The sequence below is a fragment of the Myotis yumanensis genome, unplaced genomic scaffold, assembly GCF_028538775.1.
Source record: "Myotis yumanensis isolate MYYU_CA2020_CCGP unplaced genomic scaffold, mMyoYum1.0.hap1 SCAF_13, whole genome shotgun sequence".
Lineage (NCBI taxonomy): Eukaryota > Metazoa > Chordata > Mammalia > Chiroptera > Vespertilionidae > Myotis > Myotis yumanensis.
Window position 1 is genome coordinate 41,712,872 of NW_027223764.1, and position 126,602 is coordinate 41,839,473.

At 53.1% G+C, this 126,602-nt stretch overlaps 2 protein-coding genes across 4 annotated transcripts; one reads left to right on the top strand and one right to left on the bottom strand.

The window, feature by feature from the left end:
* The first annotated feature begins 375 nt into the window (after positions 1 to 375).
* PALD1 (phosphatase domain containing paladin 1) lies at positions 376 to 84,105 on the top strand. 3 transcript variants are annotated; one of them, XM_070432913.1, is made up of 20 exons: positions 376 to 450; positions 54,071 to 54,283; positions 56,813 to 56,915; positions 58,131 to 58,310; positions 59,739 to 59,903; positions 60,672 to 60,832; positions 61,005 to 61,080; positions 62,150 to 62,301; positions 62,608 to 62,707; positions 62,910 to 63,014; positions 64,990 to 65,085; positions 65,486 to 65,614; positions 66,009 to 66,125; positions 66,251 to 66,406; positions 66,743 to 66,925; positions 68,054 to 68,194; positions 68,427 to 68,498; positions 72,349 to 72,489; positions 80,001 to 80,156; positions 82,313 to 84,105. In XM_070432913.1, the coding sequence occupies exons 2-20, from the start codon at positions 54,099 to 54,101 to the stop codon at positions 82,463 to 82,465; spliced, it is 2,571 nt and encodes an 856-aa protein (XP_070289014.1). In that variant the 5' UTR covers positions 376 to 450; positions 54,071 to 54,098; the 3' UTR covers positions 82,466 to 84,105. The 3 variants fall into 3 exon arrangements, with proteins under 3 accessions (XP_070289014.1, XP_070289013.1, XP_070289015.1); XM_070432912.1 differs by lacking the exon at positions 376 to 450 and adding an exon at positions 18,004 to 18,100; XM_070432914.1 differs by lacking the exon at positions 376 to 450 and adding an exon at positions 18,399 to 18,495.
* A 12,460-nt stretch (positions 84,106 to 96,565) lies between these two features.
* Positions 96,566 to 101,111, bottom strand: PRF1 (perforin 1). The gene is made up of 3 exons (XM_070431929.1): positions 101,051 to 101,111; positions 99,092 to 99,634; positions 96,566 to 98,199 (listed from the first exon to the last, which is right to left on the bottom strand). The coding sequence occupies exons 2-3, from the start codon at positions 99,628 to 99,630 to the stop codon at positions 97,071 to 97,073; spliced, it is 1,668 nt and encodes a 555-aa protein (XP_070288030.1). The 5' UTR covers positions 99,631 to 99,634; positions 101,051 to 101,111; the 3' UTR covers positions 96,566 to 97,070.
* Positions 101,112 to 126,602: the final 25,491 nt, after the last annotated feature.

A 126,602-nucleotide genomic window follows, 5' to 3' on the forward strand; every position in this document is an offset into this window, starting at 1 on the left:
AGAGCTGGCTTGCCTCGGGAAGGCTGGCGGTCACCTTGCAGGTGGCCGAGGCAAAGGAAGGGAGCACTGGACCTGGAGTCAACGTCTTGCCCTTGAGCCTGCCCCTGGCTTTGCTTTCTCCTCTGCGGAGAAGGATCTTAACTGGATGTGGGGGGAGAGGAGGACCGGGGCCCAGTTCCGCCGGCCACCGGGCGCTTCGCGGCACAGCATGGGGAGGCTTGCAGAATGGCAGGAGGACGCCGGCTGGGAGGTGAGCTCGCCTGGCAGTTGCGCAGGGCCCTGGCCAGGCCCAGGCTCCCGCCCCCGTGGGAAAGCGCGGCCCGCGACCAGGCCACTCCGCCAGCCGCCAGCGGCAGAGCAGACGCGGCGGGAGGACCGGGACGGAGAGGACCGGGACAGAGAGTACGGGGCGGCGAGGGCCGGAGCGGAGAGGACGGGCGGCGAGAGGCGGTGAGTGTCTCCGGCCGGCGCGCGGGGCGTGGTCACAGACCCCAGCGCGGCGGGTCGCCCCCTCCCAGGCCCGCTGAGCGCCCCGTGGGGGTGGGTGTCCACGTGTCTGCCGTGCACACCCCTGGGCGCAGCCTCGCGGGCAGCTCCCTGGCGCAGCGGTCCCGTCACTGGTCCCGGACGTGAACCGCGGCGCAACAAGGGGTGAGCCCCCCCTGGGTCGGGTGGTCAGGGCTCTGGGCTCAGCTGGATGCGGCCCCTCCTTCCTATCCCGGCTCCTCTGGGCCTCTCTCTGTCCAAGAGCCTAATTCTCCTGCTGTCGGTGGGGAGGGGTGGACTGTGTGGACTGTGGGGGATGGAGGATGAAGTTCAGGGCCATCTACCCGCCCCCCCCCCACCCGCCCCCGCTTGGTGCCCGGCTGGCTCTGGGGAGGGCCACACACCCCACTGCGGCCTTTTTGTCCTCAAAGGTGCTTTGATACCCAGGGCCCTGGGCTCAGGGAGAGCAGAGTTCCTTTCCCTCCACCCCAGGGGAGCCCGGTCACAGTAGCCCGGCCAGTGTGTCAGAGCTCACCCGAGAGAGAGGGCCACACACACTTTGCACAGTTATCTCACATACTACACGCAGCTCTACAGGTGGGTACCTGGGGTGATGCCATGACAACCACAGCCAGAGTTACCTGAGGCTAATGAAGCATCGGTTCCGTTCAGACACTTCCAAGGCCCCAGCCAAATTCCTATTTGTATTTTTGTATTCTTTCCTTTAAAAGCCCTGTCCCGCCCTGGCCGGTTTGGCTCGGTAGATAGAGTGCTGGCCTGCCGACCGACAGGTCCCAGGTTGGATTCCGGTCAAGGGCACACGCCCAGGCTTCAGGCTCGATCCCCAGTGGGGAGCGTGCAGGAAGCAGCAGCCGATCAATGATTCTCTCTCATCATTTATGTTTTTCTTTCTCTTTCCCTCTTCCTTCCTCTCTGAAATCAATGAGATCAATAAAAATACATTTTAAAAAATAAAAGCCCTGCCCCCCAATGAGGCTCCGGTCCCATAATAAGCTATCTCCTGAGGACCTGGCCTGCCGGCTGGGCCCCACCACAGCCTGGGTGGGTGCAGGTGGGGGAACGCAGGGGGCCTGGCTGGGTAGGCCTGGCAGGGAGAGAGGGCATCCAGACCAGGTCAAGGGGCCCAGTGACCTCAGCAGGATTCTTGGCTTCCGGAGGCTCCACGCAGCCTGGCACACACCCCCGCCCTTTGCCTGCCATGGAAGCAGACCGCTTGGGCAGAGCTCTCGTGTGACCTCCGCTCCGCTCTGGGCTCAGTTTCCCTCATGAGAGTGTTATTACAGGGTTGACTGCAGAAACCAGGGCGAAAGTGGAAGGAACAGAAGAAAGAGGCTCTGGAAAGCTGACAGGTCCTGGAGCCTTGCCTGTGTTTCCCAGCCCTCCCCATGTCCCCTGTCCCCATCGAGGCTCACCACTGTGCCCTGATACCTGTCAATACAGCCATCCTCCCCCCTTCTAGTGCAGCATCTTCTCACAGCCAGATCGCCCACGGCGATGCCCCCCACACTCCCTGACTCCCAGTCACTCTTCGCCCCAACCCGCCGTGGACCTGCCCCAGCTTGGGCTGTGGGACACTCCCAGTTGCCAAATTGGTTCTAGCCCTAATTGACCTCACAGAGCCTTTGACACAGTTTAAATGTTCCCCTACCTCTTGGCTTCTGAGCCACCAAGCTTTCCTCCTACCTCCCTGGCAGCTCTTGCTCCGAGCTCCGTTCTCTCAGCCTCCTCCCCCTCCCCTGTGCGCCACTCCTGCTCTGTCTTCTCTCCTTCCCTTCCCCCTCCCTCTGAGCTCTTCTCCTGGAAGGTCTCACCCCACTGAGGCTTCAAAATGGTGCCTGCCTTTCTCTATCCAAGACCATTCCTCTGAGCCGGAGGCCCTAATCAACTGCCCCCTGTGCATCTCCCTTGTGCTCCCACTGGGGCATCTTGAGCTCCCGCCTCCAGACTGAGCTCTTTATGTGTTCCTTGCCCAGCGCTCCCACTTCACGCAGGCTGCTCCCTCTGCCCAGTTACGCCAACCTGACATCCTGATTTCTTCTCCCCCACAACACCCCAACATCCAATCCAGTACTCGCCCTGTGGATTCTGCTTCCAAAGTCGTTCTCTGGAACGCATCTGCCCCTCTCCATCTCCTGGGCTCCCAGCCACCATTGTTTCACCTGGACAACTACGTGGTCTCCCTGCTGGTCTTCCTGCCTCCACCCTGCTCCCCTCCCCATGTCCGTTCCCACCCACAGGAGCTGCTGCCCTAGATGGGCCTGCCGCACGTCCCCCAGTAAAGCCCTCAGAGCCGCCATTGCCTTTAGGGTTGAGTACAGGCTCCGGAAGCCCTGGCCTGGCCTCGGTGCCGCCCAGGTACAGCAGCCTTCTTTCCGTTCCTGAGACGTGGTGAGCCTGTTTCCACTCACGGCCTTTGTCCCCACCATCCCCTCTGTCTGGAATGCCCTTTCTCCCGCTCTGCCTGGCGCACCCCTGTTCAGCCTTTAATCTTCACTTAAGTCTGACCTCCTTGGAGAGGAGTCTCCCGCACTGGCACTGCCCCGTCTAAAGATGACCTGTTTTCACACACCCTCAGGGCACCCTGTATTCTTCCTTCAGAGCACTTATCCTCAGCCATAGTTACATCTTTACCTGTGAGCTCTTGGTTCCTGCCTGCCTCCTCCACCAGACTGTCAGTGCAACGTGCCGGGTTTAGCATTTACCTCCTGTGTTGCTCTGCATCCCTGCCCTTAGCACAGAGCGGGCACCCGAGAAATACCTGCTGTGGGAAGAGGCTGTCCTCCTACATCTGTCCAGCAGGTGGACCCCCAGGGCAGAACTTCATCAATCCTCAGATACCAGGACAGCTCCCACCTCCATCCCGGAGCCCCAGTTGGAGGTTCAAAGGGCAGGGCGGAGCCAGGCTGGCCTCTTTGCCTCCCTGTCCCACAGGGCCCACGTACTTCTCTCCGTTGAAACGTGTGGTTCCACATCATGGTCATTTTTACCAGCATTGCCTGCAGGGGCTAGTGGCCACTTGAAACCAGAGACGAGATCTAATCCATTTCTTTGGTGCCTGTTCAGAGTTCAGAACCAAATCACAAGTGGGAAAATGAAGTGACTCCCTTCTGGTGGTTGGCGTTGAGGCTCTGGAGCCCGATCGCTCAGGTTCTCATCCTGGCTCTGTTGCTTACTAGCTGTGAGGCTTTGGGCAAGTGACTTAACCAACTGTGCCTCCTTTTTCTCCTCTGTAAAGGCGAGAGCAGGGCCTGCCGACTAGGGTTGTTATGAGACTGGAATGAGGAAATACATGAAAAGTATTTAGAATGGTACCTGGCGTGTAGTAAATGGTCAGTGAATGACAGCTTTTATTATTGAACAATTCTTAACCCTCTGGAACCCTGAACCCCAGATGTGGGGTTGCCCTGGCTTGGGCATGGTGTGCACATGCACACCCACAGGAAAACGGCAGGAACAACACACAACTCACTCAGCTGCAGCTCAGGCAGGCAAGGTGCCTCCCTCACCAGGACAGGAGAGTCTGGCACAGGCCCTGCCATCTTCCTGGCGCTGCGTTTCCTGCACTCGGTGCCACTGGCTTGGCAGGACAGGTTTCCATGGCAGCAGGTGACCAGGCCTGCAGGCAGGAACAGTGGTTGCTCTTGGCTGAGCTCTCTGGCTTTTTAGAAGGGGTGGCTTCCTGCCCAGGCCCAGGGCCTTCTGCTGCCCAGACATTCAGCTGGCTTGGAGTTGTGGCCACACCCAGAGCCAAATGCAGTCTCCCTGCCCTAGGAACTGGGAGGCTGAGCCAGCCGCTCACTTCTGGGTGTTCCCCTAGCTCTGGGCACATGCCCTTTTTGCCTATTCCTCACATTCTGCTAGAAAAATCTCTCCTCTGCCCACAGTGAACCTCTCAAGATTGTGCTCAGCACATAGCAGGCCTTGCATGTTTATGGGGTGAATGAATAAATAAAAGGGAGTTCCTTCTCACCACCTTCAAGAGAGTAAAGTTTTGAGACATAATCTCATCTGCTCTAGAGATGGCTTATTCATCCACAAACATTTTATTTGCTACCTACTGTATGTCAGCCATAGCTCTAGGTGCAGCCAAGATTTCAACCCAGATAGACATGTTCCTGCTTTCACGAGCTGACATCCAAGTAGGGGAGAAAGACAATAAACAGACAAGCAAACAGAGCAAGGACAACATCAGATAATGATGAGTGCTGTGCTGAGAATTATAAAAGGGTGATGCAATAGCGAGAGAACGGGTGGCTGTGTCATATGGGGGTGGCCAGGAAGGCCTCTCCAAAGAGGTGACATTTGAGCAAAAACCTCAAAGGAAGGAAGATGTGGAGGAAGAGCATTCTAGAAAGAGGGACCAGCAAGAGCAAGGACACTGAGGAGGGACCCCAGTTGGCCAGTTTGAAGAACTGAAAGGAGTTAGGCTGGAACATAGTGGGTGAAGGGGATGCTGATACATACAGTAAAGTGCACTAATCTTAAGGTCACAACTTGATGAATTCTCACAGGTATCTATGTCCGAGTAACTCTACCCAGATCAAGAGATAGACCATCCCCAGCACCCCAGAAGGTTCCCTCACCCAGGGGTGACCACTCCTGTGACCTTGATCATCACAGGTTTGTTTGGCCTGTCCTAGGACTTCATCCAAATGATGGAATCTTATCCTATGTTCTGACTTGCATCTGGCTTTTCCCACTGATCAGTCTGTGATATTTACCCATGGCCTTGCCTATGTGGGTAGTTCACTCATTTTAGTTGCTGGGATGTGTTCCGTTGTGGCACCATTCCACAGTTTCTTTGTCCACTCTTCTCTTGGTGGACATTTGCGTTATCTCCAAGTTTTTGGCTGTTCTGAATCATGCAGCTAAGAACATCCTTGCCCATGGCCTCTATCCTGCCTCACGAAGTACATATGCACTTTGATGTTGTATGTGCTGGTGGAGGGTCAGCTAGCTCTACCCTTTCATTTATCCGGTGGGGAAACAGGCCCAGAGAAGGGAATGGACTTACCCCCCGGTTACCCAGGCCATCAGGGACTGAGGGGGGACACTGTGCGAGGTGGAAGGAAAAGAAGAGAGAATACTTTTTGAGCACCTACTGCATTTCAGGCCCTCCATGGGTACTATGTCATTTGCTATAATCCTCAAAAGAATCCCACAAATTAGCTAGTATTATGGCCCTTTTACAGATGAGGGGCCTCGTCTAAGAAACATATTTACGGAGGCGGAGTCAGGACTCAGACAGGCCTGTCTGATTCTAAAGCCTGACCCCACCATGCCATGCTGCCCCGGGGACGGGTGAAGGCTCCACGTGCCAGGGCAGAACCTGTGGGGAATGAGACACTTGAGGGGTCCCTGGCAGGATGGGAAGCAGCAGGGAGGAGCAGTGGTTTTGAAACCCTGCCAGCCCCCCAACTGGCCTTTTTCTTCTCTGGGGCAGTTCAGGGTTGGGTCAGTTCCCTGCGCCTGAAGCCCCAGCTTCGTGGTTAACTGGCTCTGTGATCTTGGGCCAGACGCTGCCTCTCTGTGCCTCTGGTACCTTCTAGCTCTGAAGGGGTTGGAACTGGGGGTCTCCTGGCCTCTTTTGGGGTCTCTGCCTCCCACAAACTGGTCTTGTACTCAGAACTGGACCTTGGCCCACCTGGGGCTTCTTGGGGCGGCTTGTCATGTGTGTGTGTGCATGTGTGTATGTGCATGTGTGTGCGCGCGCGCGCATGTGTGTGCGCGCGCGACCGTGTGTGTATGCGTGTGCATGTATGTGTGTGGGGGAGGGGCAATTATTTTCTCCATTCTGTGGGTTGTCTTATTTTTTTAATGGTGATAAAATACACATAACATAAAACTGACCATTTTAACCGCTTTTCAGTTTACAGTCAGCGGCATTGAGCACATTCACATTGTTGTGCAGCGCTTACCACCATCCATCTCCAATTCTTCATCTTTCCCAGATGAAACGCAGAAAACACACTGTGGAGGCTTTTTGAATAGTGGTGTGGGGAGGGGCATGTGGGGCAGCCTCCCTGAGGGACCTGGGGGAGCTGTGGGGAAGGTGAGAGCATGTGGAGCAGCGTGAGAAAAGGAGAAGCTGCTCCTGGTGAGGGGGACCTGGCCCTGGGCCGGCCGGCTGTGTGTGGGTTCTTGACTTGGTGCAGGAGAACTTCCACAACACGAGTCCAGGTGACTATGAGGGAACGTTGATTAAAGCTGGGGACAGTGGGACAAGAGGGCTTAGCGCAGAAGAAGCCACAGGAGAGCCTAGGCTGGGCTGCCCTGGCTCTCTGGGAAGACAGACAAAAGGGGGCCTTGGGGACGCTGCCCATTGCTCCCCTGGTTGCAAGTCTCGTGAGGTCCTTTAGGGTTTAGGAGACGCAGGCCTGTGGGGGAAGAAGAGAGGAAAGGGAATGGCAGGGGCTGCTCCCCAGAGAGAAGGCACTCGCTGGCCCTTTGTCTTGAAGCTTTATCTCTTTCTCTTGGGCGGGAATCTTAGGGGAGGCCTCAGCGGAGGGTTTCAGCAGAACATTCATCTGTTTCCAGGTGTGCTCCTCCAGGGCTGTGGTCTCGCCGATTGGCTGGTGCCAGGGCCGGGCTTCCTTATTCACTGCAGCTGGTCCTGGCGTCGCCCACCTGGTTTTGCAGCTGTTCTGGGCCTGGAGCTGAAATACCACTGAGGCCTAGATGTTATCTAGGAAGGCGACCGACCGTCTGCGTCTGCTGTAAATTGCTCTGTCAGTTTGGTCAGCTGCTGCCTCCGTTTCCCTGTTCCACTTGTCCTGGCCTGTCTCAAAACCAGGGCCCCTGAGCAGGAGAATTAGCATGCTCACCTCCAAGACCCTTTGGGCCTTTCTGATCCCCTGCACAGGGGTATGCTTCCTTCCTGACAGCCCCCCCCCCCCCCCCCCCCCGGCCTCTCCCTGTCTCCCTACAAAACAGTGGGCATCTTCAATGCTTCATTGTCTCCTGTTAGCACCAGCTTGCTGCACCCCCTTCAGAGACTTGAAGTAGAGGAGGTGACAGGTTTGGAGGTGAGTGGAGTCGGGGGGGTGGGAGGCCAGGTCCTAGGAGACTTGTCTACAACTTTCTAATTGTCAAATGTCAGCTAGGTGTGAAGTCAGAGCCAAGGGACCAGCTTCCTGGGGGGTAGGCAGGGTGCTGAGTGAGGAGAGAAAAAAGGCCTTCATTCTCTTCTTGACCCCCTTGGGAAAAGGACCCCCAGGGTGTCTGCTGACAGAATAATAGTGAAGGCCTCTGTTGGTCCTGGAGGTTCCCACAGTCCTTTGAAAGCCCTGGGGATATTGAGTTGGAGAGGCCTGGGGGTGGGGTATGAGATGGCACTTCCCAAATATTTGAAAGGGAGCGTACATGCATACATGTGCCCTGGTGGTCCCATGGCTGGGGGAGCAGGGCCAGCTGGGGACTGAGGAGAGTGACTGGGAAGTGGATGTCAGGGCCACGTCAGGAGGAGTAAGGACATCCTAACACCCAGCAGTTCTGCAGGGAAGTCTCCCTTGGGAGTGAGCTCCTGTCCCTGGGCGGATTGGAATATGCCATCGATGCCCAGGGTAACAAATCCCACTGTGCAGAAGGATAGTGAGTGGGAAGCAAGCCGGCTTCCCTCCCCCATCCCCTTCCCAGTGTCTTCCGTGGCCTTCTAGAGACTGGCCATGTGTACACAAGTTAATTACTAAAAAATAGATAACACATCCACCGGGAACAAATTCACATGCACAAGAAGGGACACAGTGAAAAGTTTCCCTCTGCCTGAGCCCCAGCCACCCGCTCCCTGGAGACAACTAATGTTCCTGGTTTCTTACTTGTTCTTTTTTTTTTAAATATATTTTATTGATTTTTTACAGAGAGGAAGGGAGAGAGATAGAGAGTTAGAAACATCGATGAGAGAGAAACATCGACCAGCCGCCTCCTGCACATCTCCCACTGGGGATGTGCCCGCAACCCAGGTACATGCCCTTGACCGGAATCGAACCCGGGACCCTTCAGTCCGCAGGCCGACGCTCTATCCACTGAGCCAAACCGGTCTCGGCATCTTACTTGTTCTTTAGAGACAGTCACTGTGGTATTTGTGTAAGTTACATAGATCCTCCCTTTTCACAGCTCCTAAAGCGCTAGAAGTTTAGAGACTCTGTCCTGCCATCTCCTCTCCTGGCTCCTCTCTGCTTTCCTCAGCTGCAGAGCTGAGTAAATAATGTTCCTTAATCCATAGCACATCCTCCTCATCATTGTCATCAATACATGAGAGGCCTTTCTCTAGGGTTTTTCTCTTTGTTTTATTTTGCTTCATCTCATTTCTTTTTCTTATAGACACCATGCGTGTGTTTGATAAATGCTTGTACATATTGTACATATCCTCATTTTAAAAAGCGATGCCACTTTTTTGTGTGTAGTGTTGCTGCTGGACCTCGGTGCTGTTATATGGCTAATCTAGCTCTATTGATGACTTTTATCCCAGGACACTGTGTTTCCATGCTCCTTCCGTTTCTCTGTGCACCTCTCGATTGTTGGGTGTCACTGGACAAGAGTCCATCACTAATCCATTTCCCTAGAGACCAGTGGATGGCGCTGCCCTGACAGTCCTTGTCCCTGTCCAGCTCTCCAGTTCATTTTCCATCAGCCCACTCACCTCTGCCTGGTGTTGTAAGATAGCCGCATGGTATTTCCAGTTTCTGGGTGTTTCATAGCTTATCTGGCCAACCATCTCTCCACTGACAGATCTTCCAGTTCTTTCCAATTGAAAACGGTTCCTGCCCTCATGCACTGTTGGTGGGAACGCAGGTTGGTGCAGCTACTAAGGAAAACAGTATGGGGGTTCCTCAAAAAACTAAAAATGGAACTGCCTTATGACCCAGCGATGCCGCTTCTGGATATTTACCCAAAGAAACCCAACACACTAATTCAAAAGAATATATGCACCCCTATGTCCATTGCAGCATTATTTACAACAGCCAAGATATGGAAGCAACCCAACTGCCCATCAGTGGACAAATGGATAAAAAGAGCTGTCATATATATCAAATGGAACATTATTTGGCCATAAAAAGAATGAAACCTTACCATTTGTGACAGCATGGATGGACCTAGAGGGTATTAAGCTCATTGAAATAAGTCAGTCAGAGAAAGACAAATACCTTATGATTTCATTTATATGTGGAATCTAAAGAACAAAATAAGCGAATGAACAAAATTGAAACAGACTCATAGACACAGAGATCTGACTGGTGATTGCCAGAGGGAAGGGAGACTGGGGATTGGGTAAAAGAGGGGAAGGGATTAAGAAGTACAAATTGGCAGTTACACAACAGTCATGGGGATGTAAAGTACAGCGTAGGGAATAGAGTCAGTAATATTGTAGTAACTATGTGTGGCAGCAGGTGGTACTGGGAATATCCAGGAACACTTTTTAAAGTATATGATTGTCTAACCACTATTCTGTACACCGGAAACCAGTACAAAATAATATTGAATGTAAACTGTAATGGAAAAAAAAAAAAAAGGAAAAAGAGAACGAGTTCCCAGCCCCCGTTCCAGCCTGTGTGTGGAGCCTTCCTCACACCAATGAACAAGTCTCAATACCAGGAGGGTGTCCGAAAACTCAACTCCATGTAGAGACGCACCACTACCACCTCCCAGAGACAGTCAGATTCCACAGGCACAGGGCTCAGTCCCTCAAGACCACCCCCCCACTTTACAAGCCAGTCGCAAGCCCGGCTTCTTGCCTGTGCTTCTGACTGGCCAGCCAGCTACAAATCAGAGGTTCGATGAATTTGCTAGAACAGAAGTCAGGAAAACCCATTTGCTCTAGATTACCGAGATTTATACAGGAACCCACAGCCAGATGGAGAGACCCACAGGGCGAGGTCCAGCCTGCAGGAGCTCATCTTCCTGGAACTTGGGGCCGGCTTGGTGGAAGCTTTCTGCTTCCCCAACATAGAAGTTCTGAAATCTGCTGTTGTTTTTGGGTTCATGGAAGCTTCATTACCTACTCATGATTAAGTCAATCATTGGCTATTGATTCAACCTCCAGCCCCGCTCCCCTCCCTGGAAATCAGGGGGTGGGACTGAACATTCCCATCCTCTAACCACTGGGCTGGCTCCTCTCAGCAAGGATCCCCACTCAAAAGTCACTTCATTAACATAGCAAAAGGCACCACTTGAAATTCTTGTTGCTCTCAGCACCTTGAAATTCCTAGGGGTTTGGGAGCCCTGAGCCTGGAACTGTGGATCTGATAAATCGCACTATCGAGCCAATCTCTCACCATTGGAAACCAGGACTAATCTGGTGCATTTGTCCATTTGTGCCTGTGCAAGTATGTGTCTAGGCTTCTTTCCTAGAAACGGAATTGCTGAGGCCAACAGTCTGTGCGTGTGTCACTTGGATGGAAACTGTCAGAGTGCCCGGGTGTCCCTCTCCTCACTGAGGCTATCTGCTAGCACCAACGTTCTTTGAAGTTCCGAGAGGGTGGATGACTTGGCTGGGACAGAACAACCCGTGGGCCAGCAATCTTTCCAAGTCACTTGGCTGGCTCCTGTGTGTTCCAAGCTTCGTGAAGTCTGGGACTTCTCTGTAAGCCTAGCTCCCCCCCACCCCACCCCCCGCCATCCCCCCCACCTCTCTTGGAATGTTTCTGGTAATAAAGCACCACCCCCCTGCCCACCGTTCGGTGCAGGGTCAGCCTCGAGCGCTGTTCCCGGGGACCAGGAGCTTGCCACAGGAAGGCCTCTGCAGCTCCCTCGACCCCTGCCCCGCCCCCACCTCCCCTGCAGCATCTGCATAAAAGGCTCTGTCACAGTGAGACATCCTTGGGAGCCTGAGTGGTGTTGCTTGGAGACAACTGGGCAACAGATCTAGGTTATTTAAAGGAGACAGGGTGGGAGGGAGAGGGGTGACAGCCTGTTTATTCAGCGATGGATGGTCTCCCTGCTGCAGGGTTTGGCAGACCCCCTCTCAACTCCCTCCTCCCTCCGCCTCATTATTCCCAATGTCCAGGGCCTGGGATTCTGCAGTGAGACCCAGCGGAAGGCCACTTGGGGCTCCTTTCTGATAGCAGTGGGGGCAGGGGATTCTCTGCTGTTCTAAGGAGGCGCCGTGCAAGTGCTGGCTAGGGGTGGGAGGGGCGAGAGGAGGGGAAGGCGAGGAACAAAGCCTCAGAGGGCTCTTCCCATGACGACAGTAGCCACAACCACTTTTATGTATTGAGCTAACTGTCCAACAGCTATTGGTCAAGGGTTCATTTAATCTCAAAAGTCTGTCAAGGTAGGTATGACTATCCCCACTTTATAGACGTGGAAACAGGCTCAGAGACTTGCCTTGGGTCACACAGATAGAAGTGGCAGAACTGAATTAAAACTCACGTCTATCTGGTGCCAAAGCTGGAACGTGTCACTGTGATTGCTAGAGTCGGCGGGTCCCCCACAGGACATCCACTTGCCCCCTGAACCCACCTGGAAGGTCAGGCTGAGTGCCCCTCCCTCCAACTCCCCTAGTACCCTGTCCTCACTTCCTGCCTCCCCCTCCCCCAGGGAAACACATCACTCTAAAACAGTTTGCTTATCTGCCTCTCCCACAGGACTGTGAGCACCTAGGGCAGGTGGGTTCTTGCTCATCTTGGCCCTGAGCCCAGGGTCAGGCACATAGTAGGTGCTTAAAGAATGTCCCTTGGAACTCGGACACTTAAACAGCTCTCCCTGAAGCAGGGGTACTCACTCTCTCTCTGACAGCCCTGTGGGACCGGAAGACAGTGTCCTGCCCTGGAGACTTTTGGGCTCCAGATGGACAGACCCAGACGTCTCAGCCTTTCCCTAGGGCTGGGCTTCAGAGCTCTAGCCTCTTGCTGTCTGGCCGGAATTCAGTACCCATGTTCCTGGGCAGGCATGGTCTCATCAATTGGGGGGTGGGGTTCACCATGGCCTGGCTGGGGTGCTGAAGGCTGCTGGGTGTGGAGGCATCTGTCCCTAGGTGGTCTAGGACACCCCACTAGAAGGAGGACAACCCTTCAGTGCCCTGGCTTTTAAAGAAAGGACAGCTCAAACTGGGCTGGGCGAATTGTGGGGTGGAGTGGGAGTAGGGAGCTGGGGCCAGACTGGGAGGGACAAGCCAGGAGAATGGGCACGGGGACAAGTCATACATGCGTGGGTTCTGGGTTCGTGCTGTCGGCAGCGTTGTCCCCTCACCCTCTTCCGAGCCCCAATGCAATCTTATGCGTTGTGGGACTTATCTCGGCCTATCTTCAATCGTACTTATTTATCTAATAACGATGACGATAAAGGGCGGTGCTGCATTTTGAACTCATTGCCCCATGTAAGCCCCATAGCCACATGCTCCGGTAAATGTCACTGTTGCTACCTTTTATAGATGGGGTAGCTGCGGCTCAGCGACCTCCATCATTTCTAAAGTAGCCCCACCAGTACACTATTCCAGATCATCCTGTTGTATTATCTTCTTCATAGCATGAATCACGCAGAAATTATCTGTTTTTGTTTACCTGTTTATTATATCCCTCACCCACACCCAATTAAATGTCAGCTCTATGAAAGTCGGACCTCATCTGCCTGCTCACCACTCAGGGCCTAGAACAGGGCTTGAAATATGGAAGGGGCTCTGTTAATGTTTGTTGACTGACGGATGAATGAATGAACTATTTGTTGAATGAAGAATGAGTCAGGATTCCTTCTCCCTTTAAAAAAAAATATTTTTTATTTTTATTGATTCCAGAGAGGAAGGGAGAGGGAGAGAGAGGTAGACACATCAATGATGAGAGAGAATCATTGATTTGCTGCCTCCTGCACGCCTCACACTGTTGTGCCAGTGAGCTCACACTGGGGATCGAGTCTGAAACCCAGGTATGTGTCCCGACCGGCAATTGAACTGTGACCCCCTGGTTCATAGGTCGATGTTCAACCACGGAGCCATGCCAGCCAGGCCCTTCTCCCTTTTTTCTCTTCTTCTGATGGAGCACTCCCTTTAGAACTTGAAGGATGTTCTGGACACAGAATCACCCTCCTCCCTCATCTCCTGGGCAGGGACTGCGTGGTGCTGGGGATGGGAGGGCGGTCCCCCTGCTCTCGGGCACCTCATCATTCGTGGAGCATTTTCAGACTGCAGGTCACAGGTGAAATCGGTTTTGTGCAACACAATCAGCAAGAACAAAAAGAAATAGGATAGGACAGAATCAGGACGCATCGCACACAGTAAGGCTAAGCATGTGTGTGTGCGTGTGCGTGTGCATGTGCGTGCGTGTGCGTGCGTGTGTGTGTGCGTATGCGCGAATGTGTGTGTGTGTGCGTGTGAAACACACACACATTTTTTTCTCTGTGGACCTGGTGGTCCAATGTAAAATGTATTGTTTACTTTGACTCTTGGTCAAAAATGTTTGAAAGCAACGTGTGACTTTGGGAGGTGGCAGATGTCACCCTTGGGCCTGAGGGCACAACCGATGATAAAAGGAATAATCTTGCTTTTAATTATAATGCCAATTACTGAACAGACACTCTGCGCCCGGCAGGGGTGCTCAGGTCCAAGAGCCCTGCTCAGAGGTAATGGGGGAAGGAGTCCAAGCGCAGACAGACCCTGTGAGCCAGGAAAACTACCCGGAGGAGGCGGAACCGGAACTCAGCCTCAGAGAACCCCTCTGCCCTGGCAGGTTCAGGGCTGGGTCGGAGTGTGAGTTCAGGTGGCAACAACAGTAACAATAACAAGAGCTGTTGTGCCAGTGAGCTCTGGCTGAGTGCCAGGGCCCCTTAATCCCCCAGACATTCCCAGGAGGCAGGATCTGCTCGTCACATAGTTTTACAAATGAAAATAATGAGACTTGGAGAAATGTAATGTTTTGCGGGGAGGGGGTCACATAGTGGTTAAGTTGCTGAGGCGAGATCATGGGCAGCCCTGCCCTCCTCCAAGCCTGTGTCTTCAAGCAGCTGGACTGCACACAGAAGGGGCCTGAATAAATGAGGGGTGCTGGGTCCTGGGGACTGGGCAGCGGGCCTGGAAGGACAGCTACAGCAGGACCCGAGGCAGCCAGGGCAGATGAAGGTGGGTCTCTGTGGGGACTTGGGCAGCAGGCTTGCAAACCTGAGGCTCAGAGATCATCTGCCTCAGGGGAAGCCTGCAGGCTCCAAGACACCCACCTGGAGGGCCTATGTGGGCCCCAGTTCTTGGCAATACCGTGGCTGTGGGCAGCAAGGCCAGGTTGGCTCCCTGCCCCGACACTGTCCATTCCTCGGACCCAGTGTCCTCAGCTGGGGCGGGCTTGGTGGGGAACAAGGAGCGGAAGAGAGCAGTAGGGTCTATTTCTCGTCTTTTGTCAAGTCTCATCTTTGCTGGTTTGAACCCAGCTCCTCTGCCTTCCAGCGAGTCATTTGTGCCTGTCAGGAAATACTTCTTGGCTTGAGCATTGCCACGAGGGAACTGGGGGTTCCCTACAGGTTATTTTTCTGTGCAGGGACCCAACTTGGGAGCTCTCCCCCAGGAGCACCAGCACCTTGCTTGCTGGGGCAGAGGGGGCTGTGGACGGCCACAGCAGTTCTCCTGGAAGCATGAGTGATGGGGTTATTCACTATTCCTTGCAGCAGCAGCCTGGCTTTGGACTGTAGTAGGTTGGTTTGTGTGTGTGAGGCACATCATCACATATACACACATGCTCATTTGTACGTCCACTTTCACACCTATTGGACACTTGCACAAACATGCGCTCCCTTATTTACATCTTTGCAAACGTGAGTCCACACATGAGCACCGCAAGCACATATGTGTGCACACATAAGCACGCTTTTGTACACAGGACCCTGGCATTCTTTAGACAATAAGGTGGTCTCTTGGGTGCTTGTGCATGTGGGGTGTGGGGTGGTGGTTAAGCTGGTAGGGTGCTGGCTGAGTGGATGGAGGTCCTGTTCTGGGACCATGGCTCCTCTCTCAGGGACTTTGGGCTTCTGCTCTGAGCGTCCGGGCCTCAAGGAGCTTCTGTGACAGTTTGGGCAGAGAATTGGCCCAGCTGTTCTTCCCTCCACCCTGGGCCGGGGAGAGGGCCTTCTCTTGGGTATACCTAGGGCTGCTCTGTGTCCCTCTTTCTCCTCTCCCTCAATATGCAACTCCCTCCCCCTCCCAGGCCATGGTGGGGCAAATCTGGTCCTGAAGGCTTTCTTGTTGTTGGGGGCACCCCCAGCTCCATGGGCAGCAGGCAGCCAGAGACACAGGAATTGGCAGAGCCTCAGGACTGGGGGTGAGCTGATGAGGCTGGACACTGTGGTCTGGATGCAGTCTGTGGTTTGTCTCCGAGACACCTCAAAGACCCCAGGCCTCTACTTTTCCCTTCCCTTCCCTTTCCTTCCTTCCTTCCTTCCTTCCTTCCTTCCTTCCTTCCTTCCTTCCCTCCTCCCTTCCTCCCTTCCTCCCTTCCTCCCTTCCTCCCTTCCTCCCTTCCTCCCTTCCTTCCTTCCTTCCTTCCTCCCTTCCTTCCTTCCTTCCTTCCTTCCTTCCTTCCTTCCTTCCTTCCTCCTTTACCCTCCTCCGCCTCCACCTCCCTCCTCCTCCTCCTCCTCCTCCTCCTCCTCCTCCTCCTCCTGATTCAGAAGAAGAGTTTTACTAAAAACAAGGTGGAGGGAAAGGAGAGAGGGAGGGAGCTTGATACATCACGGAGCACACACTAATGGAGAGTATGGCTCATGAACTGCTGCTGGGGTCCGGCTTATTACACAGAGTTCTTCACACAGGCACAGAGCTGATTGCTTTCCAGGTTCCACCGTGGCCCAGCCCTCTACTTCTGGGGCCTACCAGCTCAGCCCGAAGGTTGTCTGTTAAAGCCAGAAGGGCTGTGATTGTTGGCTCTCCTGGGGACATCTCTGCCCTGGGCTTTTCTGCCTGATTCAACAAGAACAGCTGCTATTGCATGGTGGATACAAACGAGTGAATGATGATGTGCTAGGCACTGTTTTGGGGACCAGAGATGGAGTTTTGTCCTCCAGGAGCTCAGTCTAGAGAGATAGCCAGCCATGTACTCCAGCATCTGCTAGACAGTGGGCTGGGGGGAGCTGTGAGTGTGTGTATGTATATGTGTGTATGTATATGTGTGCATGTGCACGCATGTATGTGTGCATGCACATGCTAGTGCGTATGTGCAGCCCTATCTCAGTCCTGGCTGAGGACAGCCTCCTCATGATGGCGGGTCATCAGCTGGGGAGTCGGATGGCAGGAGGGGTGGGTTATGGGGTTATGGCCTGAGGAAGAAGGGAGGGAACCGTCTCCAAGGATGGAGCCGTCTCCAAGGATGGAGCCGTCTCCAAGGATGGAGCCGTCTCCAAGGATGGAGCCTACGATGTGACACACAGTAGGCCAGGGCATCACCCCCAGCTTCCTGGCTCCTCAACCTCTCTTTGAGGGAGGACAGGACATCTTTTGATTAGGAACTTGGAGATCAAAGAGCTATGCCACTTTTTCCAGACCACACGGCCGGTAAACCATGAGCCAGTTTGAGCCTAGATCTGATGGTCAGATCTGCTTCCCAAGAGCACTCCTGGGCGTTCTCTGCTCTTCTCCTCCTGGCACACCTTAGGTAGGGAAGGAGGCCTGGAGCCAAGGGCAAGCCACCGTGTCCTCATCCACTATAACAGGGGTAGTAAAAGTACTTAACCCATAAAATCATCCGGGTGGAGCACGTGAGACCGAGGTGCTGGGGACCGGGTACGAACCTCAAATGATAGCCACTTCTCAGGGCTCAGGGGGACTGAGGGCCCCTCTCCCAGCCGGAGCTTTCTGGCCCGACTTTGGACAGATGTGAGGCCCGAGCTGCCCTCATTATGGGGAACCTGGGTTCCATCCGCTCCTGCTCTAATCCAGACTGGGAGCGAGACAGGTAGTGACAGGTGAGGAATAAGGATTTCCCGAGCACGGAGCGGAAAGAGGAAGTGACTCACCAACCACAACAAAGCCCGACTCCGGAGAGGAAGGAGAGGAAGCCGCGGTGGAGAGTGAACGCACGTGGATGCCCACGGGAGCGCGTGCGAGGGGAGGGCGAGCGAGGCTGCTGGGCCCGGGTGGGCCTGGCGCGCACTGACAACCCCGCTCCCCTGGGGGCGGGGATTGCGCGTGCCACCCACGGGAGCCCAGGGGTGGGGACAGGGGGACCCCCTTCCCTTCCAAGTTTCTCCGGGGGCTGAGGGGCGCGTTTCACTGGGTTTCCTGGGCTAGGAGGGCTCGCCCCTAGATGCACGGAGTGGCTGAGGCCCAGAGAAGGCAACCGCCTAGATCGGGCTGCACAGCGCAGGAAGCCCTCCTGGCTTTACAGGGCTGAGAGGGGCGAGGGAAGCCAGGCCGGGGGGCTGTGCCCGGGAGGAGGTGTGGCGCCCACCGCACTGGCCTCTTTCTCCAGCCCGGAGGCGGGAGGTCGGGTTTGGGTATCTTCCAGAACGAACCGAATTCACGACCAGGGAAGAGGAACTGGCTTCCCAGGCAGTCTCCCCCGCCCCAAACTTTTCCTCCCGAGCTGGGTGGGAGGGCGGAAGGAGGAAGCGGGGCCGGGAAGGTGGGGCCAGCCATCCCCTCCGGGCCTGGAGCCGCGCTCTGGGCGCCGATCCGGACGCGGCTCGGGTGAGTGTGTCTTTAAATCCGAGCCCCCCGCCCCCTGTCGGCCGGGGCCGGGGCTCTGGCTGGTCGGGGCGGGGGGCGGGGGGCGGGGGGTGGCGGGAGCGGTGATTGGCGGCCTAGTCAGGCCGCCCCTCTGCGTTGTGGCGCTGGGCGCGGGGACCCCAGCGAAGCGCAGGCTTGGGTCGCGCTGCTGCCACCGCGGCGAGCGCGGGCTCCAGCTCTGGTGACCGCCCCGCGTCGCGCCCGGCCCGCCCGCCTCCGGAGCCGCCGCTGCCCGCGGATGGGCTGGGGAGGTGGGGAGGAGCGAGCCGGAGCCGGAGCCCGCGCCGGGCTCGCCCCGCCGCTGCCCGACTCCGCGCCCGCAGTCCCGGCGCAGCGCGCCCACCGCAGGCTGGCAGGTACCCACGCGGGCGAGGGTAGGGCAGACCCGGGACCCCCTTCCCCCTCCGCACCCCAGGCTGCTCCGACCACCCACTCGGCATCCCCGGGAGCTCGGCCTCTCTGGGCTCCCGGGAAGGAGGGGAGAGGAGATGGGCCCCCACCCAGACGCGCACGGGATTGGTGCCCGGGAGGGAGCGGACGGCACGCACTAAACTGTGAGCGGATCCCGGGTCGTTTTGTTTGTCGCGCTCTGGGCTAACCTCTCTCCCGGGGTTTTCCTTGCTCCCGGTTAGACGTGGGCTGGCAACACCTCCACCCTTCACCGCTAGAGCTGGGGGTGGCCCCTGCGCTGGGCTTCCCGCGTAGTGGCGGGCAGGGAGGGAAGCTGTCTCCTGATCCACACTTGGGGTCCCCCGGGCTCATACGTTGGGGGCTTGAGGCCTGTGGAAGGGGGAGAGCCCAGAGGTACCAGTGGGTACAAGCGTTGATTCGGGGCCACTCTGGCCCTCGCCCTCTGCCAGCCTGGGGCTCCCAGGAGAGCCACCCCCACCTGCCAGGAAGCAGAGGATGGTGTGGGGCAGACCTGCTGCCTCATTGAAAGTGGCCGGGATGGCTGGAACGTGGTCTCTCTCCCCGGGAGTCAGAGGTGGAAGAAGGAAGACATCTTCCTGCTTTCATCAAGCTTCTGGGGTTCTTTACCTTCCCAACCAGCGGCCCAGCGACGAACCCCCTGGCTTTTCTGCAGAGCAACCTGACCCAGCGACCAAGTGCCTCTTACATGCCAGGCACGGGGCTCTGCCTGGGAGGATGGCAGTGTGGGAGGAGTTGGAGGGTTGTGTCCTCTGGTGGCTCAGCCCCTTTGGGGAAGATAAGGCAGAAACCAGTTTGCTGATATGGGGCTTCCATACCAGCCCCGGACTAGTAATGATAGTGTAAATGCCAGAGGCCACACACGATTCATTGCTAAATGAGTGACAGGCTGCTTTCAGGGGGAGACGGGGGTTGGGGTCCAGTTCTCTTGCAATCATGCAAGTTACACTTAAAACATTCTGGCCCCATACCCACCCTTCCTACTTACCTGCTAGTAATGAGGCCATCTTCCTCCCCTCCCCCCCCACCCCCACCCCTAGGGACAGGGGCAGCAGGAGGGCTCAGGCATCCCCTTCATATGCATATGTTCCTCCATCCTCCTCCCATGTGTTTTTTTCCTGCTGGTAGATTTCTGAAGACACTCTTTGGACTTCTGGGGTCAGGCTGAGCACCGGACTCTCCCAGCTGCCCTGGGACCTTTGAGGTTTGGGGTCTAGATCCAGCCTTATTGGAGGTTCAGAGGCCAGCCGGGAGGAAGTCCTCACTTCCTTTCTTAAGAGCCTCTATTGCTGGGGGCTGGGGATGAGGCTGGAGGAGGCCCTGAACCAGACACTGTTTCCTGTGAGTGCAGACAGGCACTCTGCATTCACTGGCCATGGGTGTTGGGGTTGGGGTGTTGGAGGTGGGTGGGTTGGGCAAGGCTGGCCTGAGGTGGGAGGTACCCGGGGCAGCGCTGACCTCACGTCTGAGGTTCTTCTGAGGTTCTGTTGTGTCTGGGGCTCTGCCCTCCCCCAACATCCCTGGCACGTTTCTGCTTTTCTGGAAGACTTTGCGGAGGTGGCAGTGTGCTTGTGCCCGCAGCCTTGGGCGCTGTTGTTGGAGTGGGAGTTGCTGAGCTCACCCTGCAGCCTTGGCCAGCACTGTGAGCACTGGGGTGAACATGCCCACCCACTCTGAACAGGTGGCACACGTGGGTCACCCGGGCACAGGTGGGGAATGCTGTGTGAGCAGAGATGTATGTGTACTCAGGTTTGTAGTGCGTGGGCAGACAGACGCTGGATAGAGACATGACGACAGACAGGAAGACGATGGAGGTGGGCAAGATGTGTATAGGGGCAGGCAGTGTGAACACAGAAACATGGGCCACAGATACTACATAGACAGATCTGCTCCTTCACTGGGATTTGCACCACCCCCATACATACACACACATGGGAGGCAGATGTGTAAGTGTGCAGACATTTGGGCTGCCAACATGGATGTGAGCTGACATTCATGGGCACAAGACATGGGTGAAGCCACATAGAAGTGGCTTGAGTACCTGGGCAGACATGGAAGTGGCTATGGGCTCCCTGGGGAGACAGACACCTGTACCTGCTGAGTCACCTTACAGCAGAGGCCAGGACCCCACAGAGGTGGGTACTGAGATGCAGTCTGAGGTGGGTACCGCTCAGTTGTCCCATGACCCCATGTGGCAGCAATGCTCGGAACTGGTCCTGCTTGGGGTGATGGTGCAGGTGCTTTGTGGGGTGGCTTCATCTCTAGACCCCCACTCGGGTTTGAAGATCCCAGAGGGCTCAGTATTCCTGTCTGGCTCTGAGAATCATTTGACCTCCTCACTCCCTACTAACAGGGCTGGATGCATACCTTAGCATGAGCAGGGCTCCCTGAACCTTTGAGTCTCATCTTTCCTGAGTCTCCAGAAGAGAGGCTGTGTCCTGTGTCGGGGGCAGGGACAGGGGGATCTGGCTGGGGACTCTCCTTCTGAGCCCAAGCCTGAGGGTGTCTGGCATGGAAGGGACCATCCTGGTAGGGAGAGAGTGTAGCCATGCTGTGGTGTCCTTGATGAAACCATTGTTCTCCCATGTGGACTGCACCTCCCTGGGCTTGGGCAGGGAAGGGGGCCTCCTACCTCTGGCTACAAGCTGCCCACCCTGGAGACTGGGAGCCAGCCCAGAGTCTAGATACAGCTTGACATGAACTCGCTGTATGACCCTGGGCAAATTACTTAATGTCTTAAATAACTCACTTAAATGAAACTCGTTATTAAAAAGTGGGGCCAGTAACCCCAGCCCTTGGGGGTGCTGTGAGGGTTAAATGGCAGACAACCTGGGGAACGCATGTGGTCCAGGGTCTGGCACCGAGTCTCGGTCAGTGGAGCTTTGATGGTGAGCCTGGGCCAGGACTGCAGAGCTGCCCCAGCAGCCAGGTGCCCGGCCCTGGGAAGGCTGGGCATGCAGGCACTGTTTGTTGGAAAGCTGGAGGGCTTTGTCCTCACCCCTGCCCACCAGCCACTCCTGAGCTCTGCGGGACTTCCACGCAGGGTCGGGAAACGGCAGACAGGGCCTGCTGCCTTCTGGGCCTCTGGGAGGGGAGCCAGTGGTTTGCTAAGAATATCCCCAAATCATGGCTCTGCCTCCCAGTGGGCAGCCGCGCACCTCCCTGGTCCGGGGCCAAGGAACTTGCAGATGGGCCTTTTATGTTTCCTGTAACTGGCACTCAGAATGGGGATGGGCCTGGAAGCGGCAGGCTCTGTTCAGAGGGAGGGGGGTGGCACTGCTGCTCTCCCCAGGTCTTTGGCTGGAACTGAGGAGAGAAGGTTCCTCTTCCACTCAGAACTTGTCCTGACAGCGACCCTCCCTCCCCCTGAGTATCTTGCTGTCTCCCCAGTGGGTCTGGAACCACACCAAATGCCTGCTCTTTCCCTCACTAGTTGTGTGCCCCTGGGCAGCTCATGTAACCTCTCTGTGCCTGATTCTCGTGTAACAGGATTAATGATAATAACTGTTTTAAAGGTCTCAGGATGAAAGGAGGTGGTGTATGGAGAGCACAGGTGCTAGCATGTGGCTCGGAGTAAACGCTCAGTAAACTTCAGGTGCTCCTGTTGTCACTCAGCGGAGGGAGAGAACTGTGAGGCCAGAGAGGCCAGGGTGCTTGCGTGGTGCCTCCTGGTGGGAAGGCGCCAGGATGCCTCTTGATTGGGGTTTCTGGCTCGGGGTTCAGTATGAGGTGAGGGGAGCAGAGGTGAGCGAGAGTCGGCCCCTGCCCGGTAAGAGAGGCAGGTGTGTACATTATGCTGTACCCGCTGGGTACCGTCACAGGGTCTGTGCTGGCTATGCGTGGAGCTGGAGGCAGGGAATGGCTTGCGTGGGGGCAGGGTGACGCTTCAGGTGGGCTTTGAAGGATGGCCAAAAGCTTGCAAGTGTGAGGGAAGGCTTCCCAAGCAGAGAGAGCAGCCCCTGCAAAGATGTGACAAGCTTGGTGTGTATGGGGGACCTGGACAGATCCAGGGAGGGTTCCACCCCAGCACCCCTGGCCTGTGAGGAAAGACCCTGCATGTTGGGCCTTCTGTCCCTCCCACTCTGGGCTCTGAGGCAGCCCTGGTTTCCCTGTTAGGACAAGGACTGGAGGTCCATCAGAATTCTTCTCCCTTTTAGGAATCGCATTCTCGGTCTCCCCTTCTCCAGAGACTCCCCTAACTTCTTATAAATGCTGCCAGCCCTCCCGGGGGCCCCTCGTTTTTGAGCTGGGGCTTCAGACTGCTCCTGCCCCAAGATCAACATGCCTATTTTTGCTCTTAGTCCAGTCACCCGTGGGTTAATAAGTCCTCCTCCCCTACCTTTCAATAAACTGAAGCCTTTGAAAACTCCTTAGCCTTTCCTAAGAAGCGAATGTTCAATAGTGGAATTTCTGGACTTCAGAAATTGCTTTTGTGTATTTCCCGTAGCCAATATAGCCACGAGAGGCTACCCCTGTTTGGTCTGGGGTACTCGATGAGAGAGACATGGGTCATCTGGGGTTACCTACACGCGCATGGCAGGCAGTGGGGAGCATCTGGGAAGTGGGTGTGTCGCTGATGACCCTGCGGGTTCCCAGGGAGCTAGGGCTTTCGGAAATTCCGGGAGGAGGGAGGGTGTGGTGCTGGGAGGGCTGTGGGCCCACTGCTGGGCTTCCTGCCCTCGCCCATGAGAAGCCCATGAGGCTGGGCCAATGTGAGGGGAGAGAGGTGGGTGCCCTCAGATGACCTTGGACCGTGCCAGCCTCTGCGGCTGGCCCGCTGAGCCCAGGGCCTGCCTATCTGCAGGTGGTTTGGAGATTCCGTTTAGAAAGCACAGAGGGAATTTCTCCTCCCCCTTTCCTCTTCCTGGAATTGTAGACCCCATGAAAGAGTTAACCCTCTCCTGCTGGTCACAAAAGGGCCGGTGGATGTGTCCCCTTCCACTGCTGCCCGGTGGTTACTGAGGCCTTCCTCCTGGGCCCCGAGGTTGTACTGACCTCTTCACTCTCCGGGAGCAGCTCCGTTAGCACCCCAGGGCCCTGTTGGCAGGGCCTCGAAGACCTCGCTCCGCCTGCATCTGATGGGGCCCCCTCCACACACGCGTCCTTGCCCTGTGGTGCTTTAGCCTTAGTTTGACCACCTTCTTAGGGGTGTTCTCTCCCTGCCCTCCATGCAGCCTCCTCTGTTGATGGAGCTCATGAACGTGGGAGCCTCCTGCAGGTGCTGCTCTGCTGGTGCCCTCCAGGACCTGTGGGGAATGCCCCAGAGAGAGGGGCCCTCCCTGGAGATGGGCCCCGGGGTTGAGAGCCCTTGGGGAGGTGCCCGGCAGGTCTCTACTGAGCTCTAAAGCCCTGGGCTGGCAGTGGACTGCTTCCTCTGAGCCCAATGTTCTCATTTGCAAAATGGGTGTAATAAGTTTTTACTTGTTTACATTTAAAAATGTCTCAAATTGAAGTGACATTCACGTGCTGTAAAAGTAACCACTTTCCAGTGTGCAATTCAGTGGCATCGAGTACCTTTTACAATGCCATGTGACTGCTGCTCTATCAATTTCTAAAACAGCTTCCTTACTTGAAGGAAAACCCATACCTGTTAAGCAGTTACTCCCCATTCCCTCCTCTCCCTTACTTAACATTTTTTATTGAGGTAAATATACCATAACGTTTACCCATTCTAAGCACCCAGCTGGGTGAGTGTTGGTGAATGTAATGGGCGTGTAGCCACCACCTCAGTCAGGTCGGAGGACACTTCCATCACCCAGAAGGTTCCTGTGGTCCGTTGCAGTCAGTCACCACCCCCACCCCTGATCTCAGGCCCAATTATCTCCTTTCTGTCACTATGGCTTTGTTTTTCCCTGGATTTTCACATCAGTGGACTCATATAATAGGTAGTCTTTTATGTCTGGCTTCTTTCTTTTAAAAATTTTTTTATTGGTTTCAGAGAGGAAGGGAGAGGGAGAGAGAGATAGAAACATCAACGATGAGAGAGAATCATTGATCAGCTGCCTCCTGCAAGTGTGAGGGGACCGAGCCCACAACCCTGGCATGTGCCCTTGACCGGAATCGAACCTGGGATCTTTCAGTCCACAGGCTGACGCTCTATCCACTGAGCCAAACCAGCTAGGGCATGTCTGGCCTCCTTACTCAACGTGATTTCTTGAGATGTGTTCACTGTGCTGCATGTTTTGGCAGTGAGTTCCTTTTTCACTGCTGAGCAGTGTTCCTGAGGATGTAGGGAGCTTGCTGATCAAGTTTCCAATTGATGGACGCCCACCTGCTCTTGAATATGTTTTCAATTAAAAAATAATATAAAGCAATGATCTTTATGAAAGATTCAAGGAGTAGCTTCATGGAGAGTACAATGTAAAAAGCCCCCTTCCCCTTCCCTTCTCTCTTCACCAGAGGTCAACGCTGTCAGCACTAGCTGACTATCCCTCGGTCTTTTTCCTGTGCCGCTATGTGACTGTGTATAGTTTTTGATGGGGGCATATGAACGGGATCACACTTGGTCCATGGCCCTGGGACCCACTTATTCGCGTAGCCGTCAGTCCCCGGAACCTGAGCACATTTCCTGGGAACCTTCCCCCTGAGCTGAGGGCTGGGAGATGGGGGTGTCCACCTCCCCCTGGGCTCTGAGCTGGGGCTCAGTGAGACAGAATGAAAGCTTCCTGGGTTGGTCATTCAGAGCAGGTTTCTGGAGGAGGGAGGCGTTGGAATAAAAGGGGCCATTCTTTTGCCCCCTGTCGTGGGTGCAGACAAGTTGGTGTGTGGGGGGACGTGCCTTCCACCCCTGCCTCCCACCCAGCGGCCATAGCAGGGGCTTCCTCTTCCTGTCTCTTCCAAGTGTCTCTGGTAGGAATAGGCTCAAGGAGAGAGCAATCTGTTGAGTCGCCAGAGGACAGACCCCTGAGGCCTCCCTGCTTGCTGCAGTGGGGCTGCCCCTTGGGGAGGCAGACTCTTCTAGGAAACTGCTTGGGGTCCCACTGATGCGATGCTCTCTTGACTGGCAGGCTTTGCCGTGTGTGTGTGTGTGTGTGTGTGTGTGTGTGTGTGTGTGTGTGTAGGGTGGGGATGTCTCCAGCCTCCTGAGGAAGGGGGTGCCTGTGCTCCGATTTGCAGGCTCCTGGCTCAGCCCTGGCCCCAGCCGGCTGGGTCACGGAGGCTCTGCGTCTGTATTGTCGTGCTCCTTTCCTTGACACTGCCATTGTGTGACTACGACCCACATTCCTGCATACTTCCTAACACTGGTGGTTTTCGTCATTTTAAGTTTTTCCTACTTTAATAATTCAGAGTTGTGTCTTCTACTGTTGTGTGAAGTGAGTTCCAGGAGGCAGGCATCCCGTGTGGTGTGCAGGGCAGCCCGCTGCTCACCCAGGATGGCCTTGGCTGGTGACTCAGGGTTTCACCTTCACCCCCTTCTCCGGGCCCTGGAGGATGGTCTATGGGGAGGGAGAGACGGGTGGGCCTGGGAGAGAAGCTATCAGTAGGTGGGCTTGTTTTCGGTGATTTCTCCAGCTTAGTGCTGCTCATTCCTGGGTAGTAGGTCGACCTTCTCCCTTTCAAAAATAGCTTTATTGAGATCTAATTCGCATGCCATACAATCCACCCATTTAAAGCATACAATTCAGTGGCTTTTAGTATATTCGGAGTTGTGCACCTGACACTGCGGTCTAATTTTATAGCGTTGTCACCAACCCAGAAGACACCCTGTACCTTTAGCTGTCACTCCCCACCCCCAGCCCAGAATCCACTTTCTGTCTCCATAGATTTGCTTCTTCTGGACATTTCACATAAATGGAATCATACAGTATGGTGTGTGTGTGTGTGGACTCCCTTTTAAAGGAAAGAAAAAAGCCTTACTTACTTAACTTTTCTTATTGGAATACTAGAGACCCGGTGCATGCAATTCGTGCACTGGGGGGGGGGGGGTGTCTCTCAGCCCAGCCTGCACCCTCTTGTAGTCCAGAAGCCCTTGGGGGATGTCCGACTGCCGGCAGTCGGACAGACATCCTTAGTGCTGCCACAGAGGTGGGAGAGGCTCCCGCCATCACTGCTGTGCTTGCCAGCCATGAGCCCGGCTTCTGGCTGAGCGGTGCTCCCCCTGTGGGAGCACACTGACCACCAGGAGGCAGCTCCTGCATTGAGCGTCTTCCCCCTGGTGGTCAGTGTGCATCATAGCGACCGGTTGTTCCACCTTTTGGTTGATTTGCGTATTAGCCTTTTATTATATAGGATAAGTTAAATGTGTACAAATATAAAACCAGATAAAGTGCCTTATATTTACATAGTTTTTATATAACTATAAGATAAACATGAAATACTAATAAAACCAGAAAGCCAATGCATTTCAAATGGAAAGATGTAAATAGCAACTCCAGTTGCTAGTGTTGGGTTGACAGTAGGGAGCTGTGCTCCAGGCTTCTTCTGTCTCTCTGTCCCTGTCACTTGAGCCTGCTAGACAGAGTGACATTAATAGTGTTGGGCTGGTTGGATAGTTTGGGGTAATTCTGATTATCTGCATTTGAGCCCAAGTGTCTGTTTCCATAGTGCACCGCTTGGTACTGGGAAAGCTGGCTTCTTTGATTGAAGATGCGGGTGGAATAGAGGCGTTATTGAATCTGTACATAGTCGACCTTAAAGCCACTTCTTGTGGGAATCAGGAATTTGGCACAGGCAGAGATGGGCTTTCCCAGTTCACACAGATGGTCTCAACGTGAACATGGTCCCGACTGCTAAGAGGCTGGGCCTTTGAATTGGGGACATCCAGGCTGCAGGGGCTATGGGTGGCTCAGTTCCCCACCCCACCCCCTCTTCTGTTGAACCACAACCTTTGTTTGTGCTGTGCGCGATGATGTCATTTGGCCTTCACGGAGAGGAACTGGATTGTAAACGGGACTGGGGCCCAAGTTGCATGGCAGGGCGGTATGGAGATGGCCCAGGGTTGGCTCTCGTTACCTTTTTCTGAAAATTGAGGTGAGATCCCATAGTGTAAAAGTTAACTATTTTAAAATGTGCAATTCATTGGTAATTAGGACATTCACAATACTGGGCAAACCAACCATCACCTCTATCTAATTTCCAAACATTTAACATTTTTTGTTTTATTGCAGTCTACCTCCCTAACACATTTTTGAAGTGTGCAACCTGGACTGTTGCCTGCACGGACAGTGTTGCTCAGCGGCTCTCTAGAACTTACTCTTCTTGTTTAACTGGAACTTTATGTCTGGTGATTAGCAACTCCCCATCGCCCAGCCCCTGGCAACCACCACTCCATTCTTGGAGTCTATATGAATTTGACTACTTTAGATTCCTCATCTATGTGGAATCTTGCAGTCTTTGTCGTTTTGTGACTGGTGGCTTATTTCACTTAGTATAATGTGCTTAAGGTTCATCCCTGTTGTATCATATTGCAGAATCTCCTTTCTTAAGACTGAATAATATTCCAGTGTGGGTGCGTGCGTGAGTGTGTGTATAAAGAAAATGTGGTGTGTATATGTACATGGGATGGTCAAAAGTAGGTTTACAGTTGTAATACAAATAAATAATACAACTGTGAACCTATATTTGCATATATATATACACACATATGTGTGTATATATAAACACACACACCTATATATAAACACATGTGTATATACACACAGACACACATACACTAGGGTTGCCTCCGTCTCTTGGCCATTGTGAGCGGTGCTGCATGGGTGACCAGTATCTCTTTGAGATCCTGATTTCAAAGTGGGGTGAATACCCAGAAATGGAATGATTGCTGGATCATAGGGTAGCTCTACTATACATTTTTGAGGCCCCTTCATACTACTTTCCATAGTGGCTGCACCATTTTACATTCTTGCCAACAGTGTATAACTGTTCCAGTTGCTCTACATCCTTGCCAACACTTATCTTTTTTAAAATAATAGCCATGACAGGCATGAGGTAATATCACTTTGTAGTTTTGATGTGCATTTCCTTGTTAGTGATGTTGAACATCCAAAACATTCTCATCACCTCAAAAGGAAACTATGTCGATTAAGCGGTCACTCCAGATCCCCTACCCCCGCCCCCACCTCCACCCCCACCCCCACCCCGCCTCCCAGCTCTGGTAACCACTAATCTCTATTCTGGTCTCCATGGATTTAGCTGTTCTGGATATTTCATATGAATGAAGTTACACAATATGTGACCTTTTGTATCTGGCCTTTCACTTAGAATAATGTTATCAAGGTTCATCTACACTGTAGCATGTAGCTGTGCTTCGTTCCTTTTTATAGCTGAAGAGTGAATGTGTGTGTGTGTGTGTGTGTGTGTGTATAGATATATATATGTTCCATTGTATTCACACACCAAATTTTGTTTATCCATTTATCAGTTGATGGGCATTTGGATTGTTTCTGTGTGTGGCGATCGGGATGGGTACTGCTGTGAACTTGGGTGTGCAAGTGTTTGTTTGGATACCTGCTTTCATTCTCTTGGGTAAATACCTAGAAGCGGAATTGCTGGGCCGTATATGGTAATTCTGTGCTTAACTTTTTGGGTTTGATATTCTGGAATTAGAGGTGATGGTCTCACAGCATTGTGGATATACAAAATACCACTGAGTTGTGTACTTTAAAAGTGTAATTTTATGATATGTGAATTAAATCCCAAATTAAAAAAAGATCTCACAGATACCAAAGCAGACATCCATGGACTCTGGACTGAGTCATGTTCTTGGCTCCAGAAAACCCAGGGCCCTGCATCGCCTCCTGGGGTCCTGAGACGTCCTGGGTGTTGGGGACACTGGGCCCCAGCTTCATGGTCCTTGTTTGGGGTGGTAGGAGGAAGCTGTAGGAACTAAATGGGCTGGCTGGGTGCCTTCCTACCCACCCCCTTAGCTCATCCTGGCCCTTTCTGGCTTCTAAATAGTACTCACTGTGGGACTCAGTTTCCCCACCTGTGATGCAGGCCCGTGAGCAGCAGCCTTGACCGGGACCAGGGCTCTGTGGACAGCAAAGCTTGTAGCAAGACAAGTGTACCATGCTGACTTCCCCTCTGATCCACTCTTCCCTTCCTGTGTTTCGTATTGTCTTCCCCAGTGGCCCCCATGGGCCTCAGGAGCAGTTCCTCGTTTGTTGTAGGTCTCTAGGGCCTGCTGCTTCCTTCCGAGACTGCAGCCGGGGTGAGGCCGTGGCTGTCTGTCTGTCTGTCTGTTCAATCCTCTCTTCACACTTCCCCCGCAGTCTGTCCTATCTCCGTTAGTGGCAACCTCATTCCTCCAGTTAGTTGCTCAGGCCCAACACCTAAGACGTCCCCTGTTCCTCTGTGTCTCTCAATCTTCCGAAATGACAGGACAGCACATCCTGTTGGCTTCAGTTTACAGCAGATGGGTCCAGATGAGCCCTTCTTCCTTGTCTTCCCGGCTCCGCTGGCCCAGGCCCCGCAGCACTTGCAGGTCTGTCAGCGTCCCCCCCTGTTCCCGCACGGCCTCTTTGCAGCAGCCTAGGGCGACCTTGTTAGAATGTAAAAGTCAGATCCAGGTACTTCTCTGCCTCCCCATTAACTCACGGTGACACCCCTGTGGCCTCCAGGACATCCCCATCTAATACCGATCCCCGCGAGTTCCTTGCTCCACCCAAACTGGCTACCTCATGGTTCCAGTTGGCTGGGTGCCTTCTCTGCCCCACCCCCTTAGGACATACTGGGAGCATCCCACCCCAGGGCCTTTGCACAGGCTGTTCCCTCAACCTGGGTGCTTTTCCTCCAGAGAGCCACGTAGCTCACATCCTTGTCACATCCTTCAGGTCTTTACTCAAATGTGAAGCCTCCCTGGGAATCCTAGCATTTCATGCCTCATCTCCATAACTCTCTTCTTTCTTATCATGTATCATCTCCTGACATCCTTGACTAATTTATATAGTTTATTTCTGTTTCTCCAGCTAGCATGTACGAGGCAGGAATTTTTGTTCCGTTTGTTAGCTCCTAAAATGAGACCTCGCACATAGTAGGTGCCCCAGAAGTGTTTGTAGAATGGCTGCTTGAAGAGGGAATGAATTAGCCCATGTTATAGACGAGGAAACCGAATCGCAGAAAGTTTGACTTGAATCTGATCTCTCTTTTTTCTCCCACTTTTATTATTTTTTGTGTTTTTTTTTTTACTTTATTTATTTATTTTTTTATTGCTTAAAGTATTACAAAGGGTATTACATATGTGTCCTTTTTTGAATCTGATCTCTTGATTCCCAGCAACGTGCTCTCATGCTGAGCCAGTGTTTCCCACCCCTCCTCCCTGTTATCCGGTCCAAGGACAGCCGCGCTGCTCCTGTGAGGGTGAGCCTTTAACGCTCCCCTTGGGGAGTTCCCCTGGTTAGCCTAGTAATGATGGAACTAGTTACCTAGTAATGATGGAACTAGTTAACCTCCTGGCACCTGTTCAAAAATGACGGTAACAGCCTGCTCCCGTTTGTGGAGCCTTCCCTGTGTGCTTGGTGCAGGGCTCAGCAGCTTAGATGGATTTAGTCCTTACGTGAACCTCACAGTGTCCCGAGGAGGAGGACCTGCCGTTTATTCCACTCTACAGACAGGCAGTGGGGAGATTGCACATGGGCAAGATGAAAAAGATTGATAACTTCTCGGTCCCACGAGGCTGTTGGGAAACTGGCCCTCTGAAGCAATTCTGTTTTCTGTGTGAAATGCTAAAACCTTTCGGAAGAGTACTGTGGCAATATCTACCAGAGCGTTTAAAAGGCACATGCCTTCTTATCCACGCAGTCTACACGTTGGTGGCCCATCCTACAAACTTAGGCTGCCGGGCTGTGCGCGCGAGGACTGTAGGGTTGTGCAACGGAGACCGCACTGTCTCCTCTCGGTTCCGCGTTCCTCCCACCTCGGCGTGTGCACACATCGCTCCCTCTGCCTGGCCTGCCGTTTCACGTGGCCGAAACCTTCCTGTCCTTTGATGTCAGCACAGGGCTTCTGTGACTGTCATACCTAAAATATGTCCTTTCAACTACCTTGCTCACTTTTTATCTCAGCATCGCAGCCTCTCGTAGCCCACATCACTATGTAGAAAATGTGTCTCTGTTGTATTTCTTATTGACTTCTCCCCCGCCCCCGTCCCCCCCCCCCCCCCCCCCACCTTGTTGGAATGTCTTTTCCTTCCATGGAAGGCTAGGACTGTGCCTGTCTGGTGTACACAATGGGTACTTGGTATTTATTTGTTGAACGAGTAGCGATACAATGAAATGACATGCCTCCATTAAACAGACAGGGTTGGAGTTATATGTATCAATTGGGAGGGGGCTTGGAGGGTAGAGTATAAACTTTTTCTTTATTCATCTTTGACTTGTGAAGGTCAGTACAGATTACTTTTGTAATAAAAAATCTTAATCAGCAACCACAAAAAGTCAAAACTGAAAAAAATGCGTCCAGTCAGAGGGAGCATCATGATTTGAACCCTGGCCCTTCTGACTCCCAGCCCACGTACCAGACCCTTTCTGTGGCTTTTCTGCCCACCCCTGTCGGTATCACCTCGCCGCATTCCTCAGAGGAAGGCAGAGTTATTAGCTGTTAGTATTTTGTTTTGCAAATTGAGAAATAATTTACACAGTAAATCAGAACAGAGTTTGATGAATTGTTACAGATGAATTACCTGTGTGACCCCGACCCAGATAGAGATATAAGACATCCCAGTGGCCTGGCGTGTTCCCTGGGGCCCCTTCCCTGCCAGTTACCTGATCCTCTCACATGCTCAAGTGGCTACGGAGTGACTTCCCGAGGATGAGTCTTGCTTATTCCTGAACTTTATGTGAATGGAACCATACAGTATAAGCTGTCTTTAATCTGGCTTCTTCTGGCTTCTATCTCTCAACATAAACTCTGTAAGATTCATCAGCAGGTTCCCCCTTTTCATTGCTGTGTACTATTCCATCGTGTGGGAGTACCACAATGTGTCCCCCCTCCCCGCACCCCCTAGGTGGGCTTTTGCCTTGTTACCGGTTTTGATGATTATGAAAGAGCTGCTGAACACTTTGAACACTTGCTTGCCCTTTGGTGAGCGCACTTACTTCTCCAGGCTGTATACCCAGGAGTGCTTAGTGGGTGAGGGGACAGAACCCTCGTTTTACCAAGAAGGAAACTAAGGAGGCTTCAGAAGATCCAGAAAGGGAGGGGACTTGCCCAAGGTCAGACCGTGGCGCATGGTGGAATCTACGCCACCCCCAGGCATTCTCACCTCTGATTTCACCCACCTCCCACCCCCAAGCTTCGGCCCACTGCCCCCGACCCCAGCCTGCGGGGAGGTGGTCGGGCTGGGCTCAGGGGGCCTCTGGATGCTTTTTTTTCTGTCTCCTTGCACTGGGAGTATCCTCTTGGCCGCCCCCTTCTTCCCCATCCCTGGCCCTAGAGAAGTGGGCCAGTCACAGTTTCCTTCCTTGGCTGTGGGTATGAGGAGAGATGAGGAAGCGTTGTTATTTATTGGATGTTGGCTTCTGGGCTGGCCAGGCAGGGGCCAGGGTTGGCTCGTGGGGGCTGTACTGGCATCTTTGGCCTGGGACAGCATGTAGGATGTGCGAGGTGTGAGTGGGGCCCTGCACACCGCACACTCTGTGCTTGTGGGGCTGTCTGGCTCAGCCCCGCCTGGTACTGGCAGGAGCCTGCAGAACGGCTCCGGCTGGGGCTGGTGCAGCCTGGCTCGGGGCCACCTCCTCTCGCAGCCCTGCCAGGCCCCGGAGGCAGCAGGTGTCTTTCCTCAGCTCCCACCGCTGGGTTCTCTGATGGGACCGGCTCCCTGGGAGGTGCCGCCTTGAGCTCTTCCCGTGCCAGCCTCACCTCTCGACTCGGACCTCTTCACGCGTAGGAAAAGAAACGAAGGCGGGCATCTAAAGAATCTTTTGTGAATCGGCCCTTAATTTTTTTTTTATTGAGGTAAATATACATACCATAGAATTTACCGTTTTAACCATTTTTAATTGCACAGTTCAGTGGCATTAAGTACATTCCCATGGCTGTGCGACTGTCACCCACTCCCGAACTTTTTAATCTCCTGAAACTGAAGCTCAGTGCCCATTAAACACGAACTCCCCATCTCCCTCCCTCTCCCACCCCCACCCCTGCCCCTGACAGCCCCCCGGCTACGCTGTGTCTCTGAAGTTGGTAACGCACCTCCTAGGAGTGGAATCATACAGTGTTTGACCTTTTGCATCTGGCTTATTTAAACACTTAGCATAACGTCTTCAGCTTAGCACAACTCATCCATGTTGTGGCATGTGTCAGATCTCATTCCTCTTTAAGGCTGTGATTGTTCTTTGGAGCACATTTTAAAGGCACCTCAGACCTTCAGGACTGAGTAAGGGGGTCGGTCAGCTTGATGGTGGGAGTGGGAATAAATGATGTTTATTTACACGTACTAGGTGCAAGCCCGTCCCCCATGTGGTCTGTTGTGAGCCTCACCCCATCCTTATGGGTGAGTTCCACTGTTATCCTCCTTTTACAGATAAGGGAACTAGGCTCAGAGAATTTCAGTCACTTGGCCAAGGCCACACAGCAAGTCATCCGTCAGCCAGGATTGGATGCCACGTCTGCCTCACGGCACAGCCCATGCGCTGCGTTCCCACGCCCGGCACAGTGCCCTGGCCAGGCTCAGAGTCACTTCCTCAAGTCCTTCTGGTCACCTCTGCAGCTGATCGGCCCTGAGAGCGGAGCTGACCGGTGCCACCTGGCACTGAGGCGACGCTGGCAGCAGCGCCACCTCCCTGGCTCGGGTCCTCCTTCCTGGGCCCCGGCTTCTGCTGAAAGCTCCTTTATGAAGCAGCTTTCCCGGGCCGGGCAGGGGTCTGTGGGGGCGGTGGGCCCCCGTGCCCCTGGCACAAGGCTGGTAGGGGCTTCCTGGCCCATGGCAGGATGTCACTCTTGGCAGAACTCTCCCTGAACAAACAGGAGCTTGGGATCGAGAGCATAGATAAACAGGAAGAGGGAAAAACATGAAAATATTTTCCTTCCCCTCCTGGGCCCTGGTGTTTTCTTGCTGCCCGTCCCTCTGCCCCTGGAGGTTTGAGGTGGCGGAGCCCTGCCCCTGCCAGAAACCACCGGAGGCCTGAGAGCTCCCCGGCCGGGTTTTGGGCGTTAGGTTTTAGGTTTTGTTTTGCCTGATGGGCTGGGATAAGCCTGGAGGTTGGGGCCAGGTAGGCCCGAGTTTGAATCTTGGTTCTACGCTTTCTTTGCCAGGATGCCTTTCTTGTCTGTCCAAGGTTGCTCATCCTCAGGCACAGAGAATTGGCCTCCTCTTCCAGGAAGCCTTTCCTGAGTTCCCCTGAGTTCCTGAGTCTTCCTCTGTGCACCTTCGTGTAGTGGGGAAAGTCCTGGGTCCCTTCCCCGTGGTCAGCCTCTCCGAGCCTCCGTTTCCTTATCTGTGGATCAGGAAGGAGTGGGGAGAGGAGCGAGCGTGATTCTCGTGCCCTGGCCTGATGGCCTTCTCAGGGTTAACTCCCTCCCACGCCAGGGACGGAAGCCAGGAGGACAGAGTGTGAAATGAAGTCACTTCCCCGCCCGGGGGTCTGCCATGTGCCTGGCCTTCCTCAGTAAATCCGGTTTCCTGCTTGGCCTCTGCATGCCTACCTACTCCTGGCTCCCATGACCCCGAAGGTCACCAGCAGGTGGGGCTCCTGATGGAATGCTGGCCTGTCACTCATCCTGTGAGGTCACTTCCTGTCAGGATCAGCCATCCACCTTTCCTGCCACAGCCTTCCACAGGGCGGTTTCATGGGAATGATGGGTGTGGGGCTTGAGGGAGGCTACCAGAGGTCAAGTTCAATGCCTCGCCTGCTCTTTACCCTGGGGCACTGAGGCCCAGGGAGGGCAGGGCGCTTCCTGAGGTCAGGACCAGCAGGCAGGCCTCTGGACCACACTCAGTTGTGGGGGCTCTGTGGGTGTCCCCCAGAGTCGCAGGCTGGTGGTTGGGGATGTTGCCCAGCCTCCCTGGGCCCCCATTTCTTCTGTGGAACCTGGGGGAGCCTGGGTGCGAGAACTTCCCTGAGCAGTCAGACCAGGGCTTCCATGTTCTGGTTTGACCCTCAGTCCCCTTAGGGAACCGAGACTGAGAGAGCTCAGGACCAGCCTGGGCCTCTGATGGGGGACGGGGACGGCGCTGTGGTTGCCCAGGTCCTTCTGGCTCCACTATCCTGGCTCCTTCCATGGGAAGGTGTTCGCTCCCCATCAGCGGCACCTGGGGACCACCCTCGGTCCTCTGACCATTCCCTGTGGGCCAGTGGCGCTTTGGGGCTGTAGGTTGATACAGAACCTTACAGGTATCAGAGGCCACACTGTGTAGGCCAGTGATGGCGAACCTATGACAAACTCATTTTTTTGGTTGATTTTTCTTTGTTAAATGGCATTTAAATATATAAAATGAATATCAAAAATATAAGTCTTTGTTTTACTATGGTAGCAAATATCAAAAAATTTCTATATGTGACACAGCACCAGAGTTAAGTTAGGGTTTTTCAAAATGCTGACACGCCAAGCTCAAAAGGGTCGCCATCACTGGTGTAGGTCTTTCTTCTGCTTTTCTGTACGTAGTATAGCTTTGTTTTAGAAAATCGGAGAAAATGCAGGAAGATTAGAAAAGTCACAAGTTCCCACTTCCCAGCAATAACCAAAGTTCACCATTAATGTTGAGAGATTTAGCCTTCCAGACATTTTCCCCGTGTGTGTTTGTGTGTGTGTGTGTGTGTGTGTGTGTGTGTGTGAGAGAGAGAGAGAGAGAGAGAGAGAGAGAGATCCCTCACTCCTTCTTAATGGGACAAAACTCTGAAATAGTGTATGGTGTCTTTTTTGAAAAACTACCCACAGGCCCTGGCTGGCGTGGCTCAGTTGGTTCAGCATTGTCCCATGCACGGAGAGGTCATGGGTTCGATTCCCAGCCAAAACACATGCCCAGGTTGTGGGTTCGATTCCCGGTCAGGGTACATTTGGGAGGCAACTAATCAATGTTTCTCTCATATCGATCTTTCTCTCTTTCTTTTTCTGTTATTATTATTATAATTATAATAATTATAATTATTATTAAAAGAAATAATAATAAAGAAAACTGCACACAGTTCGTATTTTTCTGTCAGTAAATACACTGCTACTTCTTCTTTGGAAACTTTTGAATTGAGGTTCCACAGGCACAGAAAGGGATCCACCTTACAAGTACCCCGCTCACTGACTCCACAGAGTTCGAACAGCCTCTACAGCCTCCCGGCCAAGGAACAGCCTTCCCCCAGAACCCGGCTCCTGTACCCGCCCCCCCACCCCCACCCCCCTGCCCTCCTGCTCCAGATGTGACTGTACACAGCCTCTACAGCCTCCCGGGCCAAGGAACAGCATTCTCCCAGAACCTGACTCCTGTACTCCCCTCCCCCGACCCGCCCTCCTGCTCCAGACGTGACTTCTTGTCTGACTTTTAACACAATTTGGCCTGTTTTTCAGTTTTAGGCCAATGGACTCACAGCATTCGCTTATGTTGACTTCTTTCCCTGCACATTCTGTTAGTGATGTCATGTGACCTTCCATGCGCTTCAGTGACCACACGGTGAGCCCATGGTACGTTCGGCTTGACCACTGTTGATGTGAAAGATGTTTCCAGTCTTTCACTAATATAAACAAAGTTGAGCCGAACACCTTTTTGGCCAGATCTTTGATTATTTCCTTTGAAATCAATTGATAGAAGAACTTTAAGGTATTTTAAAATTATTGCCAGATTGGTCTCCAGGGAGCTGTGCCGGTTCACATGGCAACAGGTGCTTGGGAAGGCGCCGACCCCTGGCGCCCACATCAACACGGCTTTTTGTCCTGCTGTTCGTGTGACACCACGACAGGCAGTACTCGGCGTCCCATCATGCCCAGTGTTTAACTTACAAATCAGGGGGACCATTTCTCTCATGTTTATTGGCTATTGTATTTCTTCTATGTTTTTTTTTTTTTTTGGTCCATTTTACTCTCAAGATGTACTTATTTTCTCATGTGTTTGAACAAAAGACTATATTGAATATGATAAATAAAAATAGGTTGACTATATTTTTACCCAGTTTGCCATTTGCCTTAGTGGTTTTTCTGTGTTGGTTAGAAGCCGACCATTTTGTGTAGTCTCATCTATTGATAGCTAACTGTATATCTTTAGTATTTTGCACAGAAATTTCTTTTATACCCCAAGATTATGCCAATATTTCCTTACATTCTCTTCTTTCACTTGCATGGTTTCCTTTGTAACGCTATCGTTCATCTTTCTGTACTTCCTTTAGGACCCTAATATGATGGATAGCTTGTAGGATCTGAGCATGTACTCAGAAGCTCCCAGCCGCCTGGGTAAGTTACCCAGACTCTCTGTGCTGACTCAGTGTTGGTACCTGTAAAATGGGAATGATGCTGGTACACAAAACCAAAAGGCTACTGTGGGGATTAAATCACAGCTATGTGCAAACTTTTAGTCTCAGGGCTCCTTCCTTTACACTCTTAAATATTGCAGGCCCCAAAGAGCTTTTGTTTATGTGGGTTATATCCATAAACTGATATTTACCATATTAAAAATTAAAACTGAGTATACTTAAAAACATATAATTATACTTTCCTTTTAAAAATGACAATAGCAAACTCATTATACGTTAATGTAAATAAAGTATTTTTTTCAAAAAATAACTATTTTTCCAAAACACAAAACATTGTTTTGCAGTTTTGCCAATCTCTTTGATATCTTGTTTAATAGAAGACAGATACTCACATCTGGTCCAGCTTTCAATCTGCTCTGATATGTTGTTTTTGATTAAAGTATATGAAGAGCCCTAGCTGGTTTGGCTTAATGGATAGAGCATCAGCCTGCGGACTGAAGGTTCCCAGGTTTGATTCTGGTCAAGGGCACATGCCCGGGTTGCGGGCTCGATCCCCAGTAGGGGGCGTGCAGAAGGCAGCCAATCAATGGTTCTCTCTCATCATTGATGTTTCTCTCTCTCCCTCTCCCTTCCTCTCTGAAATCAATAAAAATATACTAAAAAAAAAGTCAATGAAGAAAATCCAGCTTCACACTGATAAATAAGTGTTTGAAAAAGGGAGAAGTTGCTCTGCAGGCATGGCTCAGTGGTTGAGTGTCAACCTATGAATCAGGAGGTCACGGTTCAATTCCTGGTCAGGGCACATGCCTGGGTTGCGGGTTCAATCCCCAGTGTGGGGCATGCGGGAGGCAGCCAATCAATGACTCTCATCATTGATGTTCCTATCTCTCCCTCGCCCTTCCTTTCTGAAATCAACAAAAATATAGTTTAAAAAAAAGCAAAAGAGAGAAGTAGTTTATTGGCCTATAGGTATTTCCTGTGATACTATATACACACTTGGCAGGTGATAATTTCTTAAAGTTTAGTTGAAATATAGAATCTGAAAAACACATTGATGAACTTTGCATATTTTGTTACATTGAAATCCATTGGACTGTCTTGCGCTATGAATGGATCTTTGACCCAGGCATGATTTTGAAACATCAAATATTTGGTCATTGGGGAAATATTGCCTCACTGAGTTATACAGATGTTCCAAATGTGGGCACATTTCATTTCATCATATCCGAAAATTACGTACAAGGAGGGGCAAAAGTAGGTTTACGATTGTTCTTATGGAAAATAATACCACAATCTATATATATAAAAGCCCAGCGGCTGGAATGGCGGAATGACCAGAATGACCGGAACAACTGGTGGCTGTAACAGCCAACCGGCCTGATCTGGGCCCCAATCGGCCCGCCCCCAGCTGGCCCGGCCCCCGATTGGCCTCCAACATCCTGATCGGGGGCGAGGCTGGCTGGCCAACTGCCTGTGGCCCCTCCCCCCTGCCAGCCCAACCCAATGGGCCTCCATCAGTTGGGCCGGCTGGACCCCACCGGTGCATGAATTTGTGCACCGGGCCTCTAGTTAATAAATAATAATACAATAATAAATTCTGTGTTTCACAGCTGTAAACCTACAGGGTTTTGGGGACCCTGTATGTGAACCTCACTCACCTGGCAAAATCTTTATGTGTTGGGAAGCATCAAACTCACAGTGGCTGGTGCAAGTTTTCCAAAATTCTGATTTTCCCCTTGCAAGTTTACACTTTGCCATTGGCAACCAATGCTGTCCGCTGTTTTCTGTGAGGCGGCAGGCTCACCTTGCTCAGCTTTGAGGCAATGCTTCCCGGTCCTCAGTTCTGAACAACTACCTTTTGTCTGTCGGCGTTCTGCCCAGTACAGTGGTGCTCCGTGGACAGAGGGCTAGCTCGGCCTACACTCAGACCCCTGTCGTACTCCGGCGACCAGCCCAAGTGCACTTCCATGTCATCACACAGAATGTTAAAAAGACATGCGCTCAGGCTGAGATTTGGTGAAATGAATCAGTTTTACTGCTTCCTCAGGGACATTCTAAGTGACGCTGGCACACTGTCGCTGTGACTGATGGCCAGCCCGTTCAGGGTCAGCGCCTGCTGAGCCTCTAGCAGTTCACCCTCGTGGCTTTTGCTCCATCAGCTGCTCTCACGGTGAGAGAGGCAGGGGGTTTATTACTGACCTGAGGATAGTTTTGACCCTGCAGAGCCCTGGAAGGTATTGGGGCCCCTGGGGCCCCGAGGAGCGTGCTGTCGGAACTTTGGGTTGGATGACAGGTAGATGGACTTGGTGCAGCGCTGGGCCCGGGGCAGTGCCTGCTGCCATTCTTGTCCTCTCCCCCTAACCTGAGGGACAACGTGGGGAGTGGAGAGGTAAGCCATTTGGGGTTAAACATTCATCATTTGTGATTGCAAATCCTACTCAAGGCGAATGTGTTTGGTCCTTAGGAGTAAGTGAAGCGTCCAGGGGACTTTATAGGCACCCCGTTTTTCTTGCCTCCCCTGGGAGACAGGGGCCTCAGCCAGGCAACTCTCCTGAATGGGTGGGGTCTACTTCCCAGACAGGGACCCCTCAGAGTCACCCTCCCCCTTCCTGGCCCCAAAGGGGCATCCCTGTCCCTTATTCATTAACCTCTGCTGTGTGGGACCCAGAGGTCACCACCTCCCAACTCCCCCCGTCATTTTTCTAAGCAATTGAACGGGCTGTGTTTATGAGTTGCCTGTTGCATTCTGGGCCCTGGGCTACAGTCCCATCTGCATTGTCTCATTTATGCTCAGAACACAGACACCCGTAGAGTTGATCTTTTTGTTGTTGTTGTTGTTCTTTAAAAATCTTTCCAGTTTTGTTCATTCAAGTGGCTCCTTTGTGCCGAGCACCGGGATGCCATTGAAGGCCAGCCTCAGCCCCGGCCTGGGGGGCCTCATGGGGCCCCCTCCATGGTGGGATGTGGCTGGGGAGGCTAAGGAAGGCTTCCTGTGCAGGGAGGGAGTGAGGTAGGCCAGGGGAGCGGGGCAGGAAGGTGTGGAGCGAAGGCACGTTCGGCTGGTGTGTGGGCCTCAAACTGTGTGTGCCGCTCGGCAGAAGAGGCAGTGGCATCTGTCCCGTCGCTGGAGGAAGACTGACTAGGTCGGACCAGCAGAGCGATGGCCCGGCCTTGTCCTTTATGGGCTATTTAAAGGATTTCCAAAGGTTCACTTTCTGCCCTACAGAGACTGGAACACCTGCCCCCAGGCCCCTGGCCTGGTAAGGTGCACCTCTGCTTTATTATCATTTTTGTTACTGCTAGTTATTTGCAAAGGCGTGTGGAGTTGTTGTCTGCTGCAGGGATGGTGGGAAGTTCACTTTGGCTGGAGCTCAGAGCACAAAGGTGAGAGCTGGGGAGCAATAGGCCGGAGAGGGAGACTAGGCCTGAAGGTCATGGTCGCCGTGCGGTTCCCCTTTCAGTCTAAGTGACGTCTCTTATGAGCTCTGTCTCCTCTGCTCAGTGAGCTTCACTCTCCGGAGCAGGAGAGCGCTTCTTGGTCAGGGTCTCCCTGGCCCTGGGTGGACACGCCTAGCGAAGCGGATAAGCGGCCGTGCAGGGGAAAGGGGAGGAGACCCCGTCCTCCCGTGTCCATGTCTCGGTGACGGTGGGCAGGTCTTTGCTTCCTCGTCTGTAAAACGAGAGGAACGGACTAGGGTCTGGAAGGGGCCTCTGATTCTAAGATACACGTTGGTGCCCAAGGGGGATTTAGACTCTGTACTGTGTGTGTGTGTGTGTGTGTACACGTGTGTGTGTACGTGTGTGTGTGTATACGTGTGTGTACGTGTGTGTGTGCGTGTGTGTGCGTGTGTGTGTGTACATGCTGGGAGTTGGGGGACAAGGCCCAGGGCAAGTGGTGGGCTGGTCCGAGCCCCTGCCCAGGGGACAGACCTGAAAGTGTTATCGACACCTCACCCTCCAGCTCTCCGCTGACCCTCAGTAGGGGAGCCCTGCAGCAGTGACTTCCTCCGTGTTTGTTCTGCAGCTGAGGCAGATGTTTCCTGCAGCTGGTCACTCAGCCTCCTGCCCTATTTTTAGCTCCATTGTTACCCACCCTGGGCATCTGGCTGCCAGGGGTGTGAGAGGCTGTGGTCCTGGGAGGGGCCCTTTTCTCTCGGTCCAGCTTGTTCTGTTCCTGCGACTAGGCCCCTGCTTGGAGCTTTCCAGTGTCATTTGGGAAAGTGAGGGTGTCTTCAGGAGAAATGGGAGAGGGATGGCCAGATGATGCAGTAGAAAGAGCCCAGGTGGTGAAACCAGAGGCCTGGTTCTCTTGCTATGTCCTACAGTGAACTCTGTGAGCCTCAGGGTGTTTTTTTTGTTTTTTTGTTATTATTATTTTTAATATGTTTTTATTAATTTTTTCAGAGAAGGAAAAAAAGAGAGAGAAAAACATTGATTGGTTGCCTCCCGTATGCCCCCTGACTGGGGACCAAATCTCCATCCCGGTATGTACCCTGCCCGGGAATCGAACCTGCAACCTTTTGGTGCATGGAATGGCACTCAACCAACTGAGCCACACTGGTCAGCGCCGCGCCTGTTTTTTCACCTCCTAAATGGCACAACAGCCTGTGCTTTTGCCCTTCTCATAGGGTTGTTCTGAAGCTGAAATGAGATAGTGAAGGTGGAATTCATTTCACAAAAGGAGCCTACAACCTTTGTGGTTCAGCCTTTGGGCCTGGAGGAGCATCGGATTCAGAGTCGGGCGATGAGGCATGTACTTACCAACACCAGGCGTGGACTCGAGGCAGGGTGTGTGGGGTACAGGCTGTGTGCTGGGCCGCTTGGGAGGGGAGGGGGCATTTCCACTGGACGTTGACGGCTGGGGTGAAAGGGCGAGGGCGGGAGTGGCATCCCTGGCTGTGGGACCAGGGCGGGCAGAGGCATGGAGGCAGGGAAGGGCTGGATTGCCCTGGGACCTCCAAGCAGGAAGGGCCTTGAACATTCTGGCCAGCGTCTCTGGATGGAGCAGCTCCTCCCTAAGCCAGGCCTCAGGGTGGGTTTGGGGGCAGGAGGCTCTGCAACCCCCTTTTTCTGACCCCGAGTCAGCACAGCAGCTCTGCTTCTGGCTCTTTGACACATGGAACTTTCATAAAAGATTGGGGGGCGTGTGGGTGGGAAAGGGGGTCTTGAATGCCAGGTAAGGGAGTCTAGACTGGAGGCCATTGGGGTGGAGAGGATGGGAACAGACCTCCATCATAGTTCTTCTCAGCTCCTTGAAATGGTGCGTCAGGTCCCTGTGACATTGCTGGAGGTAGGAAGCGGGGTTCAAGCATAAGTTCCCACCGGCCCTTTGGGGCACAGTCCCTGGAAGCAGCCAGGAGTGTGTGGGCGGGGCCAGAGCCCTAGGTGGGGTCTCAGGAGACTCTAGGTTTCTCCTGACCTTGAAGTGTCCAAATGCACAACTTCCTGGAGCGGAGCAGGTGAGCATGTCAGGTACTCTTACCCCGACCTCCCCAGGGTCCTCCCCGCATCGGTCCGCCCCCCTCCCCCCGCCCAACCCGGCTGCCGGGAGCCTGGTGATGGGCAGGAGCTTCAGGCTTTCTCAGGAGCAAAATGGCTGCCCTTCCCTGGGATTTTTCACTCCCCTCCCCCTGCTCCTCTGAGAAGGAGCCCAGCTGGCAGGATCCCTCCCATCCAATGCTGTTTTCTGGTTTTGCAGGGAGTTCCCCTGCTCAGAAAGGCTCTGAGAGGGACAGAGAGAGTGGGGAGACTTTCATGGTCTCTGCCTGCCTTTTTGGAGCAATGGAGGCCAAGCCTCTAGTCTACGACGTGAAGCAAACATTTAGCTGCTTAGAACTTTCTAAGTTTCTGCATGTGACTCAGGGAGAGCTGCTGCGCCCCACGGTCCAGCCGTCAATGGTCACTAACCCGTGTGCATCCCCATGGGCCCTGGTGGCTGGGGACGCTGTCTTCTGTATTCTGTGACCCCCACAGGCCCGAGCATGGAACCGCCAGCCCGCGGTGCAGCCTGACCTTCGCCGCGGGGAAGCGTGACATTCTCCTGCAGGCGGGGAAAGAAGCCGGTCCCGTCATGTTGCATGTGGCGTGTGGTCACCGAGGGTCAGACCTAAAAATAACGCGTGCATTAGTCAGGGTTGGATTTGGCTACGAGGTAGGAAAATCCAGATGACAGTGGTTTACACAAGATGGAAGTTTGTTTCTGTGTCATTTCCAAGCCCAGAGCTCTGTGGTCCCTGGATGCCTCAGGGAACTTGATCTCCGCCGTTCCTCGGGCCTGGCCTCACGTGCTCAATCACCACATCTGGGCTCCAGGCAGCAGGATGGAGGAAGGGAGGGAAGGGAAGGAAGGATTCTGGAACTTGCCCTGTGATGCGCCCCGTCTGTTCCATTAGCTAGATCAGTCCCAGGGCCCCAGGTGGCTGGAAGGGAGATGGAGCGTAGTCTTGGCTTTGGGCAGCTAGCTGCCCCTCACTGGGGTAGTACAGACGGCAGGGAGGGAGGGGGAGGAAGGCATCATGGGATTTTATTTTTGAAATCTGTATCATTATGTACAGTATTGATCTAATTCGTTTCTTTTCATTGCTGTATAGTATTCTAGCGCTTAAATATATATATCCGTTTACTTTAGTCATTCTTCTTTTGATGGACATTTAAGATTCATGGGCTTTTGGATCAAACCTGAGAGTGGGGTCAGCCCTTCAGGGGCTGCAGGGTCTCACCCAGGGAGGCCGCCCAGGTGGGAGGTCTGTCTTGGCCTTGGGACCAGAAAGCCACATGCCCCAGGCCAGCAACGGGAGCAGAAGGCTTCTGAGGGGTTAGGAGTCAGCCCAGTGGCCGTGGTCAGAATAAGGGAGGCGGGTGCAGAGCAGGTGGCCTGTGTCTGGGCTGAGGGAGAAACCAAGCTCACTCACAGGACAGTGGCCAGGAGGCCGGGGGACTCGAAGGCTTGGTAAATGAAGAACTGTGGGTGCTGTGACACAGAAGGACAGGATGCCTCAGGACAAGGGTTGGACCCCCCGAGGCCGGGGGAGGGCCCAGGAGGACTATGGGAGGCCCTCCGGGAACTCAGACACTTGATTTTTTTAAGTCCTGGCGGCTAATTAGGGTGGAAAAGAACAAAACTGCAAGGCTCAAGCCACTTGCACACGTGACCCTTTTGGCCTGTGGATTACGGGCTTCTTCCCTCCCGATGAGATGCGTTCTCCGTCTCCGAGGAGAGAGCCGGGGGATGTGTAGGAAACTCGCTGCTCATAAGACAGCTTAGATTAAAAAAAATTTTGTTGTTGTTAAAAACTATTTTTGGCCCCAGCACTTTATTTAGAAAACTTTCAGGCCTACAGAGAAGTTGAAAGAAGGGCACAGTGAACGCATGTCCGTCCTCACCAGTTGCTAAATTTACTCCGTTTGTGTTTCTCTCTCAACCATCTGAAGATTACAGACGTCAAGATGTTTCACCTCTAAACACTTCAGCCTTTGTCTCCTACCAGCAAGAACATTCTCCCGTGTCCACAGTTATCACATCCAAGGAAGTTAACTTGTTTATCCAACGCACAGTTCCTATTCAGATATTCCCCCTTGTCCTCAAAGTGTTCACTATAGCCCCCCTCCCCAATCCAAGACCCCATATGGACAGAGCTTTCTGCCAGGCAGGCCACCCCCATGGGGAGCTGCAGAGGTAGGGGGCTCCGCAGGCCAGGAGGCAGGCAACAAGGTGCTAGGAAGGGCCCTTTTCCTTCCCGGGGGTCCCAAACTCCACAAGCCTCCAGGCAGGAGCCCCTGCTCTGCCCCCACCTGTCAGGGGAGCGAAGAGGAGGGCTTGTCACCCCGACCGAGGGCAGGGCTGGCCGCTCCTGCAGCTCCTCCCAGCTCAGGGGTCCATCTGCCCTATGCCCTCCCCCACTGTTGCCCTGTACCTGCTCCCAGTTGCTGTGGCTCCTTAGCTGGCTGTCAGTCACTCTGCTCTCTGCTCGTCTTCGTCCATTCCAGGCTCCAAGCCCACCTTGACGTGTCATTTCAACATGTGACAGTGATGACACATCCCTGCCAGGACTCGGACCTTCAAAGGCCGCGGCCCAAGCTCGAGGCCACCCCATCCCCCATCATGGCAGCCCCCCTGCTGAACACTTGGCAGTATTTCCAAACATTCCTCCACCTTCTGTTTTTAACTCTTAGACTTTTTCTTTCAGTTTAGAAAAAATAAAACATTTCAGAAACATTTAATTTTAGTAGGTGAAGGTCTCCTGCAATCCCAGACCCCAGATGGCTCTACTTTGCTTCTTATGTATTTATTTATTATGTTTTAAAATGTATTTTGTTTTATTGTTGACAGTATTACAGATGTCCCTCATTTTCCTCCTTTTTGCCACCCTCCACCCAAGCCCTGCCCCACCCCAGGCCTTCTCCACACTATTGTCTGTGTCCATGGGTTATGCGTATATGGATATATGTTCTCTGGTTAATCTCTTCCTGTCCCTTTCAACCTCATCCCCTCTGAGATCTGTTATTCCTTGTATATATCCACACCTCTGGACCTGTTCTGTTCGTCAGTTTAATTGTTCATTAGATTCCACATGTGAGATCATGTGATATTTGTCTTTCTCTGTCTGGCTTATTTGCTTAGCACAATAGTCTCCAGGTCCATCCATGCTGTCTCAAAGGGTAAGAGATCCTTCTTTTTCACAGCCACATAGTATTCCATGTGTAAATGTACTACAGCTTTTTAATCCACTCTCCTACTGGTGGCCACTTGGGCTGTTTCCAGATCTTAGCTATTGTAAATAATGCTGCTATGAACATAGGGGTGCATATATTCTTGTTGATTGGTGTTTTGGGGTTTTTAGGATATATTCCCAGAAGTGGGATCGCTGGGTCAAATGGCAGTTCCATTTTTAATGTTTTGAGGAAACTCCATACTGTTCTCCACAGTGGCTGCACCTGTCTGCATTGGGAATGCAGTCCACAAGGGTTCCCTTTTCTCCACATCCTCGCCAGCACTTGTCATTTGTTAATTTGTTGATGGTAGCCATTCTGGCAGGTGTAAGGTGATGCCTCATTGTCGTCTTAATTTGCATCTCACTGATGATTAGTGAAGTTGAGCATTTTTTAAATATGTCCCTTGACCATCTGTGTGCCCGCTTTGGAGAAGTATCTATTCAGGTGATTTGTCCATTTTTTAATTGGATTGTTTGTCTTCCTGGTGTTGAGTTGTATGAGTTCTTTGTATGTTTTGGAAATTAACCCCTTATAGGATGTTCTCCCATACTGTAGGTTCCTTTTTCGTTTTGTTGGTGGTTTTCTTTTGCTGTGCAGAAGCTTTTTATTTTGATGTAGCCCCATTTGTTTATTTTTTTCCTTTGTTTCCCTGGCCCTGGGTGAGGTACTGGTGAAAGTACTGCTATGTGAGATGTCTGAGATTTTACTGTCTATATTTTCTTCTAAGATTTTTATGGTTTCGGGACTTACATTTAAGTCTTTTATCCATTTTGAGTTTATTCTTGTGCATGGTGTAAGTTGGTGGTCTAGTTTCATTTTTGTGCATGTACCTGCCCAACTTTCCCAACACCATTTATATATAGAGGACATTAGGGGTGGGGTGGGCAGACCACATTGCCAGTGTCTCAAAGAGGCCTCTCTGAAGGGGGACATTTGAGCAAAGGTGACAGGTAGGGGCAGCCATGTGAACAAGAGGGTGGTGGTGTGAAGCCTTCATGAGGAGTGGCCGGAGTGTTGGAAGGAGGAGGAGGACAGTGGCTGGAGCACCATGGCAAGGGGAGGGCATGGAGCAGAGCGTGGGGGCCTGTGTGCCAGTGTGAGGGGGAGATGGCATGCCTGCTGCCCATGTTCCCATGGCAATCATTCCATTTGTACAGCGGGTGGATTTTTGGTGTCTTTGTGGTTTTTCTGTCTTTGTTACTGACAGCAGCCCTCAAGGAGGGCGAGGCAGGGCTATGACCCCCACTTTACAGAAGAGGAAACAGCCAAGCAGGGCCAATGGTGTGGTGTAGGATTTTAAAAGATCCTTCTGGCTGTGCCATGGAGGCGGGTGGAGGGGGCACAGGAAGGAAGGAGAGAGAGCCCCGGAGGCTGGTGCTGTCTGTCCAGTCAGGGGCCAGTGGCTGGTGGGCAGAGCGTTGGACCGATAGGGGTGCAGACTCATTCTTCTATGTTGGGTTGTGGACAGAGGACTTGCCCATTCCTGGCTCTTGATGAAGGCCAGGAGCAGACGGAAACCTCCCAAAGCGCTCACTGGACAGAGCAAAGCAGGGAGAGTCCTAATGGCGTGTGACCGGAGCGGGGCAGCTGCTGTGGCTCAGCCCCACTCTGCCCTGCCATTTGCCTGGGATGGCAGCCAAGGGACAGCCCACTGATCCCTCCCAGACCATTCCTTTTGTAGGCGGTGTCTGGGCGAGGCCCTGGCCTGGCCATGGCGGTTCAGATCTGGTACCAGCCCACCGATGCGGGAAGGGGCTGTGGGCAGGGGCAGGAGAGAAGTGAAGGAAGGCTTTGGCCAGGGCTCATCTGAAGGGCAGGGATGGGTTGGGCCCTCGCTGTGTGTCGGGCTGGGGTTGTGGGGGGTGTTGCTTTACCCACACATTCCCTTATTTCATTCTCATACAGTCCTATTAGGGAGGTACACTCATGGTCCCCAGTTAATAGTTGGGGACATGAGGCTCAGAGAGGTTAAGCCTCGAGCCCACAGTCACACCGCTGCTGTGTGGGGGAAATGGGACCCAGCCAGTGTGCAGCCCAGGTCCCAGCCTCACAGAGTCGAAGTGACAGCGTTCCCAGTCAGGTGCAAGGGCGTTGGAGAGCCACTGTGCCCACTTTCCTGTCTGTTAAATGGGGATGCTGGCCTTGCCCTCAGGGTTTCCTCATGCCGTGAACAGATAGTTAAGTGTTTTGTTTTTAAATATATTTTTATTCATTTCAGAGAGGAAGGGAGAGGGAGAGATAGAAATATCAATGATGAGAGAGAATCATTGATTGGCGGCCTCCTGCCTCCTACACGCCCCACATTGGAAATCGAGCCCGCAACCCAGGCATGTGCCCTGGCTGGGAATCGAACTGTGACTTTCTGGTTCATAGGTTGACACTCAACCACTGAGCCACGCCAGCCAGGCAAGATAGTTAAGTTCTTACCTGCAGCAGGTGGTGGGCTCAATGCTGAGGACCACAAGCTGACCGAAGGGTGCCCTTGGGGACCGTGGAGGACTTGAGACTCAGCAATACTGTTTAGTAGAAATGTAATGTGAGCCATAGGTGTCATTTTATTTTATTTTATTTTTAAAAATATATTTTTATTGATTCAGAGAGGAAGGGAAAGGGAAAGAGAGATAGAGACATGAATGATGAGAGAAAATCATTGACCGGTTGCCTCCTGCACACCCCCTACCGGGGATCGAGTCTGCAACCCAGGCATGTGCCCTTGACGGGAATCAAACCTGGGACCCTTCAGTCCATAGGCCAAAGCTCTATTCACTGAGCCACACCGGCTAGGGCTGAACATCTTTAAATATGCTTATTTGGCATTCAGATGTTACCTTCACATCTTTGCCCATTTTAAAATTACTTTTCTTTCTTAACTTGCTACTGAGTTGTAAGAGTTGGCTCCCCCTTTTTCGGTCAGGATTAAATGAGAGTGATTCTTGGGGAAACAAGGTCACCGACCTGCCACGGATTCCATCAGGCCGTTTCTTTCTCCTGGGACTGATTGCTCTGTGTTTTCCCAGAGGCAGGAGGATAGTGTGGATGTGGGTGGGCCTTGCTTAAATGCCATTGTAGCTACAGCCCTGATGAGTCTGTGGCTTCTTAGCTGGTCACCAAGGGTGGAATGGAGTCTGGAGTTCCTGATCCCTCCACGGGAACCTTGCGTCTCTCTGCTTTGCTAGGTCTGGGGTGTCCCAGCAGAGGGTGGAGTGGTGAGGGTCCCCACGGACCCTGAGTGGGGACTGTACTGATCCCAGGGGGAAGGGAAAGGGTGGGGGTGCTCTTGCTGCCAGGATCAGCATGAAGAGGCAAGAAGGCAAACTGATGAGGAGTGGTTGTCATCCGAAAATGGACACAGTAAGGCCTCAACCTCACAGGGCTGTTGGGGGACCATAGGATGGAAAGCTCCCTGTTGGTTCCTGGTGCTTAGTAGGTGCTTTGAAATGTTAATAAGTAGAAGCCAAGGAAAAGGTGGAGGAGGGCCTGGGTTTGGTGGTAATATTCTTTCCTTAAAGTAGGAGCTCCTCTTTTTTTTTTTTTTTTTTTTTTTGCCAAGAGCCTAACAATCTGGTAGAAGTTCATGGACCTCTTCTCAGAATATTTTTACTTATTGATTTTATTAGTTTTTAAATACATTTTCATTGATTTCAGAGAGGAAGGGAGAGGGAGAGAGAGATAGAAACATCAATGATGAGAGAGAATCTTTGATCGCCTGCCTCCTGCACGCCCCACACTGGGGATCAAGCCCACAGCCCTGGCATGTGCTCTGGCCAGGAATGGAACCGAGACCTCCTGGTTCATAGGTTGACCCTCAACCACTGAGCCATGCCGGCTGGGCTTCTCAGAATTTTTGAAATGCACAAAATAAAATACATGGGATTATAAAGGAGGAAGTAAATTTTATTGAGAGAGAGCTACCAAAATATTATAAAACAAGTAGGTGAGCTATTAAGAGGTCCTTGGTTATTTCTGCATTAATAAGACAATCCATTAGGTGAATTAAGGTTTAATTTTGTTTTTTGAAGACACATCAGTGACAAGGCTCTTGTTGCTCAGCTTCGAGGGGGACATTAAGCTGGGGCATGGCTTTGACGGGCACGTGCCCAGCATGAAGGACCCCAGGCGATTGTGATTGTTTTGATGGTCCTCGAGTGCTGAGAACCCCTCTTTGCAAGTGGAACAGCAGCTTCTTTATGGCTGGCTTCGTAAGGTGAGGAGGCTTCTCTCCAGGGTCAGCAGAATTCTCCACGCTTTTTGGGTTAAACTCAGCTGTGGGAGCCTGGGATCCCACTGTGGGGGCCCAAGACTATTCGGTGCAATTACCCCAAGTTGGTCTGTGGGCAGGGGACCCGGGTCTGATGATTACTGTGGTTTGAAAGGCATGATGAGTGCAAGCCACGTTCCAGACACCCGCACAACTGAGGTGGGATGTGAACCGCCTGTGAGCGCTATGGTGATCACATCCCGGATCTGAGATTCGAGGGGGCCGCTTTCACTGTGCTGGAAGGAAATGCTTGCTTTTAGTTAGAAGTTAGGAGAATAAAGGCATCCTAACTTCTCACAAACTATCCAGACCCATGCGACTCATTAGCCTGGTCTCATCCAAATCCACCCTCCCCATTCTCCCCCTAGGAGAGGTTTGAGCAGGAGGGACCCCAACACCCCCCTTGCTGATCACTGCCCCGGGAGTGGACAGCAGTGCTGGGACCACTAGGACTGCCCATCTCAGGAGCCAGACCCATTTGAAACTGGAAAGGGCTTTCAGAGCATCCCGCCCCTCATAGTCTCTTTATGGCTGCGGACACTAAGGCCCAGAGAGTGGAAGGACGTTGCCCAAGGCCCTACAGCCTTTGGCCAGCGGGTGGAGGCCGGGTGGAGGCCCCGTGCCGGCCAGGCTGACTCGGGGCAGGGTCGAGGGAGGTTTCAAGGGAGAGTTGCAGAGCAGGAAGGCTGGAGGTCCCAGGGTTTCACCCTCCTCTGGACATTTTGGAGGCAGGTCAATACTGTTCTTCCCCCACCCTGTGGACGGCAGCTGTGCACATCTGTGTCATCTCCTGGCTGCCTTCATAGGCACTGGCTGCGGCCTGTCATTGCCTGTGGAGCTGGTGAGAGAGGAGGTGGCTGGTGCTGGAGTTGGCAGGAGGCGAGGGGGAGGAGGGATGGAGGTGTCAGGCCCAGCACAGACCAATGGGAGCGGGGCCTGCCTTGGCCTGGCAGCCGTAGCCAGCTGTTGCCAGCTGTTGCTGCTGTTCGTCATGCCCTCCTTGGGGACAGCCACCCGTGTTCTTGGAGGAGGCGGTTCCCATCCGTGCCTCCTTGGCCCAGACTGCTGAGGGGTCTGGGAAAGTTTGGTGAACAGTGTTGGGAGCTGCCTTGGCAGGCGAAGTGGGGAGAACTGGAGAGAGGTTCCCGGCTCCACTCTCTGCTGTCGGCCTGCTGGGGGTCCACTGTGTAGCTCCTCACTCTCTCTGAGACGCCTGTGTTTCTGTTTAGAAACAGAGACTCATTCCCTCCATGTTTGACAGAGAGAGAGAGAGAGAGAGAGAGAGAGAGAGAGAGAAATTGGACTGGGTGTGGAGAGTTGAGATGGGCTCATATAAACACCAGGTGTGCGTGTTAACAAAGCTGTCAGGCAGCTGCTGGGAGTTGTCAAGTGTGACAGGCTGGGCAGGGACCCCTTTCCAAGCTGCAGAGGGAGAGAACCAGGTGGTGGTTTGGGAAGGTTCTGGGAGGGACAGCATGAGGCTGGTCATTCCGTCCAGGTGGCTCTGGGGAGGGAGCATGAGTATCGCCCCGGGGGAGGCTTGGGGAGCACGTGCCTCGGGACCAGGAACTTTGACGCAGGGTCTGGGAGAGAGGGCAGTGAGTGCGGCCTTCAGATTGAGCTGCTGAGCCCCTATTCCTTCCGCTTCCTGGGGTGCTGCGCTGGTGTTGAGGGCTGGGGCTGGGGCTGTGGCTGCCTGGGGAGTGGGTGGCTGGAGCAGATTGTCGCCACTGACTTGGAGCAGCTCATGCCCAGCTGAAGGTAGAGGGGAGGTGTTGTGTTCTAAGGACTGTCTTGTCCCTGTGCTTCTGCAGGGCGGACCCATGTCAGGGTGCAGGTGGGGCTGGGGTGGGCAGGGCAGGTAGATCCCTTCTTGTCCTGATCCTGGGCCATTAATGCCATGAGGGGCCAGCAGCTGCTGGGCTCTCAGAAAGTTCTGTCTCTCATGTCTGGACCCTGGAATAAATACCCTCTTGCAGCTCGTAACAGGTCTCCCTGCCAATTCCCAGCCATCCTCTTATTTGTTAAATAAGCTTTAACTTTATAACCCAATGTTTAGAGGAGAGCAATCAGAAAAGGCAGAAAAGCAACATAAAAAATCACTTATAATCTCATCACTTGGTGATAACTCACGCCAGCATCTTGGTGTTGTGTCCTTCCAGACTTTCCTCCTGATAAACTTTCATGATTTAAGTTAGGATTGCAGCTTGAACTTGCAACCTGCTCCTTCCCTTCCTGTCTGTGAGATGTCTTTCCGTATCAGGCAATATGAAATGGCCATTTAACATTCAACCTGAGAGATGTCCCATAATTTATTCAACAAATCCCCTGTTGTTGGCCGGAGGTTGTTTCCAGGGTTTTGTTATATAAGCAACACCACCCTTGTAGCCCACCCGCATGCATCCTTTAGGGCTTCCCTGGGAGAGAGTTCTCCACGCAGATGCCTCATGGGGGTCAGAAGCTCTGCCTGTGGGTGACGTTGAGGTTGGGGTTGATGGTGTTGATGATGTTGAGGTTGGGGGTGGTGATACTGAGGTTGAAGTTGGTGATGTTGGTGATACTGAGGTTGGGGTTGATGGTGTTGATGATGAGGTTGATGATGTTGATGTGGGTGATGTTGACGTTGAGTTCAGGGTTATGGTGCCTTCATTGGACCCTTGATCTACTGAGAGCTCACCTCGTCTGGACTTCCCTGGTCTTGTTTTGTGACACTCATGGCTGGAATGCCTTTCTGCATCCTGTTCCCATCCAGATCCTTTACATCCAAGCCTGACATCCCTCAGCCTGTGCCCCTGCTTCTTCCTCAGGCCTCCTACTTCTCCTAGTCTGGAAGGCCTGGCCTCCATGGGGCCTGGTCCAGTCACCTAGAGCCCTCAGTCCCCACCTGGTGTGGAAGATTAACCCCTTCCTCTCTTATCTTCCCCAGGAGTGTAAACTCTAATGGGTCAGGGGCTTCATCCTTTTATCTCTCTATGTCCACAACCCCCAAAGCCCAGCAGTGGGCTGGGCACCTGGTGGACACTCAGTGGCATGTGGTAGGCAGCACACCTGCCCTCCATCTCCAGCTATAGGGTGAGTTGGCCCTCTCTGGGCCTCAGAGTGTGATCTGTGCTTATGGTGGAGGTGAGGGTGGGCTAGGTCTCTGCCTGCCCTGGCTCTCCCCACTCCTCTTTGACTGCATACCCTCTCACCCCACAGGTCTTGGGTCTGAGATTGCCGGCTGACTATGGGTACAACGGCCAGCACAGCCCAGCAGACGGTCTCAGCCAGTGCCCCCTTCGAGGGCCTCCAGGGCAGCAGCACGATGGACGGGCGGCACTCGCTCAGCGCCCATTCCTTCCAGACCACGAGCTTGCACAACAGCAAGGCCAAGTCCATCATCCCCAACAAGGTGGCCCCCGTCGTGATCACGTGAGTGGCAGGGGGGATGTGATCACGTCCCTGGAAGACATGGCTCTGGAAGCTGCCTGGGGGTGGTGGTGGCATATCATACATAATATCTAGATGAAGACACTGAGGCCCAGAGAGGATAGGCCGTTTACCTGGAGTCACACAGTAAGCAGGTGGCAGAGTCTCTGCCTTGGGTCTCTAGCTTATGTGACTTACAGTGTCCACAGGGCTAGGGGATGTGGAGAGGGAGGACTGGCTGGGGGACACTCTTGAAAATAATTTTTGGCTGAACATTTTCAGAAGAAGTTTATATACTTAGATGCATAAAACTTAGATTTTTCCCCCACTGTCACAACCAGTAATTATGGTTGGAAACTGAGGTTAACACCAGGCCATTAAAGGGCCTTGGGCTAGAAAAGCTGGAAGCTGTTGGTCCACTGTCCTATTAGGTCCTTCAGGGACATTCCTGGAAGCGGCTGAGGGTTTGTTCTGTTGCCATATTTTGAGAGAGACTTGGGTATCCAGAGGAAGAGGATCAGGAAGGGGCCCTGAAACCCTACCTGCCCCACGGGCACATGAAGGAGCGGGTGCCGGGAGCCCCGAGACCAGGTAGACGCAGGGGCATCAGATCCATCTCCTGGGGAGTCGGAACGCCTTGTCTCGCATTGAATCTGCCCACGGTGCTCCCCGGCCTCTGGGCCCCTCCAGGACGCAGGAAGTAGGACGGGATGACCTAGGAATGAAATATATTCCACACATAGCAGTTTGTCAGGGACCTAGCAGATGGACCTTCCGTGTAAGGAAACCTGAGGGTGGGAATGATACATCTGGCCTGCTGGCTTTGGGGCCTGACAGAAAAATTGTAATCATAATACATTACTGTGTCCATGATGAGGGGAGGGAAGGAGATGTTACATAAGAGGGACTTGATATATAGCCTCACCACTGGAGATGACAAAACTAGGTCTGGGCCCTGAGGGCAGTGTTGGAGACTTGTCCAGTCTTGCTCCATGACCGTGGGCCTCTGTTTCCTTATCAGGATCTGTGGGGATGACGTTCAAAATACTTAACCCAGGGTGTGGCTCAGAACAGTCACCTGTCTGCTGTAAAAATCTGTGTGTGCCTCCTGGCGCAGCCGCGAGTCCAGCACTACTCAGATTGACAGTGTTTGAGGTGGAGGGGACTCTAGAGGTCATCCAACACAGGGGTCAGCAAACTGTATCTTTTGGGCTAAATCTAGCCCAGCACCTGTTTTTGTCAATAACGTTTTACTGAAGCACTGCCATTCTCGTTCATGCACATATTATCTGTGGATGCTCAACACTTCATCTGCAGAGGTGAGTAGTTGTAACAGAGACGTTGTATGGCCCATGAAGTCTACAATATTTACTATCTGGTCCTTGATAGAAAAGGTTTGCTGACTCCTGATCTAATAATACCCTTTAGAGCAGATGTGAAAACTGACTTAGATACACAAACTGAGTTTCAAGGAGGTAGAGAGATTGGCCCACCCCGGGCCCTGCGGTGAGATGGAGGCAGAGCGAGCAGCCAGAACCGCGTCTCTTGCGTCCTTTTCTGGTGCTCCCTTCCACGCACGCCCCCCCCCCCCCCCCCACCTGCCTTTCCTAGAGGCATTTCCTTTGTAAAGAGGATCAGACACCAGGTCACCAGCTTTGGGAGGCTGTGTCTTCTTCGCTGTTAGAATCAGCACACCAGCTTTTTGCGTCTTGGGTTTTGTTTGGAATGGCCCTGTGTGGAGATAGAACTACCACTAGAAATAATTTTATTAATAAGCGCTTACTGTGCTCAAGGCACCAGGCTAAGTACTTACATTCTTTAATGCATTGATTTCTCACAGCAGCCCTAGGAGGTAGGAATCACTGGGAATGTAGCTACAGAGAGTGGGTGACTCCAGAGTCACAGTTACAAAGCAATGGAGGTGGATTCATGCCCCAAGCCTGTGTCCTGAACCACCTCACTGTGCTGTGGGATCACCAGTGTGGAGGTTGTTCCCAGAGACAGTTTGATGGAGGGGACCATCCAGGACCAAAGTAACTCTGAAATAGAAGGCCTAATTCAAGACAGAAGCTTCCTTCACACAAAAGTCCAGGAGATGCCCCAGGTTGCATAATCAGCCAGGCTCCTCCTCTCTTGATGCCCTGCCATCATCAATACCTGATTCCTGCTACCACTTCTGGATGCTAGCCAGGGAGGAGGAGAGAAATGTAGAAGGTTCACACCTTCCCTTAAAGAATCCCATTGGACAGAACATCCCATTGGACAGAACATAATCACATGACCATACTAGCTGCAAGGGCGGCTGGGGATGTAGTCTTTACATGGACAGCCCAGTTCCCATTCCAGGGTTGTATTGCTCGCAAAAGGGAGAGTGGATATTGTGGTACAATGGGCTGTCTCTGCCACAAATGGGTAACCACTTCAGTGGGAGTGGGGTGGTCCTGCTGTGGGGTCACCTGGGGTCAGGTGAGGATGGAGTGGACTCTGGCTGCGGAGGTTACCTGACTTGGTCTCCATCTGTAACCCTGGCAGGTACAACTGCAAGGAGGAGTTCCAGATCCATGATGAGTTGCTCAAGGCCCATTACACACTGGGCCGACTCTCAGATGCTACCCCTGAGCACTACCTGGTGCAGGTGAGGTCAGGCCCTACCCTTCCTCCCGTCCTTCTTTAGGTTCTCTCCCTAATCTCTTCTGCCTCCTCATTGTCCCTTTCTCTGTTTCACTGCCTCATTCCGCCTTCCAGGGTCCCAATCCCACTTCCTCGGACCCATTTGTTTTCTGGGGCATGGAGCCCTTGCTCTTCTCTCTCCATCCATCCCCTGCCCGGCCCCAGCATGCCAACCCCCCTCCGTTGGAGCACCAGGGAGAATATAGACGAGGACAAAGGTCCCTAGGCCAGGACTGCTGCCCCTAGGGTGGCTGGCCATCTCCCTCCCCTTCTCTTTCGAAGTTTCCGACCTTCTCTGGCTTAGCTGTTTTTAGTGGTTTTTTTTGCCTTAAATATCCCCTAGAAAGTAAAGCCCAAAAGGACAGATGACTGTTCATCTCCTTGTTCACTGCTGTAGCCCCAGCCTCAGAACAATGGAGGTCCTCAGGAAAGGGTCAATGAATGGAGGATGGAATGAAAAATCGTGACAACTGTTGGCTGACAGAGTAGCTGAGGATTTCTGGCACCTGGAAGAACTGGTCCTAGCTGTCAGTCAGCAGTGTGGGTGTGGGGCATGGGGGTAGATGTGGTGACCTCGGTTCCCTTTTGCCCAGGAATGAGCTCTTCTAGTTCCCGCTGCTCTCCCCGGATGTCCAGCACCCTTTTCCTCTTTTCTCTGTAGTCATGGCATTCATTCATTCATTCCAGGTGGGGAGGGGAGAGACCTGTCCTTCCTCAGAACTGCAGGGCCCTAGGAAAGGGCCAGGACAGCCTTCTTCTAGGTGATTCCCGTGATCCCGGCTGTGACTCCCCACTCTGGCCTCTTCTCTAGACCCTTCCTCCGCCTCCTAGGGAGTTGTGGGTCCACCCTAGAGCCAGCTCTAGTTTCCTGCTCCTGTAGTGCCTCTTCATGCTCTCCTTCTTCAAGGCCGGCTCAGATGCCAACACCTGCACAAAACCTTTTCAGATTCCCACTCAAGAGGAGCTGTATTTTCTTTCCTCTGACTCTGTGACCCCCTTCCTGGGATCACAGATGGTCACGTATCTTGTCTGTTTTTTCTGTGAGCCTGCAGACAACTTGAGAACCGTGTCCCCTCCCCATCTCCCTGATCCCCACCTCCTGGGGCCTGGGACAGAGCCCTGCCTGTAGAAGATGCCCCTGGGTCATCTCAGTGTCCCCCTCTGGCTCTTCCACTGCCAGGGACGCTACTTCCTGGTGCGGGATGTTGCTGAGAAGATGGACCTGCTGGGCACCCTGCGGAGCTGTGGGGCCCCCAACTTCCGGCAAGTGCGGGGCGGGCTCACCGTGTTTGGCATGGGACAGCCCAGCCTCTCGGGGTTCAGGCAGGTCCTCCAGAAACTCCAGAAGGACGGACACAAGGTAAGCATGGTCCTTTTTCAGGCAGAGGCTAGCCCCCCAAATCTGGGGAAAGGGGCTCCCGGGAGAGGCAATTTCAGAGGCTTAGAGGGTCCTGGCCACATGATGGGAAGGGCACTGGCGACCTGGACCAGGCCCTACCAGGCCTTAATCACCGTGACGGTCTTTGTGGTCAGCATGGTTGGAAATTCTGAGCAAATGTTTATTGCATGGTCCTGGGTGGACACTGGAGCCTCGAGGTCAGAAGCCCCTGTACACCCCACTCTGAGAGCCTCAGAGGAAGTGAGGAGGGTGACGGGATGACAAGAGGGGCCAGGTCATAACGAGAGAGTCACAGGATGTTGATCATGGCTAACACTTATAGCCTCACGTCAACCCAAAAGGGCAGGGAAGTTATTCTCCCATTTATAGAGGGGAAAACTGAGGTCCAGAGAGGATAAGTGACACAGCTCCTGAGTGGTGTCTCAGGACCCAAACCCAGACATAGCTAGAATTCTAAGAGCCTATCTTTTTATTTTTTGTTAATCCTCACCCAAGGATTCCATTGATTTTTCAGAGAGAGTGGAAGGAGGGTGGGAGGGAGAGAGAGAGAGAAAAACATGCCATGAGAGAGACACATCAATTGGTTGCTTCTGAACTCACCCTGACCAGCGCCAGCAATCGAACCTGCAACCCGGGTATGTGTTCTTGACCAGGAATCAAACCGCAACCCTTTGGTGTGTGGGCTGATGCTCTAACCACCGACCAGGGCTCTAAGTGCCTGCTTTTAATGACTCTTCTCTCCTGCCTGCTGTTGAGGTGGGGTTTTGTCTCCAGAACAGAGGCTGAGAGTCCACAGTGATTTCAGGCTCTTCGACTTGGGGTGTCTGATTTGACATGGGGTGCAGATGGAGAGTTTTTGAGTGAACCAGAGTGGGATGGGGTGTTAGTGGTGGTCAGATCCCATCTTCCCATCTTGACCGCCGGTTCCTCGGGGTGGGGTCTCCCCACTATCTCCCTCCGTCTGTACGATGCACAGTGAATGAATGATTGCATTGTGGGTGAGGGCATTCATTTCTTCAACTGATGCTATCAAGCCCTTGATTGATCCAGGGCTCTGTGCTAGGAGTTGCAGAGACCAGGATGTGATTCTGCCTGTGAGGAACCTGTAATCCACTAAAGGAGAAAAGATGTGTTCGTTGATAATGTTACTACAAAGGGGGTTGACATTACGAAGTTCAGAGGGAGGACTATTGGCCCTGAGAGGAGGGAGGGTCGGGAGCGGGTGGCATTTGGTCTGAGCTTTGCTTCCTGGGCAGGAGTCAGGTCTCAGGGACACAGTGGGTGAAGAGCCCTTGAAGAGGGGATCGGCCTGCTCAAAGGCCTGGTGGGGGGCAGTGGATTGGAGTCCCTGCCCGACTGGGGTGACCTCCTTCCTCGGGCTCCCGGCAGGAGTGCATCGTCTTCTGTGTGCGGGAGGAGCCCGTGCTGTTCCTGCGAGCGGAGGAGGACTTTGTGCCCTACACACCTCGCGACAAGCGGAACCTCCACGAGAACCTCCAGGGCCTGGGGCCCGGGGTCCAGGCGGAGAGCTTGGAGCTGGCCATCCGGAAAGAGGTGAGGGCCACTGGTGTGGGCGGGGGCCCCTCCTGCTAGGCCTTGGGCAGCTGAGATGACCCCAGACCACAGCTCAGCGCTGCTTTCACTGGCTCGTACTTGCCCATCTTCCTGCCCTGCTTGGGCCAGTGGCTGGCTACAGGGCCGGCTCACGGGCAGCCAGAGGAAGGACCTCCTATTCCCAGCGCTGTTTGCCCTGCCCCTTTCCCACACTGCTTTGCTCCCCCACACTCAGCATCCTTATTAGAAAAAGGTCTGGTGGGGCGAAAGCACTTGGCTAGGAGCCTGAGACTGAGTTCAGCCCGTGAGCTCTGAGCCCTGGGCTGGGTCACTTCTCTCATGGGACTGTTGTTACTGAGGTTCCGCTGTCCACCCTCTACAGGTTTGTCAAAGCCTCAGAGGCTGTTGACAGACCACAGAGGTGTGCCAATAGAGTATGGGGGTCACGGTTCCCCCAAAGACTTCCACAGGCAGAAACCTAGTCCGGAGAGGCCACTGGTGGCCTCTCATCTCCCTTTCAGGCCTCCTCTCCAGTCCCAGCTGACCGAGTCTGGCCCTGTCCTTCAGTCTGGTGGCTTAGCTACCTTCTGCTGCCTGCTGGGCAGAGCCCTTCCCCTGACCCCAGGGCCTGGGCAGCTGCCCGTAGGACACGCCAATCATAGAGAGCACCCTGGCATGGAGTTCCCTCTGGGGGACAAGCAGCCTGTGGAGGCCTCTGGGTGGCCTGAAGATCCGTCATGGCCCTCTGGCCCCCACTCCTCCATGCAGATTCACGACTTTGCCCAGCTGAGCGAGAACACGTACCACGTGTACCACAACGTCGAGGACCTGCGGGGGGAGCCCCACGCTGTGGCCATCCGGGGTGAGGATGATGTGCACGTGACCGAGGGGGTGTACAAGCGGCCCTTATTCCTGCAGCCCACCTACAGGTACCGAGGGCCAGCCCTGCAGGGCCCTGGGGTGCTGGGCACGCTGATCTGGGGCTGCTCTCCAGCTGGGCCTCAGCCTCCCAGCTGCAGGTGGGGCTGAATGGAATGCAGGGGTGGGGGATGCCCGGGGTGTGTGGCCTGCCTGATGGGCTCCTCCCCCCTCCCCTGGCAGGTACTACCGCCTGCCCCTGCCAGAGCAGGGGGCTCCCCTGGAAACCCAGTTTGATGCCTTTGTCAGTGTCATCCGGGTAAGTGGGGTGGAGGGGTGTGGGGAGCACGGAGCTGGGGAGCAAGGGCCTGGAGAGTGGGTCTGTGTAGAGGCCCTGTCTCCATGGAGATGCTCAGGGTAGGTGTGGCCTCTGAGTTGTGGGTGGTGTCGAGTATGATGGGTATGTGTGCATGCATGCGGGGGTTGTGTGTGTACACGTCTGTGTGTGGGGGCTGTGTGCATCCGTGTGTCTGTGTGGGTGTGTATTTGTTCATGCTCAGTGGCAGGGCCCAGCTGGGTGTCTGGAGGACCGGCTTTGCTGTGACGAGGCTGCTGACTTGCTGTGTGACCTTGGACAAATCTGCTAACCTCTCTAGACCTCAAGTTCCTCATTTCTTTACTGGAGCTAAACAGTCTCACCCTCTAGACCAGTGGTTCTTGACCTTCCTAATGCCGTGACCCTTTAATACAGTTCCTCATGTTGTGGTGACCCCCAACCATAAAATTATTTTCGTTGCTACTTCATAACTGTAATTTTGCTACTGTTATGAATCGTAACGTAAATAGCTGATATGCAGGATGTATTTTCATTGTTACAAATTGAACATAATTAAAGCATAGTGATTAATCACAAAAACAATATGTAATTATATATGTGTTTTCGGATGGTCTTAGGCGACCCCTGTGAAAGGGTTGTTCGACTCCCAAAGGGGTCGTGACCCACAGGTTGAGAACCGCTGCTCTAGACTCTTCTGGTACTTCCCGAGTCCTGGTGGTTCTCTCCCAACGCCTTCAGGGGTCCCCTTACTTAATCCGCATCTCACAAGGGTGTGAGGTGCGGCCCTGTCCCCCCGAGTGGGGCTCAGTTCCAGAGCCAGTGCCTTGGTCTCCCCCTGAGTCTGAGAAGGAGCAGAGCGTGGGCTCCCAGGGCAGGTGGAGCAGATCAGGCCTTGGGGTTTGGCAAAAGGGGCTGAGCTTCCTGTCTGCCCGCCACTTGCTGCAGACTGGGGTGGGGGTGGGCCTGTGTCACGACCCCTTACCCCCACCAGCTCCTCAGCCGAGGGGTGTCTGGGTCGTGCTGTGACATGCTCTCCATGGTCCTTCCCCAGGAGACCCCCAGCCTGCTGCTGCTCCGAGATGCCCACGGGCCTCCCCCTGCCCTCCTCTTCAGCTGCCAGACAGGTGTGGGCAGGACCAACCTGGGCATGGTCCTGGGGACCCTCGTGCTGTTTCACCAGAGTGGGACTGCCTCCGGGCCTGAGTGAGTGGAGAGGGCAGGGCCCCAGGGACGCGTCGGGGGCTCGGAGCCAGAGCTGGAAATGGGTAGCTGGGGTTCATGTCCGGGTTTGCCGCAGACTTGCAGGGTGACCTGGAGAAAGTCACTTGACTTTTCTGGGCCTCAGTTTCCCCAGTGGGGAAAATGCTCCTTGCTCCCCGCTCCTTGCCTCCCCAACTTGAAAGGAGGACTTGGAGCCCGGAGCCTGGTGCCTCTCAGCGGCCATACACATGGGAGGTCACAGCAGGGCCATCCTGTGGTGCTGAGGATGCTCCCGCCCCTTCCTGTCAGGGCTGTCCCTGTGAAGACCAAGCCTCTGCCCATGGAGCAGCTCCAGGTGATCCAGAGCTTCCTCCACGCGGTGCCCCAGGGCAGGAAGATGGTGGAGGAGGTGAGCGAGGGGGCTGGGCACGGGCAGCGCAGGGAGCATTCACACCCCCACGGTGGGGTCCCTTCCTCCCCTGGGACCCCCTGCTCTCATTCATGGCTAATCATTCTCTTTACCTCCTTCTCTTCTGTCTGCCACCCTCTTCCCTTGGCCCTGCGCCCTCCCTGCTGCTGTCCCCTTGCCCCTGCCCTGGTCCTGGCACCAGGTGGACAGAGCCATCACTGCCTGTGCTGAGCTGCACGACCTGAAGGAAGTAGTGTTAAAACACCAGAGGAAGCTGGACCGTGTCCGGCCCGAGAGCCCGGCCCAGGTGAGGCGTGGAGGACGGAGAGCAGCCGCATTTGCGTGAACCCGCAGCCTCATTTGTCAGGCCTGTGCGCTGGCTTCTTTCACCCTGATGTGTCCCGGTGCTGCCTCTCCCAGGAGGAGAGCGGTTTGCAGAGGAAGGGGCGAGGGGGGCGGGTGCAGGAAGGACGGAAGGAAGAGGGAAGTTTACTTTCCCTGACCAGGTCCCCTTGTTGCAGAATAAACAGGATGGAGGAAGGGGCTGCCGGTGGGGTGCTGGGCCTCTGGACCCAGATACTTCCCAGAATGCTCGTGGCTCTCCCCCAAATAAAACCTTGGCCCTTCTTCAGGACGGCCGGGGCTGGGTCCAGCCTGCCGCCTCTGGGAGCGTGGTGGCTCTGCGCTGTCTCAGCAGGCCGGTCCCCACTCTCTGGGGAGAGGGCGCTGGGCAGTGTTTGCAAACAGTGCTTGGAAAGAATCTGAAGCTGCAGAGCTTTTTTCTTCTTTAACACTTTAAAAGCATCTTTAAAAAGCAGCGTTAGATTATGGAAAATTGAGGAATCAGAGAAGGAAACGCTAATAATCGCAGCAGAGCCGCTGTGAGCTCTCTGGGCCGGGTTCTTTCATCTTTCATGTTCTTGTGCAGGTTTGCATCCTGCGTATTTTGTTGGTCTTTCCCCTGCTCATACCTCCTCGTGGTCACTGAGAATGTTCCGGGTTGTGTAGCTTAAGCTCATGGCGTGGTTCAGCATCACTGGGCTGACGGGTTAAGAGTGTGATGGCCCGGGTCCGGTCCCGGCTCTGCCACGCACAGGCGTGTGGCTGAGGGCGCGGGGCCACAGATGGTAACGACCCACAGGGCTGTTGTGAAGAGCAGGTCAGATCAGACCCACCGAGCGCTTAGCCGGGGACCTGACACAGGCAGGTGTTCCCGCAGGTCACGGCCATGGTTTACGACAGGCCCCTTCTGGTTGCACAGTCCAGTCACTTCTCATTCCCTGTCCTTGTCAGCACTGTTGTGCCAAGCAGCTTTGTGACAAGGGGCTTTCACGCCCGTAGGATTCTTCTCCCTTAGTCTGGAGTAGGTGCCGGGCCAGACGCGGCTCACCGCCTGCTTTGGTAAACGCGTTTTCCTGGGGCTGGTCTCGCCCCCTTGCTCTGCGCTGTCTCTGGCTCTTCCACTGCAGCGGTGGCGCTGAACAGAGACCATCGGCCTGCAAACCTGGAGTCCTTAACTGCTCGGCTTTTTATAGAAGTAATCATTTGTTGACCTCTATCCTGGATTCTCAGAGATGGAATTAAACTTCACCCAAGGGTCTGGCCTTTCTCTCGGGCCTGTACCCGTCTCCCTTGCCCTCCGGAGGCCGGTGCTGACCCAGCAGGAGAACCTGATGGCTGAAGGCGAGAGAAGGACCCTGGGGAGTCATGCCCTGCTGACAGCCCCACCCAGAGTGCTGGGCTGGGGTTAGGACCCTGGTTTGGGGACCCAGCTCTGTGACTTTGAGCAAGATCCTTCATTTCTCTGAGCCTCAGTTTCCCCTCTCTAAGTAGGGGTAGCGCTGTCATGAGGGCCTTTTTGTTTTCTTGTAGGGAGGGTCCCAGGCAAAGGGAGGTGAGGGCCTCTGGCTCAGGGGAGATGCTGATACACGTGCTGCTTCAGCACAGAGGGGGTGCTGCCCTAGTGGAGGCGCTGGAGCATTCGGGGAGCCCCCGCCTGTCTCTGGGCTCAGAGCCTGTGGGGGAGGCAGACCCTGCATGGGGAACTGTAGTGCCTGCTGAAGCCACGGCAGCTCTCCCTACACCTGGGTTACCTGCTGCAGGGGGCAGGTGAGATGCTTGGAAGGACTCCCAGCTGGCAGAACTGTGTGAAGGGAGAGGTAGACTGTCTTCTGGGATTTCTGAGGCTTCACTCCTGCCCTTCCTGGGGGGGGGGCGGGGTTGTGGGGCCAGAGCCGCCCCATCTTTACCTCCCCAACCTCCCTCCTGTCCCCTCCTCTCAGGGAAGCAGCAGCCAGCAGGGTGTCCGGCAGAGGGCCCTGCAGAGCCTGGAGCGATACTTCTACCTGATCCTGTTTAACTACTATCTGCATGAGCAGGTGGGGCCCGGGGTGAGAGGACCCTCCAGCCTCCCACAGTGACAGGCATGGGGTCAGCGAGGGCCCCTGTGGGATTAGGGAGCAGAGTTGGGGACACGTATGTTGGTTTCAGAGGAAGGCAGGTGTGGGGGATGCAAGGGGAGACCCAGGTAGGGGTGGTCCCTGAGGAAAGGGAGGACCCACCTCTCTCCCCTGGGCCCCGTCTTGGTACCCTTAGCCAGGGCTTTGGGGCCCAGAAAGATCTTGCTTTGGACGGCCTGGTCCCTGCTCCCCACCCTCTCCTCCATGCCCTGGGCCATCATGGGTGTTTCCTGGGACTCCCCCACCCTGGGGCAGGCAGGGAGAGCTCAGGGTGGCCCTGCGCCCCTGAACCCCCATCTCTCTTTGCCTTGGGCTGCAGTACCTGCTGGCCTTTGCCCTCAGTTTCAGCCGCTGGCTGTGTGCCCACCCTGAGCTGTACCGCCTGCCTGTGACGCTGAGCTCAGCGGGGCCCATGGCCCCTGGGGACCTCATCGCCAAGGGCTCCCTGGTGAGTGTGGCTGTCTGCCTGGGGGAGTGGGAATGTGTGGGGGCTGGCCTTTGATTCCTGCGGGGTTCAGGGAAGCATCACCTTCATAGAGGCAAAGGGGTGACAGCCAGTGGGTGTGGAATCTTCTTGTGAGTGTCATGGGGTCATTCTCCTCTGTCTCACACCGAGGGGTCTGGGCAGGGTGTCAGGAGACCTAGTTCTAGAGTCTTTGCCACCAGCCTCTCCCCTGTGCGCCTCGGCGTCCTCATCTGGAGAGCGGGCCCTGCCGGTCCCCTTGCCGGGGCAGCGACGAAGCTCTGAGTGTGAAGTGCTGTCCCCACTTCCGCTGCCCCTGGGGCTGGTTCCGAGCCTCTCAGTGCTGCTGTGAGTACCAGGCTTGCTGCTCTCCCTACAGAGGGCGGACGATCTGGTCTCCCCAGACGCACTCAGCACCATCAAAGAGATGGACGTGGCCAACTTCCGGCGGGTGTCCCGAATGCCCATCTACGGCACAGCCCAGCCCAGCGCCAAGGTGACCCCCCAGCCGGCCTGGGCCCATTTGTGGGGTGGGGAGGGTCTCCAGGTTCTAGGGAGGGTGGGGCAGAGGGCACACAGGGAAGGGGGAGCCCTTCTGCTGACCTCCCTCTGTCCCCGCAGGCCCTGGGGAGTATCCTGGCCTACCTGACTGATGCCAAGAGGAAGCTGCGGCAGGTCGTTTGGGTCAACCTGAGGGAGGAGGCTGTGCTGGAGTGTGACGGGCACACCCACAGCCTGCGGTGGCCTGGGCCCCCCATGGCCACTGAGCAATTGGAGGTGAGGCCCTTCTGCCTTCTACACACCTCTAGCTTGGAGGCCTTCTGGGGAGTTGGCCTGGGAGGGTCCGTAGAAGGTCCCATGCTCCTATTGTACAGATGGAGAAACTGAGGCCCAAGGGTCAGGGAGTGGATGATTCAGGATTCCTGCCATGGCCACCTGCCTGGCTCCGGGTCTGGTTTATGATCCCTGAGGTTCAGGAAGGGCAGGCATGGGTCCGGGCAGCCGTGGGTCCGGAAGCCAGGACTGGTCCTGGCCCTAGCAGACTCTGGTCTTTCAGGTCTGGCCTGGAGGCTGCCTCAGTGGCCTGTGTGCCCTCTGTCCCACCCTCCCTAGAACCTGGAGACCCAGCTGAAGGCCCACCTGAGCGTGCCTCCCGCAGGCGCGGAGGGCCCACGGACCCACAGGTTCCAGATGTGCCTCACCATGCAGGAGGTCTTCAGCCAGCACCGCGGGGCCTGCCCCGGCCTCACCTACCACCGCATCCCCGTGCCAGACTTCTGTGCCCCTCGCGAGGAGGTGAGGGGCCAGGCAGGCAAGGCCGCTTCCCCTCTGGCCTGGGCCTTGGCTATGGCCAGGCTCTGCTGAGGGGCTGGGAGCTTGTGCCACAAGGTTTTAGATTTGGCTCAGGTGGTTTATTCACATCCCTTCCCAGCTTGGCATTTGCATGCACGTGTGTGTGTACATGTGTGTTTATTATATGTTGTAGGTGTGTATGAGGGTGAGCATGTCCATGGTGTTTGTGGTATATGTGTGTTGGGGGACTGGAGTGGGTGTCATGTGGAGTGGGTCTATGTGTGTGGTGTGTGTATCTTAATGGTGTCTGTGATGGATGTCTTACCTTTTTTGGGGGACAAGTGTGGAGAGTGTGTCTTTTGGGGAAATATGTGGCGTGGTGTGTGTCTGGGCTTTGTGGAGGAGGGTGTTGTGGGATGCTGTGTGTCACTGAAGGGTTTGTGTGCATGTGGCTTCTGTAGGTTTGTGACGCATGTGACTTTGTGGATGTCTGTGTAGTGTGTCTTTAAGGTGCGTGGGTACATCTGTGTGGTGTGTGCGTCCAGCGTGTATTGTGTGAGGGTCGCTGTGTGCCAGTGATACCTCCGTTGTTTGGGTGCCGTGTCTGTGTGGGTCTCTGCAGTGTGCGGAGGGGGGCCTGATAGGAGGTGATGGGGCTTGGGTTTCCCGTCTCACTTTGTTCTGTGGGTCTGGTTGTCTGTAGTTTGTCGCCCCCTGGTGGCCGTGCGCTGCAATGATCCGCTGCGGTTGGGAGCTGGGTGGTTGGGTGCGCCTCAGATGTGGGCAGCAGAGCAGGGGGTCCATGCGTGGCCTGGGGCGCAGCACATCGGAGTGCGTGCACATGTGCGTGTTCTGCCTGGTGGGCGGCGGGCAACAGAAGCCCAGATTTGTGCATGTGTCTGTCTGCTCAAGTGTCCGTCCCGGTCCTGGGGTGGGGATTATGCTGCACACGGGCTGTTGACGTGCACGTGGTCTTGTGTGTACTGCAGTGAGTTGAGTGTGTGTATACAGGTTGTGAGCCTGACACAGAGCCTGGCATCGGGTGAGCACTCCCTTTTGGGGGGTGCGCCACCCCGGGAGTCTGTGCAGCCAGGAGCACCCACTGACTCAGACCTTGGTCTCCCCACGCAGGATTTTGACCGGCTGTTTGAGGTCCTGCGAGGCGCCCTCACCAAGGACTCGGGCTCTGGCTTCGTGTTCAGCTGCCTCAGCGGCCAGGGCCGGACCACGATGGCCATGGTGGTGGCTGTGCTCGCCTTCTGGCACGTTCGAGTATGTGAGGCCAGCGTGAGGGCAGCGGTCCGCCCAGGCAGCATGGGCACTGGGTGCCTGGGGACGCTGGCTGTGCCAGGAGGGTGTAGGGGTAGAGCGGATGCCTGGCGTGTCCACCCATCCTGGGCAGAGGGCAGTGGGGCTGGCAGACCCCTGGCAAGGGGTTCGTGGCATGAGGGAGAAGGGCAGCCTGGGAAGGAGTGCGCCCATCCCAGCAGCTGTCCTCCCTCAGGGCTTCCCCGAGGTGGTGGAGGAGGAACTCGTGAGTGTGCCTGATGCCAAGTTCACCAAGGGGGAGTTTGAGGTGAGCACGCCCTATACGGTCCCCGGGGGGACACCCGGGGGAGGGAGAGGGCACGTCTGGCTGGCAGGTTGGGAGGAATTTTCAGAGCTCTTAACGCTGTTTCCTTCTTCCACCTCATCACATCAGTGCTTCTCTGTTCCCATTTCACAGATGAGCAAACCAAGGCATGGGGCAGCTTGGCTCTGGGGCCCTGGCAGATGACCATTGGGGATGAGGGGCCTGGACCCCCCTCATCCTGCCTAACCCTATTGCTGGGCGACTGTATGCCCTGAGGAAGTCCACTGGCCACCTTCTTGTCTGGGTAGCATTGGCAACCCCCTCATAGGCACCTGGGACCCAGCTGTGGTTGGCGACTTTGGTGCGGGGCTCTGGCCTGCCCAAGCCCAACCGCATTTCAGTTCAGGACACTGGATGGACGGCCACTGACATTCCCCATGTATTGTACATCTCCCGCAAACATGTCGTCTTCCTAGACACCTGGCAAGTAGGTGGCCATGTCTCCCTCTTACAGGTGGGGAACGTGGAGTTCAGAGTTGGCACGTGGCTGCCTGGTGTCAGCACTGTGGTTGGCTCCTGCCTACCTGGCCAGCCTAGCCACGGGCCCCTCCCTGCTGGCCTGCCACTCTGGCTTCCATGTGGGTCCTCACACTCCAAGCTCTTTCAGCTTCCGGGCCTTTGCATATGCCGTTCCCTCACCCTGGCCCTCTTCTCTCTTCATTTTCACGGATGCTCTTCTTTTTATGTTTTTATTGTGGTAAAATATACATAGCATAAAATGTACCATGTTAACCATTTTTAAGTGCACAATTCTGTGGCATTAAGTATGTTCTCCTTGTTGCACTACTATCACCACCATCCAGAACTTTTTCATCATCCCAAACTGACTAACCATTCAACAGTCACTCCCCATTCCTCCCTCCCCCCAGTCCCTGGTAACCACTGTTCTATTTTCTGTCTCTGAATTTGATTATTCCACGTGCTGCATATGAGTAGAATCATTTATAATACAGCACTTAATAGTAAGTATTTGCCATTTTGTGTCGGTGTATTCCACCTAGGGTAATGTCTTCAAGTTCATTTATGTTGCGCATGTATTAGAATTTCCTTCCTTTTAAAGGCTGGCAAATACTCCATCGGATGCATATACCACATTTTGTTCATCCATCCACATTTGGCAGTTGTGGATAATGCTTCCGTGAGCATGGGCGTACCAATATCTGTTTGAGTCTGCTGTCAATTCCACAAGTGGAATTGCTGGGCCATAGGGTAACTGTACGTTGAACTTCTGAGCACCTGCCATCCTGTTTTCCACAGTAGCTACACCATTTTACGTTCCCCCCTGCAGGACGCAAGGGTTCCAGTTTCTCCGCACCGTTGCTAACACTTCGTTTTCTGTTTTTTTATAACATCCATCCTAGCGAGTCTGGAATGGTATTGCATTGTGGTTTTGATTAGCATTTCTCTAAGAATTACTTATGTTGAGTGTCTTTCATGTGCTGTTTGGCCATTTGTTTATCTCCGTGGGGAAATGTCTGTCACGTGCTTGGCCTGTTTTTGATTTGAGCTGTTTCGTTGTTGAGCTGTAGGAATTCTTTTTATGTTCTGGATATCAATCCCTCACCGGCTATGTGACTTGTAAGTGTTTTCTTCCATTCTGTGGATTGCCTTTTTACACTGTTGATAGTGTCCTTTTTTGCAAAAGTTTTAGAATTTAATGTTCAGTTTGTCTATCTTTTCTTTTGTTGCCTCATGTTCATGTTGTCACATTCAGGAGGTCACTGTCAAATGCAGTGTCGTGAAGATATTCCTCTGATGTGTTCTAAAAGTTTTATAGTTTAGCTCTTATATTTAGGTCTTGGATCCATTTTGAGTTAATTTTTGTATGTGGTGAAGGTGGGGGTTCGAGTTCATTCCTTGGCATGTGGACACTCAGTTTTCCCAGCACCATTTCTTGAAAAGAATGTCCTTTCCCCACCGAGTGGCCTTGCCTCCTGGTCAAAAATCACTTGATTGTATCTGTGAGAGTTTATTTCTAAGTCGAATCCTTCGTCTTCCTGTCAGTCAAATGTGATCTCTTTTCACTCACTCCCGGCGTTTTGCTAGGAGCCGTGTGCACTCTCTTCTTCGCCCTTTACAGCCCCAAGAGTGAGTGCCCTTGCTGCTCTCAGTTGACAGGTGAGAAAACTGAGGCACAGGGAGCTGAGCTCATCACCCTGGACCAGTGGTCGGCAAACTCATTAGTCAATGGAGCCAAATACCAACAGTACAACGACTGAAATTTCTTTTGAGAGCCAAGTTTTTTAAACTTAAACTATATAGGAAGGTACACTGTTATTAACTTAATTAGGGTACTCCTAAGGCTCAGGAAGAGCCACACTCAAGGGGCCAAAGAGCCGCATGTGGCTCTCGAGCCGCAGTTTGCCGACCACGGCCTTAGACCATATCAGAGAGGTGGTGGGGCTGGGGCACAAGCCAGGGAGTGGACGTCAGAGCCTGTGTTCCAAAGTTATTTGACCTGAAGATGCCCCTAATCCCCATCCTCACTCATCCCAAGACATTCCCCTGTCTAGACCAGCTTTCTTTGCAATGAGTTTGGGCCTATCGAGCCCACAGTCTGGCAGGGAGCATCAAATATTATGTGAAGAGGGCTGGAATAGGCATTGGTTCTGAGGGCCGAGGGCGCAACCTGGGGAGCCCAGGAGGGCTTCGTGGAGGAGGTGACATTTGAGTACATTTTAGAAAGATGAGTGAGTTCGTGGATGAGGAGGGTTAGTATGCAGAGGAGATCAAGTGTGCAAAAGAGGGAGTCTGGAAAGGACAGGAGCTGTTTAAGGCTGTGATTGGCAAGAATGAAGGAACTAGGGCTGAGGTGGGAGGACCTAGATTGTGAGGACTCTGAAGGGCTACACTCAGTGTTTGACCTTGACCTTGAGGCTAGCAGGGAGGCAGAGGAGGTCGTGCTCATTGGGTGTGGGTGGGGGTGAGTTGTGTGGAGGAGGGAGTGGAGAGGAGAGGCAGGGCCTGAGTGAGGAAGGGCTGTGGGGCCAGCAGGAGAAGCTCAGTTCTCATTGGTAGGTCTTGGCAAGGAAGGCACCCAGGATGAGCTTGGGTTTCTGGCTGGTGGTGGTGATAGCCAAGGAGATGAAGTGTCCCTGGGGAGCAGCAATTTAGGGGAGAGGCCAGGAGTTCCCTTCATGGAGTTTGAAAACACTGCAGCTTTCTCCCACTTATATTCTCACAGGCACTCTCTGGCTCCCAGAGAGGGGGCGGGGCTGCCACCATGGGATGAGAGGTGATGGAGACCTGGGTTGGTGCTGGCAGTGGGGTTGCCTGATCGACAGAGCTGCCGGGGGGATGACCTGGTGGAAGAGCCCTGCCCTCCAGAGGGGCCCTCACAGGCCTGTTTCCCAGGAGTGAAGGGGGGCTGACATCAGATGAGTGGGATCCAGGCTGGGTTCCCCGTAGCTGGGTGCCCCCGAAATGCCTGTGGCCCCTGCAGGGTGTGAGCAGAGCCAGCTGGGCCCCAACATAGGCTCGTCGCATGCATCACCTGCTCTACCCACCCCACCAGCCTGCGCACACAGCTTTCTGTTTTGTAAATAAGAGTCTGGAGAAGGTTTTTTTGAAGCAAGGTTTCTACTGCTTAGGAAAGCAAGCACCTTGGGAGCCCTGGCCTCAGAGGTATCCAGGAGCCCTTGTCCCCAGCCCCACCTGAGAACTGGGGTCAGGGCCTGGGCCTCGAGGCCAGGTGGCCCTGGTGTGGGTTGAGCCTGTTGTTGAGGGTGAGCCTCCCCCCCCGCCCCCCGGCACCTTGGTCTTCTCTCTGCTCAGCCCCCCTCCTCTGGTGCAGGTAGTGATGAAGGTGGTGCAGCTGCTGCCGGATGGGCACCGTGTGAAGAAGGAGGTGGACGCAGCGCTGGACATAGTCAGCGAGACCATGACGCCCATGCACTACCACCTGCGGGAAATCATCATCTGCACCTACCGCCAGGTGAGCCCGCCTGAGCCTGTGCACGGCCCAGGATGTGGCCGCTGTGGGCGTGAGGTGGTGAGGCGACCCTGGGGACCCTCGTGGGCTCTCTCGGTCACACCACCACCTGCTGGAAACAGAGGTGACCCCTGAAATGGAAACACGCCGGCCCCAACAACCCCCAGTTTGATTCTGGAACACCTGGTGGAGTGTGTGCAGGGGAGCAGGTCCGAGGGCTCTACAGCTGCCCCTTCCTGGCCCAGCAGCCAACCAAACTGATGGGACCAGAGGAGCACAGAATTAGGCCGCTTCCGAGGCCCCAGCTAGATTGGTCTCTTGTTCCTTTTGGGTCTTCATAGTGGGATGGTATGTTGCCACTGGGTGGCAGCCACGCGCTAAGAGACAGCTCCTCTGGCTTTCAAAGGATACGGACAGGGCAGAGCACGGAAGCTTCCAGTTCTCTCTGTAGCTGGAAGCTCAAGGGGTTGAAAGGGATGCCTGGCCCTGCTTCAAGCATCAGAGGTCCCCCCCCCACCCCCTTCCTTAGGCATTCTAGGTATCTCACCCCACCTCACCTCCAAAGCTGACCACCCTTCCCTCCTCTGAGCTCTGCAGCCATGGGTGTCCATTGCGAGGCGCAGAGGGTGGAGCAGGGAGCACTGAGGGGAGAGAGGAGAGGTCCCACAGAGCTGGCCTGGAACAACCCCAGCGTAGTGAGAGCTGGGGGAGGCGCTTCTGGCCGGAGGGGCTGCGTGGGCAGAAGCCAGGAGGCTGAACGGCGCAAAGTACACGCAGAGGCAGTGGAGGTGCTGTGGTGCCGATGAACACAGTTGTGTTGGAAGCTCTCAGAGGTGATGTTGGACGGGTAAGGTGGCTCTAACGCTGTTGGCCGTAGAGAGGAAACAGTGCCGTGGTTGGGGCTATGTTTAGCAGTGGGTGCCCCTGCTGCCTTTGGATTGTGGAGTGTTTCAGTCTGGAGGCAGGAGGAGGAGCCGGTGGAGGGCCCTCCCCCCTCCCCACCGTGCCCATCAGCCCCTATTCCAAAGGCCAGGATGGTGCTGACCTTCGCCATGGGAGGCTGGTGGTGGTCCTGGCTGCCGGTGGTGGTACCGAAGCAAGATGTAGAGTTATTGCTCGGTGTGGCCACCAGGTGGCCCCGGCGAGCTGGTGTCCTGGCAAGGTTGAGGACACCAGGCCCTCTAAGAATGGGTCCCCTGCCTCAGTGAACGCCAGGGTCTCCTGGAGGCGCGTTAAAATGCGTGTTGCTGTACCCCACCTGGTCTTTGGTTCTGTGGGGCTGGGTGTCCAGCAGGCTCCCAGACGATGCTGGTGCTCCGGGTTAGGCACGGTTCTTGTCCATCTCGGGGGGGGGAAGCAGCTGGGATTTTTGCTGCATTGAATGTGTAAATCAGTTTGGGGAGTGTTGCCATCTGAACAACAGTCACTTTTCTGATTCATGAACGGAGATTTTTTTCTATTTATTTAGGTCTTCTTTAATGGCCTACATGTTTTATAGCTCCCAGAGTGTAAGTTTTACACTTCTTTTGTTAAATTTATTCCTGCTTTATTGTACTTATGCTTGTGGGGAGCCGGCACGGCCATACTCAGCCCCAGGGTGCCTTATGTGCCATGCCAGCTCAGCCTGGTTCAGTGACCCTGAGTGGGGGGGGGGTGGGGTGTGAAAGGATTGAGAAAAGACAGACAAGAGAATGAAAGCTGGGTCTCGGTAGGACGCTGCTCCCTGATGAGGAGCCAGCGCCCACAAGCCGTGTCTTTATTTTATAGCAGATGCCACGAGGCAAAGTAGGGGCATGATCACGTTGTTTACAGCATTCTCTTGAGTTTCAACCCTACTCAACTACATGCACCTGAACTCTAGCACAAGGCATGTGGGGCCAAATGTTTGGACCATAGGTTCAAGCTTACAACCAGAGCCGTTGGCTATGATTGTGCTGGGAGGGCCCTGCCCTCCAGCTGGGACTTGCACGTGGCAATGAGAGGACCCTGTCCTTTCATTAGTCCGAGGCTTGAACCTGGCCAAAACACTGTAGCCACGCCCCACATATGCTATTGTAAATAGAATTGCTTTCCTTATTTCATGTGTTAGTATGTTCATTGCTATGGTATAGAAATAGAATTGATAATTTGTATATTGATCAATCTTGCAACCTTGCTAAACGTGTTTATTAGTTCTAATACTTGTTTGTCTTAGTGAATTCCTTAGAATTTCCTATATACAAGATCATGTCATCTACAAATGTAGTTTTACTACTTTCTTTCCAATATGGGTGCCATTTGTTTATTTATTTATAAATATGTTTTTCTTGATGTTAGCGAGAGAGGAAGGGAGAGGGAGAGAGAGAGAGGAAAACATCAATGTGAGAGAAAAACCTCTGTTGACTGCCTCCTACACAACCCTTATTGGGGATCAAGCCCACCACCCGGCACATGCCCTGACTGGGAATCCAACCCGTGACCTTTCCCTGCATGGGATGATGCTCAATTAACTGAGCCACAGTGGCCGGGGCTGGGTGCCTTTTACTTAATTTTCTTGTCTAACTGCCCTGGCAAGATCTTCCAGTACAGTGTTGAGCAGAAGTAGCGAGAGCAGACATCCTCGTTTTGTTCCTGATCTTTGAGAGAAAGCTTTTAGTCTTTCACTCTCAAGTATGACGCTAACTGTGGGTTTCTCTTAGACACCCATTCTTAGTTTGAGTGTTTTTGTCTTTTTAATCCTCACCAGAGGATATGTTTCATTGATTTTTAGAGCGAGGGGGAGAGGGAAACATCGATGTGAGAGAAACATCAGTTGACTGCCTCTTGTATGCTCCCTGACCTGGAGTTGAACCCACAACCTTTTGGTGCGTGGCCAGTGCTCCAACCAACTGAACCACCTGGCCAGGCCTTGAGTATTTTTTTCATGAGTAGATGTAAAATATTTTTAAAATACTTTTCTCTGTCTCTTGAGATAATTATATGGTTTTTGCCCTTTATTCTATTGCTATAGTGTATTATGTTAGTTGATTTTTGGATTTTAAACCAACCTAGCATTCCTGGGATAAATCCGACTTGGTCATGGCAAGTGATCTTTATATATTTTCTGCATTTGGTTTGTTGCAGAGTTTTCACGTCGGACTCATTAGAGATATTGACCTGTAGTTTGGTTTTTTTTCTTATGATGTCTTTGTTTGGTTGGTATTAGGATGGTACTGGTCTCATATCATGTAACCCTCTCACTTTCTGAGGTTGGGGGACTGAAGCAAAGAGAGGGTGTGAGGTCATCACAAGCATATAGTTAGCTTGGGCTGGCATAACGAAGTACCACAGACGGCATGGCCGAAACAACAGAATTCTACTTTCTCACAGTTCAGGAGGCTGAAAAGTCCAAGATCAAGGTCCTGGCTGACTCAGTTTCTAGTGAGGAGGACTCCTGGCTTGAGTACTGCTGCCTTCTCGCTATGTCCTCACGCGGCCTTTCCTAGGTGCGTGCATCTGATCAGAGAGAGGCGAAGGGGAGAGGGTGGGGATCTCTTCCTTTATGTTTTAAAATATATATATTTTTGATTTCAGAGAGGAAGGGAGAGGGAGAGAGAGAGAAACATCAATGAGAGAGAACCTTTGATCGGCTGCCTCCTGTACACACACAACTGGGGATGGAGCCTAAAACCCGGAAATCAAACCGGTGATCTCTATGTTCATGGGTTGACACTCAACCATTGGGCCACACTGGCCAGGCCTGTTCCTTCCATTTTTGCATTTGAGGAAGGGAGACCCTTGGGCATGCCAAGAACACACAGCTAGTGGGTGACAGGAGGAGAGTGAGCCGCCAGACCCCGACCCCCCAGACGAGGCTCTCTTCACCTGCCACACTGCCTCCCCAGGGAGCGGATTAGAGTCTGATGATCAGATCTGGATGGAACATGCTCACCCAGCGCACAGTATGTAGTGGGCCCTGGACACGTCGGGCCCACAGGGGTGCCGGGCAGACTGCAGGTTGGAGAGGCCGGAAATGCCAGTGCCCTGGCCACCATTACTGGGCCCCTTCTATTTCAGGGCTCGATCCCAGTGGACAAGGAGGTCTTGCCCGCTGCACCACAGCTAATGACAGCCTGGCCTGCCAGGCCATTTAAAAACAGCTCCACTATTTTTACTGGCAGGAGGTGGCTGGCCTGTCCTCCCCGGGCAGTGCCAACACGGGTGATTTTCAGGAAACCAGGGCCTCGATAGGAAGACGGGTCATTCCTCAAATCACAGACTTCGATGGGGCAGGATGTGCCCACGGAACCTTCCGGGGAGTGTCAGGCGCCACCTACAGCCCATGGTCTGAATTTAGAGATAATTCTACCCTGCCTTGCCAGTGGGCTCAGCAGGAATCACTCGGCCTCTCCACCATGACTACTGTGCAGACCCGACCCTCCGTGGGGTCTCGGCCGCAGGCGCGTCCCCGTGGCAGCGGGGGTGCCGAGAGGACGGCTGGTGTGGCCTGTCCGGGAGCCAGGCCGGAGCTGAGGACATTTCTTCTCAGCTGTTGCATTGGAAGGAGTTTACAGTGGCTTTGCCTGGTGGGACCACTGGTGATTTCCTTTCCTTCTAAGGAAATGGTTTTAAAGGGGCCCCAGGCCTCTGGATGGAGTTTGGGAAGCAGCATAGGGGATGGGTGAAGCCCCGTGCGTGCAGCCTGTGGTACCCGTCCATAGCCGAGAAGAGCTGCACTGTGCTGGCCGCAGCTTGTATTTAGGTCAAATCCTTTTATTTTCTGTCCACTGCCTAATTCTAAATAAAGTTGGTGGAGTGTTTAAAGCAGTGGTTCTCAACCTGTGGGTCGAGACCCCTTTGTCGGTCAAACGACCCTTTCACAGGGGTCGCCTAAATACATCCTACATATCAGATATTTACATGACGATTCATAACAGTAGCAACATTACAGTTATGAAGTAGCAACGAAAATAACTTTATGGTTGGGGGGTCATCACAACATGAGGAACTGTATTAAAGGGTCGCGGCATTAGGAAGGTTGAGAACTACTGATTTAAAGCAATAAGCATCCTGATCTGTCTCCCAACCCCACCCAGCAGCAACCCTGGGGCGATTCCCAACCTCAGATCCACCAGAAGCCTTCACTACCCCTTTGTCTGAGGGTCCGGCTCGGCCTGGCCCCTGGGTGCGGCCTCCATCCTCCCCCTCCCCCGCTGCTGCGAGCTCCTCCTTGTCTGCCTGGAGAGACCTCCCTCTTTGACACCTTTCCTCCCCCTCACAGGGCACCTTTCTGCCCCCTTTCTCCTAACCCACCTCAAGCATCACTTCCTCTTTGGTACCCTCCCCAGTCTAGCTGCCTGCCCTGCCTTGATCCCATGATCTGGCCTCTGGGTGCTTTGTACCTGTCTCCTGGCCCCCCTGCCCCCTCACCCCAACCACCACCACCCGCGTCTCTGAGGGCAGGGCCTGTGCCTGTGTGCCATTGCCCTGCCTCCTGTTCCATGAACGAGTGGACCTGTGGGGTTCTCCATGGCTCCAGGTGCTTCCTCGTACCTTACTTGCCTGAGCAACCCCACCTCCTGGGGGCGCTGAGAGTTTAAAGGGCAGAACCAGGCCCAGAACCCAGCTCATGTCTCCTAGGGAGTCAGAGCCCTGGCTGTCCTGGGCCCTGTCCCTGCCCACCTTTCACCCTGGCCCATCCCCAAGGCCTGTGGATAGAGGGTCAGTCACCGTCCACTCACGCAGCCCGGGAGCTAAGACGGCAGAGGTACAAAGGCTGAGTTCTCTAAGGCAGAAGTGGGAGGTGGGGGGCCACAGGCCCCCAAAGCAGGCCCCCGGTAGCTCCTGGTTTGTAGGACTGTGGCTGACTCATGTCTGGCGGCGGAGGGCACCTGGGAACCTTCCTGCAGCAGCTGGAGGCTGACCCGGAGGCTGCAGTGTGCGTGTGTGTGTGTGTGTGTGTGTGTGTGCACGGACAGGCTCCTGGCTGTGGCCCAGTGGATGGGGGACTGTCTTTTCTGGTCCCGGAGGCCTGGGCTGGCTGTGCCCTCCCACCGATGTGCCAGGAGCCCGAGGGAACGGCCCCGGCGCCTCATCCTCTTCCTGGAGCGGAGATGGCTGCTGTGGGCCCTGGGTGGAGACTGGGGGCCGGTGCAGAGAGGTCTGGTGGTGTCTTCAGGGTAGGCAGCAGCCTGTGGTGGGGGGAGGACACAGGCAGGAGTGGGCAGAGACCCTGCAGGGAGAGCGGGGCTGGCCCTGGCTGGCCGCTGACCCCTGCACGGAGAAGAACCTTGAGAGGCCCCTGCCTCCTGCATTCACCCCCCAGGCGTCTTCTGTTAACAGGTCCCACCCCGAAACCTTCATGCGCCCAGAGCTAGGGCCACGGTGCTCCCTCTGAGCAGCTGAGGGAGGGGAGGGGTCCAGGCTGTGTCCACAGTCAGGGCCTCGAGAGCTTCGCCTTGCTGACCACTGTCCGGGCCACTGATCAGAGACCTGATGAGGGAAGGGCCTGAACGGAGTGTTCCCATGGCAGCCTGTCCTTGTCTGGTTGCCCTCAGAACCGTGGTTATACTTTCAGTGAGGAAGTGGGGGTGGAGGGAGGCCAGGTGACCTGTCCACACCTCCCCGGTAGGAAGTGGGATCCGGACGCCCTGGGCCTTGCTGTCTGAATCCCTTCCTCCCAGCTCCACCCAGTGCTGCGGGCAGTTGAGGATGTGAATGTGTGTGTGTATGTGTGTGCATGTGTGTGTGTGTGCGTGCGCTCAGGAGGTTTGTGTGGTGAGTATCTGTATGGTGTGAGTGTACATGGTGTGTGTGAGAGGGCATGAGTGGCTGTGTGGGGTGTATGTGGTATGCGTGTATATGTGTATCTGCATAGTGTGTGTATGGTATGGTATGTGTGGGGTGTGAGTGAGTGTGTTGGTGCATGTGGGGTGTGTATGTGTGTGGTATGTGTGTGTGATGTGTGTATGTGATATTAGTGAGTGTGTGTGGTGTGTGTATGTGTGTGTGTGGGGGTGTGGTGTGTGTATGTGAATGGTGTGAGTGAGTGTGTGGTATGTATGTGTGTGGTGTGAGTTAGTGTGTGGTGTGTGTGGTGTGTGTATGCGTGTGGTGAGTGAGGGTGTGGGTTGTGTGGTGTGAGTGTGTGGTGTGTGTATATGTGTGGTGTGGGTGTGTGTGTATGTGTGGTGTGGGTGTGTGTGTATGTGTGGTGTGTGTGGTGTGAATGTATGGTGTGAGTGAATGGTGTGATGTGAGTGTGGTGTGAGTGTGGGGTGAGTGTGTGGTGTGAGTGGTGTGGTGTGAGTGTGTGGTGTGAGTGTGTGGTGTGAGTGTGGGGGTATGTGTGGTATGAGTGTGGTGTGTGTGGTGTGAGTGGTGTGAGTGTGGTGTGAGTGTGTGGTGTGAGTGTGGGGGTATGTGTGGTATGAGTGTGGTGTGTGTGGTGTGAGTGGTGTGAGTATGTGGTGTGAGTGTGTGGTGTGAGTGAGTGTGGGGGCACGTATGTTGGGTGGGGAGGCCCCCTGCTGACTCCCGCCCGGCGCCCTCTGCAGGTGAAGGCAGCCAAATCGGAGCAGGAGGCCCGGAGGCTGCAGCTGCGGAGCCTGCAGTACCTGGAGCGCTACGTCTACCTGGTGCTCTTCAACGCTTACCTCCACCTGGAGAAGGCGGACTCCTGGCCGAGGCCGTTCAGCACCTGGATGCGGGAGGTAAGAGAGGCGGGAGGCGAGGCTGCCTGGAGAGGCCCCTGTGGGCGGGAAGCCTTCTCACCTCTCACTCTTCTCTTTGGCTGAGATTTTGTCTCATTTGACCTGGGGTCGCCAGCATGGTGTCTGCGCTTGGCAGGCAGTAAGTTTGACGAGTGGATGAAGGATGGCTGAATGCATGAGGCGGCGGGAGGGGACCAGGCGTGTGGGTCAGGCAGGGCCCCTGCTCTGCGTGTCCCCAAGGCCAGCCTTGCCTGGCCTCTTCATGCCCAGTATGTGCTCAGCCCTCACCCACTCTGCAAAGGGCAAGATGCATGGCGGCCCAGCCCCTGCCACCTTCCAGTGTGACGCTGGGCAAGTTAATTAGCCCCGTTAATTTGCTGCCTTCAACATGAAAATGGACATACAGCCAAAACCGGTTTGGCTCAGTGGATAGAGCGTCGGCCTGCGGACTGAGGGGTCCCGGGTTCGATTCCGGTCAAGGGCATGTACCTGGGTTGCGCGCACACCCCCAGTGGGAGATGTGCAGGAGGCAGCCGGTCGATGTTTCTCTCTCATCGATGTTTCTAACTCTCTATCCCTCTCTCTTCCTCTCTGTAAAAAATCAATAAAATATATTAAAAAAAAAAAAGAAAATGGACATACATTGCTACTGTTGGCTCCACCTCAGAAGGGCGTGGTGAGGGCTCCGTGAGACACACGGTTCCCTCTGCCAGGCGCTGTGTGACAGGTGACTTACAAGGCGACTGTTGCCCTCCCATCTGCGAGGAGGGGCTGAGCACAGACAGGTTACGGACCTGGGTCACAATCAGCATTGGAGCCAGCCTTTGGCCCAGGACACCGCCCTCAGGGCCCACCTCTCGGCTTGGCCTCCAGCCCTTCCTGGTTCCTCCTCTGGTTCAGCTGGTGCTGGAGGCAGAGCTGCCACCTCGTTACCTCTAGGTCAGGGGGTGGCCTCCTCCCTCCTCGGCAGTGCGGCCTGTAATTGCCCCTCCACCGGGGCGCTGGCCCTCCTGATCTCACCGCCTGTCCTGGCGGTTCTGATCTGGATCGAGTCTGCGCTAGCCCCAGAGGGCAGGCAGGTGGGACAGCAAGAGGCTGGGACCCCAGCCAGAGTGGACATCGGCAGGGCACGGGCTGGGGTCAGAGGTGTGAGGGATCGGGGGCAGGGCGGCCACGCAGTGCCGTGGCAGGAATGGTGGTTGCTGGGCCATGTGCTGGAGGAAAGGCCTTGGGTGTGGCCCTCGTGTGTTGAGTCAGGAGACCTGATGGGTGTGCGTCACTCCAAGGCCATGTTGGGCCCCTCTGAGCGGGCCCGGGCTCAGCTTCCTCTCTGAGCCCCTGGGTAGGGTGGAGGTGGTGGGGGGCCCAGGACACTTCTGCTTGGGTTTTGCTTGGAGATTGAGGGGAGTTGGGGGCTGGGAGGAGCTTCATCCCCCTGTGCTGAGCCTGGGTGTTGGGTGATGGGGGAGGTCAGGGAAGGAGAGAACTGTGGGTCCAGTTAGGAGCGTGGGGTTCTAGCCTCAGGGTCCCTGTCTCCTGGGGATAAAGGGCAGGTGGGGGTGAGGGTTACTTGGGGACCTTTGTTCTGAGTGGACCTTGCTCTTCCCCACCCCCAGGATGATGGGGTGAGAAGGAGGCTCCTTGTGAGAGGGTTTGGGCACGGGGCAGCAGAGGGTGGAGGGTGTCCAGGGAGGCCCACAGCCGGAACTCAGAGCCAGAGGCTCTTGCTGGCTCCGGGGTTCACGCCGTCTTCCTCAGCGCCCCCTGCAGGCCCAGCTGAGTGCTCGCTGCCTCGCTCCCGACGGTCCCTGTGGGAGCAGCAGGCTTGGTCTCCTGCACTGCTAACCGCCTGCCTGGCTGCCTGCCGAGCGCTGGCGGTGCTTACGTAGTCCTCCACGGCGCTCCCGGCAGGTGGAGCCTGCTCTCCCCACTGTGAGGAAAGTGAATCTCAGAGCGATTAATGGTCAAAATGCAAACTTGTGCAGTTCGCTGGGACCCCAGCCAGAGTGCTGAGCTGGTAGGAGGCAGCCCTGGGCCTCACACTCGGCCATGTGCTCCGGAGCCCAGAGCGGGAAGGAAGGCACGAAGGGGCAGGGGACCCGAATGACACCCTCCCTCCCCTGGGATGCAGCCCCATCTCTTTCTGTCCTCTCCAGGTGGCGTCGAAGGCTGGGGTCTACGAGATCCTCAATCAGCTGGGCTTCCCCGAGCTCCAGGGCACGGAGGACCAGCCCTTCTCCAGGCTGCGCTGCCGGTGGCAGGAGCAGAGCCACAGCCTGGAGCCCTTCGCCGCCGGAGACTTCCTGTAGGACGGGTTCCCCTGCCCCGTCCCCTCCCGCAGGGCCCCACGAAGGCTGGCGGTGCCCTCGCTGAAGTGGCCCTGAGCTGACAGTTCCCCAGCTTCCCAGAGAGCCTGCGGCTGGGTTGGGACCCCTTTTTTGAAAGGGCTTTTCATAGGACAGTTAGCACGCAGTCATACCTGTGCATGACAGCGTGAGAGCAGCCCCCAGGAGGGCCCAGTGCGGGCCTTGCAGCCCTCCAAGCAGCTCACTCCCCAAGTTGCCAAACAAAGATACTGGCCACGGCCACTGCCATCCTCTCCCCTCCCCTCCGCAGCAGGTCTGGCGGCCCCTGCGCAGAGCAGCCGGCCAGTGCGGGTTTCCTCTTTCATTCCTTCCCTGCTCTCCCTCTTGGCTTCCCCTCTTTAGCCTCCTGGCACTGCCCTCGGGGCCCCTGGCTCCCTGGGAGGTGGACAGCACTCTGGGGGGCTTTGTGACTTTAAAGGCAGCTTTAGTTTTCTTGCCTCTCGTGCCCGTCTCCAACCTGGAGACTTCAAGCAGTACAACCCCATGGCGTGGTGGGTGCCGCAGAGGCCTCGGCCCCTCCTGCCGCCCCCCCCCCCCCCCAGGGGGCTGGCAGGACTGTGGAGTTTTCTAAGGAGCCGGAAACACCAGGGAGTCCCTCTCAGGGGAAGAAAGAGCTTCCAGGAGATGGAGCAGCCCCATGGAAGAAGCCAGCTCCATTTGCCTGGGAGCCCGGGTGGGAGGTGCTGAGTAAGCCAAGCCCCCAGCCTGGGTCCCTCTGCACCTCCTCCCGCCCCGCCAGCCCCAGCCGGCCCGTGCCCCGCCTGCTGCAGCAGGGACCCTCGGGTGCGGCGACTTGAGCGAGCAGTGGAGCGTGAGCGTGGGCTAAGGGTGGCCTGAGGGGTCCCCTGGATTGCAGACCATTCTTGCTGAGGACCACTGAGCTGCCTTCCGGTGGGAGCAGACGGGGCCAGGCACTGCTGACGTAGAGGGTCTGCTGTGTGCAGACAGCGGGAAGTTGCTCAGCAGAGGAGGGGAGGCAGGGGTGCTGAGCTGAGCCTTGCAGCTCTTCCCCTGGGGCCTGGGGCCTGTGGATACCCAGGGGCTGCCCAGTGGGGAGGCTGGGCACTGGCCTGCTCGTTGTGGCCAGCGGGGCCTCTCTGTGGTTGTGTATGTGCACTTCTATGGAAGAACAGGTGGTCGTGTCCCTGGTCATGGTATTTGAAAAGGGGAGAAGAGGCTGAAGTGGCTCATATCTACCTAGAATTGGAAAATATTTGACCATCTTGGCTGATTTCTTTTTGCAGAACTACTGTATGTCTGTTCACTACCTTTCCAGATTGGTTGTTTTTGTCTTTATTATTTCTGCATGTATTAAAAAGTTTTAGTTTCTTTGCAGACAAGGTCTAGGTGAGGGGTCAGAGATCAGGACTGAACGGGGAGGGAGCCTCTGTGTCCTCATGGTTGGCCCTGACTTTCAGCTGTGCTGGGACCACTTGCCGGTCACGTCACCGCGCTGCCTCGTCTTCCCATCTGCAAATGGGAGAAGAATACTTGCCTACCTACCTCACAGGGGTGTTGTGAGGATTCATTTGTGACTTTTTTTTGTACAGAGCTTTTGAGCATTAAAAACAGCTAAATGTGAAGTGCGCCTGGCTGCTGGTTTGTATTAATGCGGAGCAGGTGTTAGAGAACTGATGCCCGCGGGGGTCCCCGCTCCTCCAGCGCAAGGGCAAGTGGGTGGGGTGAGTGGAGAGCATCTACCCTGAGGGGTCCCCAATCTCAGAAAAGGTGGCTTTCTTCCTAGACATGCCTTTCCTTCTTTCACATTTCCAGTTGTGCCTTCCCATGTCACTCAGGATGCCCAGAGCTGTCATGCTGAGCCCTTCCTTGAAGAAAGCATCATCACAGGCGAATTCACACTAAAGTGTGAAGGACTGCTCTATCCAGGAAAATGAGACAAGGTGGACTTTCAGGGGCTATGAAGAAGGGTGGACCTCAGCCTCCATTTCCTCCCCCTACCAGGTTCTGCTGGGCCCCTTCAGGGGCCTGGATGCGTGAACATTTGCATTGGAAGTGGGTGTGTAAAGAGGCAGTGGGGGGAGTGAGGCAGAGAGAGCACTGACCCTGGCCTCTACCCAGACTCTTCCAGGATCAGGGGAACAAGGCCCTGTGGGATGTAGTTCTGAGGTCAGCTGGGGAGGTCAGAATGGAACTCGGCGCCCCCATGGAGCTGGAGTTGGTCATCTTTCCAGGCAGGGGGTGGCCCCCGGGGCTTATTTCATAGCACGTTATTTCCTATGGTGCTTCGTGTGGTTTCTGAATGCGAGTGTAGAGGTGTGAGCACCAGTGTGTGTGTGTGTGGTGTGTGTGTGTGTGTGGTGTGTGTGGCAGTTCTCACTTCTCTGCCCGGAATCAGGGGGTCTTGGTGGGGATGCACAGGAGTGGGTGGTGTGTCCCCCAAGCTCCCAGCCTGCGGAGGGCATGTAGCAGTGACAGGGACAGCACTGGCTCACATTGCAGTGGCTCCTCTGGTCAGTGGCATCCACAGCCTCTGACACACGAGTGACTTAGGACAGCGCCTGACCCCCCGCGAGCACCTCATCGGTCTCTCTGCCCTTGCTCAGCGGTCGTCCCCCACGGCTCACCCACACGACTTGTCTAAAAACCACACATCTTAACAAATGTGTGTACTCGTGTAACCCAAACCCCTCTCAAGATCTGCAGCCTTACCTGTGGGTCATGTTTCATGTCAATATATATAAACAACACCTCAAAGGACATCGTCAGGCACACATCTGTGTGTAGGTCTGGTTAGAACTCCTGGGACTGCATGTAACTGAGAGTGGCCCCAGCCACCTTACGCAAATAAAGGGGTTTTAAAAATGGTCAGTGGGAGGATCTCACGGGAGCCCTTGGGAGGGAGGCCACAGGGTCTGGGGCGACCAGAATCGGGAACTGGCCTGGAAGCCTCAGTGGCATCCACGAGCGTGCACTACTCTGACCCCTCGTGCACCGCACCGACCCCGCGTGCACCGCTCTGACCCCGAGTGCACCGCTCCGACCCCTCGTGCACCGCTCCTCTGACCCCTCGGGCACCGCTCCTCCGACCCCGCGTGCACCGATCCTCCGACCCCTCGGACACCGCTCCTCCGACCCCTCGGGCACTGCTCTGACCCTGCGTACACCGCTCCGACCCCTCGTGCACCGCTCCGACCCCGAGTGCACCGCTCTGACCCCTCTGCACTACTCTGACCCCTCGTGCACCGCTCTGACCCCTCGTGCACTGCTCCGACCCCTCGTGCACCGCTCCTCCAACCCCTCGTGCACCGCTCCGACCCTCGTGCACCGCTCCGACCCCGCGTGCACCGCTCCGACCCCTCGTGCACCGCTCCGACCCCTCGTGCACCGCTCCGACCCCTCGTGCACCGCTCCGACCCCGCGTGCACCGCTCTGACCCCTCGTGCACCGCTCTGACCCCGCGTGCACCGCTCCAACCCCGCGTGCACCGCTCTGACCCCTCGTGCAACCTGCTACAGAGAATGATTGACACAACCACCAGCTGCTGCTCCTTGGGATCTCAGATCCTGCTCCCCTCCAGCACTCTCTCCCCTCAGTCACCCCTTCAGACAGGGACTGAGCTCAGTGATTTCTGCCCATCCCTGTGCTCCTCCATCCGGCAGCTCCTGCAGGGCCTCCCGTCGGTCTGCCTCGAGGTCCCGAGAGCCACGGGCAGTGTGGGGCTCTTCCAAAGGCCCTTCTGCCACCGTCTGCTCCCTCCTTTACCCTCCCCAGAAGGCTCCCCAAATGCATCTCCTGCACATCGAATCCCACCTTGGTGTCTGCTGCTCTGAGGACCTGAGCAACACACCCTCACTCTTGCCTGGACCTCCCTGGGCGGCTGCCGGGCCCTTGCTGAGGAAGGGCAGCTGCCTCTGTCACTGCTTGGGAAAATGACCGCCCTGGTTTCCAGTTTCATACGTTACCGCCCTCCCCAGATGAAGTCATCTTTCCCCCTCTCGCCCTGTCCCCCATCTCAAGTGTGGGGCCGCCCATCCTGTGGACTGTGACCCTGTGGTGGGGGTGGGGAGGAGAGGACGGAGGGGGTTGTAGTGAGCTGAGTCGATACCCCCACACCTGCCTATGGCGGTGCCAGCCTGGTTAATTCCTGTAAAGGGCTCGCCCCTTGAAAAGTTTTTGAGATGCACCTTTATTTGTCCTGAAATGCCTGTTCAAATAGCAGTTACTGAGCGCGCTGCTTTCCAACGCCTGCCCGCACTGCCTCTTACATTTTAAAAAAGCTCTTGCCAATTTTGTGGTTCAGAACAGAATCTCATACTTATTTAATTTTATATTTCTTTTCAATGAGTAGTGGTGCTGAACTTTTTCCGTGTTTATTGGTCATTGATATTTTTCTCTTCTAGGTTGTCTGTGTCCTTTGCTGACTTTTTTTTTATTGACTTGTAAAGATGGGGACACTTTATTTCTCATCTACGTTGAATTGTCATTAGCTTTAAAATATCACCAGACACGTGCTCAGAGCCTGTCCCCTCCGAGCCTCCGTGCCTCAGTGTGTCCCGCAGCGGCCCTGCTGCCAGACCAATAATAACCTTTGCTTGTTTTCCTATGTTCTCTAGGAGAACGTAGGAAAAATATCCTTGAGCAACCATTTGGTGGGAATGGGGAAATGGGTATTTCCCACATTAGAGCCTCTCCCACACCTGGGCACACGTGTGATCCCATTCCCCTTGACCTCAGAACTACATCCCACAGGGCCTTGTTCCCCTGACCCTTGAGTTATTTTCCTACGTTCTCTAGCCTTGTCAGACACTGATCCTCCCGTTCAGCATGCCCGCAACAGCACAGGTAAGCACCATGATCCCCATTTGCAGGCGGGGATACTGAGGCCCAGCGAGTGTCTGATTGCAAGCTGTGGCTCATTCCAGAGGTGGATGTCGGAGCCAGCTCTGGGAGCTGGAATCCTCTCCGACAGTTCCCATGACGGGGGACAGAAATGTCTGTTTCGGGAAGAGTGTCCTTGCTGTGGCGGGCTGGAGGGGGAGGGGGCCGAGGGGAAAGCATGACAGCTTTGAAAACCCTCCCTCAAGGTCTTGTGGTTCTCGGACTCGATGCTGTTCAAACCCCTGTGTGCTTTCAAGAGGTTGCCCTCAACACCCACAAGAAGTGCCGTTTCCTCTGAGTCACACGGGTAGATTATCTATGTCATCGGCCTTTTAAGTTTCACTTTGTACTTCTTCTTGGCTTATTCTTTCCTTTTCCTACCATCCACCCACCTCACCCATCAACAAACCCTGCGTGACAGTGTGTCTACGCAGCCCAAAAGCAATTTTCATTCTTCCTTTGAACTAAATGAGGCCATCTTCTGGGCTGAACGAAACAGCAATAGTTTATGAAAATACCCATTTCCCCATTCCCGCCCTGATGTTTGAGGTCACCAGTTTTTTTAATTTTTGCCAATCTGATAAAAAAATCATCTTTTATTTTTAACTTAATATGACTTTCCCAGTTACTAATGAAATGGGACAGCTTTTCCTATTTTTATTGGCCACTTGGATCTTATCTCTATGTACTTGCTTGTTTTTCTACTGGGTTGCCTTTTTAAATTAATAGGCATAAATTTTTAGTACAGTTTGTTTCATCTGTAGGTATACAGCCAAGTCTTTCTACCAGTTTGTCTTGTAACTTTTTTTCTTGTTAATCCTCACCCAAGGGTATTTTTCCATTGATTTTTAGAGAATGGAAGGGAGAGAGAGAGACACACACACAGAGAAACATTGATGTGAGAGAGACACATCATTTGGTTGACTCCCACATGTGCCCCAACCAGGACCTGGGATCAAGCCAGCAACCAAGGAATGTTCCCTTGACCGGAATTGAACCCGGGACCCTTCAGTCCGCAGGCTAACGCTCTATCCACTGAGCAAAACCAGCTAGGGCTGTCCTGTAACTTTTTTAGAGTGCACTTTGTCAGAGAGAGGTTAAGTTATTTTGCAGTCAAATGAATGCATTTTGTATCTTATGTCTTGTGTAAGCAGACCTTCCCTACCCGAGGTTAGATATCCATTTCCTGTTTTCTTTGAGTACTTGCACAGTGCTGTCTTTTATGGGTAGTGCTTTAATTCATCTGGGATAAATTTTTCTGTGTGAATGACATGAGGCGGAGAATGCAACTTTTTCCAAATGTGTATCCAGTTGGCCCCACATTATTTATTGAACTCCTTGAACTACAGCCTCATCATTAGATCCCCATGCACACGTGGGTCCGTAGAGTAGACATGTGGTTGTCATTGCCCCAATGTCAACTCAATTCCGGTGACCGTATCTGACTTTCCATCACCAGGAAGCACAGGGCTCCCCGAAAGGCGCCTCCTGTATGGCCCTGTGTGGTTCTGGGGGACCCCTGGGTGGCGGTTTCCACCCGGGCAGGTGCCGGAGGATGTTTCATGGGCTTTCGAGGTGGGGATGAACACAGGGGTGTTGATGTGTCTCACGAGGGGAGGTTCCGTCTTTGTCAGGTGGGCTAAGTGTCTCCCAAGGGTTTTGGGAGAGGATCTGAAGAATGCAGGCTCTGAGGAGTCAAAGCCGCCTGCTGCCTCCTCCTCCCGTGGCAGGGAAGCCCTGGGTGGCCATGCGAGATGACCCACTGCCTCAGGTTGCCTGGGTCTCTCCATCTCTCCCTTCTGCGCTCGGCTGGTCCATTCTGACAGGCCTTTGTCCCACCTGCTGCGGATCCCCATCAGTGCACTGGCTGGCATTCTCTCTGCTGCGTCCACGCTCCCTGGCTGAGGACAGCAGGATGGTGGCTTCATACAGACATTTTCCAGGGGAGGGTTGTGAGGAGGAAGGTCGGTCCCAGCAGGACGTTGGTGGGGAGGGGGCGTGGAAGGCCAGTGCGCAGGCTGTGGTGGGTTGTTCTGTCCCTGCGGCTCCACACATAGCACCGTCTCTGTGGGTGTTTCTTGAATGAACAGATACTACTGAGCATTAATATGCGCCTGACGGATTGCTTCATTCCTCCAGCCTCAGTTTCTTCGTAAAGTGGAGTGTATAATTCTCTCCTGCCCTGAACACCCTGGAGCATGCGCAGGCCTCCCCAGCTGTCTGGGATCAGAGGAAGGACAGGTGTCCCCCCCTTTTCTTTAAAAAAAAATACATTTTATTGATTTTTTACAGAGGAAGGGAGAGGGATAGAGAGTTAGAAACATCGATGAGAGAAACATTGATCAACTGCCTCCTGCACACTCCCTACTGGGGATGTGCCCGCAACCAAGGTACATGCCCTTGACCGGAATCGAACCCAGGACTCTTCAGTCCGCAGGCCGACGCTCTATCCACTGAGCCAAACCGGTTAGGGCAGGGCCCCTTTTCAGTGCTTCTGTGCCTTCCTGTTTGTGGCATTCCCACATTAGATCCTCTCCCACACCTGGGCGCACGTGTGATCCGAACCCCTGACTTAGCTGTTAGTGCGTCTAGGCGACACTTGAGGAATTGGGGGCTCACGGGAAGCCTTAGCAAGGAAGGTCACTTAGCAAGCAAGGGTGTGGCCCACCGCACACATCTGGTCTGGGAAGGCCTTGGAAGTGTGTGCGCTCCAGATGGTACCAATCAGGGCTCTTTTGCCCAGTGTCGTTGATGCAACAAAGACAAGAAACAAACAAATGCTTTTCGGGGGACATAATTAGGGAAGAAATGACCAGAACTTCTAAGTCATTGAACCTTCTAAAGGAAAACCCTAGTATTATTTTCATACGCACTACAGATGATGGCCAAGAATAAGCTACTGTACCACCCCGCTGGGGTCCCTGCGGCACCTGCTGAAAGCAGCAGATAAGAATCACGTAGGGTTTATAAGCTAATTTGCACGGTTTGCTTAACAAGCACATCTGCACGGTTTAATGGTTTCCGAAGGACTTGCGAGCAGACTGGGTTCTTCACAGAGTTATAGGATCCCCGCCATCTCATTTGCCCTGTGAGTTGGTGCAGCAAACCATGGTTTAGTTTTGCTTCTGAAATCACAAACAGATGTTTATGTTTAGACTGTGGCTCCAGCTTAAACACAGGCTTTTCTATTTCTCTTCTGCCCAGCTCGCTGTTTAAGGGGCCTGAGCTGCCTCCAGCATCGGCTGCTCCCTCAGCCTGGGCTTCCAGGGAGGGAGGGAGGGCCCTGGGAACAGAAGGGAGTGGGGCCTTGATAAGGAGGGCCTTCTGGGCCTGTCTGCGTGGCCTTGAGAAAGCCCCTCTCCTGTCCTGCCTGTGGGGGCTGTACCTGCCAGCTGAGGTGTTGGAGAGGCAGAGAGGAGGGTCAGCATGCCAGCTCGGTGATCACACCGAGTGCGGCTCTGTGAACTCTGCTCCTACTTTCCCCTCAAGCTCCCTACCCTCTGTTGGCCCACTGGCCGCAGAGCCCCTGGAGTGAATCTCACCTTCCTAGCAACATTATTGACAATAGCCCACATGTGGAAACCATCCAAGTGTCCATCAATAGGTGAGCGGACAGGCAAAATGATATAGCCATACAATGGAATATTACACACCCACGAAAAGGAACGAAGGTCTGACACATGCTACAACACGGATGGACTTGGAAACATTGTGCTAAGTGAGTGAAACCAGACTCAGAAGACAGATGCAGGGTGGGGCAAAAGTAGGTTTACAGTTGTTCTAAATTGTCTGGAAAACAATACAGCAATGAATAAGCAGCAATACAAGAATAAACTCTGTGTTTAGCATACGCATAACTGTACCCTACTTTTGCCCCCTCTTGTATTGTCTGATTCCACCTATAGGAGGTGCCTGTAATAGGCAAATCCATAGGATGAGAAGCAGAATAGAGCTCAGCAGAGGCTGGTGGAGGGGTGTCAGTACTTGTTCAACGGCTGGAGATGATGAGAAAGTGTGAGGAGTACACGGGAGTGACACTGACACAGCACTGAGTGTCTTTATGAACTCACGCTTACAAATGGGTGCAATGACAAATCCTGCGCTATGTATATTTTATCACGTTTTCAAAAAGCGAGTGGCAGGGTGGCACGGGGAGGCTGCGCCTCTTGAGAGCATCCCCTAAAATGGGTCCCTGTCAGCCAGGTGAAGGCCTTGTGCTGAAGGTGGTGGTGAGGACGATGGAGGAGAGACGGGGCCACTTCCCTGCAGTCCCCACGTTCAGGAGTCAGCACGGTCTGGTGGAGAAGGTGCAGATGAAGGGGAGGGGAAGGTGCCCAGCTTTCTGTACATCTCAGGTCCACGACGGGCCCGAGTCCCTCCGCGCAGGCTCGTTGGGAGGATTAAGTGACCGGGTACACGTACAGTCCTTAAAACACTACATTAACCGCTCAAGAAATGTTATTTCTTCTTCTTTTGTAAAAGTGTTTTTATTGATTTTTAGAGAGAGAGGAAGGGAGAGGGAGAAGAGAGAGAGATAGAAACATCGATTGGTTGCCTCCTGCATGCCCCCCCACAGGAGATGGAGCCTGCGACCTGAGCATGTGCCCGACTGGGAATTGAACCGGGGACCCCTTGGTGCATAGGACGATGCCCAACCACTGAGCATCACCGCCGGGCGAGAGAGCTGATTTCTTAGTATTTCATTTGTGGTGTCCGTGAGAGAGAAATAATGGAAGTGAAGAGGCAGCCAAGGGAGTGAGGTCCCTCTCAACGACTCCCACTTGGGAAAACGCTTTACAAAATAAAAACCCTCGAAGTGCCACGTTACCACGGAGAGGGAGAGGCCTGGGTGGTACCGATGTCCTCCCTTAATGACCACCTCCGGTGGTGGAGGGCCTCGGCGGAGGTCCCCGCACGAACGGTGATGCTGCCGGTGAGTGGAGAGGACGGGAGACCCAGACGTTCACCTGGAGGCCACTTCCCTGCAGGCGGGTGAGTGCTGAAGGGAATTCGGGTCTCCCAGGGGAAAAGCCATTGTCCTGCGGGGGAACTGATGTCACTGCCTTTTAAAGATGAAACCAGGAACCAGCTGTTGTGGAGATTAACTGTGAGCCCAGATGTGCACTTGGAGCCCCACAGTAAACAAATTCTGCTGATACCTGCCAAACAACAACAGCTGTGCTGGTTCTGGCCCCAGGGCTGTGTATCCGGGCCTTTGAGAAGAGAAAGGCAAATGGAGCGGGGCTTCTTCAAGCATCAGGATAGCAGTGCCCCGGGGCCTGTCTGCTGAGCAGATTCACGGAGACAGGCCAGGCGCTGTGGGTCCATTTAGCCACAGCTGCTACGGGCCAGGATTAGATGCATATAGAATCAGGGCCTGGCCCCTCTCTGTTCTAGCCCTTGTTTTACAGCCGGGGTCTGCAGGGGATGTTTTATGTGATTGCAATGTGCTAAGAGAATGGATGGTGTTGGGGCTCAGCCTCCGATCAAAATCTAGGCTCACATAAAGCTCTCTATGGCCAGTGTGGGGTGCATGTGTGACCGGGGTCATGTCATCTGTGGGCTGGGTTTCAGTCTTTGGCTGCTTGTGAGGGTCCTGTCTGTGAGGGGGGTGGATCCATTTCTGTGTGACACTAACCCTAACCACCTGTGAGAATCGCACCTGTGCCCCTGGTCTCAGCTGCACCAGACCTAGCCCCACCCCGAGCAGTGGAAAGCCAGGCAGACAGTCTGCCCGGCCGGGGTGTGTGGCCTCGTGGGCCGTGGAGGTCTTGGCTGGAAAGGACCTCACCAGGCAGCAGGGGCGGGAGGGGGGAGCAGCATCCACGAGCAGGTGAAGGTGGTGGGCCTGGCCCTGCTGGGTCACAACCTTCCCAGGCCAAGTGAGCACCAGCTGTGGCCAGAGAAACAGCTGCCTAGCCTGAACTGAGTCCACAGAGAAATGAGAGGTCGGTGGGTAACACCGAAGAGGCTTCCCTCAGCCCCGAGAGAGGTTCTCATTCCTGTGGTCAGTAATGGAGAGCAGGGCCGGCCCAGCCCCACGCCACCTCTACCCGGGCAGTGTGTGTCCCCTCTGTGGCAGCCTGCACTGGAGTCAGCCCAGTGGTTCTTCTGCCCAACCAACTCTGAGATGGGGCAGAGATTTATATACACGGAATCCCTCACCACCACCAGGGCTGGACGACACAAGGAGGCAGTGTAACACGATGGCTCATTTCCTCCACATGTAGAACAGCTGCCTCCAGAGGCACCGAGCTCTCTGGCTCTGGGAGAGTTTGAGCAGAGGCTAGAACAGCTGTGGGCAAACTACGGCCCGCGGGCCGGATCCGACCCATTTGAAATGAATAAAACTAAAAAAAAAAAAAAGACCGTACCCTTTTATGTAATAATGTTTACTTTGAATTTATATTAGTTCACACAAACACTCCATCCATGCTTTTGTTCCGGCCCTCCAGTCCAGTTTAAGAACCCATTTGGCCCTCGAGTCAAAAAGTTTGCCCACCCCTGGGCTAGAAGGTTCCTTGGTGGCTTTCTCTTTTTCTTTCTTTCTTTCTTTCTTTCTTTCTTTCTTTCTTTCTTTCTTTCTTTCTTTCTTTCTCCCTTCTAATCATCCACCCAATATTTTCCAAGTATCAAACTTATGCCAGATGCTAGATTAATTGAATAAGATAGAAGTGGCCCTTGGCCCTTGGGAAAGAATGGGAACTATAGGAGCAGAGTAGCAGGGGCTGTGACCTAGACCTGGCAATCAGAGAAGGCTTCCTGGAGGAAGCCACATTTGAAGGCTGAAGGCTGAGGAGGACTTAGGACGGAGGAGACAAGTTCCAGAAAGAGCAGGCAGCATGTATGAAGGGCCAGGGAGCGCATGGCCCACAGAGGAACCCATAGCTCAGGGAGGCGGGGCTTAGCCAGGGGAGAACAGAGTGGAGAGTGGGGTCGGCATGCGTGTCACATTAGGAGGTTTGAGTTTCATCCCAAGGGCCACAAGGAACCAATGAAGGGTTTTAAGCAAGGCGATGATGTGGTAAGATGTGCTGCTTAGCTGGTTTCCCCAGGGGCAGACCCTGAGACAGGGACTGGGCAGTTTATGTGGGAGGTGATTCCAGGAAATACCAGTAGGGGAGTGGGGAATTGAGACGGGGAAGGGAGTCAGCCAAGAGAGTGTGTGTGGCCAAGCAAATCATCTCTGTGGGTACTGGAGCTTAATCCTGCCGGGGACTCTGGGAGCCAGCGCGGGCTCTTCCTTCAGAGTTATTCCCCTTCAGGAGAGGGAGCTGGGTACGTGTAGACCACCTCCGTGGCCACTGAGCACTGTTCTGGGCCGGGCAGGGCATGGGCACTTCCCCAAAGCCATGGTCTTCCAATGGGGCAGACAGAGTGGGCTGCAGTATGGGCCTTCAGAGAGGGATGCAGGGCTGGCTTAGGGGGGGGCTCCAGGGGACACGGGCAGTGTGTGGGCACCTCTGTGGCTATGGGGTGGTGAGGCAGGCAGGGCAGACAGGAGCGTGGAGATCGGTGAGGAGGCCACAGGAAGGGATGGTGGTAGCCTGGGCTGGAGAAGCGGTGGTGATGGGCAGAAGGGGACAATGTCAGGGTGCAGAGATGGCTGGCCTTGGTGACAGATGTGGGGAATGAAGAACACTGTAGAGGACTCTCAGAGCCACAAGGGGCTCCTGCACCTCCCCAAGGCTCTCCCTCATCTCCTTCTGCAGGCCCTGCCCTGCCTTGGTCCTCTCCTGACGTTCCCCCAAGAGCCAGCCCCTCTGAGCCCTGTCATTCTCTCCAAAGCTGTGCTGGACGGAGTGCCAGGACACGAAGAACCTGGCCACTGACGTCGGTACCCACAGTTACTCCCTTCTCCTTCTGGCCTCACTCTCCCTCCAGGTAAACCAGGAGAGTTAACCAGATAACCGCTCAGGAGCCCTTTCAGAGCACTGACCTTCTAGAAAGGCTCATGGTGCCCTGCGAAGGGAATAAAACAAAGATCGTCCTTTTGGGGAAACCAAGGCCCAGGGAGCAGAGGGGCTTGTTGGGGGTCACCGGCCACGTGGGTACTTGACCAAGACCCCCATCGCTCATGGGAGCCGCTCTCTCAGCCTGCCCTGGCCCTGCTTCCCCATCGTGTTTATTTTCAGGCAGTGCAGCAGCCAGCGTGAAGTTTCAAGATTTCTCTCCTGCTCTTGTTTGTGTGTGTGGCTGTGAACGGAACTGTGTTAAGAACGGTGGTTTTAAACTGGCTTGTAGCGCTCACCAGTCCCGCCTTTCCCACTTGAGGATTCAGGCTCCATGTACTCTCACTTTGGGACTTTTGAGCCTAGGGGTCCACACAAGCCTCAAGGGGCTTCATTTACAGGGGGTTTCAGAGGTAACCAGGAGGTCTGTGCCGGCAGCTCCGAGCCCCGACCACGGCCCCGCACAGCCTGGGGCCTGTTCCTAGTGTCCCAGGCACAGGAAACCCAGACCATTTCATTTTATATCAGACCCCAAGGCTCTGCGTTTCCTGCACGCTGACCAGGTAGCCCTCCCACACCACTGCTTGGAGCCCCGGGCCCCTCCTCTGAGACTCTGGGACAGGGGAGAGCTGTGCAGCCTGCAGTGGGTGCTGAGGAAGCCAGAGTCTCCGAACCGATTGCTCCAGATCAGTGATGGCCCTCAGCCTTGTTCTCTTTGGCTGGGCCCATGTTTTCCCACATCAGTGTTTGTTTTTTTACAAGGTGAAACGAATTGTCAGCAATTAGAAGTCAAATTGGGATTTCTGGTTACTTTAAGGATCTAGAAGACCTGGCAGCACTGGGCTCACATTCCTGCCTGCGAATGTTTGGCTGGTGCGGAGCTGCAGCCTCCCCACCCCCAGATAAGACCTGTGCCCTTCAGTTCACTATAGGCCCCCCCATCCCCCCCCCCCCCCCCCCCCCCCCGCCACACACACACACTCCCTATTGCCTCACAGCTGGGAGCTGAGTGTCCGTTGCCATGTGTCACCAAGTTTATGCTGCTGTTTCTCAAATCAGAGAGTTATGAGGAAAGTAAAATATGTTGGGTCCCCACGTTTCCAACAAAAGTGGAAAGCAAGTTCTTCTCTATTCCCTGCCTGCCCCTGGGTGAGCCACCTGTCCCGTGGTTAGGGCTGCTAGAACAGCAGTTTACCTCCAGGGCTGTGTTTGTCCCCATCCCCTCCTCTGTCACAGTCACCACCGTTACAGGTGTCGTCACATCGCATTTATTAGTTCTCTGGCAGGTTGTGTACAATGAGACAGGTCAAGAGAGCCCCTGGTCTGTCTGAGAGGCAAAGTTTGGTGGGCAAAGAAGACAGAAAACCGAGCCGCTGGGAGAGAAGGGCGAGATCTAAAATGATGAAAAAATCACCATGTTAGAAAGGGAAGCTCTTAGGTGACTCCAAGCCTGGTGGGAGTGGCCTCCTGGCCCTCTGCCCAGCTCCCGGCCTCAGCGCGGCCTGTGTAGCGACTGGCGGCCATGGTGCCCAGCAGCAGCTCCTTTCCTGGGCTCCAGAATATTGGAGAGCCAAGGCAGTTTGGACGGGGAGACTCAGGGCTGCCTATAAATCCAGCCACCTCACTGAGAAAAAGGCGGGGGGAGGGGAAAGCCCATTTTCTCTCTGTCTAATGGGGATATGAAGACAGATAGGCCCTGGCTCCCTCTGTGAGAACCCCTTCAGTCCGGGCAAGCAGGCCCTCCCAGGCCCCCGTTGTCACCACACTGCTCCGCTCCGGTTTCCCGGAGGCTCCCCCAGAAGCCCCTGGGGGGCGTACTGCAGGCAAGATCCCCCTGTCAGGTGAGGCAAGCATGTGGCCCGGTAGGAGAACTCCAGGTGACCGTGATTCAGGTTACACGTCACCTTCTGTGGGCCGGACTGCGGAGTCCGGTCACAGGTGCCAAGGAGATCATCGTTCCAGCCATCGTCCTGGTCCCAGACCTGCACCCTCAGGGGCCCCCCTGAGACCAGGACCACGTCCCCAAAGTCCAGCCGTGTCATCCACTTGGGGTTGTTATCGTCCCACACCGTGCCCGTCCTCAGCTCCTGGCCCCCAAAGAAGACCTTCAGGTAGGCGTCCGTGGAGGTAAATGTGTCTCCCCACAGACCTGTCGCCTTGAAGTTCATCACCTCTAAGTGGGCCAGGCCCCTCTGCCGGGGACAGCAGTCCTGGTTGGTGACCGCTGAGCCGTGGCACACGCACCGGCAGGGGTCATGGGGGCTCTTCTGCTGGCCCGGGGGGCAGGGCCGGCTGCAGTCCTTCCAGCGTGCACGGTCCATCACATACTTGCTCACAGCCTGCCTCAGCGCCTCCCGCCGTGGGTCCGGCTTCTTCAGAAGCATGTGCAGCGGCTCCAGGTTGTAGTCCACCAGGCCGGGTCTGTCCACCAGGGAGTTCACCCAGGCTAAGAACTGCTCGGGCGCAGCGTGTTTCCCGAACAGCAGGTCAGGCATGGCGGAGTGGTGGCCGCCTACCACTTTGGAATAGCGTTCCTGGTAGGCCTCGTGGAAGGAGGCTGTCATCTTGTGCTGCTTCTTCTTCTCCTCACAGGCCTTGAATTCCGATGAGGAGCTGGCGCAGCTGCCTATGCTGACCTCGGCCTCCACGGCCAGGCAGTCCCCCACCTCGTCGGCCGTGAGCCCTCCCAGGGCCAGCTCGCAGGTGCGCAGGGCGGTGAGGGCAAAGATCTTGCCGCCCAGCTCCATGGACTTGATGAAGTGGGTACCGTAGTTGGAGATGAGCTTTCTGTAGTCGGGCTCGGTGGAGGCATTGAAGTGGGGGGGCAGGTCCCTGACGGCCCTCTTGAACTCGGGGTGGAGTGGCGGAGAGCGCACCAGGTGAAAACTGGGGGGGGGGGGGGGGGGGGGCGGGGAGGGAAAGACATCAGGTGGGCCCAGCCGTGGGTAGTCTGCCCTGGATTCCGTAACTCCCTCAGATGCCCAGGGTCACATATCAATGGCAGAACTGGGACCCGAACCCAGGAAACCCACTCTGTCTATGCCTCCTCAATGGCCTTGCTACTTTGTCGAGGCATTTTCACTTTTCCTTTTCAAAATAAAGTTTGTCTTTCCTTTTTATTTTCTAATGATACAAGTGATGATATTGCAGGGAGGGTATTCCTCTAGCTTTGGACCCTAGTCCTGTGGTCTTTGTCCCGTGGTTTGGGCCCCATATGCCTGGGCTGCTGACGACCCTGGCCGTGCAGGCGGGAGGTGCCCTGACTCACTGTGGGGAAAGGTGGCCTTCCAGTGTGAGGGATCAGGGCACGGGACTTGGGGTTGCCCGTTGAGATCATGCGTTTCTCAGGTGTGGGACCTACATCCCGGAGGGCTGGTGCTCAGCTCTTGCTCAGCGCCGTAGCCCTAATTCCCAGCACGGAGCGTGGCAAAGCGGGCATGAATAGTGTCTGAATGGATGAAGGAGGCTCCGTGATGGGAGGGACCCAGCCAGGTCTCCTGCCCGCAGAAGGCTGGCAATGCCCGGGAAAGAGGGGTTGGGCACTCTGGTGGGGCTCTCAGCCCAGCCTTGCCTGCTCCCTCTCCACTGTCCCCTCCCTGGGCTCTTCCAGGTCAGGGCCACCGGGCGCTGGACCAGCTGGTGAGTGAGGACCTGGGCTGTGGCTTCCTCCCGGTGGAAGCAGCCTTCAGTCCCCACTGTGCCATGCCAGGGCTCCCAGACCACCCAGAATTCCCCAGAACTTTTTCAAGCCCCCTCTGTCATCACCCCCAGCACTCACCTATAGAAGCGACACTCCATTTTGTCGGTGCTGAAGCTGTACTGGTCCTGGTGGGTTTTCTCAGCCGCAAAATTGGCCTCTTTGGAGTGCGAGCCGGCCACGGTCACATGAGCACTGGTGCTGGGCTTGGGGTTTATGTTTAGCTCCCCCCGCCAGTCATTGCGGATGTTGGAAGCGGCATCCTTGGCCACGGTCTCTGTGGAGCTGACCTTGGCCTTGACCAGATGGCGCTGGCAGCCTGTGCCCTGGGCCCGCCAGTGGGTGAGCGCCAGGGGCAGGCGCTGGCGGGCACCCCCTTTTAGGGTGTTGCGGCAGAGGGTGCAGGTGCCATCGGGCCGTAGGAATCTCTCTGTATCCACCGGGAAGGAGCCTGAGCGCTTGAGAGTGGTCACATCCACGCCCTCTCCCGCCAGCTCTGAGCCAGGCACCGCCTTGAGGACACTCTGGCACTCGGATCTCGCAGCCGTGTAGCAGGGGGCAGGGGCAGGCGTGGGCAGCAGCAGGAGCAGGATGCCCAAGAGGAACACACGGGTGGCCATGGAGCTGTAGAGACAGAAGTTGTCTGAACTCCGGGAAGCTAGGGGCAGAGGTAAGGAGAATGGCTGACCCCCTCCCTCAGCCGGATGATCAGGGCACACAGGATGGGGAGGGGATGAGGCATCTCTCAAGTCATCGAATGCCAGAGCCAGAATGGCCTTTGCAAACCTGGTCACCACATGGTACAGATGGGCCTAGCGCGGGGAAGGGACTTGCCCAGGTCCACAGCCAGAGGAGCCCCTTGCTAGGATTCCCACTATTTAAGGCCTTTGGGGATCCAGATGGATGGCTCTGTCCTCACGGTGGCTGCTGGTGGGGAGGGGCTCTGTGTGCACAGGAGGGGACAGAGCGGAGCTGTAGCAGATTTGGGAAGGGACCTGGGGACTCTGGAGAAGCCTGGATTCTGGAGAAGTGCCATGCGTTCCCCATTCCGCCTCTCATTCTCTCTGTTCCCCACTAAGCCTTTCATGGAAATGGACAAGAAATGAGGTTGTGCATCAGTGTTATTCCTCATTCCCCCTTTGGGGTCCTCTCCCTGAGCCTCATGGAAGAACATCAGCCTACATTCTAGAATAAAAGCTCTCCGTAGGCATAGGCCCTTAGATGCTGGGCGGGAGGGGCCGTTCCGTCTGCCCTCCAGGCTCCCTGACACTCAGGCTTGTGCATTCCCACCACGCTCCGTGGGGTTCTACGAGCTACCGTTTGCCCACTATCGGACAGCAATAAGCTAGGAGGCTCTTCCTCATTTGGAGGTGGCCCTGGAGTCTCACCTGGGCCTGCTTACGATCTGGACTCTCTCTCTACCTCTATGCAGATGAACTCCTGGGGGGCCGCTCCCCTCCAGCACCTGCGGGTGGGGGTGGGGGGTGTGGGCTGGGGGGCAGTCTCTCTGAGTCACCGGGACTGTGGAGAGCAGGGCTTCCCCTGCATCCCCTCTGTGCCTGGCCCAGAGCAGTAACCTGCATGGTGGGGGTCCAGGCAGCACGGCAGCCCCCAGGGTAGTAACAGAACAAGGGGTCTCCCAAAGGCCCGAGGGTTGTCCCATTCCGGAGGCCAGCGCAGTTCATCCCCTCCACCCAAGGAGCTCAGCTCCCTCTTGGCCCCCATCCTATTGTCTCCCAGGAAGCTGGTTTCCAGCTTTCTTAGAAGCTTTCGCTGTCCACATGTGAAGGGGTCTCAGAGCTACGTATTCCAACCTCCTAATGTTATAGATGAGGAAACCGCGGGCCCGCGTCAGCGCGAGGCTGCCCAGGGGGTCCGTGACCAGCACAGTCTGGGACCCAAGTCTCTTGTCTTACAAGTCACAGCATTTCCTGCCACATCAGGCTCTTCCCCCAAAGGAGCAGCCCCACTCCAGGCTCCCCGACCCCACCCCGACCCCACCCCGGCCTCCCAGCCTCCTGGCGCCGGCTTCCTCCGTACCTGGAGTCCTGCACTGAGATGCTCCCACACAGACACCCTCTCTCGTCACGGGAAGCTCCTGAAGTGGTGTCAGCCCTCCCGGCAGGCTCACCCTACAGCTCATCACCAGGCCACCTTTCACATCACTTCTGCTTCCTGCCCTGTCCGCCCGCCCCCCAACTGTGGTCACACCTCTCCCTCGCTCCACCCCCCCCCCCCCCCAGCACCCACCCTGTCCTCACCTCCTCATCCGGCCCTGCTGACAGTCCTCAGGAAGCAAACTGTGAAGGCCAGAGGCTCAGTCTCCAAGCAGAGCAGCCTGGGGCGTGGGGCCTGGGGCAACAGCGAGGCCTCTGTGGAGGGAACACAGGGGCCTGAGGACTTCCACGTTCGCTCTGGTGTTAGTGAGTGGCCGCAGAGGACTTCCCACCTCTCCCCACAGCAGCGCAGGCGTGAGCCCTGGGGGGCGCTACAGAGCAGGCACTCCCAGCCTGGGGAGCCCCCTGTGTCCTAGCTGTGTGGCCTGGCAAGTTCCTTGAGCCTCTGTGCCTCAGTTTCCTCAACCAAAAGTGAGAATAACAACAGTGTAGACGGCAGAGGTTGTAAAAGTTTGGGGAGTTACTGCATGTGAAGTGCTTAGGACAGTGCCTGGCCCTCAGCCAGTGTTCATGTGTGACCACCCCGTTCTCCCTGAGTGGTGTGTGTGTGTGTGTGTGTGTGTCTCTGTGTGTGTGTGTCTGTGTGTGTGTGTCTGTGTGTGTGTGTCTGTGTCTCTGTGTGTGTCTCTGTGTGTGTGTGTTTATGTGTGTGTGTCTGTGTGTTTATGTGTCTGTGTGTGTTTATGTGTCTGTGTGTCTGTGTGTGTGTGTCTGTGTGTGTGTTTATGTGTGTGTGTGTGTGTGTTTATGTGTCTGTGTGTGTTTTGTGTCTGTGTGTGTGTGTCTCTGTGTGTGTGTGTTTATGTGTATGTATGTATGGGGGGAATAAACATTGTTCAAACCTCCTCGCCCACTTCCTGCCCACACCTATCTCCCAGCACAGCCCAGACTCTGAGCCCCAAACACTTACCCGAGGACAGGGTCTCCTGCCTGTGAGAATCACTGTGAGAATGGGCGGCCACAGTGTCCCAGCCTCCTCTGCCCTGGCCCGTGGCTGCAGCCACAGGCTCTGGGACCCCGCTGGGGAGAGATATTTGGGTGGGACCGAGGCCCAGGGGTCTTCTTCAGTTTTCGTCTCCCTTGAGGTCAAGGTGGGTAAAGTTTCCATGGGTTGACTGACTCACAGGGTGACTTCTGGGGGCAAAATCACACTGATCTGAAACGGGGACAGCTGGGTAAGTGGGAAACTGTTCTCTTAACTTCGCCCTCCAACCGCGTTGGTGATGGGGACAGATAGCCGCAGACCCAGACCACGTGTGACACCATGCAGTGGCTCATACCTTGAGTTCATGTCCTCCCCTGCGTCCCCCTGCTCTTACGGGAAGAGGGGCTCGCATTGCCTTCTCGGACTTGACCCATCTCCTCCCGGAACTGTCCCCTTCCCTATCCCAGAAATTGCAGCCTCCTGACCCTTCTAGCTCCTGCCCAGGCCTGACTTGCATGCCCAGGCTGTGAGGATTGTAGTTCTGACCGTGCTCAGAAGATCAGGCTGAGGGGCCTGGAAACACTGTAGGAAGAGAAGGTGAGGCAGCGGGAACCGGTCTGCTCTCGGCTTTGCTGAGAACTTGCTGTGTGTCTCCAGTGAGTTCTAACCCCTTTCTAAGCGAGTTTCCTCATCTATGATAACCAAAGGGAGGGCTTCAGGATTTCTAAGAATCCTTAGATTCTCAATGCTGAGAAGTGCACTTGGTGGGTTCGAGCGCTGTGTGAAGTGGCTCAGGCCCAGGAAATTCCGGTGGGGCAGTCCAGGAAAGAGCAGTGGTCACACTGGGGTTGACAGCTACTGGCTTGGGCCTGTGTAACAGTTGAAACTTAGCACTTGAAATGTGCTTTAAGCACAGTTTTTCCTCAGAGACGTAAGTTCAATTGCCAGCTACTATCTCGATGGTTTATTATTAACAGTTGTGCACCTGCCACTGCCACACATTGTAGAACATTTCCATCACTCACCGAAGAAACCCTGTACCCATGAGCAGTCGCTGCTCATTTTCCCCGATACTCAGCTACCTTCTGTCTCCATGGGTTGCCTATTTTGGACATTTGATGGTAATCGAATCATATGAGATGTAAACTTCTGTGCCTGGTTTACTTGACATAATATTCCCAAGGTTCATCCACGCTGTAGCATTTTTCAGTATTCTGTTCCTTTTCATGACCGAATAACATTCAGTTGTATGAATGTACCACTTTGTTTATTCTCTTATCAGTTGATGAACATTTCTGCCGTTCTCATGGCTACTAAAAACAATGCTGCTATGAACATGTGTGTGCAAGTTTTGGGTGGACATATATTTTCATTTCTCTTAGGTATAAACATAGGAGTGGAGTTGCTGGGTCACAGGGTCACTTTTTTAGGAACTGCTTGAGTATGTGGCTGTTCCATTTTAAGTTCCTACCAGCAGTGTGTGAGGGATCCAATAGCCCCACGTCCTTGACATTATCTCACTTCTGGATTATTGCCTTTCTGGTGTTCCGGAAATGGTTTTGATTTGGAGTTCCCCAACGGCTAATGATGTTGAGCATCTTTTCATTTGTTTATTGGTCATTTGTCTATGTTCTTTGGAGAAATGTCTACCCAAGCCCTTTGCCCGTTTTTGAATTGGGTTGTCTTTTAATTGTTGATTTGTAATAATTCTTTATATATTTTAGATTCTAGGCCCTTATCAGATATAGGTTTGCAAACACTTTTTTCCTATTCTGTGAGTTATTTTGACTCTCTTGATGGTATCCTTTGAAGTACAAAAGTTTTTAATTTTGGTAAAGTTCAATTTATCTATTTTTTTATTTTTATTTTGTTGCTTTTACTTCTAATAGCATATCCAAGAAGTCTTTACCTCATCCTAGGTCATGAAGATTTACTCTTGTAATTTCTTCAAAGAGTCTTATAGTTTTACCTCTTACATTTAGGTCTTTGATCCATTTGAAGTTTATTTTTGTGTCTAGAAAGGGGTCCAGCTGAATTATTTTGCGTGTGAATATGGTAAATGGATATACATTTTAAGATTACAAAGTATTTACTCTTGACAGAAAAGCTCTGTAGTTATCCTACACAGAATGCATGAGGAAGATATTGATCATGGTTGCATCTACCTACATTCTCCATACCTACTACGTAAACAACAGACGTGAACTGTAATCAACAAGGCCCTGCAACAAAACAAGTGTTTACATGTAGTTATTGTGCACATTTTATAGGATCCCAAAGGCAGCCACAGGTGGTGTTCCCTTCATCCTGCGATCATTCTCTGTTCCCTCTTCTTCACAGATTTGCGAAACTTTGGGGTCCTTCTTCCTCACCCTTCAGATGTCTTACCCAGAGTTATGCTTGAATTTTCACCGTTAGTCTCACAAAATGAGTGGAAGAGTTTTCCTCCTTTTCCATTTTGTGGCAGGGTTTTTAGAGGGTTGGCGCTCAGTTTTTGTAGTTGAGTAGATTTTTAACTACTGAGTTCATGTCTTTAGTAGTTACAAATCTATTCAGATTTTCTGTTTTTGTTTTTATCTGGTACTAGTTTTTGGCAAATTACATTTTTCTAGGAACTCGTCCAGTTTATGTAAAGTTTCACACATGTGGGTGTGAAATTTGCAACAGTTCTCTTTAAAAAAATCTTTCTGAGGTTGTAGTGATATCCCCTTTTTAATTACAGACATTTAAAATTATGGCTTTCTCTTTTGTCTAGATGTGTTACTAAAGATTTTTGTATATTTTATTAATTTTCTTGACGTACATGCTCTTGGCTTTATTGATCCTCCCTACTGCATCATTTTCTATTTTACTTTTTTTAATTTAAAAATTATTTAACTACACTTGGCATTCAATATTTATTAATTTCAGGTGTACAGCATTGTGGTTAGGCATTTATACGAATTACAGAGTGATCCCCAATAAGTCTAGTACCCACCTGGAGCCATATAGTTATTATATTTTCCATTTTATTAATCTCATTCTTAGGTTTTTATTTCCTCCTTTTCCCTATATTCTTTGAGCTTCCTCTATTGTTCTTTGTCTAACTTCTTGAGTTGAATCTTTAGCTCATTAATTTTCAGTCTTTTTTTAAATTGATGTATGATTGACACAGAACATTAGTTTGTGTACGACATAATAATTTCATATTTGTTTATATTGTGAAATGACCATTATCATAAGTCTAGTTAACATCTGTCACCATACATAGTTACAAAGTCTTTTGTTTCTTGTGATGAGAACTTTAAGATTTACTCTCTTAGAACTTTCAAATATACAATACAGTATTATTAACTATAGACACCATGCTGTATATTACACCCCGTGACTTATTTATTTTATAGCTGGGTGTTTGCACCTTCACCCATTTCACCCACTCCCTGCCCCAATCTGTTTTTACATCTATGAGCTTGTTTGTTTTCTTTTTAAGATTCCACATGTGTTTGTCTTTATCCGACTTATCTCACTTAGTATAATGCCCTCAAGGTCCATCCATGTTTTCACAAAGGGCAAGATTTTCTTTTTGAATAGCTGAATAATATTCCATTGTGTGTGTGTGTGTGTGTGTGTGTGTGTGTGTTTGTGTGTGTGTATCACATTTTCTTTATCCATTCACCCATTGAGGGACACTTAGGTTGTTTTGATATCTCAGTTATCTATAATAATAAAAGCATAATATGCTAATTAGACCAGACGTCTTTCCGGACAAAGCCGGGGCTGGGAGGGAAGCCTGGTTCCTAGGTGCCGGCAGCCAGGGGAAGGAAGGCCTACTCTTGCACGAATTTCGTGCATCCAGCCTCTAGTTATAAATAATGTTGCAATTAACATGTGGGTGATTATCTTTTCAAGTTTGTATTTTTGTTTTCTTTGTATAGATACCCAGAAGTGGAAATCATAAATTTCCTTATGATTTTTCGTTGACTTGTGAGGTGTTTTTTTAAGTATATTTTTTGTATTTCTACAAAAATGGAGTTTTAAATACTTTTGGGTGTTGATTTTAACATAGTTACATTGTAGTCAGAACATATTGTCTATATGACAACCATTCTTTGATGTATGTTGCCATTTTCTCTATGGTCTACTAAATATTCAGTTCTGTAAATGTTCCTGCGTACATGAGCAGAAAAATTTTATTCTATAATTTAAAATATCCTTTTATTTTATAATTTGCTAAATTTTGGGTACAGGATTCATGTTCAAATCTATGGTCTTTTGATAAATTAATTACTGAGAGAATCATGTTGAAATCTCTCACTGTGAGGATAGATTGTTTAAGATCTTTACATTTTTCCCTACAGCAAGAGTTCTGTCAACTTTTACTTTATGTTTTGAGGTTATTTTATTAAACAAGTTTAACAATGTTTCCTGGGTGAATTGAACTCTTTATGTAGTAACCCCTTTAATCCAAAATAATGCAATTTTGTCCATATTTATAGAGCTATCCCAATTTTCTCTGTCTCATTGTTATTTTTAACTGTGATAAAATACACATAGCATAAAATTTACCATCTTAATAATTTTTAAGTGTACCCACTAGTACTCGTCTTGGAGATCTTCTATCTTACTTTCAAACTCCCTGTGTTTTTATGTTTGAGGCAGGCCTCTGTTAAACGTAATTAGTTAGATTTTGTTCTGTTACCCAGTCTGTCTATATAACTGTGCATTAAGTCCATTCACATTTATTGTGATCACTGCTCTATTAGAGTTTATTTCTACTGAATTTTTAAGAAATTACATTTTTCTCTCTTTCTAATGGTTTAGATCTTAAAGTCTTTCTGATTCTTTAGTGGTTATCCATAAAAAATGCTAACATTCCTTCTTTGCAAGGTCTAACGTTGTTTAGTATTGTTCTCTTTTCCAGGGATACTTAGAATGCTATTAACGAACATCACCCTTTCTCCTTCTGAGGTTTATTTTTACCCAGTATTTTAGTTCTATCTTTCTTTTCCTCTACTAAATTAGTCATTGGATACTATGATTTCATATTGACCCATGTGCTTCCCAATTTCTTTGCTCATTATCCTTTCATCTCTGAGTTCCTTTTGGGGATAATTTCCTTTTTTTTCTTAAAGTACACCCATTAGAAGCACTTTCAATGGGTGCCTCCGGGAGCAGTTTCTGTTTGCCTGGAAAGTCTTTACGTCACCCTTGTTTTTGAACCATAATTTCAGCTGGTTGACACTCTGGAGTTATTGCTGGTTGGCGCCTCTTAAAATAACTTTGAAGTTAGCTCTCTGTTTCTAGCGTCTATTGTGGTCATTCTATTATAGAGAATTTGTCTTCTTTTGAGGGGAGGGACTGTTAAGATCTTTTCATTTTTGATTTTCTGAAAATGTCCTACAAACTATGAAGACAGAAATGAATTGCTTCTTTTAAGCTTTTATTTGCTAAAAACTATGATAGATTCAACCACAACTGAAATGAAATGACCCAAATAAAGTACTTCAGTGTCAACTGTTCCATTGAACAAATATTTTCCCATGCACACAGCACTTATTAGTCTTGGTATTAGTGTTGTTTGAAGGCCACCCCTCTAAGCTGTCAACTGTTTGCGCAATCAGTGATGATCTTCTCCATTCCCAATGGAACTGCCTTCCTGAATTTCCAGTGTTACGTTTTCCCACAGACTATTCCCAGATTGTGTGACCTGACTCTGCTGCAGTGGTGAAGTTTTGGCCATGGTTTGTCTTAAAAGCTTAAGTATATAACTTTATATCATAACTTAGAGCAAAAACATATTTTAACATGCAGGTAGCAAAACTTATTTGCATACTTATAAAAACAAGAGGACGGAGTTTAGTTGAGATGTAGGATTTGGAAGAGGCAGCTTGGGCTTGCACTGGTGTGGAGGTGTCAGCATTTTTGAGTTTCTCTAAGATGTCTGGGCCACTGTAATAGTCTTCCTTGTTCAGAGCAATGACTCCTAATCTTAGGTGTGTGACACTCCGGGTGTCTCCGGATGTCTCTGGAGGTGTACGTTGCTTTTCATTTATCCGGTTTGGGATTTGTTCTTCCTGAATCTGAGGATTCGCATTTTTCAGCATCCTGGAAAACAGCTTGGCCCTTAGCCCTTCATGTATCCTGTCTCCCTCATTCTCTCTCTTGGCCTTCTGGAATGTGAATGAGAAATATTTGCTGCTTTTTGTCTGGGTACTGCGTTCCCATTATTTTCTCCATTTCTTGTAATTCACTAATTCTTGCTTTAGCTATGTTTAGTCTACTATTTAATCCACCCACTGAATTTTTCAATTAGGCAATATATTGACCGAGATACAAAAATCAAAACAATATAAGAAGATATACAGTGAATCTTCTTGCTCCCGCCCCTTTTCCCCATCTGCCCCCGCCAGCTTACCGCCACAGGTGCCCCCTCTCTCCTTTTTGGATTCTTTGGTGTCTTCTCAGAGGTATTTTCGCACAAATATTAGCAAATACGAGTATAACTGTTTGCTTATTTTCTCCCTTTTTCACACAAAAGTAATCATGTTATACATCTTGCTTTGTATTTTGATTTTGTTATTAAGAAGTATCATTGGAAGACATTTCCATATCAGCACAGAGAAAGTTTCCTCATTCTTTCATTATTTTAAATGGTTGCACGGCACTTCATTATATGGGTGAAATATAATTTGTTTGACCAGCCTCTTATTTATGGACATTTGAGTCATTTAAATTTTTTTTGCTCTCACAATGTTGCAATCAACCTAGTACACAACTCATTTGTTGGATCAGAATTTTATGCAAGCTCCCTTTTGTTAAAAATTACATATACACACACATAACACATGTATACATACATTACAGATATACATATATAGGATGTACATATGTGCATGCTAATATGTGTGTATGTGTATGTACATGCCATCCATAGGGGTGGCATCAGTTTCCACATTTACCATGAGTGCGTGAGTGGGCCTGTTTTCCCTGACTTACCTACAGAGTGTGGGTCTTCCAGATTTTTGTTAAGTTAATTTTTACTTTTAATGATTTATTTTTTATTTATGTACTCTGTTTTATATTGTTTCAAATTTCATAGTTATGTTTTCTATTCCTTAAACATTTTTAAAAAACATTCAAACGTACTGTTTTAAAATTTTACATCTAGCTAATCTCTGAAGCTTTGGCACATCTAATTCTTTATCTTGTGATACCAGCTTGCATCCTTGCTGTTTTGCTTGTAAGTTTAGACTGTGAGCTCATGCTTAGGTGCTCCTTACCGGTGGGAATACTGCGAAGCCGGGGTTGAGAATACTCCTCCGAAGCAGGTTTGCATTTGCTTTTGTGAGGCATCTCCCAGTTTCACCCACCATCTATTTTTGTTTATATGTTGGTTGGCATATTCTGGCCCACAGCAGCAGCGTACATTTGAACCTCAAATGCCGGGAAGGTCAGTCTGTGGTTATGATGTTTTAGAAGACACTCAGTCCTTCCACTCAGATTTGAGACTGAGACAAACAAGTGTCGTACTTAACTCCCTTTCCCAGTAAATAGATCCTTTTTCTAGTCTACCCTTTCATTGATATTATTAGCCCTCTGAGAATTTATTTAGGTTTTATGTGGGATGATCTCAGCTTCAATTCCCCTCCCTCTGCCCCCCACCCCAAGACATCATTGCTTTTTACCCCTGTGGTTATTATAACTTAGGCTGTAAAGGCACATGCCCTCAGGGCACCCAAGGCAGGTCTGTCTGCTTTTCTCTCTCGTTCTTACCTCTTTGGTTTCTTGGCACCTTGGAATGTCTCTTACTTATTTTCAATTTCATCTGTGCTTCCTGATGCAGGCTCTCTAGGTATTTTGTAGCAGGGGGAAATTTAAGGATAATTATTCTATAATATTTGACCTCACAAATATTATTCATTCAGTAAATATTTACTCAGTAAATATTGAATGAAATATTTATTTATTGCCTACTAGACTAGACTATCCTATTCTTTCTATTTTATTCCAAAAGATTCAATAGACTCTGATAAGTATAGTAACCACCAGTTAATTCACACACCATTAGATGAAGGGGAAATTTGTTTCCAGTTTTAATAAAGAGATCTAAGCCATGGTAGATGATAGTGATGAACAGGTTATGGTAGTTACAAATCCACACTGACAATATTTTTATATGGGATCCACCCAACTAAGGTAGCACTAAGATGACATTTGTAACACCCTTTAAAATTGTTTAAAAATTTTTTTATTAATTCTCACCCAAGGATATTTTTCCATTGATTTTAAAAGAGAGTGAAAGAGGAGGGGAAGAGAGAGAGAGAGAGAGAAAGAGAGAGAGAGAGAGAGTCCCACATCCACCCAGATCAGGGCCCGGGATTGAGCCTGCAACTGAGGTACATGCCCTTGACAGAAATTGAGCCCGGGACCCTTCAGTCCACGTTCTATCCACTGAGCCACAGTAATCTCTATTGATTAATAAAATAGGAATCTAGATTGCTAATATGCATGTCATAGAAATGAGTAGTAGCAGTAGAATCTCTTGCTTTTTTATCATTTGAAATAATGAGGGTTGCTATATGAATAGCTTACGGTGGGACTCTCCCAGAACGCCGGTGCTTATAGGGACCAGAAGGACATCGGGCCCCTCACTCTCTCCTGTCCTTTCTGTATTTCTCTTTCTGACGTCACAGTCTCTCATTGCCTCTTCGTTCTCGGCCCCGTTCTTCACTTTCACCAGGCTGCCTTCGTGGCTCACTCATCTGCTCCAATGTCCCATCATCGCTGTTGAAAACGGGCAGCCCAGCCTTCCCCATGGACTCCCGTGGCTCACCCTCTTGATATTATATAGCATAGACTTTACTTTTACAAAGACCTTCACACACATTATTTCATCTATGCCTAACAATGTTGTGATAAAACAAGAATTATTATTATTTTTTAATCTTTAATTTCTTTATTGGTTAAGGTAAAAAACCAGAATTATTTTTAAAATTATGTTTTTAATGAAAAAAAAAAAAAGAGACCCGGCAAGAAGTTCTTGCCCAACATTACACAGCTAACAAGTGGCGGAGCAGGGACCAACCCTAGGTTTTCTGGCTGGAGGCCAGCATTTTCTTAGAAGCCCAGCTCACATAGAGCTGCCCAGTGAGTGAATTCACATCCAAGCAAAATTCCAACATCTGGAAACATTGTATTTCTAACTCATCAGTGCGTTCTTAATTTTTGGATATTAAAGAATAGTAGGTCTGAGTGTTCTCTGTGAGAGCGGTGGCCTCAGATTATAGAGTTTAAAAAACTGGTGTGGGTTTTGTGAGTGTCCTGAGGGCCATGCTTGGTCATGTCCGGGAGTTTTTGATGGGTTCCTAATGGCCAAGGACGTGTGAAAACATGTCTCACTGAGCTCAAACATGAACGGAAAAAAAAAAGAAGTTCTGAGTAAGAGTCTGACTAATGACTCTTTGGAAGAAATTGAGCAGCGTCTGAAACCCGAACACCTGCCTTTCAGCTAGAAAAGTGTCTTCCCCAAACCCCACAGCCCCGTGCCCTTGACCAGCACAATGCACTGGGCACACTCACCCATTATGGGACTCATCGGTGAAGTCTTTACTGAACACCTGTTATGTGCCAGGTGCTGCTGGGTATTGATCATTACGGAGAGGGTGACAAAAGCACACAAGACAGGATTCTAGCCTTCAAGGGACTACGATCCACAGACGTTTTAGCTCCATGATGACGTGTACAGCCTTGGAAGCCAGGCTGAAATCCCAGCTCCATCACAACTAACAATTAACCTTGGATAAGTATCTGACCTCTTTAAGCCTCAGTGTTCTCATCTATAAAACAAGGCCAATAATTGTATACAGCCAACCACTCCAATAACTCCAAGTATTTATGTGGAGATTAAATGAGGCAATGTGTGTGAAGGGTGTGGCCCAGACGAAAAGATCTAAATAAAAGTTAGGTTATTGGCAAACAATCTTACAGGAGGTTGGGGGTGCACGGCTTAGCAATGTGGAGCCACAGCAGTCCAGAGTGGTGGTTTGGGGTTTCGTTAACCTACTGATGTCACCAGAATAGGATGCCCTCGAAGGATTGGCAGGTGGCCGAGGTTGTGCAGAGAGAGAAACAGCAGGAGCAAAGACATGGAGGCAAACAGGAGGGACCCACACCAAGGAAATAGCTTGTGGTTATGGGTAGGATTAGTATATAGGGTACAAATAGATAGGTATTAATTAATTATAATTAGTATACATATCTCATATTTAACATTCACTATCTGCTAGACACCTTGGGAAGTGCTTTATAATTATGGTGCAAATTAGTCTTCCTAATAGCACATGAAATTGAAATCTCCGCATGCACTGTTGAAACTTACCGGCCAAATATCCCTTCTAGAACAAAACCTCAAAGGAGAAATGGCTGGGAGTAGACTCTAAACTGAACAGGACAGTGAGGAACCAAGAGAAGATCCAGCTACACGTTGGGGAGGGTAACAGAGGAAGCAGTTAGACTCCTCCAAGCCACACTCTAAAGACACTTTTTTTAGGACAACAGAAGAGGGAGCCCTAGAGTCATGAGTCTTGGCCAAGAAATCCTTGCTCATTCTCCCCATGGAGGAGTACAACGCAAAGGCCCACTGACAATAGACAGGTGAATCAGTGGTGGTATATTCGTGCAATGGAAGCTGCACAGCAACAAAAATTGGTGAACAACCAATACAGAAAACATGGATGGATCTCATACACAAATTTGAATGAAGAAAACCAGACATAAGAGAATACAAACTATGATGCTACATACATGAAGTTCAAAATAGGGAAAACCCATCTATGGTGACTGAGGTCAGAATAGTGGTTATTTTATGAATAAGGACTAGGGATGGGGTAATGCTGGCAGCCTGAGCCCAGGGCGAGCCAGGCAATGAGCACCAGGGGCAGGCGTTGGGGGGCGCCCTGCTGCAGGGTGTTGTGGCAGAGGGTGCAGGTGCTGTGGGGCTGAAGGAAGCTATGTGTCCACTGAGAAGGAGCCCAAGTGCAGGAGGCTGGTCACTTCCTCGCCTTCCTCTGCCAGCTACTAGCTGGGCATGAAGGGACAGATATGCCTTCAGTTGGAGCCTGGCTGTGTGGCTGGGGACCACGGTGGGCAGGGACAGCAGATAGAGTAGGATGTCAGGAAGGAGCGGGCAGGTGGCCACAGAGTTGCAGAGATGGGGCACTAGCTCATGTGGAGCTGAGCCTGAGCAGGGAGTGTAAGAGACAAGTCGCAGTGGTTCTCAACCTTCTGGCCCTTTAAATACAGTTCCTCATGTTGTGACCCAACCATAAAATTATTTTCATTGCTACTTCATAACTGTAATGTTGCTACTGTTATGAATCATAATGTAAATATCTGATATACAGGATGGTCTTCAGCGACCCCTGTGAAAGGGTCGTTCGACCGCCAAAGGGGTCGCGACCCACAGGTTGAGAACCACTGCTCTACAGCATCTCACCTCCTTCTTGCCCCGCACCTCTCCACATACAACTGTGGACTCAAGCCACCCCCAGCCCCCTCTCTAGCACCTCCACCTTCTGCACAGGCAGGTCTCCTAGCAACAGTGGAGCTAGTGTTGGGTGAAGAGCAGGAGCTAAGACTGGCTCACCTGAGGGTACTCTGGAGTCCCCTGGAAGGAATTAAGCCCCATTCAGGAGCCAATGGGCTTGGACATGGCACATGACCAACAATCCCAGTTTTCCCAGGACAGGGACTTTTCATGCTAAAACCGGAAAAGTCAGGGCAAACCTTGGGTGAACTGGTCACCCTAGTCATGCACCCAGCCAATGCTTAATCTCATCTGTGAGAAGCAGGACAGAGGCCCTCTAGATGCTGCAGACCACCTGGCTCTGGCCCCGCTGTGGCCCCTACATCTCTGGGACCTTGGGTGCTCTGCTGAATGGGTTCCAGTTTTGGCTCTGTGGCCCTGGGCCAGAGCCTCCGCTTCTGTTTCCACATCTACAAGCAGGAGAATTAATACCCACCTGCCCGGCAAATCACACAGGGGCACTGTGAATGTGAAAGGGCCTAGTGGGGGCCTTTGACAGGTGGCTGCTGGCATCATGGTCACCTTCACCCTGGTCTCACTCTTGGGGGCGGGGAGCTTAGAAAGCTGAGCCCAGCATATGGTCACCGTGCCCGTACTTTGCTGCAGCTCTATTGATGTGCTCTGCTTCCAAGCCTTTCTTGTAGGAGCACATTTGTGGCCATTTAATCATGGTCTGCATCACCTTTCTCACCTGCATAGCTTTGTAGGGTTTACAAAGGGCTTTCATAGCCACCCGTGATATCATTGGATGACTTCTCAGTTTCTCATTTACAGAGCACAGACTCTACCGAAGCCCCCAGACCTGGATGCCTGAGTGATCTGTAATCCTCATTTAGAGCAATACGACTAGACGCAGCCAGAATAGCAGCCGGCGTTTGTTGTCCTGGAAGAGCCCAATCTTTCCCTGGCCTCCTTCTCCTCCTGGAGCCCAGGTGCCCGGCTCCCCCACCAGCCCTCATCTGCACTGTCTCGGATTCTGCTTCCAGGTGCTTTATGGCAAGTCAGGGCTCGGCCAAGGGAAGAAGGGGATGTGGCTCACTGCCCCCCTCGCGCTTCGGGAGACAGGTGGCCTCTCCTCGCTCCGCTCACAGGCTCGCGTGGCTCCCACAGTATGTGCTGGGAGACGGTTCCTGTGGGTCTCCGTATACCTCCTACAGCTTCTGTTCTGGACTATGTTTCCTGGGAGTTTGCATAGAAACTGGCCCTGGGAGATAAAGATCTTCATCAGTCTCCAGGATAGAGGGCAGGTTTGCTAACTGTTCCCCCCACTGCAATGACTGGGCAGGCCTGCTAGCAGCCTCCTTGTAAGATGGGAACTTCCTAAACTCAGGGTTCCTCAGCTGTGAACAAACCCACTGCGGGCACAGCGTCCACCCAGGCCTGCCTCTAACTTGGCTCCGGGGGACTTGGTGGGAAGGGGTCAATGAAAAGTGAAGGTCATGCTGGCTGCTGTGCCACGCGTAACCAGGTCTTGGTCTCTGACCCAGAAGCTTCGTGTCTTCTGCCAGGAAACTGGATTAGCCTAGAAGTAGGGTAACATCTCAGGCCCTTCAAAACAATTGAGTTGTGTGACGAGGATGGGTGCTGAGGGAGACATGGCTTTCTGGAAGAGGAAGAGGCAACAGCCCAATGGGGGCCCTGGTGGGGATATAAGGAGCCCCCGTGGATGTGGTAACAAATGCGCCCACCCAAGTGGTGGGGGAGGGTGGGGAGTAAGGGTCCCTTCGTGTCAGTGATGCTGTGGGGCCGGAGGGAGGAGGGAAACCAGCTGCTTGGTTGTCACTTTGGCTGTTGTTCCTGAGTTCCTGTGGCCACCTGGCTCGGGCCCTGCTGCAGACCCACCTGGAGGAGGAAGGGCCAAGCAGCCCCCAAAGCTGAGAGTACCTCTGGGTGGGTCCACTCTGAGCCCCGGCTGCCAGAGGGCTCCTTGAAACCCAAAGCGCAGAATAGACCCCAGCCACTGACATTTCTTCAGGCGACTCGTAAGCCCACACGGCCCTGGACACCAATCTGTGTCTTGTGTTTTGCTTTCTGACATTTGCCCTTTGATGGGGGTGCGCCTTTCAAAAGCCACTACCCCGGGAGTGATGGAGGGCTTTGCCTCCCCGCCTCCCCAGGCCGCTCAGACCTCAGAAAGGCATTAGGTCACTGGGTGTGGCGGCCGCCACAGGGCTCCCCGCAGCTGCTCTCAGCCCGCGGTGCTGCAGGGGTGTGCGGACCTATTTTGAACATTTGGTGGAGGTCAGTCACTTCCGAGTGGGAGGGCGCTTCCGTGGCCAGCTGGAGTGGACTCAGGGGAGCGCCTCGCTCAGGAGCTCTGGTTTGCAGCCTGCAACGTGCAATCTAGAGTCCTGTTTTAGCTCATTCCGGATTTAGGACTTCGCACTGTACTTTAATTCTCCGTGGGCTTTGCTCGCTTCATGACCTTGCATTCCTGCGGCTCCCTGTGCCCCTCTGCCAAGGCTCGGCTCCACTGGCCATTCGGTGCCTGAGTCAGGGGCCCTGGGAGAGATTTCTGATCCGGTTCCCACCCCACAAACCTCCTAGTGTCCCAGCGCTGACTTGGCTAATTGATTTGGAGGTCTTGCCAACAAGTATATCTTGGAGGCCAGTGGAGCTTAAATGTGGGGCAGCTCCAGGGCCCTGTGGTGGACGGGTGACTAATGGTGACCACTGGGGGTGTTGCCATCAGCTGTTGGGTGAGATGATGGGTATCAGGCCTCATTCAGTTCCCAAGGCCTGAGTACCCCTGCAGGCTGATATCCTTTCTCTCCTTGGAGTTGGGGCTGTAGGGACCATCTCTATCCAGAGCACAGGGCACAGGACTTAATCAGTGACTTGCAGTCTCCTGAGAGCTGGCTCTGGGTCCAGCCCAGTTCCAGGCACCCTGGGGAGCCATGCCCTATGAGGAGCCACTACGAAGCTAACCATTTGGTGAGAAATAACGTGCTTACAGACCAACAGCAGCATGGAGTGCATGGATTTTGGGGTCTGAAGAGCTGACTCCAAGTCCCAACTTTGCCACTTTTTAGCTGTGTGACCTTGGGCTGGTTACTAACTTCTCTGAACCTCAGTTTAAATCTCATCTATAAATGGGGACAACACCGACCCCCTAAGAGTTAGATAAATAAAGACAGTAAAGTCAATTTTAACCTGACATTGGGTCCGAAGGGAAGACGAAGTTATCCCTCAGAACGTCCAGACCCCCTGGCTGAAAGCTATGCTGACCGAGCCCAGCTCTTACTAGCAGCCTGCAGCACCCACATTTTGTTCTGCATACATGTCACATTATACTGGTAGGGAAGGTTCTTTCCATTCCAAGGGGACTTTTTGACTTAAGCCTAGATCCATAAGCCATGATGGTGGTGGTCCTCTTGGGCACGCTCTCGGAGCCAGCAGGTTCTTTGCAAGCATCGCCCTGCGGACTGGAGCTTGGCCAGCAGCCTCTGCTCTGGTGCCAGGACAGATATTTCTCACCTCATCTAATCCCTAATCCACAGTCTTCATGACAATGGGTTCAAAGTCTTAGAGGAATCATTTAGCCCCTGGAGAGATCTGCTTGCCAATGTGAAGGGCTGCAGGGAGGGGACCTCAATGATGTTCAATGCAGCACAATTTCATTGAGCACCTCCTGGGTGCCAAGTCCGGGTGACACAAAGCCTGAGCAGAGAATGGTCCCTGCCCTTAACAAATTGATAAGAAATGTTACAGCAAGAAGTATGCATCTTCCCCCAGCCCATAATAGCGATCTGCTAATACTGCACCAGCCTTGAGAAAACACATGCCTTCTTTTGTTGATTCATCAAACTTTTTTTTCAGTGTGGTTTCTGTTTGTAATTGTTGACAGTATTAAGATGTCCCCCATTTCCTCCCTCATCAAACACTTACTGTGCTCCAGGCTGTGTGCTAGACAGTAACGGAAGGTGAAATGTCACCCGTATTCACAGTCAGTAAACCAGTGAATAATTTCCGCACAGGTTGTCCCACAGACTTCCTTCCAAGGTACAGATGTGGAGCAGAAGAGGGAGCGATTGACAGATTTGCTGGTGGGAGAGTGGGGGTAGTTCTACGTCTGGGAGTGTTTCATGAAGGAGGTAACCACTGAAAAGGAATTCGAAGGAAGGCTGATGGCTTGCCAGGTGGACGCGTGGTGGAAAGACAATCCAGGCTGAGAAAACAGCAGTGCAGAGGCCTGGGGGCTGAGTCATGGACAGTCAGGGCCAGAGGCCCCGCAGAGGTGATGTCATCTACCTCCTCATGGTACCCAGGGTGGAAGGGACTGCCTACCTGGTTGGCAGCAGAGTTTTGACGGGAACCCTGGGTTTCTAACTTCCCGGCTGAGGTTTTGCTCTTGCCCGGCAAATGCTACGACACCTCATCTTCACCACTTGAATCACACACAGGTATCCATTTGGGTCAGCTGAACTGAGTTCTAAGTTTGAAAATGGAGAGCAGAGCTGGAGGGCTGATGCTTGCTGGGGTCAGCACAATGCTTCCCACACTGCCAGGTCCATCGCTGGTGGTCAGTAGAGGTTTGCAGCCTTCTCCATGGCTGGGTGGGGAAAGGCCTCTCCTTCGTTTGGAGGGCACACAGGTGACAATGTCCAATGACTATTTGAAGCTGGGACTTTTATTAAATATATTTTATTGATTTTTTTTTTTTACAGAGAGGAAGGGAGAGGGATAGAGAATTAGAAACATCGATGAGAGAGAAACATCGATCAGCTGCCTCCTGCACACCCCCTACTGGGGATGTACCCACAACCAAGGTACATGCCCTTGACGGGAATCGAACCCGGGACCCCTCAGTCCGCAGGCCGACGCTCTATCCACTGAGCCAAACCAGTCAGGGCATGAAGCTGGGACTTCTGAAAGCACCTACACACATCCCAGCAGGTCGCCAAAGAATGCCTGACCTCTTGTTTGTGACCCTCACTAGACGGTAAGCTCAGAACATAGAGTCAGTCTGCCACAGTCACCTCTGATACTGGGTGTCCCACACAGGCTGGGAGAGGAGCCTCGCCACGGGTTAGTTAGATGTTGACCACGAGCTGGGAGATGGAGTAGGGAGAACCTCTGTCCTGGGTTCGAGGGGGCTCCTGACTGGTTAGAGCCAGCAGAGGGAGCCGTGACAAGCTCCAGCATTTTGCAGAGATGACCCCTATTGGAAGCTTGGAGTCGTCTTTGGTTTCCCACCTAGCAACCATTCACTCCCCTCCCTTCTTCTGGTGGAAACCCCATTTGATTCATTTCTTAAGAGCAGCCATGAGCTTCCGAGGGGGGCCTCTGCCCTTGTCAGGAGCTGAGGGACAGGCTGCGGGCAATTCTGGGCACTGAGACCTGAAGGCATATTGCTGCAGGGGCCTCTGGAGACCTCTACCTTGTTCTTCAAAAGGGGCACAAGAATATGCAGAATTCTATAGGGCAAATGTCCTGGTGTCTCAACCAAAAACAGGGAGAGGAGAAAAGAGAGGGGGAAATTGTTCCTGTTAAGGACCTGCAAACCTTTTCTGTAAAAACCCAGTAATAAATATTTTAGTCTGACAGGCTCTGTAGAGATTTCTTCACTCTAGCTGTGGAGCACAAAAGAACCAACGGTTAAGTAAACAGGTGGAGGTGCTGGGTGTATTGACAAGCAGGCCTCGGGCTGGACTCGGCCCTGGGTCTAGTTGGCCCAGATGAGAACAGTCTCCAGAGACGCATCAGCCAGTGCAGTGTGTGCTCTTTGTTTGGACCCTGATTTGAACAACCCAAGTCTTAAAAAAACAAAACACATATTTTTGGGAGAGGTGGGGAAGTTTGAACAACGATTGGATATAAGATAATTTTAGGGATTTACGGTTAATTTTGTGAGCTGTGACAAAGAATCATGGTTTTCGTTGTTGATGTTGTTTTGTTTTACCGAAGACAGTCTTTACCTATTAGCTACTGATACTAAGTGGGAAATGATGTCTGAGATTTGCCTTAAAATAACCCGGGGTGTGGAGGGAGGCGGTAAACAGGAACAAGACCGCCATGTGCTGAGATTGATTGAAGCTGGTTTATGGGAAAATGGGGGTCTTCATTCTCTTCTGTCTTCTTTTGTGTATATTTGGAAATTGGCATAAAATCTTCAAAAAGAGGGGTCAAGAAAGAGCTCCCTCCTCCATTGCCTCTGGTCACTGCTGTGTCTGGTGAACATATGTTGCCGGGTAGTTAATGCAGCTCTTTTGTAACTAAGAAAGGACAAGACTAACCACCAAACATGGCAGAGTGGAAAGAGAACGAAACTGGGGTTCTGGAGGATTCTGTTGAGCTGCCACATTAACCAGGCCGGAACAGGCCTGCTTCCGCATCCCATATTCTGTGGGGTAATGCAGTAAGCCATATTTAATTAAAAAAAAATTTTTTTTGTTTGTTACATGTAACCCAACTGGTCTAGAGAAAGGAAAAGGACGGAGGCCTGGCCCCTTCCTGCTGCAGGATGCCACCCCTGGGTTCTAAGAGGACACCGGGCTTAGAAGAAAGGCTTGTGAGATACGGGCCCTTGACAGGTCCCTCTGAGTCCTGTCACACCCGAGGGGCTCCAGGAAACGGGAGAGGTCTCTGCTGCTGCCTACCTCTGTGGACCCCAAAGGGCCAATGTCAGGGGCTGCACTGGACTCTGGTTAGAAGGGTGCTGATGTTGCAACCATAGACCTCCAGTTTCAGAAGAGGAAATGGCAGAGAGAGCGTTCCCGAAGGACAGCTGGCCTTTTTGGCATCCCTCCTTATGAGGACAAGGAGACCTCCTCTCCCTGAGCCCTTCCACCCGCAGTAACCGCAGCCACACAGTGTCTAACACACAGGGCACAAACAGCATTGTTTCTAACTGATCTCATGCTTCAGCTGGTCTCAGGGGTATCAGCTGTTCCGTAATGCATGACAAATCACAGTGGTTCACTTAACCCGTCCGAGTCTCCTAGATACGGTCATTAGACACTTGCCAGAAAATGTGCAGAGGGAATGCTGGGGGTGGGGGAGGGGAAGGGTGATGTGGAGGAGGCCACAGGCATGGTCTCTTGTTCCTCTGGATGCTCCTGGAGCTCTGCCCAGACCCAGAGTTCAGCTGCAGCTCCAGCCCAGACTTAGCAGACCGGACGGGAGGTGAGGGTGGCATCCTTTATTTCAGAGCAGGTCACGGGTCCTCAGTGAGTTTGTTCTCAGTCCTCATTTGGCCCCAATTTTCAAGGCTTTGCTCAGAACAATGACTCTTAAATTTGAAGATGCAGCAGAATCCCCCAGAGGGTTTAAAGCACAGATTGCTGGGTCCCAGCCCCTGCGTTTCTGATTGTGTAGGCCTGGGGCCTGAGAATTTGCAAATTTAACAAACAACCAGGGATGCTGATTCTGCTGGTCTGGTGGACCCTGATTTGAGAACTCCTGCCCTAGAACTTCCTAGCAGGACTATGGCTCTCAGGTTGCAGGAGGGAGAGATCAACTTGTCTTCTTTGGACTGTGGTGGGAACCAATGGTGAAGGGGCCCACGGTTCTTGGATCGGAGGGACCAAGAGTAGGGAGGCTCTAAGATGATCTGACCCGGAACCGGGAGTCCCGAGGTGTGATCCTGTCCCTGAACAATCTTACTGGGTGGCCTCAGCGGTTACCTTGCTCTCTGGGCCTCAGTTTACCTCTTTGTAAAAACGGGCACTTTTCTCTATGTTACAGTTTTCACAACAAAAAAGTTTTATTTTTTTGTTAATCCTCACCTGAGGATTTTTTCCATTGCTTTTCAGAGAGAGAGGAAAGGAGAGTATGAGAGAGAGACAGAGAAGAGAGAGGGAGAGAAACACAGATATGAGAGAGACATTTATTGGTTGCCTCCTGCCCACGCCCCAACCAGGGTCTGGGATGGAACCTGCTTCCCAGGTACATACCTTTGAACAGGATTTGAGTCTGTGACCCTTTGGTGCGCGGGCTGATGCTCTAACTGCTTAGCAACACTGGCCATGGCAACAAAAAGGTTTTTAAAAGTGAAAAAGGAAGACAGAATGAAGTAGGTGGCATCTAAGGTGGTGAGGGTGGAAGAATCTAATGTAGGCTCCGTCGTGTCCTCAGAAGCTGACTTGGGTGTCAGTACGAACCCGATATTAACCAGCGGTGAGTACTGAGCCAAATTGCCCAAACCTCGCAGAGCCTATACATGGGGATAAGGAGACCGATTTGCAAGGTTTCTGTGAAAACCGAGGTAAATATGTAGTGCCTGGCCGATTGGTGGCAGCTATGAGGACTGATTTTGTTGTTTTTAATATCTTGTCAAGGCTCCGGGGAGCACAGAGGCAACTCCTCTCCCCCATCCCTGCTCCTCTGAGGAGCCCGCTGACCTTCATGTTGATGGTGGAATCAGGACGTGTGTGTCTCAAGTTTTCCCCTAGCCCGATGATTCTGGGAAACACTTAACTCCCCACATTTTCCATGAGCTGTTCCTTCTCCAACTCCCTTTCCTTTGATTATTAATTTAACTAATGTTGATTGAGGGCCCACTGGATGCCAAGCACAGGACAGGCACTGGGGACACAATGAGGAGAAAAGTCCGGACCAGGTCCCTGCTGCCTGTGGACTGATGGTCTAGTGGGGGAAGCGGATATTAATCTGTGAGTCACACAGAATCAGGTGAAGCTCCACAGTGGCCAGTGCTGTGAAGGAGACGGAGACGGAGACGGTGCAACAACAGGGGGATTTGACCTAGTTGGTGGGACAGGACCAGCTTCAGGAAGAGAGGACTGGAAGGATGACCCTCTGTGTGTATTTCAGGGCAGGGATTGATGGGTGAAGAGGTAGAATAGAGCTGGAGGGAGCCTGTGCAAAGGCCCTGAGGCAAAGTGAGCATGCACTCAAGGAGCCAGCTGGAGGGTTGCAGGAGGGCTGGCAGAACTACCCGTGTGGAGCCTCCAAGGCTGAATTAGGGAGTCTGGTCTTTATCCCAAGAGTAACAGAACCTTTGCAGGTTTTATAGTGGAGGCAGCTGCCTGATCTGGGGTGTGCTTCAGGTACCTCCTCTGGATGTATTTGGAGAGAAGGTTTCAGGGGCCAGAGAAGAGGGGGGGGGGGATCTGCTAGCACATACTGATGGCAGTGTCCAGAGGGGTACTGGTGGCCTGGGTGTGACGAGGTGTGCATTTGAGATTGAAGTAGCTATATTTGGGCAGGGGGGTCCTTTAGAGTAGACACCATAGGGCTTAGAAGTGATTGACATGGCTCGTGAGAGAGATGACTAGGGTGGCTCTGGCTGTCTGGTTTCCTAACTGAGGGGATGGTGGCGGGTTCCCCTGAGTTAGGGTGGAATTCCCTTTCTCCTCTCCAGAGCACACCAGGGCTCAGCTGGTCACTGGTCACACCAGGGGTTATAAGGAAGGGACCCTCGGTGTGTATTTCAGGGTAACATGGAAAGTGCTTAGCATAGCAGCTGGTACTCAACAAAAGACAGCCACCTGCTGGGCCCCCTGAGCTGTGACAACACTGTGCCTGCCACTGTGCAACCCACGCAGCCTCCCTCGGGGGTTCCTGCCTCTTCCCACAGACACCTGTCTCAGGCTGACATTCTTACTTCCTTGTGATGGGGGCATCTATGCTTCCCCCTGAGGTGGGGGATTTTGTCTCAACCTCAGACCACCTCCTCTTCATCTTGGAAGGCAGAGCAAGGGAGGGGAGAGAACTGGGGAGAGGCTGTGCTTCTGCAGGTGAGAGGGCAGGGCCTTGGTTTCGAGGCCAGGGGACCTGGCCCTACTCTAAACCAGCTGGGTGACCAGGGGAAGTCCCTTTCCCTCTCTAGACCTCAGTTTACCTACCGTGTAGAATGGGGGTGAACAATGGATTGGAGACTGTGTCAGAGAACCTCTAGCTCCAACTGGGGTTTTGTGCTCCAGGGAGAATGGGTTGCAGGCCAGGACCGCCTTCCTCCGCAGGGGGGCGCTCACTCAGGGCGTCGGTTCCCACCTCTACGCCTGTGCTCAAGTAGGCGCACTTCCTCCTCTCCTCTCCTGCGGGCTTAGCTCAGACCCACGTCTTCCGTGGAACTTTCCCCTCAGCCCCTCTCCTTCCGAGTTTCCACAGTCCTGCGTGTCCCTGCTTCCTTATCCAGAGCAGGCTCTCTCTTCCCCCGGCTCACCTCCTCTTCAGGCTTCCCCACGCACCTGTCATGCCTTCTGATTGGTTGTTGACTGTGTGCAGGGCAAACTGCACCTGTTCCTCTCCTGCCAGGGCCATGGACTGAACGAGTGTTGAATAAGACGGTCAGCAAGAGAAACACCCAAGACATTCTCCTCCGTACAAAATCCCAAGGCGAGGAACGGACCCAGAACTTGCCCACTGAAGAGGGTCGCCAGCTGATGCCAATACACTTCTTTGCGTTGGCCCTGTTCATGTCCAGAAAAGGCCGGCCATCCGGCCATTTTCCCCACCTTCTGGCCCAGACTCTGAGCTATGTTCCTATGTCCCCTCTTCCTAACAAAGGCTTCCTCAGTAGAAAAGAACGTGGACATACAATACTTGCCAACAAAAGCAACCATTGTGGCCCTGGGAAGGGAGTGGGGGTAGCGAATCAGGGTGAGGTTTTGCTCTCTGCTTGCCAAGACTGGCTCCAGGGAAGGCCCCAGCCCCACCATTCCTGCGTCAGGCTGCTGGGGTCCCAGTTGTGGTCTGTCCCTCTTGACTTACTGAATCTAAGGCCGGAATGAGGTGGAGTCCGGGGAGGGGCCTTAGGCCCGAGTTTTCCAGGCGAGCTTCTCTGAGATGGCCTGCAGCAGGGAGAGAACTGGCAATCACATGCCGTAACTTTTCCCTTCTGTCCCCACAGGGCCCCCACTCTGCAGCTGGGAAAACTGAGACCCTTTTAAGAGAGGTGATTTTATCTTGAGCTCTTTCCGTGGGTTCATGAAGCGCCAGAGTGGAGACAGTTCCAGGCCTGGTCATCTCACGTTCCCACGGACACACACCTACCCCTCACATGCTTGCTCCATCAGCCTTCACACACAAAACCACAGTCTGGCTCTTGACTTCACAGATTTTAAAGGAACAGAAAATGGGGAAAAGGAACTCTACTCTTCCCGAACCTAATATAGATTAGTTTGGTGGTGCCATTTCCAAATACAGTCAGCTGTCCATATCTGCAGGTTTTACATTCAAGGATTCAATCAACGATGGATGGAAACTATCCGGGGAAAAATTACAGAAAGTTCCAAAAGCAAAGCCTGAATTTGCCACGTGCTGAGCACTAGGCTGACTCCATGTGAATGAAGTGGTGTGCAAAGATGGGTTATATGCACAGACTACGCCATTTTACATAAGGGACGTGAGCATCCGTGATTTTGGTGTCTGTGAGGGTCCTGGAACCATCTCCCAAGGATACAGAGGGAAGACTGTAACCGGATGCTCTGGTGTTGCTTGGAATAGAATACACTCTGCGTTTCCACAGGTCTCTAGAGTTTGCATCTGTGACTCCAGTATTCCTCACGATTTTCCCTTTGACAGGGAGCTACTGCAGCCCAAAGGAAAATGACTTGCCCATGGCCTGAGCTTGGCAAAGTCCAGCCTAGCACCGTCTCCTGACTGCCAATCTGGCCTCTCTCTTCCACTCAGCACCAGACTCTTGGGTTCTGATCCCAGCTCTGGTACCAATGAGCTGTGTGACCCAGGATACGTCACTTCAGCTCTCTGAACCTGCTTCATAAGTGCACTGACCTTCCAAAACCTCAGTGTCATTTCATTCATCCCACAAGCACTACCTCTGAGGAGTCCCGGAGCCAGGTGCTGGGGCCATGGGGATGAAGACTCCAGCTCTCCGCCCACAAGGCAGGAGCATGGTCAGAGCCCAGCAAGGCTGCAGATTGGGACACCTCTTGTGGGGAGAAGAGGGAAGGAACCCAAGTCCTTTCTCAGGAACCCAGGGATCCCCAAGACAAGTCAGGTTAGAGAATTTCCATCCACAAGTTGACCTCCCTTTAAGAAAGCCCTGCAACACAATGTCTGAACGCAAAGGCAGAAAGATTAAGGGTCTTTCTACACGTTACACAAAGATTCTTTATTCCACAGTTCTCAAAAAACAAAAATCTCCTATTCCCTCCTCTGGATTGCTTGAAATATAGTTCATTTGCAAATCATTAGGAGCACATTTATGGAGTAGAACTGGGGAGCAGAGCAGGAGCTGGGCTGTTTGCCTGACTACTGAACCGGTCTTGGCAACACTGAAAACCAGCATCCACCCTCCTCTCTCAGACTCTTGTTTTCCCCACCTTAGACTGTGTGGCAGGTGCCAGGGGTGGAAAGCGATGTTATTTATTGAACACCTACTATGTGCTATAATTAACACCCATTTCATGGATGAGGACATGGAGGCTCAGAGCTAGGGTTTCAACCAGTCCTGTCGTAAAGCCAGGGCTCTCTCTTCACCTTGCTCAGCCCTGCTCTTCTTGACTGGGACACAGACCAGTTACTGCGCTTGGGGCCGAGGGAGCCGCAGTCTGCAAAACAGGCAGATCCAAGTGGTCGGAAGGTTAGCGGGGGCATTAAAGAAACACTCTCTAGGGGTTGCTCACTCTCCCCTCTCAAATGCAGTCGGAAATCCCTTCTGCCCTGTGGCTCTAGCGAGCCGCCCTGGTTAAGCAAGGGGAGCGAAGGAGCCAGGGAAAGCAGCTAGGGGCTGCCACTCCGGGAGAGCCCCGGCGGCTGGCGGGACCCATGCCCAGCGCGCTCGGAGCCGCAGCTGTGGCTCCGCGTGGCACTTCCGATCCGGCGGGGCCGCACGCTACTGCACTCCCCAGCTCCGCGCCCCGCCCCCGAGCGCGGCGCCCCCCGCTCCGACCGGCGCCCGGCCCCGCCCCGCCGAGTGCCCACCCCCGGACCGCCCCGCCGCCCCCTCGCCCGCTCCCGCGCGTCCCGGAGCCTCACGGCGCGGGAGAACCAGCCGGCAGT

Bases quoted from the DNA above. Each gene is read 5' to 3' on its own strand.
- PRF1 (XM_070431929.1), bottom strand. From the start codon at position 99,630: ATGGCCACCCGTGTGTTCCTCTTGGGCATCCTGCTCCTGCTGCTGCCC. The intron at 98,200-99,091 runs GTGAGTGCTGGG...CCCCCCCCCCAG, and splicing joins ATGGAGTGTCGCTTCTATAG to TTTTCACCTGGTGCGCTCTC.
- PALD1 (XM_070432913.1), top strand. From the start codon at position 54,099: ATGGGTACAACGGCCAGCACAGCCCAGCAGACGGTCTCAGCCAGTGCC. The intron at 58,311-59,738 runs GTAAGCATGGTC...GGCTCCCGGCAG, and splicing joins TCCAGAAGGACGGACACAAG to GAGTGCATCGTCTTCTGTGT. The intron at 60,833-61,004 runs GTACCGAGGGCC...CTCCCCTGGCAG, and splicing joins TTCCTGCAGCCCACCTACAG to GTACTACCGCCTGCCCCTGC.